The 144,179-nt window shown below is 40.4% G+C and overlaps 1 protein-coding gene and 1 pseudogene across 19 annotated transcripts; one reads left to right on the forward strand and one right to left on the reverse strand.

Moving 5' to 3' along the window:
- The first annotated feature begins 5,968 nt into the window (after positions 1-5,968).
- Ino80d (INO80 complex subunit D) lies at positions 5,969-93,674 on the forward strand. Of its 19 annotated transcripts, none has more exons than XM_087206247.1 (11): positions 5,969-6,060; positions 21,247-21,311; positions 23,693-23,947; positions 29,126-29,877; positions 38,721-38,829; positions 56,108-56,344; positions 68,597-68,706; positions 70,743-70,876; positions 79,350-79,567; positions 80,280-80,437; positions 81,870-93,674. In XM_087206247.1, the coding sequence occupies exons 3-11, from the start codon at positions 23,730-23,732 to the stop codon at positions 83,033-83,035; spliced, it is 3,102 nt and encodes a 1,033-aa protein (XP_087062373.1). In that variant the 5' UTR covers positions 5,969-6,060; positions 21,247-21,311; positions 23,693-23,729; the 3' UTR covers positions 83,036-93,674. The 19 variants fall into 19 exon arrangements, with proteins under 19 accessions (XP_087062373.1, XP_087062376.1, XP_087062382.1 ...); XM_087206246.1 differs by lacking the exon at positions 5,969-6,060 and adding an exon at positions 6,084-6,209; XM_087206245.1 differs by lacking the exon at positions 5,969-6,060 and adding an exon at positions 6,440-6,606.
- A 14,831-nt stretch (positions 93,675-108,505) lies between these two features.
- LOC101718450 (ras-related protein Rab-10 pseudogene) lies at positions 108,506-110,207 on the reverse strand (annotated as a pseudogene).
- Positions 110,208-144,179: the final 33,972 nt, after the last annotated feature.

The raw sequence follows: 144,179 nt of genomic DNA on the forward strand, positions 1-144,179 counted from the left end.
CCAGGGAACTCTGGATCCAACCACAAAAGGCTAGATTTTGATCCAGGCACCAAAGCAGAGTGGGGTTTAACTGGCCACACCAAGAACACAGAACAAACAAGACAAGAGGCATCAAAACAAGACCAGTCATGGCTTCCTGTGCGGGCAATTATCATCAGCCTAAGAGGAGGGTGAGGGTGAGTAGTTTTCAGTGCAATCCTGTCTGCTTTTGTTTTTTCTCTTTCTGGTTTTAAGAATACCAAAATGCAAATACCTATAATGAGATCACTTGGTACCCAGACACATACAACACAACCTGGGCATGGTGGCATACTCCTGCAATCCCAGCACTCTGGGAGGCTGAGGCAGGAGGACCGAAAGTTTGATCCGAACATGGGCAACTCAGAGATATCCTTTCTCAAAACTAAATAATAACAAGTAGCTCAGTGTGAAGGCTCTGAGTTCAAGTCCCACTATCACACACACACAAACAAAAAACAAACAAAAAAGTCCACAAACTCCAGTGTTTAGAGAGTAAAGGTAAATAGTACAATTTTCATTCTTGACTGAGGTCTTCTCTCCTCTGTGCTACACAACCTGGCCTTACCATTTTCTATCTTTGATAAATTCCCCTACCTGAATGTAAACCATGCTGCTTGGGAGATTTTAAGTTACTTGTTATTTGACATGAACAAGAGGATTCCCCCCTTACTCTCCTCTTAGCCCTGAATTCTGGCTGTGTATAGTATCAACACAACACAGCAAAGATGATACGGCACAGGAAGTGCAGACTTATTAGCGGGCTGTGTTCCAGACATGCATGTAAATTAGTTGTTTGGAACCTGGAATTCATTTTCCCATGGAAATAGTGGTTATGTCCCCAGCTGGTTTACAAAAGCTTGCCTCACCCAGAACGCAGCAGAAATGAACACTGTCACCCTCATGCTAACCTCTGTGAATTATCCTGAGGTCTCTGTGGATTTCTCGCCTTACTACAATATTTTAGCCAACCCCACTTTGGGGACAGGATTTGTTTTCATTATTAGAGAAAAGCTTATGATATGCAATTCCACACGAATCCAATTTGTAATACTTTAAGGTGTTTCTTTTTACAAAACATTACTTAAAACCTGACTTCTGTTAGAGGATTATTTCCATTTTTCTAACATCAGTAGTCCACAGAATGGCTCCACATGCCTACAGCCTGGCTACAATGTCATGTGCAATGGCACCAGGGACGTGTTTTGTCCCTGACACACACACACACACACACACACACACACACACACACACACACTGACCTCTCAAAGCCACCCATTTTCTTGGTTTTGGTGTGTAATCACACAACAGTGCCCAGGTCTAAGCACTCTGGGAAAGGGGTTAGGATTCAAGAGATCACCTGCTCAATGCTCATGTACACTAGGACTACAGGTGAATCTTTTCTACACAAATTTCTTACTAAAGTTATGATGTAAATGTCTGCCAAATAAAATGCTTATCGTGGAAGTTTCTTTCAGGGCATAATAACCACAATAAAAGCAAAATCTTTGTTTTAGGTAGAAACATTGCCAGCAAATGTTCCCAAAACAGAATTGCTTAATGTGAGAAAAAGAAATGTAGTAGAGTGGGTTTTTGTTGTTGTTATTGTTGTTTTTGAAGACAGGGTGTCACTATGTAGTCTAGGCTGGCCTTGAACTTGTGACAGCGATCCTCCTGCTCAGTCTCCTGAGTGCTGGGATTACAGGCATGTGCCACCAGGCCTTCGGTAGCAGTTTTGAAAGGCTGTGTTCACTCCACTTCTGCCTTCTCGCTTTGGGGTCTTGCTGTGTTACCCAGGCTGAAGCACAGTGGCTCCACAGGTGAGACCCCAGTCCTGAGCAAGCTGCCCACCCTACTGAAGCTCCGTGTCCAGGAGGCCAACATATTGATGCTGATCTTACTGTGGATACCTGATCAGTTTCAGCACAGCACACTACAGCCTCAGACTGCTGGGCTCAAGTGGTCCTCATGCCTCAGTATCCTTAATAGCTGGCAGCTCCAGCACACTCCACTCCTTGGGAGTCCACCCTGGCCAGGGGCTGTGGGAATGACTTTGTAGTCTGCCTTTCCAAGTGTTAGAAAAAGCATCTGTGTGATTAGGAAAGGTTCAAATCCCTACCCGTGCTCCAGGAAAACCACCCAGTTTGTACAACTACGTCTGCTGCCAACGGGTTTATATTTTTTCAACATTTGGTGACTCTGTCAGCAAACATGTGCCAAGGCATGGCTTTACTGCTTAGACTCTTTCTTCCTTGTGCTACTGGGGACTGAACCCAGGACCCTCACACTGAGCTATGCCCTCAGCCATTCCTTTTTTTGTCTTGAGGCAGGGTCTCCCTAAGTCACTAAGTTGCCCAGGCTGGGCTCCAACTTGTGATCTTGCTTTGCTCTTCTAGAGTGCTGGGATTACAGGCCTGTGCCACAGCACCTGACCAAGTTCTATTATTCATGTGTACATCTTCATGTGTAAATGAAACCTTTTAAGAATATAGGTGGTCTGGCTGGGGATTTAGTTCAGTGGTGTCGCACCTGCTTGGCAAGCACAAGGTCCTGAGTTCTTGATCCTGGGTAGCAAAGAATACAGGTGGTCATTTCTTACAGTGGTATCTTTGCTCTAGTATTCAGGACTGAACTCGTGCTAGGTAAGCACTCTACCACTGAGCTACATCCCAAGAGCAGGTGGTCGCTTTTTTTTTTTTTGGTACTGGGGATGGTGGTCGCTTTTTACAAAACTAAAACCATTAACACCAAGAGGGAGATTTGATTAAAGATTCTAGAATAAAAATATGAAGGCAAGAGTTTCCTATTACAACTAAGGACCAGAGAGCTACTTTTGTAACAAAGGCATAATAGAATAAATAGGCTAGTGCTTTATACTATCTACTGCTTATTTTCAGGGTCAGGAAAAAACTATCTCTTAATCACATTATATTTCAATTGACAAGCACCATTATTTACCTTTTTTGCATTTGAAACATTTTTCCAGTATTAAAATCAACTACTTCTGGCCTTCACATAAGTGGACTAAGCCACTAGTTGTCACTTTGAATGAAGAGGACTCCCATGGTGGGTACTAAAATTTGTTTTGGCAAAAGGCATCTGGCAGGAACCCGGCACTTCTAGACACAGAAGTTGGTGTTGTGGTTGACACCTTGCTTACCTTGGAAACTACCAAGCAGGAGAATTTAGAATCTTGTTGGAAAGCTTTGAGGCCAAGAAGGCTCATCCTCTCTGACAGGAAAGATAACTTCCTAACTATATACAGAAAAGAAAAAGGAAAATAGTACACAATTTTTATAGTTTTTGGTGAAATAAAATGAGAACACATAAATTTAAAAAAGTGTCTAATAAGTTACCAAGATACATTAGGTATCCCATAACTTCAGCCAAATTTTGAGTAGAAAAATTCCATGGGGTGGGGGAGGGGTGTGCAAATTTAGTGAGATTTCTTTTTGGTTGAGATGTAATCCCCTAAATTTTGGCTTGTTAGCTAGGGTGATGGATTAACATGGATTATAGTCATGTACAAGTCAAGACTTATAAGGAGAAAGCACTGAAATCCTATGATTATACAGAATAGCCTTACCCGAATAGATATCATACAAACTCCGATTCTGTGGTGATGAGAGGGACTGCATAAAAAAGTGAATAGCTTAGCCGGGTGCGGTGGCGCACGCGTGTTATCCCAACATTCGAGAGTCTGAGGAGAGGCTGAGGATCGCTGCGAGTTTGAAGCCAGCCTGGGCTACATAGTGAGTTCAGAGCCAGCCAGAATTACAAAGGGCGACCCTGCCTCAAAAAACCAAAAAAATCAAAACAAACAAAAAAGTGAATAGCAGGGTTGGGGATTTAGCTCAGTGGTTTCGCCGCCTGCTGCGCAAGTGCAAAGACCCAAGTTCGATCCCCGCCCCCCCCAAAAAGCAAAAAAAAAAGTGAATAGCTTAATGCAAACAAATACATCTTCATTTCTTGAATCACTGAAAACATGTATAAAGTTATGTCACATAAAAGGCAAAGTAAGTCCACAGCAAACATACTTTTCAAGTCCACTAGAAGTCTAAGGAAGTAGTGACTTGGTTATGACTAATGTATTTAAATCCAAATGTTTTAAAAAAATTGTAAATATAACATGTCTTGAGAACTGAGACTTCCAAAACAATAGGAATATGCTAATTTCACTTTACGGTAGTTTTTTCCATTAAAAAGGGAGGCAAAACCCATGAAAATTCAGAATATTCAAGTATGCAAATTTAGATAAAGCGTGTAGAAAGAAGTAAATATCTGATATGTGCATTACCTGAACTCACCTGAAAGTTTTGGCAATTTCTAAATTTGGAGGCTCAAAAACAAACCCTATTAAGTGGAGCTACTAGTTGTTTCTAAACGTTTTGTAATAGATTTCAAATGAAAGAAATGGTCTATTGATGCAAGGCACTAATATTAGAAATTCACTGCCTCTAGGTTAGCCAGTATGTGTCAAAAACAACTGATGCAAGGGCGTGGGATCCCTTGCTCACCTCTGTGCTACCTCAGTGTTAACTTTTATCTACTGAGTGTTAACATTCATCTACTACGCTGTGCTCACATCAAAAAAGTAAATTAATAAAAAAAAAGAGTATAAACTAGTAATAAAGTGCAACCATGAAAAAAAAAAAAGTAAATTCATGACATCCACTGCCATATGAGAAGGCAGTACAGGCTGGCCGCACATGCCTGGGAGTTCTGAAGCAATGTTTCAACTCTAACAAAAATAAACACATTTCTTAATTCAGGGACATTGGATGCAGGCAGCGACACGTGTAAGCATCAAATAGCTAAATTTTAAAGAACTTAGATAAGAAAAAACCAGAAATGTCTAGATATCATTCTTAAAAACAATTTTACTTAAAGAAAACCTAAGGCAGTCTTTAAATCTATTTCCAGGTTCACAGTAACCTTTCTTCACCAGCAGCCCATAACAGAATTAGGATTATTTCCAGCTAAGTGGTCAGCTATACACTGGGGGTTGATCTCTGGTTTTATTTGCACTGTGGAAAATAAACAGCTGTATTATGCCTTTTTTGGACAGTCAATAGGATTTATTTACATTACTTGGAGAGATGGAGACAAAAGACATCTCTTTATAAATTGTCTTGCAGCAATCTCAATTTGGAGGACTATATGTAACACCGATTTTTATATCTAATATATGAAAATATCCACACACACAATAATATAGATAAACGGACAAACACATTGACTGTGAAGTCTTTTGCAGTTCAAATTTACAAACTGACCAACCAGACCCAGAACTTATACCTGTCACGGAGAAAAGTCATGATTAGCCTAAACAACAACAACAACAACAACAACAAAACACCAAGGTCACTAACACGGAAAAAATTAAAACAGAAAATAATAATCACCGGAAAACCTGTGTCCTGCAAAGATTTCTTTCCATCAGAAGATGCAGAAACATTTTTCCCCCTGGAGCAAATGAAAACGTGGCTCATGCATCCCCAGATTCTTTGCTGCTGGTCCCCTTAGGCACGGGTGTCGACGGCCGGTGTGGACTTTTTTTCAGAGATGAGGAGAAATTTGTACTTTGTCAGGAGAGAGTGCACTTTTCCCCCCGGCCCCCCTCTGCTACTCCAAGATGGTAGGAAAGTTGTCGTTTCGGAGGGCAGAGGAGCTGCTCTCTGGTGTTATGTCCTCGCAGTGCCTGTAGTGGTGCTGTAGGAGGTTGCTGCTTCTTCTCGTGCAGCCCGGCAGCCCTGCCTTCTTGGCTTGAGAGTATATTCAGGGATTTCCCCTTAATAATCACCGGCCCTGGGAGCACTTTTTACTTTCCAAAATAAAAAAAATATGATCCTCACCCCTCTTGCTTGACAAGCAAAGGCTCTCGCCGAAGCCCAAGAGGGAGCAGTAGCAGCGGCAGCCGAGCTTCCTATTCCAGTGCCAGCGCCTCTCACTCTGATCTGTCAGACCAGCCGAGGGAAAAGGGGGGAAGGAGGAAGAAAAAAAAAAAAAAAAAAAAAAAAAAAAAAAAAAAGCGGCTGAAAGGTAAGCAGAGGCGTCCCCAGGCCCGGCCCACATCCCCGGGCTCCCGTAGGGTGGCGGGCTGGGCCGCGCGGGCAGGGCGGGTGGCGAGCGCGCTTACGTGAGGCCGGGGATTGTCGGCTCACGCCAGGCCGCGGGCGGAGAATGAAAGGGTGAGTGGGGACGGCGGCCGGGGGACTGGGGGGGGGGGCGGAGGCCGGGGGCGACGGCGAGCGGGAAGGCGGGGGTCCGGTCGGGGCCCTAGCGGGGTGGGCGGCGCGGCCTGTTCGGGCCGGGGCGGGGTGCGCGGCGGAGGGGGCGCCGGCTAGGCCTCGCGCCGGCGGCCCCCAGCGGCCGCGCCCTGTCCCGGCCCGGGCCTGCCCGCGCCCCCCAGCTCCGAGGTCTTCCGAGCGGGACGGCGGCGCTGCGGGGCCGATCCCTGCGCCGGCCTTAGGCTTTCCCTCGGCGCTGCAGGCCCGGGCTGCCGGGACAGGGGCGTCAGGCCTGGAGCGGGGAATGGGTGCCCACCGCCGGCGCCCCGGGGGTCTGGCCGCTGCCCCCCAGATTCCGGTAACAGTTGGGTTTATTTGTCCCCTCCTGGACGCTCCGGGCGGCCGGGCCTGGGCGGGGCGGCGGCCCGGCGGGCGTGGGGTGGGGTGGAGGGGTGGCGAGGAGTCAGGTGCACCGCGGCCCGGAAAGTTTCGTTTTAGGCCCGAATTGGGGGCGGCCCCGTGTACGGGGCGTCCTGGTCCCCGCGCTCGGGACCCCCGAGGGCGTGGGGAGCGCGCTGGGCTCCTCTGAAACTCCGAGCCAGTTCCTGTCCGCCAAGGTACTCCGCCCCTGCACCTCGCCGCGCCGCCGCGCCCCGCGCGCCTTTTCGGGGCTGCGAACTCCGGCCGGCGGCCCAGGAGCCCGGGATGGGGAACGGGCCTTCTCTTCCGGGTTGGAAAAGTTTTCAAGGGATTTTTCTGAGCGTTGTTAGTTAGTGACGGGGCTTCGGGGCCGAGGAGGGAGGCGGCGGACTTAGGTGGTGTTTCCGCCGGACAGTCCCGGCCCGGCGCGTGTTGGGCCCTCGCCCCGCAGACCCGTAGGTCCTTTTCAGGTTTCCCACCCGCCCGGTCCTCACCCCAGACTCCTCCGGGTCCCCAGGCCCCTTCCTAGACAGGTCCCGAGGAGAGGACGCGGTGGAACCTCGAGGGGCTTGTGGGGGACAGGGCAGGACTTGTGGAGCGGCCCCTGATGGGAGTCTCCCCTCTCTGGTCACCGTCCGCGGGGACCCGGCTGTCAGGACGCCCCGAGCCTTCGGTGGAGGAGGGGGAGGTGGGCAGGGCGGCTCCTGCAGCGAGGTGTACGTGCTGTTTAGGGATCAGTATCTATTTATCCCGATAGTAACTAGATTTACATGGTAGTCTTCCATCGCACCCTGGGAATAGAAGGGAGATTTTATGGAAATTCAAGCTTGTTAATGCCTTAACTCACAAGGGTCTGAAAGGGCCCTCTTGACTTCTAAACCCAGCTGCACTTTGGTTTTCATGTTTTTAATTTTTTTTTTTCTGTTTAAACGGATTCGATTTTAGTTCTATTTTGGTGTCAAGAGGTTTTTCTTTTCTTTTTTCTTTTTTTTTTTTTAAGTAGTAAATTCGAATCCCCAAATCTAGATTTCCTGCTCTTCAGGGATAGGGTGTTTCATGTGGCTGCACTTAACCTCCTCTGGCTGCTCTTTAGGGTTGAAGTTGAGATGTTAATGGACCCGCCACCCCCCAGCCTGCAATGTGAACACCGTCAGAGAGGTTGTTTTCCCTCTCGTTTGTTTTTCAACTCCCCTTTTAGTGAGCTGGGGCGGTGGGTGGGGTGGGGGTGTGTGTGGTGTGTGTGGTGTGTGTGTGTGTGTGTGTGTGTGTGTGTGTGTGTGTGTGTGTGTGTGCGCGCGCGCGCGCTCTCAGGTCGAGCTGGGGCGGTGGGGTGGGTGGGTGGGTGTGTGTGTGCGCGCTCAGGTCGAGCCCGGGTTGGAAATTGCTGGCAGAGGTGTTCCACATTCTGACCACTCAACTCCCAGGGAAAAGCAAAAGATAACCCGACCTTCTGTGGCCTCTGGGACTCCTGCGATTCCAGAGTGCGCCTATCTTTACTTTCGTCCAAAGTAAAACGCTTGTTACTCTGCAGTGAGGGATCGCCAGCTATTTAACATTTGCTTAATGATGTCCTGATATTGAAGATTGTACATTTCATGGTTGTTTTAACTTTATTGATTAATTGAAATTCTTATTGACTTGGAAAGGTGTATCAAAAATCTTTATTATAGTTTGTCCTTATTTTTAGAGCATGTTAGGTGGGAGAAAAAAATAGTTCCATGAGGTCATTTTCCCAGAGCATTTTAAGGTTAGAAAGAAATTATTGTTGCCTCATAATTTGATATTTCTAAGGTTACATTGTCAATTTCTTATAAACTCTGGAAGCTGTGTACCTACAAATACCAAGATTTTTGTATTCCTCACCCAAACATATTAATTCCCTAATCTAATCATCTCATGGGTTGCTTTGTTCCTAAAGGAATAGCAGGTTTGATGTTTTTAAAAATTAACATTCTATTTGAAACTAATAAAGGCTTTCGGGCAAATATTGAATTAGCTTTAAATTGCTTAGGGAATATACTTTTTCGCTGTTAAACGTTTGAAAAGTAGATTTAAAAAAAAATTTACAAGTTTGAAATAATCAAGTTTTCTTTACTCTGAAATATTTTATAAAGAAATTTGTATACCCCATCTAAACTTTTTCTCAGGAAATCATGTTGCCGCTATTTTTAAGAGATGAAAATTTTAGTTTAGATTGATCTAAAAATTTCTGGATGGTGGTGTGGGCCTCTAATCCCAGCACTCCGGAGGCTGAGGCAGGAGAATTGCTATGAGCTTGAGGTCAGCCTGGGCTCCATAGTGAGTTCAAGGCCAGCCTGAATTACAGTGAGAGATTATCTCAAAAATTTTTTTTTCTTTATGAGCTCTCAAAAATATTAAAATAAATGTCATTTCAAAAAGATGCTGATCTACTCAGTTACGAGATGTTCCTTCAGGGTCAGCAGCTCTTACTGTCCAGATTTAGAATACAGGTTATGAAAGACCATTTATTATAGGTAGAAAGCAAAATTCTCGGACAGGTAACTCTCTCTCCCATACCTGGTAACAGGTGAGTCAGAGATGAACAGCTGACTCTGCCTTGCAGGGTGCAGATCACCCCCAAAGCAGAAACGCCCTGAACTTTCACTGCATTCATTGGGGTCTGGTGGGAGTCCATTTAACTTATGCTAATAGAACTGTGTGTGGCTAAACTGGAGACCCTGTAGTCTTCTTCCACTGTGTCAGGTGTGAGTGTGTCCTAGAGGCCCTGACTGTAAAAGCTGCTTTTAGTGCTCCTGGCTATTTGGAGACAATGGGGGAGAACATCCGATGAAAACTTTAGGGCCTCCCTCTTTTCCCTTCTTGCACTTAGAGTGACAAGCTACTGGATTCGTATTTCTTCACAGGGTGTGATTTGTTTCTAAGACCGGTTTTTGGTGAAATTATATTTGTATCCTGGCACCCTGCGGTCAGACATAATTTAGACTGGGCTTTGATTTCTGTTCCTGACTCTTCCAGTGGGCAGGTCACTGAAGTTTGGGTTTCTCTATCTGGAAGTGAAAAGAAATCCCCCCGCCCCACCCTGTACTGGGGATCCAACTCAGGACCTTGTGCTTGTCAGGCAGGCGTAGTGCGACTGAGCAACATCCCCATATCTCTAAAATGAAAATTCTTTGATGTGAGGAGTAGGTGATATGGTCATGAGCTTCACCTGTGGTAAATTCCCCTAGCCCACCTTGCTTTTTTAGTAGCACCATCTAGATACTATTTCTAATGTTTGTTTGCTTATGTTCTAATACTTGGAGAATAGACCTACTAAGGGGATAAGCACTGTGATCTTCCTTTCCCCTGGTGCTGGGGATCAGACCTAGGGCCTTGTCCACGCTAGGGAACCACTGCCAGTGAGCTATGTTCCCAGCTTGTCACCTCTTAACATTTTAGTGTGCTTTCTTCGTTCTTGTGTGGATCCATAAACATAAATGTGGCTTTTCTAGTAATAATAGTTGTGTAGTTTTTTTTTTTTTTAAGACAGAATCTCACCCTATAATTCAGACTGGCCTTGAACTTGCGGTAATCCTCCTGCCTCAGCCTCCCAAGTGCTGGGATTTTGGGGATGCACCACCAAACCTGATTTAGTTGTATAGTTTTATATTTATTAAAAGCTTGAGCTCTGAAGTTCCATTGGCCTTGAATCCTAGCTATGTAACACCAGGCAATTAAATCACTTCCTCTCATCGAGCCTCAGTTTCTTGATCTGTGAGAGGGCCCACTTCACATGGTTGCTGTGAAAATTAAATGAGGAATTGCACATCAGGCTTGGAGAATGGTCCCTTTAAAGATCGTTTTAATATTCCCAATGTGAGTGTTTAATGCATTTCTGACTCAGTATATATTAATAATACTAATAAGTAGTATGAGTATAGGCAGAATATTATAATTATCTTCATGGTGCAAATAAATATTTTTGTGCCAGTAAAAAATTGCACACTATATTCACAGAAAATTTCAGTAGCTAGAAGTTAGCTTGGTCTGTGCTTTTGAAGTCAGAGTTAGCAGGGAGGAGGAGGCGAATTTGTTTTACTCCTAACCTTTTCCTTTAAGATTTGTAAGTCACCCGCCCAGCTTTGGAGGCGGGAGTAGGTGGAGCCCCTTAGAGCAGTAGCCTGAGAGGCTGGGAGTAGTTGAAGGCTGCTTTGTTCTTTCATTGAACTGATTAGCTTTTTTTCCCCTTACAATTAAAAGTATATTCTCTGCCCCTGTACAGTTCTTAGTCTCCTGGAGAAGAGTCAGCGTGCATTACAACCTTGAAGGATGAGGGCAGGTTAGCCTGGAGGAAGGAAACCTATTTTTCTTCTCCAGCCTGAGGGCATCCCCTAAAGCCGAGCCAGTCCCAGGGAGTTTTCTGGCTCAGTGGATGGGAGGGGTCAGGTATTCCCGGAGGTGGGACCTGAGTCTGAATAAGTGCCTCGGGACAAAAGAGGATTCTGTGTTGCAAATTGTGGTTTTTTGCAGCTCTGGAGTTGGAGGAGTAGGGGGAATGGGTGGTGAGAGGAAAGGTCACCCTGGCCAGGTCAGAAGGAATTTCTGGTTGGGCTAAGGAATTTCGATCAGTTTTCTAGAGTCATAAGCAAATCCTGAAGGCCTTTGGCCAAATAAGTTATTTACAATTCTGAAGATTCAGGTTGTCGAAAAACAACTAAAAGATGGCAAAACTGGAATCAGCTCGGTGGGGCAGCTACTGAGAAGAGAACAAGAGAGTTTGAGGCAGGGAGCTGTGGGATGGAGAGGAAGAGGCGGCGGAGGTGAGGAAGGTAAGCTGATGGAGCCATTGGTGAGGTGTGCACCAGGCCAGCCTCACAGACGGCACCTGAAGCTCTGGGAGGGAAGTTTGAGAGGCAGCGGTGCTTGGGGAAAGCACACGTGGTATGCTGACAGTTGTGCACATTTGTCTTGAACTTGGATAATAACCTCTCATCTTGAGGCACACATGGAGTGAAAATGGCAAAAGCTAGAGAAATGTTTTATTTGACTTAAGACTGTGTATGACTTCGTCACTGCTATTTCATAGGGAAACATAAAAGTAATTTGGTCAGTGTTGTCCATCTTGTATGTTTAGAATTTTTAATGAATTGCTGTCATAAAATATTGGGAGATTTTATGTGAGATCTTGGATTTTTAAAAAAGTCTTTTGAAAATTTGGAGGATCGGAGAACTCTAGGTTTACTTTTTAAAATTTTATTTAAAAAATTGGAAAGACTTGCTGGAACTGGTTTGGATTGGAGTGTGTAGAGGAACAGTTTGCAGAAGTCTGCCCCAAGCCCACATGTGTGGCCCCTGTAGGCATCTCATCCTGCATCCTTATAAAATAAGATGGAGTGAACTGAGCCCGGTGAGTGTGGGAGCTGGAGAAGGAAGGCACCGACTGAATAGCTGTGAAGTAGACGAGAGAGAGAGGCAGAGACATACATACAGAGGCACAGACAGGTGGCCAGCGGCTCACAGTAGAAGGGTCCAGTAAGCAGAAGAGGGAAAAGTGTGTGGTGCTCAGCAACAAAGAAACATTAGTTTCAGGTTCTTAGACGGAAAGAACTTTGAAGGGTATAGCTGCCACTTAATTTTCTCCTGTCTCCTCCAGCCACATAGGGTTTCTGCACAGAGCAGCATGAGATGGAAGAATTCAGAAAGCATTTGTTGTAAAAAACTTTTAACTAGAGCTAATCTGTGTTCTGACCCAATCAGACTGGGCTCATTCTGCTAGTATTTCTCATCACAAATAGATTAGTATATTTAGTTGTAGATTGTTTCATATGGCTCTTGGGAAAGAATTCTCAGTGGAGCCTGTAACTACAGCTCAAGAAGGTGGGAGGGCCTGAGTTAATGGAGAATTACACAGTGCCATTCAGAAGCCCACTAGCAGCTGGAGAGGGCATTTGAGGCCTGCAGATTCTAGATTAAAGTGATAATACTAGTAAGTTACTACTTACAGCTCTAAAGTAGTTAACGTTAAGTGATTACTATGTACTGGCTACCTTGCTAAGCACAGTTCATGAAATACCTAATTTAATTCTCTTGAGCGATGAAAACTTGTACAGAGCTGTTTGAGCACGGTCTTTGTCACACAGACATTTACTAGGCATTTATTTTATTTTTAAATGTTCTAGTTTGAACTTTTTTTTTGGATTTTTAAGACAGTGTCGCAGTGTAGCCCAGATAGGCCTCGAGCTCTGTGCAGTCCTCCTGCTTCTGCCTCTCGAGTGCTGAGATCACAGGCATGTGCCACCATGTCCAGCTAGTTTGAACTTTTTAATGAATATTGTTTATATTTTAGGGTAATGAGCAGTTTTCTCACTGATTTGTTTTCTCTTTGTCACATCAGTTGATTTTAGTCATTCCTCGGTCAGATTTTACTACTTTTCATATTGATATGTTGATGTTAGGTTTTTAAAATCAGTATAGAGGAACTGGTCATGGTGGCACATGCCTGTAATCCTAGCACTCAGGAGGCAGAGGCAGGAAGATCACCTTGAGTTCAAGGCCTCCCTGGGCTACATAGTTCAAGACCAGCCTGAAGTACATGGCGAAACCCTGTCTCAAAAAAGAAAATCAGTATAATTATCTTAGTTAGCTACAATTAACATTTTTGTGCTCTATCAAGTTGAATTAAAACTTAATTTAAAAAATATATAAATTTTAAACCTTCTTAAAACTTTAAAGTATGAGCTTCTAATTGAGATTTAACAGTAGACACTCTTCTGGGATAAGTAAATGCTCTTTTCATCTGCATTAAATATATTGGGAAACTACATTCTGAGAGTTGAGGTTCGTGCTAATTTGAAAAACAATGTAAGGCATGTTGTTAGGACTGTGGTCTTTAAAGGTGGCAGAATATAAAATTACCAATGGCAATTAGAGAAAAATGCGGTGGCAGTGAAATGAACATGCTTCTGCAACAGGAGAATCCAAGGAACAGTAACGACACACAGGTTCTGCATGGGCGGCACAGTGCTCATCCCGCAGAGATCAGGGTTCATAACTTGTCAGATTGTTCTGCAGTTGTTACTGGGGGACTGAAAGGGCCACTTGCAGCCTTTGTTAAAAGCTTATCCTTTTTTTCCTCCTCACTGCTAATATCTTTTCTTCTGTATTTGCAAGAAGAAAGAAACTGTGAATTGTTTATTTTACAATTAAACTCAGCATCCAGTATCAAGGAGGATTTTAAGTTATTTTTTGAGACAGGGTCTGGCTATGTAGAGCTTCCCACTTGCAGAGATCCTGCTGCCTCAGCCTCCTAAGTGCTGGGCTTAACAGCTGTGTGCCATTACACCCCTCAAGGAGGATTCTTTAAGCAAAGGATTCTATATCTAACCATATTTCCTATTTTTGAGTTCCAGTATATGGTCATATTTGCAGTGGAAATAGTCTTCCTATGAGTCTTAAATATTGTCTATACACAGTAATATTTACTTCTTCATTTTGGTAGTAATTAAGAGTGTATCTTTTGTTACTCTAAAGTACTTAATTACCAGCATTCTCTCCTTTAAGGGAGAGGAAATCCTTTAAATTCTAAGTAAGTTGTCTCCACAAGCTGAAGATAGCTGTTAGAGCTATTAATAAATGTAATGTGGTTAAGATTTTCTTCTTCCTTTTTAAAGTGATTTTTCATCATGTGCTAAAAAGCAAAGTTTAAACCAGACTTAGTGTTGAATGCCTGTAATCCTAGTGCTCAGGAAGCTGAGGCTGGAGGATCACTGAGTTCAAGACCAGCCTGGGCTACATAGGAAGCCCTTGTCTCTCAAAAACAAAAAAAAGGAGTAAAGCTTAGTTTTAGTTTTGTATTATCGTGGATTAGAAAATGTGCTAGTATTTACCCTTTGCTACCCTTTACCCTTCACCCTTCACCCTTCTTTCTTTGAGCAGGGACTCACTTTGTAGGTTGACCTTGAACTCACTGTGTAGCCCAGGCTGGCCCTGAACTCCACAGTAATTCTCCTGGCTCAGACTCCTGAATGCTGGGATTATAGGCATGCACCACCACGCCCCATTGCCCTTCTGTTTTTGATTGAGATGCTGGGTGTTGAACCTAGGGTTTCATGCATAAGTGCTCTTATCACTGAGCAAAAGCCCAACCTAGAAAATTTGATATTTAAATTTTAGAGCCTATAAGACATTTGATTAAGATTGCATGTTTCCTTTCTTCTTTAAATCTTAAATTGAACGATAAGGAGCAAAGTCAATCAACTCCATTTTTGGTGATGTTAAGGGTAAAGAAGTCCAGTTGGTGGGGTGCTGGGCTGTAGCTCAGCAGTAGAGCCCTTAATTGGCATGTGCAAGGGATCAAACCCCAGCCCTGCAAAACAAAAGTAACAAAAAACGACCAACAATACAGTTGTGGAAGGCCAGTGGTAAAGAATGGAGGTCCCCTCCCCGCAAAGTTTCTTAGTGCTTTTGTTATAATTTTTTTTCTTTATTTACAAAGGAAAAACACTTGGAAGGCTGAGGCAGGAGAATCAAGTTCAAGCCCAGCTTGGGCAACTTAGCAACCTAGCAAGACCTTGTCTCAAAAAAATAAATAAATAAATAAAAATAAAAAAGGACTGAGGGTGTGGTTTAGTGCAGAGGCCCTTGACTTGATCCTTAGAACTAAACAAACTAAATAGGAAAAACTTTTTTTAACATAGAAAAGTTCAGATGAATAGTTGCTCTAGTTTATAGACAAAATGATTTTGATATTAAAGTAATACTCATGTGTGATTTTGAAGCAGTGGTCCATTCTCTTCTGTCATTTTTATAGCCAATAAAATGAGTCTGTGACAAAGATTAAATTGATTATATATATATATATATATATATAAATAAAATATGTACAGTTTTTGTGGTGCTAGGAATGGAGCCCAGGGCCTTGGGAGTGCTAGGCAAGCACTCTGTCACTGTGCTACATCCTCAGCCCCTAAACTGAGCTTCTAAAAGAGGAATTTGAAACTAGAGAACAGTTGGCTGTTGAAATGAAAGATGTAAAGAATTACATAAAGTGGACTCAATAGAACTTCAAAAAAATAAAAGAAGAAATGGGAGGGAAAATTAATCACAAGTAGATGTAAGAAAATGGAAGTTGGAGAGAAATTGTGTGTAAGGCACTGGAATCAAACCCCTTGTGGAATGGCTTGGAGGAAGCCAAGGTGACTAGGGAAAGAGGGCAGTTGAACAGGCTCGCGGAGTCTTAGAGTGAGAAGCAGGCTTTCAGTGAGTTGGTGGTTTGGAACATTACTTGCTGAATATTGAATGGCAAATTACATAACGTCTGTTTGATAAAGCATTTGCTGTTACTTCATCAAATATTCTGGCATATCCAAACATATTCTAAAGCTTCTACGTTATACTTTTTCTTGATATGTGGCTGTGGGTATTAGAAATACTTGTATAAGCTGGGCTTGGTGGTGCACGCCTGTAAACCCAGCACTGGGGAGGCTGAGGCAGGAGGATAGCTTTGAGTTGGAGGCCAGCCTGGGCTATGAGGCTAGCCTGAACTGCATAGCAAGACCCAGTCTTGAAAAAACAACAAAAACGAAAATAGATAATGATAATGATAATGAAAGCAATGTGTTTGTTATTTAAAAATTACATGTTAAGTGTTTTGTGATTTTGATTTTGTTATATTTTAGTCTATAGAATTTGAAAAGCTCTTTCTGAATAATGATGGTAGAGTACTTACATCTGTTTACTCCTCTCTAAAGCAACTAAGAAAAATAACTAGAAACAGAATAGAAACTTCTGTAAAATTCATAATTGGAGTATGTGAATTAAGTACTAGTAAGTGCAGTGAAAATTTGGCAAGGCACGATGGTGCTCGGATTGAGGCAGGACGATCGCTGTGAGTTCCAGGCCAGCCTGGGTTACGTTACCCCCACCCCCCACCCCCGCAACGTGGGTGAGATTGGGTGCCAAGAAAGATTTCCTCTGTAGAGTCAGCGTTAGGCAAGTGAGAGGAACAGCCTTCTGGGAAGAAAGGAAGTAAGTGACCCTGAGGATAAAACCAACTGCCCTGTCCTGGGGTGGCAGTGCTGGGTGTGTGCCTTGAGTTCCCTGGCCTGGGGGAGAAGGGGCTGAACCACACCTTGCTCCTTTTGAGAACTGAAGAGGGATAAAGCCTGAACAATTACCTCTCCAAAACCATGCCAGGGGTTACCTGCTGGTGAGGTAAACTAGTCCAGCTTGGAGTCAGACCTCAAAGAAGAGCGTTCCTAAGAAACATTTTCTGAAACAGTAGGTGAAAAGTGTGATTACCCAGTTGTAGGTGATGGAGTGAGATACAGTCCTTCTGAAACAGAAGTTTGAAGATGAAACAAAAAGTTCAAAAAAATAGTAAGACAACTGAAAGTGCTAAGTTGTTGGAAACAGGTACAAATAAAAGAGAAAAATGTTGCTCATCGGAAATGGTCACTTTCAAAGCCACGTGTGGTGGCACATGTCTGTAATCCTAACATATAGGAGGCTGAAGCAGGTGGATAGCTGCGAGTTTGAGGCCAGCCTGGGTACACAATGTATTCAAGGCCAGCATGGCCTATATACAGGGTCACTGTCTCAAAAAACTTTTAAAAAAAAGATAGTTACTTTCAAAGAAATGGATCAATAATGGTGACAAGCTTGAGAAATTTGAGCAATCTAAAAGGGGAACAAATAAAAATTTAAGAAAGACCAGAGGCGCTGTGTATGGTGGTTTATGCCTGTAATCTCAGCGACTCAGGAAGCTGAGATGGGAGGATAGAGACTGAGGCCAGCCTGGGCATTTTGGTGAGACCCCGTCTCAGATTATAACTGGCATGGAGAGGTAGCTCAGTGGTAGAGCACTTGCCTCCATGTGCAAGGCCATATTTCAATCTCCAGGGCTGCAAACAAACAAAAGAAGATATCTTTAGCTGGGTGTGCTAGTGCACACTGGTGTTCCGGCACCTGGGAAGCTGAGGCAGGAGGATCAAGACTTTGTGGTCAGTCTGGACTACATACAATACTCTAATCTCAAAAACTAAAACTAAAAAGAAAAAACAAAAACAAAAAATAAAACAATTGCCTTATTGGAGCAAAAAGTCTAACCCAATAAGAGATTATGTAAAAAAGCCAGTACTTAGGGCTGAGAGTGTAGCTCAGTGGTAGAGTACTTGCCTAGCATGTGTGAGACTCAGTTCTGTTGCTAGCACTGCAAAAATATATTAAAAAATTTAAAAACAGTAATTATTTTCTGCTTTGTGGCTATCCAGTGCCTGTCATAGCTATGAAGCCTAGCTATGGCCTCAGGAAGGTAGGCAGGGACAGCATCTAAGTGAATGAGCACTGCTGTATTCCAATAAAACTTTATTTACAAAAACAGGCAGTAGGGCTGGGGATTTTGCTCAGTGGCACTGCGCCTGCCCAGCAAGCACAGTGTCCTGAGTTGGATCCCCGGTACGGAGAAACAAAACAGAAAAAAACACACAAAAAACCCAGGCAGTGGCCAGATGTCTTGTAAGCCATCGCTTTCTGATTTATGATCTAAAATGCAGTGCCCTAGAAAAACTGAGAGCAAAAGGATGGGCAAAGTTGTAATTAGCAAATTCAAACCAAAAGAACAGTGGATCAGATATTTGTGTCGAGCCAGACTGCATTTAAGACAAAAAGCATCATTTGGGTTGCACTTCTTTTTGGTGGTGCTGGCGAGTGAACCCTTCTACTCCTGCTGCCTGAGCCTTTTTCTTTTGCCTCTTTTGGCTTTTCTCGCTCTTTTTTCCCCCATTTCTGGGGGTTGAACACCATGGGGTGAATAATCATAGTCGCAGCTCTTTTTGTTTTTATTTTGAGGGGGTTAGGGGGTGGTTGTCTTCGGGGCTGGACTTGCACTTGAGATCCTCCTGCCTCACGGGATAGCTGGCAATGCAAGATGCAAGCCTGCACCCTTGGCCTTGAGATAAGGAGCTGACAGTCTGGTATCTCACACGAAGTAACATACCAGTACAGTTTCCAAGACATAAAATATCAGCAGAAACAGATGAGTGGGTTATAGTAGGGGATTTTGATTCAGCTCTTCCAGGCCTTAATAGAACAAACGGAGAAAATAATGACATAGGGATGTTAGTAACATAAATGATGTAAGAAACAACACGACCTGGAAACAATCAGTTTTTTTTTTTTTTGGTACCTGGATCGAACTCAGGTCCTTGTGCTTGCACAACAGGGGGTGCACAACAGGGGGCGAAACCAGTGAGCTAAATCCCGGGCCCCTAATCAGTATATCAGTATTCTTTTTAAAGAATATCTCTTAGCCGGGTATTTAGCTCAGTGGTTTCTCCGCCTGCTGTGCAAGCGCAAGGACCTGAGTTTGATCCCTGGTACCAAAAAAAAAAATAGTTACAAGAATATCTCTTAGGTGCCAGGATGTAGCGGCACAGTGCCTGCCTAGCAAGTGCAAGGTCCTGAGTTCGATCCTTGGTACCAAAAAAAAAAAAAAAGGAGTATCTGTTAGGCCCCAACGAAAATCTTAGTCAAGTCTAAAAACCGAAGATATAATGCAGCTTATGTTTCTTTTTTGTCTCTGGAACTTCAACAAAGAACATTATAACCTCTACCATCTGAAAAAAAAAATGAAGTGACTCTTATTAAAGGAGAAATTAAAAAGTCTAGTCCAGATGAGCTAGAAAGTACTGATAGTCAAACTTCTATGTATTAGTACCTATAAGGTATAGTTAAAACAGTACCCAGAGGAAAATTTATAGATGTAAAAAGACTAAGCATGAAAAGAATGAAAATAAAAATATTCAACCCAAGAAGTAGAATAAAATAAATGAAGCAAAAGTAGGAGGGATAGTATTAGCAAAGATTTAAAAAACCAGGTAAATGAAGGTACTAGTAAATTCAAGAGAAATTTTTTTGTAGATGATGTTAAAAATAATAAACAGATAAGCCTGTTAAATCCAATCGTGAAAAAGGGAAAAAGCATATCACATACATGTGTGCACACAAACTATGAGAAAGAATCACAGATATTTAGAAGTTATTTTGCTAAATTGTATGCAAATAAGTTTGAAAACCTGAGCTGCTGCACAATTTTCAACCCAGGCCACCCAAGGAACTTCACTGAAATGCTTTTACAGTCTGACCCAAGTGCAGAGAAAAAGGGTGGGGAGGAGCTTAGTTCTAAAGCTCTTGCCTAGAATGCCTGAGGCCTTGGATTTGATCCCAAGCACCACAGATGTTGAAGAATTTGGTAAATTTAGCTTTCAATTCTGAGTTAAAACAAAAAACGGGGGAGGGTAGCCCAGTGGTAGACTTGCTTGCTTAGCACCCCCAGCACTGCAACAACCATGCAAAGAACAAAACAAAAAATGAAAAACTTCTTAAACAGAAATGTTTCGCTTTTTGGTGTTTGGGATTGAACCCAGTCCTTCACATGTGCTAAGCACATGTTCTGCTAGGAAACATACAGGAACTATGTTTTTAGGTTATAGGATAAAGGTCAGCCATTGTCTTTTTTTTTTTTTTTTCCCCTTGTTTTGAGACAGGGTCTCACTTTGTAGTTCAAGCTGGCCTGGAATTTGGAGTGATCCTTCTGTCCCGGTTTCCTGAGTGCTGGGATTATAGGCAGGCACCTCCACACCCAGCCCAAAATCAATGTTATTCCTGTGTGGGGGGTGGGGGGGTGGTTTAGCTCAGTGGCTCTGTGCCTGCCTTGCACGCTTAAGGTCCTGAGTTCGATCCCTGATGGTGGTGGGGAATCAGTGTTATTCCTAATGAAGCCATTCTTGTTTCATTGTAGGAGTAATAATGCTGCCGTTATTACTCAGCATTGTTCCCACATTTCTAGCCAGTTCAGTTAGGGGCCAGATAACATAAGAAATAGCAACTCATCATCTTGACAGATGTGGTTATGTATAGTACCTTGAGTACATCAGAAGAAAACACAAACAGCCCTCCTACCCCTCATTCTGGCCCTTGGCCTTCTATGATTAAAATACTCTCACGCTTATCGACACATAGACTTCCCTTTTCATAAAGACAGACTGATTCTGTAAATTCATTTTTTAATTTGCTTTTATCCAGGGCTTTTTTCCCCCTGCAGTGCGTATAGCCTTTGTGGAACTAGGTCGTGGGAGGATGCAGGGTTTGCTGGTGGGATGGTAGTAGCACAGAGAATGTGAACCTCAAAAATGACGTGGGTGTCCTTTGACATATTTCCTGTCCTGAATATCCAGACCTTCGGAGTAGCTACATTTAACTTCTTAGTCTAACTTTTCTCCCTTGCAGCCTAGTCAAGTGAAAAGGGAAAGTTTTGATTTTTATTTTATACTGTATTGATGTGTGATTATTCGGCTTACTCAGTAATGTGTGATATTTTTATTAATGAAGCTAATATCTCAGGGTGTTTTTTGTTTTGGTACCGAGGATCAAACTGGTGTGGTGGCGCTGAGCTAAATCCCTGGTCTGGGTTTTTTCTTTTTCTACTAAAGTGAGTGAAGTGTTTCTCAAGAAGGATACAGGTTCTCCACTATTATTGGCAGGCGGCAGTTTTATATATATATATATATATTTGTTGTTGTTGTTGTTTTGTTTTGTTTTTTCATTTGTTTTGTTTTAGTCCAGGCTGGCCTGAACTGTCTGCAATCTTCCTGCCTCAGCATCCTCTGAGTGCTGGGATTACAGGTATGCACCACCATGCCCAGCTAGTAATATAAGAATTAACAATTATGAATAATAGAATTAATTACGAATAATAACTTCTATTTATCCAGTGCTTGCCATGTGGTGGGTGTGATCCTTAAGTGTGTCGTGTGCCTTGTATCATTTGGTCCTTAGAACAGCCTGGTAATAACATAGCTGCTGTTATAGCTGTTTACAGATGAGAAAATTGAGATTTAGTGAGCTTGACGATTTGCTCAGTGTAACACAGTAAGTGGCACAGATTTGGCACTTGAACAATCCATGTCTTCTGACTCAAGCATTTATGTATGGTCACTCAGTGGTATAAGAAGTTCTTTTTTCTTTCTCTTTCTGTGTGTCTTTTTTTGGTGGGAATGGAACCCAGCACCTTGAACATGGTAAGCACTCACTGTCTTTCTTCCAGTAACTGTTACTAAGCTGTTCCCTGTGGCATCTTGGTGACCTTAGGAGGGTGGGTTAGACTGTGTCAGCTCACTAAGAGCCTGACTTTGCAGAACAGATTGAGTTTCATGTTTGTGGACTTTATGGTATTGTATGAGTGCTGCCCTTGGTCCTTTTGTATGTACAAAGGCAATGAGTACTGTGTTTGTTCGTTCGTTCTTTTTTTTGTTGGGGGGGGTTACTGGGAATCGAACTCAGGACCTTGTGCTTGCAAGGCAGGCAGCGGAACCACTGAGGTAAATCCCCAGCCCTATCTTTCTTTCTTAAGAGTAGGAAAATTTATTGGGGAATAGGAATTGCTCCTGAGAGACAGGAGGGGTCCTGAATGGGTTGCCTGAGTATTGTGTAATTTCTTTTCATTTTCTTGTGCACTCTCAAAAGACTCAAGCCATAATCCTCACCCTATTTCAAGAGATGAGGAGCTCCCCATGGTGCAGGACTCTGAAATAATGAAAATGTGGTTGGGTGACAAGTCCGTGGGCTCAAGAAGTTTAGAGTTTGATGGGATTGGTATGGGGAATAGTGGCAGAAAATAGCATGTTTTTTAACGGCAGGAATTTGCTCTGTTTTGTGTTTCATAGACACATTTCAGATTGTCAGATATTTTTATAACCATACATCTTAGTTACCTTCTTCATCGCTGAGACATAATACCTGACACCCACAAATTAAAGGAGAGGTTTTTGTTGGCCCAGTTTGTAGAGGTTTCAGTCCATAGTTAGCCGGCTCCAAGGCAGGGCGGCACGGCAGAGGGGCATCGCAGAGGAGATGCAGTCCATGGCAGAGCAAGCAGGAAGCAGATAGAGATCAAGCGAGGAGAGAGGGATATAGATCCTTCCAGGCCATGACCCTGCTTCTCCCAGCATTACATTTATCTGTAAACTCATTAGTGGACTGATCCACTAGTGAATATCTTGCCCCCATGATCTAATCACCTCCTAAAGCCCTACCTATGAACACTGAGGCTTTGGGGGGACATTGACAAATCATAATACCATTAAAAATACAGAATTTCTGAGCAAGACCTGGTCTACGGTTAATTTTATCAGCATAGTAAAAGGATTTCATTTTTAAAGATAAACCTAATGTTCACTAATGGTGAAAGTGAGGCATGGTGCCCCCACCTGAATCCCAGGACTCTGCCATCTGAGGCAGGAGGATTGCTGCAATTTTGAGGCTAGCCTGAGCTGCATAGTGAATTCAAAGCCAGGCTGAGTTACATAGTGAGATCCCTTCTCAGAAAAAAACAAAAACAAAAAACCTGCCAGTAGTGAAGTAAAAAGACCTGCACCTGTGATATTCATTTGGTGGAAGAGCTTGGCTATTTTGAGACGTTCACAAAATTCAACCTGAGTAAATGTGGTTTTAGCTCAATGTTGATTGTGTTTCATCGAAACATTTCTTTCAGATTGCCAAATATTTTTATAACCATGTCTTAATTACTTTCTAAAGTAGACATAAAGGTAACATACTTTATAATGCCTTTTATTTTCCTATTTGACTTTATTATTGAGATGTTAGATTGCAGCATAGAATCCATCACATTAAAAAAGGTGATAACAGGGGCCAGAGATTTCGCTCAGTGGTTTCGCCGCCTGCTGTGCAAGCCCAAGTACCCGAGTTCGATCCCTGGTACAAAAAAAAAAAAAAAGGTGATAACAATTTATGTCCTGGGTGACTTAGCCTTGCTTATATCTATTTGTTAGCTAGGCCTTTTGATATTTTTGTAGACAGTCTGGTTCATCTTGATTTCAACAGCATCCAAACTCTCGTACCCTTCGGGTTCTCTTATTATTGCTGTGGTGCAGAAGATTTAAACTCAGGTATGGCTGTGGGGCCGCAAGTCCCTCAGTGAAATTCTCAGCTTTTTGTCTTATAATCTGATTTATCATTTGGATTTTCTTCTTTTTTTTTTGTGGTAGACGTTTAGCTGATGTTCGCAAGGAATAGAGTCACGTGATGTATGAAGGGAAACATATACACTTCTCTGAGGTTGACAATAAGCCCTTGTGCTCATATAGCCCCAAACTGTGCAAGCAGCGGCGACTCAACGGCTACGCATTCTGCATCAGACACGTTTTGGAGGACAAGACTGCCCCCTTCAAGCAATGTGAATATGTGGCCAAGTATAACAGCCAGCGCTGCACCAACCCCATCCCCAAATCGGAGGATCGCAGGTAAGAGCCATTAGTGGGGAGCAGTCACTCTCTTATTGTAGCCTTCGGATTTGTTCTCTCTCTGTGTCTATCTCTCTCTTTGTGGTAATAAAGTGTTGAGTTCTGGGAATAATCAAAGTAAACTTTGAAATACTTCTAAAGGTGAATGATGTCTAGTTCTTGAAATGGAGAAGTACATTTGGGGGATATTTTAGAAGTATGCTTGAGTGCTTTTTTAATTGATTTCATAAACTTCTATAATTATTTAAAAAATTTTTTGTTTTCTTTAAAAATTGCTGCTTGAAGCATTAGTACTGATTTGTTTGGTTTGTGGCCTTAAAAAATAGTTCCTGACTTCTTAGTTTCATCATTTGCCTAGCAAGAGAAATTACAGGAACTAATTAAGTGTTATAATTGATAATAGGTTTTAAAATCTATGATTGAAAGGCATTAAAGGCCATGTACTTAATTGAAAAAATTTAAGATATTCGTTTGGAAACACTAAATATTTGGCATTGTTTTATATTCTTCCCTCTTTTGGTTAAAAGTTTAGATTGTGTTTATCATAAATTAGAAACTTTCTTTAAGGTAGGATTTATTGCTAGAATTGTCAATGTACGCTTTGCAAAATTTTAAAAAGTAAAGTGTGAGTTATTTTTGAAAGTGACTTACACTGGTGTCTTTCATATTCTTAGGAAAATTCACACTATGTTTAACATAACCTCTTCTTTGTGCCTCTTTTTTCAATTCTCTAGAAACCATATTGGTCACTGTGGGAGATTGGAGAGATCCAAAAGTTTTAGATATTTATTGTCTTTACATGGAAAGTGTGAACCTTTTAATTTTATCTTAACACACAGGCACAGCCTCCCTTCATCCCTGTTCCTATACATAAGCAAATGTCACCTGTATAAAGTGGTTTAAAAAGTCATGTGTTTATGTCATGATGAGCAGTTTTTTCACTTTTAGTGTGAAACAGAATTTGTGTTGGTAGAGATCCCACCAGGATGTGTGCATGTCTTGTGGTGATTTGGGAATGCTCTCTTAGAATTTTGAATGAGCATGTAGGCTTCAAATTACACTGCCTGAAAGTTAGAAACAGTTGCTTAGTGAGGCAAGAGTAAAACTTTAATCCCGGGTGAGAAAGGGACCTGTGCATCAGGCTGAGCATCTCTGTTGGGTTGGTTTTAACAGATGGAAAAATAGCAGTTTCTTACTTGGCCCTTTTTTAACATGAAGAATTTCTGAGCTTGGGTTAATTCTTCCACGCTCATTGTAAATACACTCCTATAATTTTGCCATCAGTTCAAGTTATCGCAGTTGTCATTGCCAAGCTTGGAGTCTTTTCATTTAAGTTAAGCAGGTATCATCATAATAGTTAACAGCAAGACTGATAGTGAGAGTCCTGAATTTCTTTGAAATATTAATCTCCTGAAGCATCTGTTTTCACCTTTGTCTTCTTTTTAGAACATGATAAGCAAGAAAAAGACATTTGAGTTTCTAAGTCAAGAGAAGCTATGTTTAATAAGTACCGAGTTACATGTACTTTTTCACAATAGGCTGTGACCGTATGCATGCAATTGATAATAATATTTTTATTTGTAGGGTTGTCTGAAAATAGGTTAAAAGTGGAAGCAGAAGGTGGTCAAACCTCAAGAAATCCAGGTTCAATTTGTGTAGTATAATATATTAAGGCTGTATATAAATGTTATAGTATCATAGATAGTATAGAAAAGATTAGTAGTCTTTTGAAAACAAGCTTCCACTGCCGGCTGCTTCGAAAGCGCAAGGTCCTGAGTTTGATCCCTGGGACCAAAAAAAAAAAAAGCAAGCAAGAAAGAAAATAAGCTTCCATTATTCCTTTTTTTTCTTTTTTTTGAGACAGTCTCTCCCTATGTAGTTCAGGCTGGCCTGGAACTCACTATGTAGCCTAGACTGGCCTCGAACTCTAGGTGATCCCACTACCTCAGCCTCCTGAGCACTAGGATTACATGTGTCTGCTACCATACCCAGCTGCTTCCATTATTAACACACTTAACTCTTTGAGCATTCAGGAATTTGAGATGGTTTTATTTATTGTTTATTTTTACATTTTTATTTTTTAGACAGGGTTTCACTATATAGTTCAGGTTGGCCTTGAACTTACTGTGATCCTCCTGCCTCACCCTCCTGAATGTGAGGATTACAGTCATGTGCCATCATACCCAGCTTATCATTACTGAAAACAAACTTTAGTTAACAAAAGTTACTTGGCTGTGGATCAACTAGAGGAATCATAATTTGTGGTTTCTAACTTAATTGATTTGTATTATAAATCCTTACTTAGGGGCTTCCCCCCTTTTGCAGTAGAGTAGTGTTATGCTTAGCAGAAGTCCTAAGAAAGGCCATTTTTAAGTGTACTTATACATTGTACTCTGAACCTCATTCCAATAACCTTGGCTTAGAAGTGGCTAAAAAAAAAGTGGCTATGTTAAACCAGCTATTTTTATAATTACCTTCAAATTTAACTTTGCTATATTTGGGGCTTTTTTGGTACCGGGGATCGAACTCTGGTCCTTCTGCTTGTGAGGCAGGTGACGGAACCACTGAGCTAAATCCCTGGCCCCTTTGTTATATTTGTTATGTATATAGTAGTATATATCTCCCAAGAAATTTTGTTTCTTACTCATTTCCTTTTTTTTTTGGTCCTGGGGATTGAACTCGGGACCTTGTGCTTGTAAGGCAGGCGAGGCACCACTGAGCTAAATCCCTGGCCCTCTTATGCATTTGCTTTTTAAAAACAGCTTAATGAAGATGTGAGCAACATAGCTTATATATGGCACCCATTTAATGTCCTTTTTCCTACTTTGCAAGATTGGGCAGCATCACCACTGTCTAGTGTAGAACATTTCCTTCCTCCCCCAGAAGTCCTGCCCCATCAGCAATTGTTCCCCTCTGGAATTGTCCTGTATGCTGGACGTTTGTATTTGTGTACTTATTTTAAATGCTCATCACAACTGCTTGAGCTGTTCTGGTCTAGTTGTGAGTTCTTTCCCTCCTGGAAGAAGCAGGCTTGCAGCGTGCAGGCTGTGTGGTGTGTGTGGCCCTGGTGGCTGTAAGGAAGGCTTGGGGAAGGCTGGCTGGGGTTGCAGGTCCCCTCTGCTGTGTCGGACTGTGACCCACACAGACAGCACCAGCTGAGCCAGCATGCAAATGAGCAAAGAAATTTGATTTCTAAACAAAAACAGCCAACCAACTACCTCACCTTTCCCTACTTAAAAAAGAAAAAGAGCCCAAACAACAAAAACCATTCACTATTTTATTTTTTTTACTTCTTGGTTAGTGCTGTTATTCCCAACACTGTTTTCCCCGTTAGCCACAACTTTGTGAATCTGCTTTGTGTAAGGGATGTGGGACTAGTTGAAGCCTGCTCAGTGTGCTCTGTGGAGGTAGTGCTTGTATGCTGTAATAATAGGTTCCATTTTCGGAGCCGATCGTGCTGGTGCATGCCTGTAATCCCAGCACTTGGGAGGTTGAGGCAGGGGGATCACAGTGAGTTCGAGGCCAGTCTGAACTACATAGTGATATCCTGTCTCAAAAAATTAAAAAAAAGGTTCCATCTTCAAATAACTTTGGGTAACAGTGCCAGATGGGTACATGTCCCTCTTGGAACTTTGTAATACATGTTATCATACAAACTGTTTTGAGAAGTTTTTCAGCAGAAACGAACAACAACAAAATCATTGTATAACTTTGCTTAAGCTAGTATTTCCAGATTTATGTAACACAAAATACTGTTTATGGCATACCTGTTAAGCATACAGTGGAACTGTAGGAAGAATATGAGTTCAGAGGCCATTTTCTTGGCCAAAAGTCTACAGGTTTTCAGTAGAGTCTTTTGTCATAAAATGTATTCTGATTACCTATTATGTAAAAAAGACTCTATCTCTTTATAGTATTTTAAAAATAACATTTACATTTCAAAAATTGCCTGCTCATTGTTGAAGATTAATGAGACATTTCGCACTTCGAGAGCTTTAAACCACTCCCACTGCCACCTCACTTGAATCAGGCAGGGCCTTGTGTGTTCGAGACTGTACCACTGACCTATATCCCTAGTCCTTCTTATTTTTTATTTTCTGTGTCAGGGTCTAGCCAAGTTGCCCAAGCTGACCTCAAGCTTGCAGTCCTGCTGCCTCAGCCTCTAAAGAAGCTGGGATTGTGCATGTGTGCCACCACGGTGGACCACAAGACTTGATTTCAGTTTAGGTCTCAGGTGTGTCACTTTCCAAGAAGAAAGTGGTTTGGGGCACATTCATTTCTATAAAGCGTAGTTTCCTCATATGTAGAGAGGGCATTGTTTTGGTGTCTCCTCCAGGTTGGTGCTAGCCATCTGGCTATTGAGCAACTCAGTTCACCTAGAATTCCACTGTCCAGTTTTATTCTTTTATGTATCCTTCCATTCCTTTATTTTCCTCTTTTTTGGGGAGCAGGGGCATTGGACCCAGGGCCTCATGGATGCTAGGCAAGCACTCTACCACTGAGCTACATCCCTACCCCTGTATTTTCTTCTTGAGACAAGATCTCCCTGTGTAGCCCAGGCAGCCTTCCCTGTCTCAGCCTCCCCACGTGTAACACCACACTGAGTTTCTCTTCCATTCTCCTCACCTCCTTCTGTGTGTGTGTGTGTGTGTGTGTGTGTGTGTGTGTAAAGCACATAGTAGACACTTGATGTCCTTAAGGGTTATGTCATAGGGTCTTTGTGAATCTCCCCATGCTTGAATGGCATTGGAACAGGATTTTTTTCCGTAAGTGAATTTGAGGTGGTCCTTCAGACTCTTGAGGAGTTGCTCCGTATGTTGTGCATGGAGAGTAATGAAGTCCAGTGAGGTGCACAGACAGCTGTTTGTTATTTGGGTGCTCACTAGCTGGGTGTCAGGCCACCTACACATGTGCAGTGCACACATTTGCCTCAGCAAAATTACAGTGACTTGGAATTGCTCCAGAGTAGTGGAGGTTGCATATTAAATCAGTGAATGTCAAGAGTTACTGTAGATGTGCAATTTTTAACGTATTAGATTTCAAATTTTATAATATTTTAGTATATTAGTATTTTATCATATATACTCTGTTCTCTGTCTCATGAACACTTTCCTGTGTGTGTGTGTGTGTGTGTGTGTGTGTGTGTGTGTGTGTGTGTATGTATGTGTACTTTTAAAGGTACTGCAACAGCCACTTGCAGGTACTTGGCTTTATCCCGAAAAAAGAGAGGAAGAAAAAGAATGATCCTATAGATGAGGTAAAGGTCAGGCACCAGATGGATACCATGGCCTTCAGCCTGACAGTGCCCACGCTGGCCCTGAAGATGCCCAATGGACTGGATGGCATGTCCCTCTCTCCACCTGGGGCCAGGGTCCCTCTCCACTACCTGGACACTGAGTTTGAAGACCCGTTTGCGTTCAATGAGGAAGACGATGACCTAAAGAAAGGGGCAACTGTGAGAAGGAAGTTGCAGAGCAAGTTGGCCCAGAACCGGCAGCGCCAGAGAGAGACCGAGATTCTAAAAGTTCGACAAGAGCACTTTAGTCCCCCTCCTGCATCTTCCCAGCAGCAGCAGCAGCCTCCGCAGCAGCACTCCCACCTGTCACCTTTATCCACATCTTTAAAACCTCCAGCGCCACCACAGGGCTCCATCTGCAAGTCACCTCAACCTCAGAACACCAGCGCACCAGTGCAGGGAGTGGCCCCCACCACACTCACCATAGCACAAGCTCGGCAGGCATCGCACAAGAGGCCTCCGCCCCTCCTTCCAGCCAGCAGGGCTACTGCTGCGGACCTGCCCCGGACTGACCGGGTCCTCATGAAAGCCACCGCCTTCTCTCCACACTTCTCCTGCATAAGTCGGCTGCAGAGACTGGTGAAACTATACACCCAGAAGCATCAGCTGGACACAGATCTGTTTCCCCATTTAGGTGAGTGTTGCTCTCTTCTGCTATGCATGTCCTAGGCATATGGTGTAAGCTTCACTTTCTTGAGTGATAATTCTGAGTTTGGGAAAAATTATTTGGACTACTATGGTAACAGTAGAAATAGAAGCAATATAGAAATAGGACGTGAATAGAAGAAATATGAATGGTCAGTAAACAAATGAAAACCTCAATTTCCATGACAGGCAGAGAAATACAAATAAACTAACAGTGAATTACCAGATTAGCAAAAAGTACATTCAGTATTGGGGAGAATATGGTATCTCATACAATGTTGGTAATGTAATAATGTCTACTAATTTTTAAACATATGTATGTACTGGATATAGAGCAAACTCACTTTTGGAACTTTATCCTATGCAAAATATCAAAGTAGCAGAATATGTATGCAAGGATGTTTATTGCAGCATTAAAAATCTAAAATCTGGAAGTGTCTTGAATAGCCAATAGTAATATATTGTAGCACATACATGTTCTGTGAAACATTATTAGCTATTAAAAAAGTGAATACAATCAGTATCTTTTGAGCAGGACAGGCTTATGGTTGAACAGGTGGAAGAAAATCAAGAGGTGTTTTGTTATTCCATTTCTGTGAAAATGCATAAGGGACATGAGCATGCGCTGTAGGTATCTGTTAAGTGTGTGGATCAATGTCTTCCTATCTGTGTGAGCACAGTACAAGGGTGTTTGTACCGGATTGTTAGCAGTGGCTGCCACAGGTCAAACTGGCCAGGCTCTGCTTACAGGACATGGGAGTGGTGGTTTATATAGTTTCACCTGTGGTTAAACCATGTTCAACTTAAAAACTAAAACCTAAAAGATTGAAAAATTTTGCAAAAATAAAAAACATTTTTTGGAGACAGGCAGGCTTCTACTAGGTTGGCCCGGTTGGGCTTGAGCCTGCAGTGCTTCTGCATTCACCTCCCAAACAGCTGGTGTCACAGATGGGCTACACCCAGCCTGATTTCTAACTCTCTTTTTTCCTTGCCCATGCTGGGATTTGAACCCAGGGCCTCAAGCATGCTAGGCAAGCACACTACCACTGAGCTAAATCCCTATCCCAGTTTATAATGGAAAAAGAAAAATTTCACCTATAACATAATTTGTCATATATCCTTGTAGGAAAAATAATTATTGTCACATCTTTAATATTGTCTTCAAAATAGATTCCTAGAATTGTGAATTCTAAGATTCTCCATCTTCCTTCCCTCCCTTCCAGTACTTTTTCTTTCTTCATCACTGAGAATTGAACCCAGGGCCTTCCCACTGAGCTACATCTCCCCCCACCCCCAATTTTATTTGTTCTGTTTTTTTGTGTTTGTTTGAGTCAGGATCTTGCTAATTTGCCCAGGCTAGGCTTTAAGTTGTGATCTTCCTGTCTCAGCCTTCCAGAATGCTGGGATTACTAATATGTGTAACACCACTCCAAGCTTTTTTTTTTTTTTTAAGTCTTTTGGGGCTTGTAGGTGTGTAGGTCAGTGATATAATATGTGCTTAGCAATGCATGAGGCCATGAGTTTCATAACAAGCCCCCCCCCCCCCCCCCCCCCCCCCGCTTTTTGGTACCAGGGGTCAAACTCAGGACCTTGTGCTTGCCAGGCAAGCATGGTGCCACTGAGCTAAGTCCCTGGTCCCCTCTCCCTTTCTTGATATATGTTTCCAAAATTTTCTTGAGTTATTTTTGTCAGTTTTTCCTTCTTTCAGTAGCATATGTGAATGATGGTTTCTCTGCATCTTTATTAGGACTGGGAATTATTATTCTTCCCTTTGTAAATTTAACCGGAATTCTTATTTAATTCACATATTTTAGATCACTGTTTATCGAATTTTTGGCTTTGGACTTTTTCGCACTTAAAAATTGTTGAGTACAGCCGAGGATTTAGCTCAGTGGTTGTGGCGCCTGCCTGACAAGTGCAAGGTCCTAAGTTCGATCCCTAGTACCAAAAAAAAAAATTGTCGAGGACAGGATTACATGCCTGCAATCCCTGCACTTGGCAGGCTGAGGCAGGAGACTTGCTACAAATTCAAGTGCAGTTTGAGCTACATGTTAAGGCCAACCTGAACTACATAGTTAGACCTTGTTGCTTAAAAAAAAATAAATATTGAGGACACAGTGTTTTGTGTGTTATATCTATTGATATTTATTGTATTAGAAATTGAAGCTGAAAACTAAGAATATTCATTCAGAAAGGACTGTATAATAAACTCCCTATATGTTAACATGTTCTTTTTATGAAAAATAGCTATGTTGCCAGGTGTGGGGCACACACCTGTTAGCCCAGCACTGGAGAGGCCGAGGCAGGAGGATCACTGCAAGTTTGAGCCCAGCCTGGACTACATAGTGAGTTCAAGGCCAGCCTGAACCTTCACAGGGAGACCTTTTGTTTTGTCAAAAAACAACAGAAAAAGAAAAGAAAAATAGCTATGTTTTCCAAAAGAAAACAAAATACAAGAAACAGTAGCTTCGCATTGCTTTATATCGTTTCCCAACCTCTGTTCCTTGTAGCCCTGTCCACCCCTCCCTGCCCCTGTAGTACTGGGAATTGACCTCAGGGGTCTGGGGCATGCACAGCAACATTCTACCACTGAACTACCTCCTAAGCCCTTTTTATTTTGAAAGAATGTCTCACTGATTGGCCAGGCCAGCCTAGGTCTTTGAATCCTCCTGCCTCAGCCTTAGGAGTAGTGGGACGTGGCCACCATGCCTGGCTATCACTGGAAGTTCCTCAGAGATTAATCAGTCATATTGTGGGATCTGAAAGGATATCAAGGGATTTTCACACTACTACTTTAAAGTCCTTTAGTCTGCCTTGTATTTTGGGTGGATCGCTTTACTTGTGTGTTATTTCCTGTGTCGGTCACTTGGAAAATACAAGTAATTGCCTACTTCATTATACAAAATTTAAAACTCACCTTTGTTCCCACCAGTGTCATCAGAAAAGTCCTGACTATTGGGTTGTTACCAAGTTCTCGGAAGTAGCTGAAGTTTTCTGAAAACCAAGCCTTTGCGTGAAAACTCTGTTTTTATCATTGGGAATAGCACATGCCCCTTCAGGGGTAGTTTCAGTGTCCTAAGAGCCATAGTTTGTCCATCAGATATTCTTTCAGATAAAAATGGTGCTGAAGAAAACAGAAGTAGCTCATTGAGGTTGCAGGGAAACAGCCATGGGTGAACTTTCCCTTGAGACAGCTGTCCTGCTTTCTCTGCAGCAGGAGAGAAAGACCCGTGCTGGAGGGCCAGGGGCTCCTAGAGTAAGCGCATGCTTGCATGCATTTGCTGGGGACTGCACCCAGAGCCTTCACACCCAGCTAAATCCCAGCCCTTTTTTATTTTTTATTTTGAGTCAGGGTCTCATTAAGTTACTGGGCTGGGCTCAAATTTGCTGCCCTTTTGGCTCAGCTTCCCAGAGTGCTGGGAATGAAGCCCTGCACCTCCATGCTGGCTAATGTAAATGATCTTTAATAAACAAGAGTATTCTTTTTTTTTTGAGACAGGGTCTTCATTATGTAGTTCAGGCTGACCTTGAACTCACTATATAGTCCAGGCTGTCCTTGAACTGGAAGTGATCCTCCTGAGTGCTGGGATTACAGGCATGCAAAGAATGTCCTTAAATAACACTTTAAAAATTGGGGTCTCGGCCCAGGATTTAGCTCAGTGGTTTCACTGCCTGCTGCGCAAGTGCAAGGACCCGAGTTCAATCCCCAGCACCAAAAAAAAAAAAAAAAAATTGGGGTCTCACTGTGTACCCTAGGCTGCCCTTGAATTTGCATGATCCTCTTGCCTCAGCCTTCCAAGTGCTGGAACTGCAGGCCTGTGGCTCCACACCTGGCTCAAACAAAAACGTATTTTTAAACAGTGTGGGTCCTAGTGTGAAGAATATGATGACTAGTAGAGTTTAGTACCACTGCTTCGATTCATGTTAAAGAGCTGGCAGTTACCACCATTGCTTTTTTGGGGGGGGGGGACTTTGAGACAGATTCTCTGTGTAGTGCAGGCTGGCCTCAAACTCACTGTGTACAGTAGTCTAGGCTGGCCTAGAACTCAGTGATCGTCCTGCCTCAGCCTCCCAAGTGCTGTGATTACAGGTGTGCCCCACCATCACTTTTATACCTTCAGCATAATATCAACACAAAAAAGCAAATGATATTTTAGTATTATTTTGAAAATAATGTTGACCTAAGGAACCCCCTGAGAGATTTTGGGGACCCCTGATGATCTGTGGACCATATTTGAGATGTACTAGTCCAGGTTAGTAATATAGTTGGATATTTATTTGCTCATATCCTTTTTAGATACTATATTTATTTTTCCTTTTCTTTCATCCATTTTTATTAAAGTGTTCATTAATTGGTAAAAGCTTTTTATACATGTTTCATATTTGTTATAAAGCCTCTCCTCCCTCTCATTTACTTTCAAATATGTATTATCATTTTACAATTTACAACTTAGTTTTTTTAAGTGTCCCCTTTACTAGGTGTTGAACCCCGGGTCTTTACAGTGAGCTGCATCCTCAGCCTTTTTTTTTTTTTTGGTACTGAGGATCGAACTCGAGTCCTTGCGCTTGCGAGGCAGGTGGCAGAACCACTGAGCTGAATCCCCAGCCCCATTTTTTTGAGACGAGTCTTGCTATGTAGCTCAGGCTGTCCTTGTACTCACTATGGAGTCTGTGGTGGCCTGGAACTTGTAGCAATCCTCCTGCGTCAGCCTCCTGTGTCCTGGGATTACAGGCATGTGCCACCACACCCGGCAATCCTCAGCCTTTTAAAATTTTTTTCAGACAAGGTTTTACTACATCCCTAAAACTAGGCCTGATTGTCCTGCCTCATCCTTTTAAGAGTGCTGGGGCACAGTAGGGCTACAGTACAGGAGTGAAGATTTCACTTTTTTTTTTTTTTTTTTTTTTTGGTGCCGGGGATCGAACTCGGATCCTAGTTTTTGCGCAGCAGGGGCTGAAACCACTGAGCTAAATCCCTGGCCCCAAGATTTCACTTTTGAGTCAAGGCTTGATTTTTTTATTTATGTTTGAAACATCTACCCGAAACTTTTAAGCGTCAGTTCTTGTTCTTGGTTTTGTTGTTATTTTGCTTTGTTTCTGAGACAGTTTCCCACTATGTAGCCCAGGCTAACCTTGAATTCTCTGTGTAGCCCAGGCTGGCCTTAAATTTGAGACCTTCTTACCTCACCTCTGTGAGTGCTGGGATTACACATGTGCCACCATATCTGGATAGGTGTTTTGAGGCAGAGATGTAATTTTATGTTTTTCAAATGTTTGCCCCAAATTCTAACACTTATGGACCTGTAACTTTTTTTTTTTGCCACTGCGGATCAAACTTGGGATCTTGGGCTTGCTAGGCAGGCAGCGGAACCACTGAGCTAAATCCCTGGCCCTGGACCTGTAACTTTTAAAAAATGCATAATTGTGTTTATTTGTGGATGTGATAATTTTGTTTTAAATTTTTTTTTGAAACAGGGTCTCACTATGTAGCCCATGCGCCCTTGAATTTGTGGCAATCCTCCTGCCTCAGCCTCCCAAGTACTGGGATTACAGGCATGGCCACCACTCTTGGCTTTGTTTAAATTTCTGTGAGATATTATAACAATTTTTAAGCTTTTGGGATTATGAAATTTTTATTGTGTTGGGGGCTGATTTTTGAAAGCTTGCAGAAAAAGCATTCGGTCTTATCTTTTAAATCTAAACATACTAGAGACCTAAGATGTCAAAACAAGGGTTCTTCTGGAGAAATCAGAAATTGTCATGTACTCTTCAGACCAAGCACAGTCTATATTCATGTCAGCAAAGAGTGCTTAGAAAAATTTAGTCCTATAATCAGCTTTCACAGTCCTACCTGGGCCAGCTATATCAGTTACTACATTAAAACCGCTGATAATGAAGCCAAGATCAAAGGTTCACTTTATTGGGTAGTTTCATGCCAGCACACACTTCCAACTCAGATCCTGACTTCTGCAGAGAAAGTATAGGTATCATGATAAAAATTACTCTTCTGATCTTTTTTGAGGGGGGGCGTTACTGGGGATCGAACTTGGGACCTTGCGCTTTCGAGGCAGGTGGTGGCACCACTGAGCTAAATCCCTGGCCCTACCCTTACTTCTGCAGCAGAGAAAGAACACTCATCTTCTGGTTCTAAGGATTCTTTAAGGGGCACTGTGAAGGTTCTTAAGGACTGACCAATTGGCCCTGGAGCGCCTGGACCTCACCTTTTAGTATATTGAAGTCACTGCTGCTGTGCACGCATTAAGTGTTTCTTTATCCCGCCTACAAATTATTAATTACTGTAGTTGAAAGAAAGTCCTCACTTTTTAAGGTGACCTGAAATCCTAAAAGGTCATCTTGAACTAGGTTTGAAGTTTCATTATGCCAGTGGGCCAATGTAATTTAATTTTAAGCATTTATAATTTGCTTTTCAATTTACCTTTTCTTGATTTCTCTGTTTGGCAAATGTAAACTCATTTAAAACATGGAAGAAGTCTTTTAGGTCCATTTTTAAAACACTATTTAATGTGTGTCTTAGTTACTTTTCTAAGTAAGTATTGCTGAGACGAAAATACCCAACACCCAAAGTTAAAAGAGAAAAGGTTTATTTCATCTCACAGTTTATAGAAGTTTCAGTCCATTGTCGGCTGGCTCCAAGGCAGGGTGGCATGGCAGAGGAGAAATAGTCCATGGCAGGGCAGGGCAGGCAGAAGGCAGCCAGCAGCAGCCTGCCTCTCCCTTTTATCCCTTTCAGGCTACCTGCCGTTTGAGTGATGCCACACACATTGAGGGTGGGCTTTCCCATTATCCACACCCAGAACTATACCAAACCAGTCAGTGGACTTAGTAATCGTGCACCCTTAATACCAGCTTTACACACTGTAGAACCAGCCACCTCTGAAAAGCCCCACCTGTGACCATATGAGGTACTGGGGATTGAACTCGGGTCCTTGTGCTTGGGCAGCAGGCGGCAAAACCACTGAGCTAAATCCCTGGCCCTGGTCCATTGACTTTTGAGGTTCACAGAAGGAAGATATAAAATACTCTGCCAATTATCAAGATACCTAGTAAGTTTCACAGTGGTTTGAGTATATTAAAGCTGTGTGACCTCTGTGTTATACTTTAGGCTGTGCAATATCTATTTATCAATACCTCTTCAGGATATACATTTTAAAAGGAGAAAACCTTTATACAGGAAGCTAATAATTATCCTGTCATTAAAAATCATAGCACATAACAAAATAAGTAAGCATTGTTCATACTGTATTTCTACACTTTCCCCTCTAAACTTCTTTTATAAAATAGAGCACAAAATGTGGCAGCTTTTGTTCCAGAGAACTGAAAGAAATTCCAGAGCAGTGATCTGTAATCCAAGATACTCTGAAGGCTGAGGCAGGAAGATCACAAGTTTGAGGCCAACCTGATCAATTTAGTGAGACTGTCTCATAAAGTTTTTTTTTTAAAAAATGGCTGGAGGGCCGGGGATTTAGCTCAGTGGTTTCGCTGCCTGCTGCACAAGCGCAAGGACCCGAGTTCAATCCCCGGTACCAAAAAAAAAAAGGGCTGGGGAGCTAGGTATGGTGATGGATGCCTGTAATCCCAACACTTGGGGAGGCTGAAGCAGGAGGACCAATGTGAGTTCAAGGCCAACCTGGACTACATAGTGAAACCCTGTCTCAAAATAACCAAGTGGGGAAGCTGGGTGTGGTGATGCATGCCTATAATCCAGCACTCTGGGAGGCTGAAGCAGGAGGATCAGAATTTGGAGCCCAAAAATTACAACAAAAAAAGGGGAAAAAAACCAAGTTTGAGCCCAATTTAGCGAGATTTTAATGAGATTCTGTCTTCAAAATATAAAAGGACTGGGGCTATATAGCTCAGTGCAAAGACCCCGGAGTTCGACCCCAGCACAGCAGAAGTGGTGTGTGCAGGGGTGTTAGGAGTATAGCTCAGTGGTAGAGCCCTTGCTGAGCGCGCATGAGGTCCTGGGTTCAACTCCTGTGCTGTAAAAATGGAAGAAGGAGTGAGGGAAGGAGAGAGGAAGGGCAGAGGGATCCTGAACCCTTACAGTAGGATGCCATGGGTGTTCCCGCCTGCCCTGCTCATTTGGGAGTGGCCCTGTCTAATCAGTGGGGCCCTTTGGGGGGCATCTGCCTTTGCAAAGCTACCCCAGGACCCTTCTTTAGAGTATAAGTGATGCCAGTGGTACCTTTTGGCCTTTTTTTTTTTTTTGCCTGAACATATGTTAGACTTATTTTCTCATCAATTTTTTTCTTTTTAAAAATTTCTTCATTACTGGAGATTAAACCCAGGACCTTCACACTGAGCCACATCCCTCCCTCCTTTTTATTTTGAGACAGGGTCTTACTAAGTTGCTGAGTTGCCCAGGCTGGGATAGAACCTGCCATCCTCCAGCCTCAGCCTCCCAGAGTGGGATTATAGGAGTGTACCACCACACCCAGCCTTCTTGCACTTTCTTGAGTGTATTTTTCTGACATTGTTTTGTTGTGTGATAATTTAATACTTGGAAAAATTTTACCTTTTATTCCCCTGAACCTTCTTTTTGCTTGTGTTGTTTTTACTCCATTAGTGAAGTGTCTGACAGAAGTTTATCCTTAGAATTTATAGTAGGGCCTTTTTGGTATAATGCCATATTTTCAAACCTGAGTTTGAAATATCTTTGTAATAGAAATTAGATTTGTCAGGAGGCATTTATTCACACTATGATAATAGTTGGAGTAGGTGTTGGCTTATGTATTTCAGATACCTTTTTTACCTACATTTTAAAGAAAAGTGGATTTTTTCTAACTTGGCAATATTCCCTGTTTGCTCCAGGGTTGGACTGGTCTGAAGAGAGTGGAGAGGAGCTGGAAGACTCTGAGCAGGCCTCCCCATACCAGGTTGCATGGTCCGTCCGGGAAACGCTCAGATATGAAAGACACACGTAAGCCTTCCCTTTGGAGTTTTGTACTGCTGTAGCAGATATTGATTTCTTTCCCTTGTCTGTTCTAATGTTTTTATTTGGCTGGATCAGGTTTTATTGTAATGAGATAAAATAGATTCTGTTTGTGAAGAAATGTACCATATTGTTTGAACAATATGGTTTTTTTTTTTTTTTGGTACCGGGGATCGAACTCAGGTCCTTGTGCTTGCACAGCAGGCGGTGAAACCACTGAGCTAAATCCCTAGTCCTGGTTTCCTTGATAAATTTGCTTCTGTACCTTTTCCATTGATCCCTGAAGGAGCCAGTGGTGGGATGATTAGAGTTGAAAGGGACCTTGCGATTGTCTGATGCCGTTTCCTTGATTATAGAAGAGGGAAGCTGACCTCCCTGGCAGCCACAGAGAGGGCCACTGGGAGTCTCAGTCTTCTCCCTGTGTGTTCTTTGGCCCTATACCTTCTGGAGCTGAGAATACTGGTACTTTTACCTCACCCCTGTCTTGAGCAAGATCAATTCATTCTTTACTAGTTCTACTGTGCTAAAACATTTTCTAAGGTGGTTCTTCCTAGGAGTTCTTTGTACTTATGTTAAGCCAGCTGTTTCTGTATACATAGAGCCATGTTCAATCTTTTTCCAAGTAGGCCTCAGGCAGAAAGTTGTTTAAGGTCTGTAGACGATTAATGCACATCCTCTTCGGTAATAGGAAAAATACTGGCTTTCAGGTGGCTGCTTTAGCAACATAGGGATCCACTTGGTGCAGCATGAGGGTACCCAGAGAGATGCTTGGCTATGGGGCCAGAAGGTGACAGACTCACAGCCTCAGCTGATTATTTGTTAACACTGTCATGGTAGTAGATAGAGGAGACCAGCTTTCTGCTCCAGACTGAATCCTAGAAGTTCCCAGTATCATTGTATGGATATACAGTTTACATTATGGTGATTTATATGATTAAAAGTATGGTTTGTTAGCACACTCAGAAATGATTGGGCTTAGAAAAGTGATTCATGAGAGACTAAACGAGACACCACCAGAAGCCGTTTACAATCACAAATTTATTTGGGCATGGAATTAGTGCTAGGGCAGTTGGATTTTATTAATGGTAGTGCTGTTAAAATACAGAATGATGCATCCTTTTCAGCTGTCGAAGTTTCTCAAATTCTTGGCCCTGCCTTCCTTATCTTCCTGCCTAGACAGTACTGGAGAAGGCTACACTTTTCCCTCACTCTGCAGTTCATTTTATCTATCAGTCAGGACTGTTCAGTGACTGTTAGCATAATCTTTCTTTCAGATAGAGAGTACAGTAGGTTAGCTTAAGCTTCCTTAATCAGACACTGTCAGGCACGCTTCATGTCTGCCTAACTTGGCTTTTGGGATAAGTTTAGAAATTGCTGTGAGTTAGCATTAATAAATGCTCAGCATAATACCTGGTACACGGGAAATGATTAATAAGTAGTTATCCCTGATGTGGTCCTCACGGTAACCTGAACATCAGTATGAGTGTCTGCTTTGAATCAGGAGTGTGTGTATTCCATTTCTGCCTGCTGTTCTTGCAGAGTTGTTAAGGTACTTCTTTTGCCATTCTCAGCTGCTGTTGTCTCTGTAGTTGTGTACTTTCTTTGTTATTTTGGGGAACTTGCTCCCACTTTGACATCCAAGACAATCTGCTATCCAGGCTCTCCATTTCCTTAGTTTTTCTTCTTATACAAGTATTTATCTTTACTTCTTGCTCAGCTGTAGTTTGAATCGTTCTCCCTTCATTCTTTTCATTCATCCTGCCCGTTCTTGTTGGCTCTTAGCCTCCATTCTTGGGACACTTCCATTGGGTGAGAATGCGTTGGATCACCATCCAGACTGTGCCTACAGCCCCACACCTGTATCTGCCTCTCCTCTCACAGCAAGTCTTATCCTGTATTTTAAGCTACCAGTGGAACATCTGGACCCCAGTTACTTGTTGCAGCCACCTCTCCTTTATTGAACCTTGCTGTGTGTAAGTGCAGCAGGACTTGGAGAACTATAGCCAGTGGCCCTCTCTAGACTGTCCCATTATATTGCCCCAAGGTTTTGTCATGTAAAATGCCTCAATAAATTCATTGAATGTTTAGAAAGAAAACTAGCAGTGGTCTGCTCACCATGTTTCTGCCTAATGAGCCTTTCTGAGGAATTTTCTTGCTAAACTATGTTTTGAAGAAAATCTGGCTTTGTTTTGACAAAGTTTCTTGGTTACTTAGTGTAATTGTACATGTATTACACAACAGTAGATCTTTCAGGCTTTAACTTGGGTCTCTCAATATCGGAAATAATTTGTTACCTTAAATGTGTTATTAAGCAATGATAATTACTGCCAGGAATCGCTTACCTTTTCATACTCTTGCTGCTGTTGCTGTTTGTTTGCTTGTCTTTAAGACATGATCTCACTGTGCAGCTCATGCTGGCTTTAAACTCAACACAGCCTAGGCTGTCCTACCTCAAGCTCAGGACCATCCACCTCACCCACCTGAGTGCTGGGGTTGCAGGCATGGGCAACATGCTTGGTCTTTCTCATGTTTCATTGGTCACCCCCACGCTGGGGATCAAAACTAGGGCTTTCCACACTGAGCTACGCCCGAAGCCCTGTTGTTTCTTATTCTGAGACAGGGTCTTGCCCAGTTGCCAGGGTTGTCTTCAAACTTGCAAGCAATCATACTGCCTCAGCTTTCTGAGTAACTGGGATTACAGGCCTATGCCATCAAGCCCAGCCTGTTATATTCTTAATGGTGTACTTTGATAACAATTCGTGATTTTAATAAGTATAGTTTGACTCTTCTTTATGGTGGGTGTAATTGTGATCTGTAAGAAATCATAGCTTATCCCATGGTCAGAAAGCTATTTTCACATACTGTCTTCTAGAAGCTTTATTATTTTATTGACAATCTTCTTAGAATTTAATTTTTTATATTTTGTATATGTTATGCAGTCAGGTTAAGGCTTCTTTTGTTTTTGTTGGTTTAGTTCTGGGGATTGAACCCAAGGCCTTGCACACACTAAGCATACACTCTTGCCACTGACCTATCTATACCTGTAGCTTTCCTTTGCTTCAGTGCGTATGGTATTTAATGTAGAGTGTTTAGGATATGTAGTTTGGTGATAGATATTACTCATACAGTAACTAATCCAGTCCCCTAAGAATTAACTGCTCTTTTGAAAAGGGAATCAATCCTTCTTAGTGACCTAATGTCCTCTTAACTGCTCTGCCTCTCTGCTCATTGGCATTGGGGATCCAGCTCCCAACACATTAATTTTGGGGACACATTTGAACCATAGTGTTCAAATGAAGTTTCTAGTTTTAGTTTTTTGAGGAATCTCCATACTGATTTCCAGTTTAATTTCCACAAACAATATAGAAGAATCCCATCATTTCTGGACCCCAACCTTGCCAGGATTTGTTATTCATTGATTTCTTGAAGATAGCCATTCTTCCTGGAGTGAGATAGAAACTCAGTGCTGTTTTAATTTGCATTTCTCAAAAGGCCAGCAATGTGGAACATTTTTTAATGTATTTATTGGCCATTTGTACTTCTTCATCTGGTAAATGTTTATTTCAGATGACCTTTTTTTTTTTTGTTTTGGTATTGGGGATTGAGAGGCAGGTGCTGGAACTACTGAGCTAAATCCTCGGCCCCAGATGACCTTTTTTTGATTGAGTCTTTAAATTTGGGGAAGTCTAATTTTTTGAATATATTCTAGATCAGTGGTGGCAAACCTGCCACAGCAGGCTGTTTATATCATTGTAAGCTCTAAAAGGTTTCACCATCACTGTTATAGCTATTAGTCCTTTGTCTGAAAAGTAGCTGGAAAATATTTTTCCCCATTCTGCAGGTTGTTTCTTCACTCTGTTGATAGCTTCCTTTGCTTTGCAGAAACTTTTTTTTTTTGGTACCAGGAATTGAACTCAGGTTCTTGTAGTTGTGAGGCAGGCGGTGGAACCAGAGTTAAATCCCCAGCCTGGAAACTTTTTAATTTGATACGATCCTGTTTGTTGATTTTTGGTATTATTTCTTGTGACACAAGTTCTGTTCATAAAGTCTTTGGGTTTGCCTGTATCTTCAAGAGTTTTTACCTATTTTATTTTGTCTTCTAGCAGATTGTTTCTATTTTAATATTTAAATCTTTGCTACAGTATGATTTTAGTTTAGTGCATGGTGAGAGATACGGGTCTAGGTTTAACCTTCGGCATGTGGAAAGCCAGTTTTCCCAGCATCATTTGTTAAAGAGGTTATTTTTCCTAGGGTGTATGATTTTAGCACTTTAAAAAAATTTTTTTTTATTTTAGCACTTTTATCAAAGATAAGGTAGCTGAATGTGCCTGGAGTTGTTTCTGCATCCTCTATTCTGTTTTGTTGATCCACAAGTGTATTTGTTTGTTTTGCCAATGCTATGCTGCTTTCATCATTGTACTTCTGTGTAGTATAACTTGAAGTTTGGGATTGTGATGCCCCCTGCCTTGCCCTTGTTGATCAGAATTGCTTTTGCTATTCTGGGTCTCTTCTGCTTCCATATGAATTTTAGGAATGCTTTCTCTAGTTCTCAGAGAAAAGCTATTGGTATTGTGTTTGGGACTGCGTTAAATCTATGTAACAGTTTTGGGAGTATGGCCATTTTGACTATATTGGTTTTGCCTGCCCAGGGTTGGGATATCTTTCCATTTTCTGATATCCTCTTTGATCTCCTTTTACAGAGTACTGTAGTTTTCATAGTTGAGGTCTTTCACTTCCTTGGTTAGGTTAATTCCTTGGTATTTTCTTTTTCTTGATGCTATTGTGAAAGATATTGTTTCCCTAATATCTCTGTTAGTGAGTTAGTGAGTTTATTATTACTGTACAGGAACACTATTAATTTTTCAGTGTTGACTTTGCATCCTGTTATGCTGCTGAATTTGATTATTAGTTCTAGCAGTCTTTTGGTTGTTTGGGGAGTCTTCTATGTGGGAGATTATGTTGTCTGTAAATAATAATTGGACTTCTTTCTGATCTGTATGCTTTTTATTTCTTTTTTATTTCTTGGTTGGTTTGGCTTTTTGTTTTGTTTTTTGTGACAAGGTCTTGCTATGTAGTTCAGACTGGCTTTGAACTCATTATGTAACCCAGGCTGGCTAGCCTTGAACTCAGGGATCCTCCTGCCTCAGCCTCCTGAGGTGTGAGCCACTACACCTGGCGCCTTTTATTTCTTTCTCTTGTCTAATTGCTTTGGCTAATGTTTTGAGAACTATGTTGATCAGGAGTGATAATATGGGGATCTATGTCTTGTTTCTGACTTAAGAGGGAAAACTTTTAGCTTCTCTTCATTTCCTATGATGTTGGTCATTGGTTTGTCATAGATGGCTTTTATCAAATCGAGACAGAGACCTTCTGTACCTATTTTCTTCAGAGTTTTTTAAAATGATGAATAGATGTTGGATTTCATGAAATGCTTTTTGTGCATCTATGGAGATGGTCACGTGATTTTTGTTCTTCTGTTTGTGAGGTGTATTCTATTTATTAATTTGTGTATATTGAGCCATCCCTGCATCCTTGAAATGAAGCCTACTGGATCAGGATGCATTACATATTTTTTTTTTTTTTTTTTTTTTTTTTTGGTACCAGGGATGGAACTTGGGCCTTTGCACTTGCGAGGCAGGCGGCGGAACCACTGAGCTAAATCCCCCGCCCCTGCATTCCATATTTTAGATAGAATTTGTTACATGTCTTCAGTGTTTTCTTTTAGTCTGTGACTTGCCTTTTTATTTTGTTAATGATATCTTTTGCTAAATTCAGACTTTTAATATTAACAGAAGCCCAACTTAATGGTACTTCTTCTTCCTTTTATGGTTAGTTCATCTTGTTTACCATTGTAAATGTCTGACTCTTCAAAACGTCATAAACATTTTTCTCCTCTGTATTGAGGAACTATGTAGGTTTAACTTTAAAATTTAGCTATGACTCATGTCAGTTTTTTTATGTGGTGTAGTTGTGGTCAGGATTCATTCTTTTGGGCCAGGTGTGGTGGTGTACACCTGTTATCCCAGAATTCTGGAGGCTGAGGCAGGAGAATCGCAGTGAGTTCCAGGGCAGCCTGGGCTACACAGTGAGTGCAAGGTCAGCCTGAGCTATGCAGTGAGTCCCAGTCTCAACCCCCATCGTGATTTTATTCATTTATACGTGGATATTTACCTACAAAATGTATTTTTAATATATGTGAGTATTTTGTCGTTACAGTAATATTTGTTGAAAGCACAGTTCATTTCTCATTCATTTGCCTTGGTACCTTGTTCCAAATTAATTGGCCATACTGTATTGGTATGTGAACCAATGTTTGAGCTCTGATCAGTTCCGTTTTGAACTCTTCGGTTCCATTTGGTAAGTTTTGAATTTTTAGGCCACTTCAGGTTTACTTATATACTTAATTAATGTGGCTATAGAATAAGTTTAGAAATTCAGTGGTTTGAATCCTGCAACTTAATTATTTTGCCATTGTTTTGACTACATATTTGAATTTCATACAGAAATTCTAAAATCAAATTATTTTCTACAAATCATACTGTTTGTGATTATGGTTTCCCTTATAAATTAATTGTGGACAGTTGACATTTTAACAATATTTTCTTCGTAATTCATAAATACAGGGTACAACTCTAGGTCTTTTTTTTCCTGGTACAGTGATTGGACTCAGGACCTTAGGCTTGCGAGACAGGTGTGGCGCCATTGAACTAAATCCCTGGCCCTATATTTTTTGTCACTAGTGTTTAATTTTTGTTATAAATGTCTGGCATATATTTTATTAAATTTAGCGAATTCTAGTAATAGTTTCTTGCTATTACTTGCTAATGATAGGTTGACGAGAAGTTGTCAATACTATATATTCTGCAGTTTTGATAAATTTCTTTAATTAGTTGTAGATGTTTTTGGATAAATTCTTTGAGTATGGATACTTTTACTTCCTTCTATTTTTATGCCTTTTACTCCCATTTCTGCCTTTGTTGTACTGGAGAAGATATTTAGTAATGTATTGAATAGAAATAGTGAGGATGGACATAATTGCCTTGTTTTAAAAATTATTGATAACATATAGAATTTTGATTTAAAATAACTAATTTATTGGGGTTTCATTTGTTTTTCACATGTACTTGACTATCTGTTTGTTTGTGGTTTTTTTCCTTTTGGAGACAGGGTCTTGTTTATGTAATCCAACCTGGCCTTGAATTTGCTAAAGTAGCCCAGGCTAGCTTCAGACTCAGTCCTCCTGTCCCAGCCTCCCATGTGTTGTGATTACAGGCTCTGTAGCACCACACTAAGCTTCCTGTTACTCTTTTTTTCCTTCTTATTAAATGTCTCATGTATAACTTTTATATTCATAATTCCAACTTTTAGGGTCCTTGTAGGTCTAAACTTGTCATTCTGTTTATTTTTTTTTATGCAAAGTGGCTTACCTCCTCCTTTGGATGATTGGTTTTGTTGTTTCTGCACTTCTGGAATTTTTTAAAAAAATTTTATTTTATTGGTACATTTTAGGTATACAATATAATGACATTCATTATTTGAAATTTGCACCTTTACATAATCTCTCTTGGTTCTTATTTTTCCCCCTTCGCCTGCCCTCCTTTCAACCCCTCCATCCCTCCCTATTTACAAAGACTTTGTTTCTAGTTTTTCATTTTCTCCTATTAATTCCATTCTCTTCCCCTACCCCTCCCACTTCCCCTTCCCCTTTGCCCCTTTTCTTCCTATTTCATATTATCTATTACATCTTTTAGTCCTTGTTTACACTTTCAGTTTCTCACGCTAGAGAAACTATTCAGTATTTACACATGTATGTTGTATTTATTTCACTTAAGAGTATCGGCTCAATGTGCATCCATTTGGCTATAAATGTCTCTAATTATCATTTTTATGGCTGAGTAATACTCCATTTAAAAAAAAGCACATTTTCTTTATCCAGTCTCCAGTTGATGGGCAATTGTGCTGCTTCCAAGTTTTAACTATTACAGACTGTGCTGCTATGAACATGGGTGCGCATATATCACTGTGGTATGATTCCTTTAATTCTTTGGGGAAGGTACCCAGCAGGGGAATAGCTGGGTCAAATAGGACTTCTAGTCTTAGTTCTTTGAGGTATCTCCATACTGATTTCCACAGTGGTCGCATCAGCCTACACTCCCAAAAGCAGTGGAGCAGGGTTCCTCTTTCCCCACAGCCCTGCCAGCATTTCTTATTGGTTGATTTCTTTTAAATGTGGGCTTTATTTATTTATTTATTTATTCATTTTTTGCCCCATTAAGTTTATTGGTACATTTTTGGTATAAAATACAGTTACATTCATCATTGGGATCTTGTACCATTACATGAGTCTCTTGGTTCTTATTTTTTCCCTTTCCCTTGCCCTCCCTTCACCCCCTCCACCCTTCCCTATTTGCAAAGACTTTGTTTCCATTTTTTTCCTTTTCTCATATTTTTTCTTTTCCCTTTTTTCCTTTCCCCTGCCCCCCCCACTTCCCCTGCTCCTTGAGACCTTTTCTTCCTGTTACACAATATCAATTATACATTTTTTAAATTACAATATCAAGATCTAGGAGACATTACCACAGATTTTACAGAATTTAAAAGGATGTAGAAAGCATATTACAAAAATCTGTTTTGAAATAAATTTGACAACTTCTAAGAAGTACCTTGGAAGACAAATTAATGAAACTAACTCTGGAGCAAATATAAAATTTGAATAGCACCTATTAAAGAAAGTATATTCCTAGCTTGAAAACCTACCTATATGACAACAGCAGGCTCATACACATTTTAACTGATAAATTATATCAAACAATTAAAGCAGAAAAAAGGAACACTTCTCCCCTCATTGTAGGAAATCAACATTGTGCTAATCCTAAAACTGGATAAAGATAATAGAAGAAAAAGTATGAACATAGATAGAAATTTGTTTAACAAAACAAATTATTAGAAGTCAGATCTGGCAGTATGTAGAAAGTGGTTTTATTACAGGGATGGCAGTGTTGGTTCAGCATTGGAAGATCCACCCCCAAAAGTCATCATTTTAACAGAGGAAAGGAAAAAGCTGTATGATCCTGTCACTAGTTGGAGAAAAAGTATTGGACTAAATTCTACAGCTATTCATGGTAAAAGCTATCAGGGGACTAGAAGTAGAACAGAACCTTCTCAACAGATTAAAGACATGTCCTCCATACTTCCAGCGAGAACGCCTTATATGAATGGAGAAGATACAATGCTTTCTCCTTAAGGTGGGGAACAAGGGCAGATATGCTTACTCTTTATCTGTCCATTAAACTTTGAAACCTAGGCCCCACCAAAATAGCCTGGCAATAAAATGACACAATTAGGATAGGACTCGCAAGGTAGAAGCAAAATCTTTATATGTAGATGAAATCATCATCTACCGAGAAAATACTAAGAAATCTCTAGGAGGCCCTAGAACTTGTATTTGAATTTAGCAGGATTAGAAAACACAAGGTATATATAAAAATTCAGGTCTGTGTATACTTGCTATAAATGAAGAATTGGATATTGAAATTTAAAAGTTATGTAGGAGTACAAAGGACCTAGAAAAGTTGAAAAACAAAAACAAAAACAGTGTTGGAAGACATTTAGTACCTAATTTTAAGACTTCTTCTAAAGCTACAGTAATCAAGAGAGTGTTGGTGTAAGGAAAGACGTATAGATCATTTGAATAAAACAGAGAATCTAGAAATAGAACCCCACATATATGGTCCACTGAGTTTTGAAAGATTATTTAACATTAGCATTTTATAGAATATAAACTCAATTCAAGAGCCGAGGAAGAGATAGTGTTTTCAGCAAATGGCACTAGAACACCTGGTATCCGTATATAAAAAATTAACCTCAACCCTTTATTTCCATACATGAAAATAACTTGAAGGGATCTATGAACCTAAATATGAAAGCCTAAAACTATAAAACTTTAAGAAGAAATTATAAGGGAAAACGTTTATGAATTCAAGGTACGCAAGAACTACCTAGTATACAAAAGACATAATGTATAAAAGAAAAAAATTGATGAATGAGATTCCATCAAAATTTAGAACTTTAAATGACATCATTAAAATGAAAAGTAGTCCTTAAACAGACCATATTTACAATGCATAGAACCTATGACCAGAATATATAAAGAATTCTTAGAGCTCATTAATAGACAACCCAGTTAAAAAGTAGACATAAGATGATAAATAGCCAGTATAGCACAAGAAATGGTGTGCAACTCTAGAATCAGAAAAATACTAATCAGTACAACAACAAGATTGAATTATACACTCATTAGGGAGATGAAGTTAAAAGTTTTAAAAGCCTTGTCATGACTTTCTTTTTGTTGGATTCTCCCCCTTTGCGTCTAATTTGTCACGACCAATGGATTCATTCTGCTGGGTTTCCTAGGGTTGTGATCCTCATTCTCTTTTCCTAGGGTATTGTCTAAAATTTTTTGGAGTGCTGGTTTGGTATTCATGAAGTTCCTGAGGTGCTCTTTATCATGAAAGTATCTTTTATTTCTCCATCAATTTTGAAAGACAGTTTTGCAGGGTACATCAATCTGGGTTGGAGGCTGTTTTCCTTTAGGGCTTGAAATACATCACTCCAAGCTCTTCTTGCCTTGAGGGTTTGCACTGAGAAGTCTGCTGTGATTCTGATGGGCTTTCCTTTGTATGTGATTTGCTTCTTTTCTCTCACTGCTTGTAGAATTCTGTTCTTCTGTTGGATTTCTGGAATCCTAACTATTATATGCCTATGTGTAGATTTTTTTTGATTAAGCCTAGCTGGAGTCCTATATGCCTCACTTATCTGTATGTCAAGTTCTTTTCCCCTCCTTGGGAAGTTTTCTGCCATCACTTCTGTGAGCAGTTGTTTTTATGTCATCTGCACTCTCTCCTCTTTCTTCATTGACTCCAGTCAGTCTTACGTTATTCTTCTTTGCATCTTTGCATCGTCTAGCAGCTGCTGGATTGATTTCTCATGTTCCTTTACAACTTTAAAGCAATTTTTCTTTTCCTGGTCACTAATTGCAATCTTATATTTTATATGTGAAATTCTATCCTCACATTGGTTCATTCTGCTGCGCAGACTTTCAATGAAGTTTTTAATCTCTTGGAAATCTGTTTGCATCTGTTTTATGGATTCCATTTGTTTCCTATGTTGGGATTCCATCATGTTCCTCAGATCCTGTATTTTGTTATCTGTGTCCTCTCTAGATTTATTAATCATGTCTTGCACCATGAGCAAAATCTTTACTGTTATCTGAATAATTATTTCTGATTTCATTTTTCCCAGATCCTCTTTTGTTGCCAGTTCAGAGAGTCCAGGTGGTTGAGTATCAGATTGTTCCATTTCGTTTCTCTTTGGGTGTGCTATAGGTGATCCAGAAGTCTGTTTCTGAGGCTTATTCATGTGTCTTCTCATTTCCACGGAGGCGGGGTGGGGGTGCTTCTGGTGCCCACGTGGCTCACCTTCTCTGCCCTACAAGTGTGGGATGGTGGTGGGGGATCTTCCTTCCGGGTTCTTGGACCAGCTCAGCTTCCCTGCCCTAGGAGCTTGGGATGGTGGTGGGGGAGCTCCCTTCCAGGTGCTGGGACTGGCTCAGCTTCTCTGCCCTAGGAGCTTAGGATGGCCGTGGGGGAGCTTCCTTCTGGGTGCTGGGACCGGCTCACCTTCTCTGCCCTAGAAGCTTGGGATGGCAACGGGGGAGCTTCCTTCTGGGCACTGGGACCCAGGTTGATTTCTTGATAGCAGCGATTCTTTCTGGAGTGAGGTGGAATCTCAGCATTGTTTTCATTTGCATCTCTTGAATGACCAGTGATGTTGAACATTTCTTCATATGCTTATTTGCTATTTCTACTTCTTGGTCTGAGAAATGTCTCTTCATTTCAGATGCCCATTTTTGAATTGGGTCTTTAAATTTGGGGGGTCTGATTTTTTTAAGTTCTTTATAGATTCTATATAGGATACCTTTGAGGAAGAGCAGGTGAAAATTTTTTCCCACATTGTGGTTTGTCTCTTCACACTGTTGGTGGTTTCTTTTGCTGTGCAGAAGCTTTTTAATAAGAAGATATCCCACTTGTTGATTGTTTGTGCTAGTTCACGGGCAACTGAGGTTTTGTTCATAAAATCTTTTCCTACACTAACATCTTCAAGAGTTCTTCCTAAATTCTTTCCCAAACAGTTTAGTGTTTCTGTGTTAATATTTAGATCTTTAATCCATTTTGATTTTAGTTTAGCACATGGTGAGATATATAGGCCTAGTTTTAATCTTCAGCAAGTTGAAACCAAATTTTTCCAGCACCATTTATTAAAGAGGCTATCTTTCCTCCAGTGAGGTTGTTCGGCTCGTTTGTCGAAGATGAGGTGGCTGAGTGTGTCTGGAGTTGTTTCTGCATCTTCTAATCTGTTCCACTGGTCCTCAGGTCTGTTTCTGTGCCAGTACCATTCTGTTTTTATCACAGTAGCTTTGTAGTATAGTTTCAAGTTGGGGGTTGTAATACCCCCTCCCATGTCTCTGTTACCTAGAATTGCTTTTGCTAATCTGGGTTTCTTCTTGTTCCAAATGAATTTTTGGTTTGTTTTCTCCAGTTCTGTGAAGTATGCTGCTGGGATTTCAACTGGAATTGCGTTGAATCTATATAGCAGTTTGGGAAGTATGGCCATTTTCACTGTGTTGATCCTTCTTACTGAGGAGCAGGGGATGGGATGTCTGTCTGTTTTCTGATATTGTCTTCAATCTCTCTTTTCAGAGTGCTATAGTTTTCAGAGAAGAGGTCTTCGATTTCTTTTGTTAGGGTGTGGAATCTTAATTAAACTATTTCTTTTCTTTTTTTTTTTGGTACCGGGGATCGAACTTGGGTCCTTGCACTTGTGCGGCAAGGCAGCGAAACCACTGAGCTAAATCCCTGGCCCAATTCAACTGTTTCTTGTTGGATGGGACTGTACGTGAGCAAGTGCCCTGAGAAGATCAGCCCATGTCTTCCTTTTCTCTCCCTTCCTCCAACTTCAGCTTCAGTTCTCAGTTTTTTTATTGTTATTTACTTTTAGCCCCTTTAGGATAAGATTGCTTCCATTTCCTTTGAGAACAGCAGTTCATCTATGAGTGTATCTTATCCAGTATGTAGTAGCTTTTGAGTGGCAGGCTCCCTTACATTAGCTAAACTTTCATAAGCATTTCATTCTTTTGCTGTTATTTCACCTGTTAGCTCTGTGTGAATGACTCCCAAATTATTTTATCATGTCTTATCATTGCTTTGTGTTTTAATCACCTGTTGGATATCTCATCAGCTATTCTGTCAATAACTTAAATTCAGCATTTATAAAGTTAGACTCATTTTTTTCTCAGTATCTATTTAGTTTTCTTTATATAATTCCTTTCTGATTCCCTTGTTTTTATCACAGGTGTTTGTTGTTTTGTTCTCTGTGTGTTGGATACTGGGGATTGAACCCAGGGCCTCATGCATGCTAGATAAGTGCTCTACCAGAGGGCTACATCCCCAGCCCTGTTTGTGTCTTATTCTGAGGCACAGTGTAGCTAAGTTGACCAGACCAGCCTCAAATTTGTGATCTGCTGGTCATAAATTTGTGATCTGCTTGCCTCAGCTTCCTGAATTGCAGTTGAGTCACCATGCCCATCTGTTTTTTGTGGGGTTTTTTGTGCAGGGCATGGGACTCGGGACCTTGCACTTGTGAGGCAGGTCTCGGAACCACTGAGCTAAATCCCCGGCCCTCTTCTGTTGTTTTAATAAAGTAAACCGTAACTTTTTTTTGAGATAGGGTCTTGCTGGCCTTGAGCTCACTGTGATCCTCCTGAGTGCTGAGATTACAGATATGCACCACTACAGCTAGCTCAGAATGAATTTTATTTGGAGAATTTTATGTCATGCCTTGAGTTTATGGACAAGCCTGGAGTCTTAGAATGTCAAGTTTGGGATTTATTGCTGTGTTTGTGTTTTGTCAGTAATGTCTTAATAATAATAATACCTTCCTTAGTTGTGATTTTTGCAGATCCCGTTTCTTTTCATTCTCTTCATCTGGGGAAGTGGACAGAGCAGTTATATCTCTCCTGTCACAGATGAGGGAAGTTAAAGATGAAAATGAAGTAATACTGTCCTGCAAACGCACTAGCTACCAGGCCCTGTCACTGCCACCGAACTGAGGAATTGGGAATTGACCTTTCTCCTCCTGGTGCCCCTCCTCCTCAGCACCAGGTCTGAAATGGTACCACTATGGATCTTAGCATTGGCCGGCCCATACCTGCAACCCCAGCATTCTGAGAAGCCGAGTGAATGATCACAAGTTCCATCCCAGCCTGGGCAACTTAGTGAGACCTTATCTCCAAATAAAAAATAGAAAAGCACTCGGGATATAGCTCAGGGCAAAGGCCCTGGGTTCAATTTTCAGTACTGGGGAAAAAAAATATGAAGCAGTTTGGAGACTTCCTAGATTAAGTTCATGTGGAACTGCGCCAGTCCACAAACTGCTTGCTACTAGTCTGGGACGAGGTAACCATGAAAATTACGAATATGCCTTAGAAACTTACAGTTGTGTCACATGCCTCCCTATCCAGTGCATCTAAATTTGAGAGGCTCTGATATACTCCATCGTCCCTGCAGTAATTCAGGTAACAATTTTGACAAGTGATTATCCAAGCTTTACCTTTCCTGTAAGACCTGCCCTTGCTTCTCTCTTCCTGTTTTATAAATAGTACTTCCATTTTCCTAGTTTTGCAGAGTCAGAGCTGTTGAATCATTTTTTACTTTCTTATCCTTCATGTTCAGTTGCCAAATTGAATTAATTGTTTTATGATACTGGCCTTTGTATGTGTTGTTCTTTGCATTATCTCTGTGGCTTCTTGTAGTTACTCCCCTGTCTTTCCAGGGTTAGTTGTTTACTTTGAAATCTCTCTCCCTACCCTGAGTAGGGTCCCTTACTTGGAAGCACACTTTGTACTTTAAATTACTTTTGGGATGGCGGTATAGTGGCTCAGTGTAGAGCAGTTGTCAAACATGTGTGAGGTCCAGGGTTTGATCCCCAGCATCACCAAAAAAATGAAAATAAGGAATTCCTTTGTCTGAAATGAGATTCACTTTTTGCTTCAGATTTGCTCTTACTCTGGTTCCTTATTTTATAAATGGTACTACTGTCCTTCCTTAGTTTTTGCTAATGGAAACTGCTAAGTAATTATTAACCCTTCCCATCTTCCTTCCCTAGTAGTCAAAGCCTGTCTGTCTCTGTGGACACTGGCTTATGCTGTTTTATTCTTTTTTTTTTCTGGTACCAGTGATTGAGCTCAGGACCTCGAGCTTGCCAGGCAGGCACTGTGCTACTGAGCTAAATCTCCGGCCCTATTTTATTATTGTTAGATGCCCCTATTTTCCTTATCTTCAACTTTTTGTTTGGTTTTTTTGAGATAGGGTCTTGCTTTGTAGTTCAGGCTGGCCCTGAACTCACTATGTAGCCCAGACTGGTCTCAAACTCGCAGCAATCCTCCTGCCTCAGCCTCCTGAGTGCTAGGATTACAGGTGTGCCCCACTACGTCTGACTCTCATTTTCAGCTTCTACTGTTTCTTCAAGGGTTGTTTCTGTTGTCATCCCCTTTCCAGGGCCTTTCATCCAACAATCTTTCCAGTGAACCTGAGTAGCTCTGTATCTATAAGTCACATGGACTTAGTGCTGCCTGTCTCTTTGTGTGTGTGTGTGTGTGTGTTCGGTACTGGGGATCAAACTCGGGACCTTGTGCATGTGAGGCAGGTGGTGGAACCACTGAGCTAAATTCCCGGCCCTGCCTGTCTTCTTATTAAAGGTATTTAGAGCCCTATTGGCCTTACACAATTCCCAAGTATAGACCTTTTGTGAAACTCTGGCGAACAACACAAAATAAAGATTCATGGGCTGGGGCATCTCACAGGGAGATTCTGGTTCAGCAGATCTGGTATAGGTCCTGGGAATCTGAATCTTAAAATACTCTTAGATTTTTCTAGGGTGTTCAGATACTTCAAGTATTGCCCACTGTTTTAATTTTCAATTCTAGCTTCTTTCAAGTTATTCAATTTTGGAATGTGTTTTTTTTTTTTTAATCTAAATTTCACTCCAAACTCTGAAATTTTGCTCTCTGTTCTTTAGTGCCCTATGTAACACACATACAGTAAATGTTGAATGTTGAATAAGTGAAGATTGAAATAAGATTCTTCAGTTTGTTTTGTCTGTAGTAAAACTGTAGTGGTCATGTTTGTATGAGTCTATAAGTTTATATATAGTAGCCAGTTATAGGCTATTCTGAAAGGAAGGAGGAATAACACCTCTTAAGAGAACAAAAGTAATGATTTGTGAAAGTTATGTGTGGTTTACTTATGATAGAAGAGAAAGAAGATAACACAGGTTAGTAGTAGTACTGTATAACTAAAAATAGAAAATGAGATCACATTGGCTCATAGAACTGTGAATATTTTGCTAGGGATGGTGGCGCACGCCTGTGATCCCAGTACTCGGGAAGCTGAGGCTGGAGGAGCGCTGGGAGTTCAATGTCAGGCTGAATTACACGACGAGACCCTGTCTCAAAAAAAGAGAGAGAACTGTGAAGACTTTAATCTTGCTGGTGATACACAATGCTGTTAACCATAGCTGTCTTCTTGAGCCTAGAATCAGATGAACACTCACTATCACTAATTAATCACATTAGCACATGGTGGGAAACCTATAATTAATCCCTGCTCTCCGAAAAGCTGTCGAGCATAGGGCTAGAGTTATCACTGGAAAATGAATGTGAGCTCTACTGTACAATGAAGATTCTTGAAGTATTTAGCAAGAAAAGGATAGTTAAGTCACAGCATGTCTAAAAGGGCCATTCTGAGGCATTGTACTGTTGGAGTTCACTGCTGTGTTTCAGCAGTGACCTTTTAGAACATTATGGTGTATGTTTCTTCAGAACTGCCATTCATCTCCTCATACTTTCTTTCTTTCTCTCTTTCTTTATTTTGGTACCAGAGATCGAACTTGGGCTTGCGAGTCAGCAGGCGTGGTGCCACCGAGTAAATCCCTGGCCCTTCTCATACTTTTTTTAGTAAATAGAATTATTTTCTGCAAGTCTCCTACTCAAGATTTAGAAATAGTATGAATCTTTTTTGTCCTACTGTTTAAAAGAATGTTCTTAGATGCCAGAAACATGTTAACCCTGTGCACGCTCATGTGTATTTCCCCTTTCTAAGATGGGCATGACGTGTAAACAGTTTTTCTCTTCTTTCCCTGCATTTTTCAGGTCTGACGACGACGACGACGACGACGACGTGGAGAGCAGGAGCTCCAGGGTGACCCAACTTTGCACTTACTTTCAGCAGAAGTACAAGCACCTCTGCCGCCTGGCGCGGGAGGAGTCACGGCAGAAAAGATGCAGGCTGGCGCTGAGGAAGGCGCTGCTGCAGGCGGCCAGCCGGGAGCCGGAGAGCGCTGGCCAGCTGCTGCAGGAGCTGCGGAGAGAGGCGTGCGGCGGGGCCAGGTGAGACGTGGAGCCGGCTGTTGGATGCGCGCGGCTCTGGGTTCTGTCCCGCTTTTCGATCCCGGGTCTTGCCTTGCCTTGAACCACCCTTGAGTTTGGTCTGCTCTCCAGCTCCCAGTCCTCCTACCTCGGCCTCCTCGCACACCGCCTCCTGTGCTGTGCGCCTGGGTTTTCTATATGGAGAGGTTAGTTACAGCACATTGTGAGATGGACGTTTCATCCCCAAGTATTTGAGCGTTATATTTTACTTTTGTTCGTCAGAAGAGGTACGAAACAGGGCCAAAGATTTAGCTCAGTGGTACCGCACCTGCCTGGAAAGTGCAAGGTCCTGAGTTCAGTCCCTGCTACTCGAAAAAGAAAAGCGGGGGGAAGTACTATACAGGTGGCAAAATAAGCTAACAGTAGAAGAAAAATATTGCTGAATTTCCAGTGGAGTTTGATTAGAATTTATTCATTTGAGAACTTTGTCTTTATCTTTTTTAAAAATTAATTTTTTTTTTTTGGTACCTGGGATCGAACTCTGGACCTTATGCTTGCGAGGCAGGTGGTGGCACCACTGAGCTAAATCCCCGGGCCTAACAATTAATTTCATTGATACGCTTTTGAAATACATAATGATCACATTTATCATAGAGAATTTGTACCTATGCATAATATATCTTAACTCTTTTTTTATCCCATTCCTCTCCTTTCCCTTTAATCCTTCTTCCCTTCTTCCTTTGCAAGAGGTTGTTTTATTGTTTTCCTTCTACTTTTTACTTTTTTATCCCTATTCCCTCCCTGTCCCTTGTTCCCCTTCCCATTTGAACATTTTCTTCCTACTTCCCAATATCTATCCATTTTGATCCTTTTTTACCCTTTGGATTTCTCAGGCAAGAGAAACAATGTGATATTTAAACATGTGTGTTTGAGGCCGGGAATTTAGCTCAGTGGTTCTGCAGACTGCCTCGCAAGCACAAGGACCCGAATTCGATCCCAGATACCAAAAAAGAAAAGGTATAAACATGTGTGTTCGAGTTTTTTCACTTAAGAGTATGGTCTCAAGGTGCATTTATTTACCTAGAAATGTCTCAAGTTTAAGTTTATCCTTCTTTATGGCAGAGTAGTACTCCATTGCATTAAAAAATCTTCTTTATCCATTCATCACTTGATGGGCATTTGGGCTGTTTCCAAGATTTAGGTATTACAAACTGCTGCTATAAATATGCATGTGCATATATTGCTGTGGTATGATGCTTTTAATTCTTTCGGGAAGATACCTAGAAAGGGAATAGCTGGGTCAAATGGAACCTCAAGTTTTTTGAGGTATCTCTGAACTGATTTCCATGCTAGTTGTACCAGTTTTCACTCTTACCAACAGTAGAGAAGGGTTCCTTTTTTCCCACAGCCTTGCCCACGTTTGTTATTGGTTGATTTCTTGATGATGGCTATTTTTGGAGTGAGATGGAATCTCAGTGTTGTTTTAATTTGCATTTCTCCAATGACCAGTGTTGTTGAACATTTTCCTATATTTGCTCTTTCTACTTATTCATCTGAGAGGCATCTATTCATTTCAGATGGCCATTTTTGGATTGAGTCTTTACATTTGGGGGATCTGGTTCTTCTGAGTTCTTTATATATTCTAGATAGCAGTCCTTTGTCTGAAGAACAGCTGGTAAAATTTTTTCCCATTCTGTGAGTTGTCTGTTAACTATGCTGGTGGTTTCTTTTGCTGTGCAAAAGCTTTTTAATATGATGTGATACCAGTTGTTGATTCTTTATAATACTTCCTGTGTGATCAGGGTTTTGTTCATAAAGTCTTTGCCTGCACCCATGTCTTCAAGACTTTTACCTATTCTGTCTTCTAGCAGATTAAATGTTCCTGTTTTAATATTTTGTTTTTTGAGACAGGGTCTCCCTGTGTAGTTCAGGTTGGCCTTGAACTCACTATATAGCCTAGGCAGGCCTCAAACTCATAGCAGTCCTCCTGCCCTAGCCTCCCGAGTGCTGGGATTCCAGGTGTACCCCACCACACCAGTTGATGTTCTCATATTTAGGCCTTTGATCTTCTTGGCTTTTTGAGAAGGGTCTTGCTGTACAGTTCAAGCTTGACTTGAACCCACTATGTAGCCCAGGCTGGCCTTGAACTCAGGGTGATCCTCTTGCCTCAGCCTCCTGAGTGCTGGGATTACAGGTGTGCGCCACCAGACCTTGTTTGATATTTTGATTTTAGTTGAGTGCATGGTGAGAGATATAGGTCTAGTTTTAGTCTTTAGCATGTGGAAAGCCAGTTTTTTTTTTTTTGGAAAGCCAGTTTTCCCAGCACCATTTATTGAAGAGGCTTTCTTGGAATGAAAGTGTTTGGCTCCTTTGTTGAAATAAGGTAGCTGACAATGTTTGGAGTTGTTTCTGCATCTTCTATTCTGTTCCATTGATCCTTGGTTCATTTTTTTCCCCCCAGTACCATGCTGTTCTTATCACTGCATTTTTGTAGTATAATTTCAAGTCGGGGATTGTGATGCCCCCTGCTTTGCCCTTGTTGCCCAAAATTGCTTCACTATTCTATGTCTCTTCTGGTTCCATATGAATTTTAGGATTGTTTTCTCTAATTCTGTGAGGTATGCTGTTGGTATTTTGATTGGGATTGCATTAAATCTGTATAATAGTTTGGGAAGTATGGCCATTTTGACTCCATTGGTTCTTCCTACCCAAGAACAAGGAATATCTTTCCATTTTCTGCTATCCTCTTCCATCTCCTTTCTCAGGCTACTGCAGTTTTGAGAGTAAAGGTCTTTTACTTCCTTTGTTAGATTGATTGCTAAATATTTCATTTTCCTTGATGGCTACTGTTAAAGGTGCTGTCTCCCTAATTTCTCTTTCAGTGAGTTTGTTATTTGTGTACAGAAATGCTATTGACTTTTTTTTTTTTTTTTTTTGATCCTGGGGATTGAACTTGGGTCCTTGCGCTTGCACAGCAGGCGGCAAAACCACTGAGCTAAATCCCTGGCCACCGCTATTGACTTTTGACTGTTGACTTTGTATCCTGCTGTGCTACTGAATGTGGTTATTAATTCTAGGAGTCTTTTGGTGGAGTTTTTGGGGGTATTTTATGTAGCATATTATGTCATCCATAAATAATGATAATTTACCTTCTTCCTTTCCTATCCATATTCCTTTTATTTCTTTCTCTTGTCCAGCTGCTCTGGCTAATGTTTCCAGAACCACACTGAATAAGAGTGGTGATAGTGGATATCCTTGTCTTGTTCCTGATTTTAGAGTGAAAGCTTTCAATTTTTGACCATTTAGTATGATGTTGGCTGTTGGTTTGTCATAGATGATGGCTTTTATCAGATTGAGATAAAAACCTTTGTATACTGATTTTCTGTAGGTTTTTTATAAATCGTGAATGGGTATTGGACTTTGTCAAATGCTTTTTCTGTGCCTATTGAGATGATCTTGTGGTTTTTGTCCTTGGTTCTGTTAATGTGGTGTATTATATTTAGTGATTTGTGTATGTTGAACCATCCCTGCATCTCTGGGTGTATTGTACTTGGTCATGGTGTAGTCTTCTTGATGATTTGCTGCATTCTGTTTTCCAATATCTTATTGAGGATTTTTGTGTCTGTCTTCATTAGGGAGATTGGCCTGTAGTTCTGTTTTTTGGTTAGATCCTTCTCTGGTTTTGGTATCAGAATAATGCTTTCTTCCAGGAATGCTTAGGGAATATTGCTTCATTTTCAATTTCATTATCGAGTTTGAGGAGTAGTGGCATTAGATCTCTAAATTTCTTGTAGAATTCAGCAACAAATCTGTCAGGACCTAAGTTTTTCTTTGTTGGTAGTTATTTAATTACTTCTTCAATTTCATTGACTGATATTGGTTTATTTAGAATTTTTATATCTTCTTGATTTAGCTTTGTAATTCATATGTATCTAGGAATCTGTCCATTTCTTGAATTTTCCATCTTATTAGGGTATAGATTCTCAAAGTAGGTATTGATTATCTGGATTCCTGGAGGATCTGTTGTGATTTACCCCTTTTCATTCCAATTGCATTGATTTGAGTGTTTTCTCTTTTTTTTTTGATAAGATTGGCTAAGGGTTTGTCTATTTTATCGAACCTTTCAAAGAACCAACTCTTTTTTTTTTTTTTCAAAGAACCAACTCTTAAATTCATTAATTCTTCCCCCCACCCCCGTACCGGGCATCAAACTCAAGACCTTGCACTTGTCAGGCAGGCGCGGCACCACTGAGCTACATCCCTGCCTGATTCATTGATTCTTTGTATTGTTTTCCTCTTTTTTTTTTCTTTTTCTTTTTTGGTACTGGGGATTGAACTCGGGACCTTGCACTTGCGAGGCAGGCAGCAGCACCACTAAGCTAAATCCCTGGCCCATGTTTTCTTAGTCTTGATTGCATTAATTTCTGCTCTAATCTTTATAATTTCCTTCCTCATAAGAGCTTTGGATTTAACTTGCTCATCTTTTGTAGAACCTTGAGGTTCAACATTAGGTTATTTGAGCTTGCTCTGTTTTCCTGATGTGGGAATTCACCACTATACATTTCTCTTGTAGAACTGCTTTCATTGGTCCCATAAGTTCTGGTATGTTGTATTGGCATTATCATTTAATTGTAGAAACTATTGAATTTCTTCTTTAATTTCACCTGTGACCCATTGGTTGTTCAGGAGGGAGTCATTTTCACACGTTTATGTAGTTTTTGTAGTTTCTTTTCCCATTGATTTCAAATTTTATTTCATTATGGTCTATAATATGCATGGGATAATTTCAGTTCCTTTGCATTTGCTTAAGCATTTTCTGTGAGGTAGTATGTGGTCTGTTGCGGAGAAAGTCTCATGTGCAGAGAAGAATGTGTATTTTGTTGTGGGGTGGAACACTCTATAGATATCTACTAAGGCCTTTTGTTCAAAGGTTTGGTTCAGTTCTGATATTTCTTTGTTGATTTTTTTTGTCTAGTTGATCTGTGTATTTGTGACAGTGGGGTATTGTGGTTCACCATTATAAGTGTATTAGTGCTTATCTGACTTTTCATATCCATTAATGTTTATTTTGTGTAGTTGTGTGAACTGGCATTTGGTGCATATTTATTTATGATTTTTCTTTTTCTCTTCTGTTGTTCCCTTAATAAGTATGTAGTGACTTTCTTTGTCTCTTTTGATTAGTCTTAGCTTGAAACCCATTTTACCTGGAAATAGAATAGCTACTCCTGCCCTTTTCTGGGCTCCTGTCACATAGAGTATTGTTTTGTATCCTTTGACTTTCAGTTTGTGAGTTTCTTTTTGAGTTTTTTGGGTTTTTTTGGTACTGGGGATCAAACTCCAGATCTTGCATTTGCGAGGGAGGTGGCAGAACCACTGAGCTCCCTGGCCCTCTTTTTGAGTTTAATGTGTTTCTTGTATGCAGCATATTGTTGGATCTTGTTTCTTGATCCATTCTGTCAATTTGTTTCTTTTGATTGGTGAATTGAGACCATTTGCATTGATGATTATAATTGGAATGTATTGAGTTATCCTTGTCATACTATTTTCCTGCTGTTGGTTCCCTTTCTTTCTCCTTGTTTAATTGCTTGCCTTACCTGGTGGACTCATTCTTTTGGGATTCTTGGAATTGTTGTCTTCATTGTCTTTTTCTAGAACATCCTTCAGAACTTTTTGGAGTGCTGGTTTGGTGATCATGCATTTATTCAGGTGTTCTTTATCATGGAAGTATCTTATTTCTCCATCAATTTTGAAAGATAATTTTGTGGGGTATATCAATACTGATTGGAGGTTGTTTTCTTCTAGGGATTGAAATACTTCACTCCATGTTCTTCTTTACTTAAGGGTTTGTGTTGAGAAGTCTGCTGTGATTCTGATGGGTTTTCCTTTTGGGGATTTGTTTTCTCTTAACAGCTTTTAATATTTTGTTCTTGTGTTGATTTTTCTGGAATCTTTCTTGATTATTATGTGCATGTTCTATATGCCTTACTTATCTGTATGTCAGATCCTTTTTCCATGCTTGGGAAGTTTTCTGCTATTCTCTGATCAGGTATTTTGTTTGTTTGTTTGTTTAAAGTAAGATCTCACTATGTAGTTCAGGACGGCCTTGAACTCACTATGTAGCCAGGCTTGCCTGGAATTCATGATGATTCTTCTGCATCAGCCTCCAGAGAGCTGAGATTATAGATGTATACCATTATGCCCAGCTTGTGAACAGGCTTTTTATGTCCTTTTTTCTATCTTCAGGATTTTCATTGATTCTGTTTAATCTTATGTTATTCTTCTTTGCACCATCTAGCAGCTATTGGGATTTTTCTTTTAAGAGTAGGAAAAATTTATTGAAAGGTAGCTTCTGTCTAAGAGAGACAGAAGGGGGACCAGAAAATGGGTTACCTCATATTGGATTATTTTTTTTTGGTCCCTTGTTTTTAGTTTTTTTGAGACGGGGTCTTGCTATGTAGTTCAGGCTGGTCTTGAACTCCCTATGTAGCTCAGACTGGAGATCCTCCTACCTCAGCCTCTGGAATGCTGGGATTAGAGGTGCGCACCACCATGCCTAGCTCCCTTGATATTTTTAAATCTTTAATTTGATGATGGCTAACTGTAAACCTGTCTTCTAGGTCTGATAGTCTATCTTCACAGTTGATTCTGCTGCATATACTTTCAGTAGAATTTTTAATCTCCTGGATATCTGTTTGAATCTGTTTCATGGAATTCAGTTCTTTCCTATATTGGGCATTCATGGTTTCTATTACTTTTCTAAGCTCCTCTATTTTTAAAAACCTGTATCTATTTTAGATTCACTAATGATGTGCTTCATTATGGTCATCATCTCTTTAGTTATCTGTTTAATTATTTCTGATTCATTTTTTCTAGAGATTCATCTTCTTTGTTACTTCTCTTACCATTTCAGAAAGTTCAAGTGGGTGGCTTTTGATTTCTTCCACCTCAGTATCTCTTGGATTTGCCTTTGGAGAGTTGGGGATGTTCAGTTGCATCTTGCTTCCATATTTTCTTATTTTCTTTTTTTGTTTGTTTGTTTTCTGCATTGATGCTTGTAAATTGCTTATGGTAGGTAGCATTTTTAGTAATATCTAGACCTCTTTAGAAAATCACTACTTTTAGAAGTTGGTTTCTAGGCATAACTGGTTTTTTTGTTTATTTGTTTTTTTGAGACAGGATCTCATATGGTTCAGGCTGGCCTTGAACTCACTGTGTATTCCAGGCCAGCCTTGAACTCATGGCAATCCTCCTGCCTCAGCCTCCTGAGTGCTGGGATTACAGGAATAATCCTATAATCCGTGCCAGGCTCTAGGTGTAACTAACTTTTGGCTTTGGGTCTGAACCAAGATCCTGCCTCTTCAGTTTATTAGGGATGAGACATTCCTGCCTGTTTGGCCTAGCACCCAGTTCTTTGATATTGCAGTATGATATTGTTTATGACCCCTAGACAACCCCAGTGTTGTCATACAAGGAAGAACAACTGACTGAAACAATTCTGTCCCCTTGGCTAAAGTAGTACAGTCAGTAATAAGAATAGCACTAAGCATAGTCTAGGAAATGACAAACTGTGCTGTTAGTTTGCTACCTTTTACCATAGGTACAAGATTTTATAGTTACATAACTAAATGTAAAACATCATTGGCCGGGGATTCAGCTCAGTGGTTCCGCCACCTGCCTCGCAAGCACGAGGTGCTGAGTTTGACCCCTGGTACCCCAAAGAAAAAATCATCAAATTATATATAGTAAATATCCCCTCAGTAGAGTGGTTTACCTTCAGGGGAGAAAATTTAAAAGGAGTAAGAGGGGGAAAAATAGAGAAATAAAAGAATAGAAAGAGATTAGAAGCAAGGCCAAAGGACAAAAGATTACCTAAGCTTTGGGAAACAGGTGAAGAAGACAGGAGGGAAAGAAAGAAGGAAAAAACAAGAACAAAACAAAAACCCTATGAACAGTGTTCACACTCATGAAAAAACAAAAGCAATCAGTCAAGATAAAAAGAAAATAAATTTCTCTGTTTTCAAGGCTGTGGTTGGGCTGGGGATTTAGCTCAGTGGTTCTGCTGCCTGCCTTGCAAGCCCACAGTCCTGAGTTTGATCTCCGGTACCAACAAAAAACAAGAACAATCAAGGCTGTAGTTACCTTTGTAGTCTACAGTTTGTGGTAGTCTCTAGTGCAGGGTGTATGTCTGCTGACACTGGTAGACAAAGGAGGCAGACAAGAGCCCAGATCTGTGTCAGATGGTCCCAGCGCCTGTAGTAGGGTTAGGGTGGGGTGCTCATTCTGGTTCTTTTCTGTTCCATGGAAGTTCAGGCTTATTTTGGGCCCTGGTTGTGGGGATGAGGCCTGAGTTGTTCAACCTACAGTGCTCTTGAGTGTCTCTTGTTGGCCTGACCACAGCTCCTTGATCATGGACATCTCCCATGGTTGTGGCTCACCAGTTACTGTGGGATTTCAACACTGGGAACCCTGAGATGAAGCCAGCCCAGGGCTGTTCCGGGTCCTGGGTTCAGTGGGCCCCTACCCGAAATGGCATCTGGCCAAGCTCTCTCTCCAGGGGATGTGGCAGTTGTTTAGATTGTAGTCACTTAGTAGCTGTTATAGTGCTTGGCATCCACTGCCCTATTCCACGATGCACTTCTTCTTGAAGACCTCTGGTGTTACCACTTTCACTGTATCTCTGTATCTTCCTTTCTCACACTATGAGCCAGGAGCCAAGGAGAAAGTGCTGGTTGCCCCTTAGTTTTTCTTCATTGTGGTCTGCTGCTTCAACTTCTCTGTAGGCTCTAATTTTCCTTTCATGTCCTTTTTGGGTCCCAGGGATACACCTCTCTCCTTCCTTCCTTTCCCAAACTGTTATTTTCCAGTGACTGTATTCTGAATCTTAGGGAGGCTGATTTGTGGCTGCTTACCACAATGCCATCTTCCTGGAAGTCTCAAAAAACTATTCCTTTTCTACTGCTACATAACATTTATGAGCTGACAGTGTTGTAGGTCAGGAATCTAGGCAGGCCTGAGGAGGCTCTGCCCCTGTACTACCAGGCCAAAATCAAGGTGCAGCCTATTAGGCTCTGGGGAATCAAGATTGCAGAAATTAATGTGTATTAGGCAGGGCTTCCTACATCAACTCTTCTCTGCTTGGTACTACTAGGAAGGTTCGGCCACCAGAGGGCACAAGAACCACAATTCTGTGGTGTCCCAGCTCCTGCTAAAAGTATGGACCGAATGCCTGCAGCATCACAGCACTTGGGATCTTGATAGAAACCTCAAACCTTACACCAGAGCTCATGGCTTGCTGAATCAAAGTCTAATTTTCATTTTCTATAATGATCATGAATTACCTGAATAAAGTTTTCATGCTAGAAAGGAATTTCCATGAGTGTAGGAACGAGGTGCATTTTATTCTCAAATCTGTGCTGTTGATGAACAAATGACTGGCATTGACTATGTGAAAGTCTATTCTCTTTGTTCAAACACTTCACTCAATTTGATGCAGGTTATAAATAATGATGTTTGTTGGGTGTGGTGGCGCACTCCTGTAACCCCAGCACTCGGGAGGCTGAGCCAAGAGGATCTCCATGAGTTCGAGGCCAGCCTGGGCTACTTAGTGAATTCAAGAAAGACCAGCCTGAACTGCATAATGAGACCCTGTCTTCAAAGAGTCTAGTATATTATAATCTTGTCAAAGGTGTAAGTCTGTACAGTTAGTTTGGGACAATTACGTATTTGTGTGAAAAATGTATATCATATACATATATTTTAATATGTATTTTATTTTTTGATGGTGCTGAGTATTGAACCTAGGGCCCCACATAGGCTAGCTAAGTGCTCTACTACCAGAGCTATACCCCAGCTCTATGATTTTTAACTAGTCATTTTCAGAACATCTCCCAGTGTGATATTAAAAAAATTATGTGTCACCAGATAAAAAAACAAAACCTGATGTGTTCCCTTACTCTTTCAGTTGATTTGATGTCATGTGGTTATGTTACTCATGATTAATAAAAAATTTACATTATGTCACTGATGATCATTGTGTCATTGATAAATTCTTTTTATTAATATATATTTGTGATACATAATAATTACATTCCTTTTGGGGAATTGGCACATATACATATTGTACCACTTATTACTGTAATTTTTATGTTGGGTTCAGAACAATTAGTTGTTACTTGCATGATGTCCTCCATGTGCGGTTGTTCATTTCAAAGTCACTGGTCTACAAAAGACATTCACATAAATATTTTAGAAATTAAACTCCAATGTTTACTTTCTTTCTTTTTTTTTGGTACCGGGGATCGAACTCGGGTCCTTGCGCTTGTGCAGCAGGCAGTGAAACATGAGCTAAATCCCCGACCCCCAATGTTTACTTTCTAATATATATTCTTTAAAATATGGTTTATATACAAGCTGAATAATGTTAATATATTCTTTATTATGTAATAGCCTTTTCATACTTGGTAAATAGAATAAATCACTGACCTACCTTCATGTAAATCTAAATACCTAGCAGCTCCCAGCCTACAGTGTCTGGTGTTTGTGTGTTGTTGTCCATACAGAAACGTACTTGTTTTCTGGGGGTACTGTAGATCATGCAAAAGGAGCCCTTTAGTAGGTATTTTTCATAGTAAAAATGTAAAAAAGGTTTAGTAATTCCTTTGGTTGGGATTATTTGGATAATATATCTAACATCATAATAAGCATTTTAACCTTAATTTATCTATGGATATTGAACTGACTTAGGATTTATTTTGAGAGCGTCATAAAGTGATTTTTTAAAATGAAACCAATTTCTTTGGAAGGCGAGAAAGGAAATGAGGCAACATGTTACACATTAAGCTTGGTAGATAAGTAAATTATTAAAATGTTCAGTGAAGATTATCCCTTCTTTTTAAATCTAGATCAAGAAAATTGGGCTTAGCTGCCAAAATAGTAAGCTTTATTTATTTCAAGCTATCTTTTTTACCTAACTAATGTGAGTGCCGCCATTTTAGGGGCAGCATATAAACTATTAGCAATAAATAGTTTTAATTCTATAATGATCCTCTTCCCCAGGCTTGTGATCCTGATAAACCTTGCAGAACTCTTAAATTAAAGCAAACTCTGTGGCAGCATTTAATTATCTATTTGTGTTTAATGTTTTTATGAGAGTAATTATTCTAATAGAAGTATTCTTTTATTTAGATTTTATGTAAATTTATATACAATTTAGATTCTGTGTGGCCTGATCTAATTATTATAAATCATTACATTGAAACCTTTAGAAAGATACTAGAAATAACCTTGTTTTTTGTTTTTGATGCCTGATCTGTGACTCACGTTAAGATTCTTTTCTACACAGACATGTAAAGGCCTAATAGTTTGGCTTGTAAAGGCGATGATTTATAGAACTATTACTATTTTTGAAACCATGCAAATGCATTGCCTATTCATGAAGTTTAAAAATAAGTTAAAATATTTAAATGTTAATGGAACAAAGTTTAAAAGTACAGTATGTCTAGCCAGCCATGGTGGCACACATCTGTAATCCCAGCACTCGAGAGGCTGAGGCATGAGGATCTTTGCAAGTTAGAGCCCAGCCTGGTCTCCATAGTGAGTTCAAGACTAGTCTGGACTACATAGCAAGACTGTGTCTCAAAACACCAAAAAGAAAGAAAAGGGGGCTAAAGTGAGCACAATTTGGCAGATAAAAGCAACTCAACCATTTTTTCATCTTAGCAGCTGCCTCCATTCCATGTACAAATCTTTTTGCAAGATGTGCTGTCCCACAGTGTAAGGGAACAGAACCCTCATGACGGTGACCACTGTGGCTGATGCTGTGTTCCTCACTGTGCCCTGTATATCAGCAGTTTGGATGTATTTATCTCTTCATGCTTACAGCAATGCTGCCAGTTGATGGTGCCTTGCTTTCATACAGTGAGGGCAGAGCTGAAATTCATAGCCAGGTCTGTCTGATTCTGGGCTTATTTGTCATCACTTTTCTACCTCTTTGTGAAGTAAAAGCCACCAAAGTATCACTTAGAAAATAACAGAGATATATTTAAAACCGATTTACCGATTTGGATGTGACTGTTTACTTTGAATATCAATAGATTAAAGGAATAACACATTGGCCAATTGTAATGCCTGCTCTTTCTTTAACTCATATTTGCATTGTAATAACTGGAGTAGTGGAGTAATGTTGAAAGATTACTTTGGACTCTTAAAGCATTTTTTTAACGACTAACTTTGTGTTTTTTTCAACAACTGACTTTGTGTTTTTTTCTTCCCTAGCATAAGCCAGACCAAGTTGAAGGAGTTAGAACCCGCAGCTTGCAGCGGAGCCACGAAGGGTGAGCAGTGTACAAACAGAGCCCTTCCGTTCACCAGACACTGTTTCCAGCGTATCCTTTGATCAGCATGGGCTCTGTACCCATGTGCGTGTGCGCGTGTGTGTGTGTGTGTGTGTGTGTGCACATGCGCGCCAGTGTTTCTGGGGATTGAACACAGGGCCTGGTAATGCTCTACTGCTGGAGATAACTGTACTTCATTTCTAAATCAAGGAAGGAAATGACTTTGAAATCATAATGTTTGAAGTAAATTTCATGTAGCTCAAATTTTCATGAAGTCTTCTGAGTATTTTTTTTCTTGCCTTTATCATTGTAATCTTTAAAAAGTTTTCTTTCACTTTTCATTCTCATCACATTGAGCTGGGAAAGGAAGGAACTAGGAATGTATAAGTGGCATTATTCTCTTTCAGGCAGAACTGGGAGCCAATTTCTAGTTGTTTTTAAGTTCAGAATCTATTTGAGTCTAAAAGGTATGAATCAAAACAAAGTAAACAAAATTGTTTCAAAAAGCAGATTGTAACCAAAAAGGTTTTAATTATTTTATTAATAGAACTGTGATTTCACATAGCTTGAAAGAAGAAACTATAACAATTATCGATGGAAAAATCAAAGCATGGTGGTTTTATTTTGGGCTGGTTTTTTTTGGCACCGAGGACCGAACTCAGGACCTTGCGCTCATCAAGCAGGCGCTGTGCTGTTGAGCTACATCCCCAGTTCAAAGCATAGTGTTTAAAATCTGTTTTTATTCTTCTAAGTTACAAGGTTTTGCACTGTGCCTTATGCTATAGTATTAAGTTGCTTTTTATAGTGAGTGCAGTGCTCGTTTGAAATAAAGATAACAAGTCAGGCATGGTGCCACACCTGTAATCCCAGCACCTGAGATGCTGAGGCAGGAGGATCTCGTGAGTTCAAAGCTAGCCTGAGGTGCATAGTGAGACCCTATCTCAAAAATCCAAGAGAGAAAAAAACAAAGAAAGAAAGCTCTCAAATGTCACTGGCTAGGAAAGAAGGTACCTTAAGATACACTTCAGGAAAACTTAGGAGCTTCAGGCTCATGATGAAATTTATTACTAACAGTTTTATTAAATATTTTTTAAATTTATGTGATAGCAATTATGTACTCTTTGCACTCTTGAGTTTTGCCCTCCTTTCTGTTCTTGAAACTGTATTTTCATAGCCTTTTCAGCAGCAGTTTCTATATATATGTGCTGCCGAAGCAAGCACAGCAGCAGTTTCTATATAATAAAGGTTTTACAAATACTGTATACTATAAAGAACCCAAAGATACTTCCTTAATAGGTAGACAGTAAGGGCTGGGGATTTAGCTCAGTGGCACTGCGCCTGCCTCACAACCGCATGGTACTGAGTTTGATCTCTAGTACCAAAAAAAAAAAAATAGAAAATAAACTTTTTTTCATTGCTTGATTGATGAATCAATTGATTGATTGATTGATGTGTCTTTTGATGCTGGAAAACCAAATGGGGGCCTGGCACTTGCTAATAAGCACTTCTACCACTGAGCTACAGTCCTACTCCAGAAAGTAAATGTTACAGCAATATAGTAGTAGCTAAGGGCACAAGAATGCTCCAAAATGTTGATGATGGAAAACTGTTGTTCCCATTTTAAGTAAAAGTTTGATTTAAATGTCTCTTTTTTCATAAATTGTGAATTTGAGTTTGGTGTTGGAAATGCAAAATGAAATACTAAACTTTGGACAGATGTGTTTTTAATATCTTTACATTTTTATTCTCCTTGATGAGGATCATAAGCAGAACATTGTCTTTTAAAAAGTTTGTTACAGTGAAAGTTTTAGGAGTTAATCTGTTAGGAAGTGATCATGCTTCTCCAAGTAACAGAGGTGGGTTCCTAGTAGCCGTTAGAGAGGCTGTGTCAGGAGCCCACTTGCCAAGGGTTTTTCCAGAAGCTTCCTCTGATGGAGCAGGACACTGAGCTCAGCCGTTAGCACTTTGACTTTTGTAGATGATAAAATGCGTACTTACTAAACACAACCAGGGGAAGTAACATGTTATATAGAGAGTGAGAAATTGAGAAGCGCTGCAGTGTATTTCAGCCCTGACTCACACCCCAGACATCCTCTCGAACCGCTCCCAGCAGCTCTTCTCCAGCTGCACCGCCAGGTTTGCAGATGGGCAGCAGTGCTCGGTGCCTGTGTTTGACATCACACACCAGACACCGCTGTGTGAAGAACATGCCAAAAAAATGGTGAGTTAACCCTTGATGGCTGTCTGCAGTGAGAAATGTTTTGTGACGAAGGACAGTGTGCCATTCCATGTCACATTTCAGAATTCTGAAATAAGGATACTCTTCAGTAAATTCTGTTCACGTTTTCCAAAATTTGAAAATCCCAAAGCCTGAAACGCCTCTAGTCCCTAAGCATTTCAGATAAGGAATACTCAGTCTATAGTTACTGAGCTAAGATTGTTTTATTTATTATCTTTTCCTATTCTGTACTTCTTCTTCTGCATACATCATGTCTTATGAGATGTGCTAAAAAAAAGTATGGTGAATGTTGGTTTATCCCAGCAGTTCAAAAAACAACAAAAATGTTCCTTTATAATTATTCCCATCCATCAGTTACTGCCAGTTATTGTGCTGGGTACTTTATGTACCAAAAAGTTGAACAAGCCACTTCCTGCCCTCTGTAAGCACTCTGCAGTTTCCTGGGTAACAGAGCAGGCATTGGGCTTTGTTATTAGCTGAATGTCTAAACAAGCTGATGGCTCATCCTGGACCTCTGCTTCGATGGGTGTCATTCACTGCTGCTTCACCAACAGCCCCAGTGCTTTTAGTTTCCTCTGTGAGCCATGTGTTTTGAAAAATTTGAATACTACAGACTACATATACATACTGTTGAATTTATGTTCCCATTTTCTTCTTCTTCTTCTTTTTTTTTGGTGCCAGGGATCGAACTCAGGACCTTGCACTAGCGAGGCAGATGCAGTGCCACTGAGCTAAATCCCTGGCCCGTTCCCATTTTCATTTTAAAATATTTTAAATATAGGCATTATTTATCCTATAGAAGCTTTGTCATGGATGAGGAATAATTTTTGTAAGGCTTTTTGAACCACTGCTGTGGGTTTGGTTAATTCCCAGGCCCTTGGTAATGTGGGCCTTGAAGCCCTCAGCCCCTTAAAGGATGCCAGTTATTTATTCTGATGTTAAAGTTCTGCAATTCCAGCATAGTTCTAAAAGTAGGAAAATGTTAAATAGGGAAGCTGTATTGTAGAATCTGTTTTAATAATTTGAGTGAATTTTAAAAATTATATAACAACTATATAAACTGCTTTTGAAGAAATTCAAAGCAATTTATTATTTTTTTTGGCTAGTTAAATATTCCTACATAGGCAAATTTATTGAAACAAACCTAAGTCAGAAAATGAGAATATATTTTATATAGTGATATAAAATTAAAAATATAGTATAAATGAATTAATAGCTTTCTAAAAAGTATTCATAATACAAATTTTTGAAGATGATTTTCTCAACCCAGTGTGGTGATGCATGCCTGTGATCTAACTACTTGGGAGGCTGAGGCAGAACTGAAAGTCCCAGGGCAGCCTGGGCAACTCAGTGAGACCCTGTCTCAAAGTAAAAGAGCCAGGCCTGGGGATTTAGCTCAGTTTTGCTGTGCCTGCCTTGCAAGTGCAAGGTCCTGAGTTCAATCCCCAGTACCAGGAAAAAAAGAAAAAGAGCCAAAGGTGTAACTTAGTGTGAGAGTGCTTGCCCAGCATGCACAAGGTTCGGGCCCCAGGTTCAGTCCCCAATACTACAAACAAAAACAAACCTCAGACAGAGAGTCAGAGAGAATATGAGAATGAAGGCAGTTACAGAATCTGATACTTGTTTGAGCTATTTCTGCTTTAGGTTAAAAATTACTTAAGAGACCGCAACAAATACTTGTAACATGTTACCATTATCTTTGCCTGATTATTGTAATAGCCAGGATCCTGATTGATCTTCCTTCTTCTTGTATACCCATCCTTTTTTTGTTTGTTTTTGGGACAGGGTCTTGCTCTGTAGCCCAGGTTGGCCTCAAACTCAAGGCAATCCTCCTGCCACAGCCTCCTGAGTGCTGATATTATAGGCATGTACCACCACATCCAGATATACCTATCCTTTTGCACACACAAACAAGTGTGTTCACATAACAGCCAGAGTGGGCTCTGTGTGTGCTGCACTTTGTTTGAGTTAATTCAGTCTTTTTGGTTCACAGTTCTGTGAGGTCTGACAAATGCATGACATTGTGTAACCCTCCCCATAATCAAGATATACAATGGTCCCATCAGCTTCCTGCATTCTTTTGTAGTCAACTTTACTCCATCTCCACTGGTCTGTTTTCAGTCCTTGTAATTTTGCATTTTCTGCAATGTTACATCAGTGGAATCATGCAGCATTGTAGCCTTTAGAGCAGACCTTTTAAAATAGACATCTAATCACTTTCATTCCGTGATTGAGCTTTTCTAATGGCTCCCCATCACATCTAGAGTCAAATCTGAGTTTTGTTTTGTTTTTTGAGACAGGGTCTTGCTATGTAGATCAGGCTGGCCTTGAACTCACTGTGTAGCCCAGGATAGCCTTGAACTGATGGTAATCCTCCTGCCTCAGCCTCTTGAGTGCTGGGATTACAAGCGTGTGCCAGCATGCCCTCAAATCTGAAATTCTTATCATGGCCTAAGAGGCACTTTCTGATCGGGGCTACCTCCTCAGCTCCATCTCCCTGCATCTTCCCTTCCTGGACTTCCAGCAGTGTTGGTCTTCTACTGTTTTTCTGGTACACCTCAGGGGCTTTGCTCTTCTCTGTTTTTCTGCAATGCTCTTGTCCCAGATTTCTGCATGCTTCACAACTCCATTTAATTCAAGTTTTTGACCAGATAATCCCTCATCAAAGAAGTCATCTACCTCCTTGGTGCTCTGTCAGTTTTTAGCTTCTTGCTCTTTTTTTCTTCCTAATATTTATTTGCTTAACATAATTATTTATTTTGTCTGTTTATTGACTATTCTATTAGAATGTAAACTTTACAAGGGCAGACATTTTTGTTTGTTGCTATATCCTTAGTACTTAGGACAGAGGATGGTCAGTACAGTATGTAATTGTTGAGTAAATTCATGTTTAAGCACATGGCTGGGAAAGGTGAAGATTCTGAATGAAACTCAACCACTGGATGGGATACCCATTGACAGAAGAGGCTCTAGCACAGTCTAGCAGGCATAATGTGGTGTTGCAGCAGGTCCTGTACAGGTGGCAATTAAGAGAGTAGTTTGTCCTGCTGTAGAGGTAGAAAGTTGGGAGTGGGAGTGAGTAGTGTTTGGGGACTCATTAATGCTAGGTAGGTGAACTGCCAGCGCTGGGAAAGCTTCCGGGGAGTGGTTGCTGGGTGAGGGGATCAAGGCAAAGTGTCTGTCCTGGGGAGTTTATGTGGAGTATCTGACACGGTGCTAAGAATGTCACAAGGCTCTGGGGATCGGCCTAGTATACTTGAGCAGGAGCCTGTTCCAGGGGTACCTTCGAGTTGGTTGTTACCTCTGGAGCTAGAGCTGCTGGACATCCTCCTGCAGAGCCCTGCACTGGTGCTGTGGGGAAGCCTGAGGTGGAAGCCAAGCGCACTGGTGGAGAGTTAAATCACTTGTTGAATTGCATCTGTCTATCAGTCAGTTGATCAGTTTTGTATTTGTGACATGAGTCTATAATTATGTTTGCATTCAGATATTTAAGTGGGATTGTACTTCTTTTAGGTTTCTCGAATTTATGCATTAATTTTTTACTTTTCTGTTTTTAATTTATTTGCTTTGTGATAGTTATTAGTCTTCAAATCTATTGTTATGAGCTTTTTATTTAAAGTTATTGCTGAATTCATGGGATCAAAGATTCTATCAGTTGTAAAAATTACTGTTTTATATACCATCAAGAAAGAAAAGATGTTGCCAATATACAAGGTTTTTATATTACTTAGAATTTTTGTTTTATATTTATTAAAAGAGCCTTTTGAAAACTTACTTAGGGGCCAGGGATTTAGCTCAGTGGTTTCACCGCCTGCTGCCCAAGCGCAAGGACCTGAGTTCAATCCCCCGTGCCAAAAACAAAAACAAAAATACTTACTTAGGGGCCAGGGATTTAGCTCAGTGGTTCCAGCGCCTGCCTCACAAGCGCAGGGTCCTGAGTTCAATCCCCGGTACCAATAAACAAACAAACTTACTTACTTAGACATGGGTTCGTCCCTACTGCCCTGTGGTACTCGGTATTGAACCCAGGGCCTTTGCGCTGAGCTACCTCCCAGCGCTTTTATTTTCTATTTTGAAATTGGCTTGCTAAGTTACCTCAGCTGTGATTAAACTTGTAGTTATCCTGCTTCAGCCTCCTAGGTAGCTGGGATCACAGGTGTAGGCCACCACAGCCAGGGTAGATGTGGATTTTTTATCTAAGTCTGTGTCACTCCTAATCTCTTCTGTTACTACTGGATATGTGAAAGCCAGATTATCACTTTGTGGTTGTTTTCTTTTCTCACTTGGTTGTTGTTTTGCATTTATTAAAAAGGAGTGTAGTCAGTTCTTCACTATGAGTACCTGCTTCACTAATATCAGTAATATACTTTCCTGCTCTTTGTACCTTTCTACATACACAAGTTTTCCCTCAAATTGTGCTAATAGTGCACACATCTTCATTCAAATGATGCCAGCATGAAAACTGTAGCTAAGTCTGAGCATCTGTGCAGGCAGTGCCAACTATAATGACCATCACCTGACTGACAGCCACAGTAAGACACAGTGATTATAAAATCCTTCCCAATTACAGAGATAAGAAAATGTTCTTCCAGGAATTGATGAACTATGGTGTCTTAGTTCCAGGGGCTATATCTCAGTGCCTCAGACTGCAAAACTTATAAAAAACAGAAATGTATTTCTCAGTTCCAGGGGCCAGAAGTTCAAAGACGGTGGCAGTATGGTTGGGCTCTGGTGAGGCTCCCCTCTGTGTTGCACCCTGCCAGCCTCCTTGTATCCTTGTGTGGTAGAGAGGGAGCCGCAGACATCTCTGGGGTCTCATTTATAAGGCATCAGTCCCATTCTTAGGTCTGTACACCTGTGTGTTCATTGACCTTTCTCTTTACATTATCTCTCTGCTCACATCAGTTCCTTGTGTCATGGATTTCCCTGTCTGCATTTCCATTCCTTTCTACAGCTTTCGCCTAGCTCCCTAGGCATCTGCCTATCTCAGACTGTATGTGAGCCACACGGAATTCTTATCTTCTCTTCTGAATCAGCTTCTTTTGCTGTGTGCTCTGTATCACCTAGTGGTACCCGCAGATATCCTCACCACATCAGTGGAGCTCTTGGATCTGAAGGGCTGGGTTCTATCCCCAGAACCACAGAAATAAAAAAAAGCAAATAGCTCTGCACTGCCTGTTAAATAAAGTTTAAAACTTTTAACAGGATATTCAGAGCCATACATCCTCTCCGCCTGAACTTCTATACAGCTTACTTTTGTATTTTATCCCCCATTATACCCTAAATAGCAGGCAGGCCCAGTTCTTTGCTATTTTTCTCCTTTGTGTTGTTTCATTCACCACTTAATATCTCATTTATCCTTTAATCGCACAAAACTACAAGTAATTTTCTTTTTGTGTACCTTTGAGAGGTGTTTATATTGTCATGGCTTAATTTTGTATACTGTATTTATGTATATTTTTATTTGTGTTTTGCCTGAAGGAGAGTTCTTACAGACTACAAATTAAATTTTTTCTTGTGCTATAGCACTTAGGATGTTTTTAAAATGCATAATGAGTTGAATCAGTGGGAATTAAATGATTTTTTGATCCTTTATTAAATACAGTTTGAGAGGGCTGGGGAGTTATCTCAGTGGCACTGCACCTGCCTCGAAAGCACAAGGTCCAGAGTTCTATCCCCAGTATCCCCCCCCAAAATAATAAATAAATACAGTTTGAGTGTTTTAGGTATTATATAGAATATTAAGAGAACAATTTTTTTAAAGAGTGTTAGGTTTTTTTTGGATAATCTAGTTTTTTAAAAATTAAATTTGTTTTAACTGGCACGAGAAAATGTCACATCTGCTCCTGGTCAGGGAACCAAATGTGTCACATCTGGGGGACGAAGACTGCTGCTCTGCTGTGTGAGCAGCCTGCTGGGAACGTAAATTCAGCCTCAATAAAATATTAGAGGAACAAAGTTTAATGAAAGGAAGACACTATTTGTAAAGAGGAAAAGGAAGGGGGAGAAAGGAAAAGATAGATAGCTACTCTCATAAGAATCAGGATAGGGGGCTGTGGAAAGGTGGAGGACCCTGGGCCTTTGTTCTCAGCTGCTTTTATAGGGGGTAGGAGTCAGAGAGGAATCCCCCCCCGCCCCCCGCAGTGTGCCAAAATGGAATTGGCTTTGGGGCACCTCTGTATACCGGCATTTCTTCCAGTGGTATACGCAGCTTCTTTTTGTCTGTTTGCTTGTCTTTGACCTACCTTTTAAGGCCTTGTCTTTGGAGTGGGCAGCTCATTGGCAAGGGGTACCTTATTCATGGTTAGCTTAGAGCTAGTGAGTATGTGAATATCTATTGTACTTTTATCATGACCCTAGAGTGAATAATATAGTGACTCTAGAGTGAATATACATGTGTAAAAGTGTATATGTTAATACATAGGTGTGAATACACAGTGCCTTAAAGTTAGTTGCCCCCCCTTCCTTCCCCTATATTGTATTGGAGGTGGGGGAGGCTTATTGTTTGTACACTTGGCTTTCTCTCTGTGTCCTGCCTGTCAGCTCTTGGGTCTTTTGGTGTAAGTCCCAAGGCCATTTAGTGCCCTTCTTTTATTTGGTTTTTCTCTCTCTCTAATCTCATCCTTGACCTATTTCCCAAGGGAATTTTTCTGGTAAAATTTTTTTTAACTCCTTCTAGTCAGGATTAGCTAGAAGACCTAAGGGGGCTTCTAGAGTATTTTCTTGTCTACAGATCCCAGACCTTACAAAAACATAAAAATTGCACATATTAATGGGATAACATTTGATCTTTCATTACATATATATAATGCATAATGTTTAAATCAGGTTAAACTTATCTCCTCAAACACTTATCATCTTTTATGGTAAAAACTTTGAAAATCCTTTTAGGTTTGTTTTGCTTTTTCATTTGTTTGTTTATTTTTTTGACACAGAGTCTCACTATGTAGTTCAGTCGGACTGTGAACTCACTGTATAGCCTGAGCTGGCCTCAAACCCATGCAGTCTCCTGCCTCAGCCTCCCAAATGATGAGATTACATGCATGCACTGCCATGCCTGGCTTAGTTTTTAAACTACTTACCAGTCCAGTTATTTAAATACATGGTGACCAAAAATTGCATAGCTTTTTGTTAATTTTTATATAATAGAAGATATTAAAATGGCAATTTTATCAAATTTATTCAATAATTTTTCTCTGTTATATCTTAAAACATTAAATACACAGAACAGTGTTACAATCTGGACAGTAGTATCTAGTCTCTCTGAATTCTTTTTGCATTACTGCCTTCCTTTGAATAACACACTTTACACTGTCATGTTGGCCTTCCCTTTTCTTCTGTGGGTGGTATAATTTCAATAACATGTCTACCTGCTAAACATAATGGTGAGGACGTCGATGATGGATGTCTCGTTTGGTGTTTTGCTATCCCATATTTTTCAATTAGTTGGTCTGTTAGACCTAATCTAAGTTATAAGTGACTTTTTGCACCTCCTTGGTTTGAATAAATAACAAATGAGTTCCATATTGTTTGGTCCAGAAGGTGCATAAATATTTTATAATAATATTTTTTCCTTGCATTTTGACTGTTTTTCTTTTTGGTACTGGGGATTAAACTCGGGACCTTGTGCTTGCGAGGCAGGTGCCAGAACCACTGAGCTAAATTCCCGGCCCTTTTCTTTGCACTTTGATTACAGGGTAGCTTGTTAGATATTGGTCAACTCTGTCAGCACCACCCATAGAATTATTATAATCATTGACCACTATTGGAATCTTTTAGTTTCATTTCTTTCAAACTCTATCATTTCTGTATTATGAATATTTGACAATAAGATCACTTTTTTTGTCTTTCCGTTGAAATAACACAGACTTTTTCTCTCTGATACACTAACATTTCTCTCTTTTTCAGTTTTTTCTTTTGCACATCTTTTGGCATTTCTTCCCGTTCAGTCTGTGTCCCAAACATGTCCATTTTATATTGTAAAAGAATATAGCTGAGTTTTGGAGGAGCATCAAAATTATATCTAATGTACTTATGATAAGAGTTTTTATAGACTGTAGGTTATTTTTCACAAATAAATTAGTAAAAGAAAATAACCAGAACTTACTATATTTCACTAGAAACAAACATCAAAATTGAATACAATGTTCTAAATAAAAAGTATGCAAAAAAATAATCAATGTAAAACAAATAAACAGATGTTACAAGTGTATCTTGTGCAAACAAGAAATGACAGGATGAAATGACATCTGCCCAAGCGAAACACAGGGTAGTCAGTATGTAAACAAATGTGCTGCCCAAGTAATGCTTGGGGCAAACTGTTAAGTGGTTAAAATGCATAGAATGTTTTTATCTGTGGCCACCTTACTGTACAGTTACAAACCAGGAGGGCAGAAGGGTAAGTGTTGATCAGTGGATAATCTCAGTTAAAAGAACTTTTTTATTTACTCCAAAGGATAATTTCTTGAGAGGAGATAACTCTCGTAAAGTTCAGCACCAGCAGCAGAGGAAACCCAGGAAAAAAACCAAGCCTCCTGCACTTACCAAAAAACATAAGAAAAAGAGACGGCGTGGACCTCGTCGACCCCAGAAGCCCATTCCCCCTGCGGTCCCCCAGGGGAACCTCAGCATGCCCACCAGCATCTCACTGCCAGTGGAGGCCCCTCACATCCGGTCAGTGGGGCGCGAGCCTTGCTTTTCCTTGTGTTTCCTGATTGTTCTCAGTCTGCCATGGCGTGGGTATCCTAGCCATTCAGTCGATCAGCCCATAGTTCTCTTTGTAGTCTTGTTTACACATCCTACCAGTATCAAAACTTTGACTGTGGCAAAGTGAGAAGATGCTAAAATGAGAACGTAATTGTATATTCTCGGATGTTTCTGTTTTAAAATGAATTCCATGTGTTCCAATGAATATTTCATAAGAAATGTGATATGTTATTAGTTTTATGAGACTTAAGCATTTTGACCAGATGGCTTCTGTTTCAGCTAAGCATTTTAATTTTACCTGTTTATTTCATTTTAAAAATTATTATTTTAACCAGATTTGAAATTCTACTAAAATGCATTAACATATACTTGATAGACCAAATTGTGATTCATTCTATTAATATAAAGCAAAACTACCATCTAGTGTGGATTGTCTTACTTCAGTCATTGATACAGATTGCAGAAATACATGACTGATTGTGACCAGGTCTTTTTTGAAATGTGTCTCCTCTCAAATTTCCTTATCATAGGAAGGAGATGTTTTCTATTATAATTTCCCATGGTTGTGTTGAGTATAAGAACCCTAACAGACATTAGCTTCTTTTCTTGTTGGATGAACTTGTCTTGGTGACACTGGTGTGGAGATTATGGCCCCAGGATCAACCACACTGTCTTCCAGGAGCCCATCCACCCCAGAGCTGAGTGCTGATGAGTTGCCAGATGATATTGCCAATGAGATCAGCGACATTCCACACGACTTGGAACTGAACCAGGAGGACTTCTCTGATGTCCTGCCCAGGCTACCTGATGACCTACAGGATTTTGATTTTTTTGAAGGTATGGTCCATATTTTGATGAAGGAAACTGGTTTGAAGAATGAGTTCATAAGAAGGGAAATCGTTTTGGGGAAGGTGTCTGAAATGTTCATCTTCATATAACATGTTTTTCACTGTAGAGGTAGATATATATATTTATTTATTTATGACTCCTAAAGTTATTTTACCCTTTGCAGAAGTGAAGACTGTATAATTTATTTAGCCAAATTATATGCTTAATACTTTGATGGTGAGATCTATAACTTCGTTCCTTTAAAATGAATAATTTTACTGTAGTTTATATTAAAAAAGGGTATGTAAAATATAAGTTTATCAAAGTCTTTTAGAACTGTTTCCTAATTTAATAAAGGGCTGAGTATGCAGATCAGTGGTATAAGATGTGAATAGCATGGGTTCAGTGCCCAGTATTGGAGGAAAAAAGAGCCTGCCCTAATTTTACTATCCACCCTTGTCCTTCAACTGAAATGTACTCTCCCAAAACAAAGTTTCCTCTGTCCCAGTGGTTTCAAGGGATATCTTTTGCACTCTTGGAATTTTTTTTTTTTTTTTTGCTACTAAAAATTGGATATTTCCATGGTGATTAATCAATTCCTAACAATAGATTTTTAAAATATTGAAACTGAGGGCCAGGGATTTAGCTCAGTGGTTCCACTGCCTGCCTCGCAAGTGTAAGGACCGGAGTTCAATCCCCAGTACCAGAAAAAAAAATATTGAAACTGAAATTGAAGTATGTTTGTGGGCTGAAAAATTGGGAAGGAATGAGAAGGATTAGTGAGTCAAGCAATGAAAAGTAAGCGCTTAATGAACTAAGTGCTTAATGCTGTACTATAAAATATACACATGAATTTCTCTGTTCTAGTCTTCCCCAGCTGGAAGAATGTAGGCATCAATAGGTCAAGCAAGGTGCACCTGTTCTACACAGCCTTGCTTTCTGTTTTAATGACCTAAATATGATTTTAGCTAAAACATGTATGATCACGTGGTCATTATAGGTTTTAAATTGGTAATCCAGAGGGTTCCTAAGAACTTAATGAAATGGTTTTTGTTTTGCTTTGTTTTGGGCAGTTACCGGAGCCTTGAGACAAGGTCTTGCCAAGTTGCCCAGGCTGGTTTTGAACTTGTGATCATCCTGCCTCAGGCTCCTGAGTAGTTGAGATTACAGGCCTGCACCACCATGCCCAGTTGATAAGATAGCTTTTGAGAATATTACGAATAAACTGAAGATAGTGGTTCAAGTTTCAAGACAGCTGATGTTTCAGATTTTTTATAAATTAATATTTTGCTTTCTCCTTCCAAGGTAATTCTTAGAAATTTCTCTTTTCAGGAGGGCATCTCTTTCAATAGAATATTAATTAAAATAGTTCAAATGTGTGGCTATTGTACTGTAGGCAGATATGCACTCTGCTGATTCTTGATGCCTTTTCTTGACTCAGGGAAGAATGGAGACCTCCTCCCGATGAGCGAAGAGGCCGAGGAGCTTGAGCGGGCCTTGCAGGCCGTCACTTCTCTTGAGTGCCTGAGTACCATTGGGGTCCTTTCCCAGTCAGATGGTGTGTCCGTCCAGGAGCTGTCAGATAGAGGAATAGGGGTGTTTTCCACGGGCACTGGAGCTTCAGGAATCCATTCTTTGAGCCGAGAAGTGAACACGGACCTAGGGGAGCTATTGAACGGGCGTATAGTACCTGATAATTTTTCTAGTTTAGATCTGGATGAAAACCTGCTCCGTTCTGCTACCTTGTCTAACCCACCTACACCCCTGGCAGGGCAGATCCAGGGGCAGTTCTCTGCCCCAGCCAACGTTGGCCTTACTTCTGCCACTCTGATCAGCCAGAGTGCACTCGGGGAGCGAGCCTTCCCAGGACAGTTTCATGGAGTCCACGATGGCAGCCATGCCTCTCAGAGGCCACATCCTGCCCAGCTGCTGAGCAAGGCAGACGACCTGATCACCTCACGACAGCAATACAGCAGTGACCATTCACACTCCTCGCCCCACGGAAGCCATTATGATAGTGAGCACGTGCCGTCTCCCTACAGTGACCATATCACCTCGCCCCACACAACATCTTACTCTGGTGATAATATGGCAGCTACCTTTTCAGCAGAGATGCCCATCATGGCACAGCACTTGCTCCCCACACAACTTGAGGTGCCACTTGGAGGAGTGGTAAACCCCAGAACTCACTGGGGGAACCTCCCCGTCAACCTCGGTGAGCCCTCTCCATTCAGCAACCTTCTCGGCGCAGACGGACATCTTCTCTCCACTTCCCTCTCCACACCTCCCACCACCTCGAACTCAGAGACCACACAGCCTGCCTTCGCCACCGCAACCCCCAGCAGCTCCAGCGTGCTCCCGGGGTTGCCCCAGACCAGCTTCAGTGGCATGGGGCCTTCTGCGGAACTCATGGCCTCCACCTCTCCCAAGCAGCAGCTCCCTCAGTTCAGCGCAGCCTTCGGCCACCAGCTGAGTGCTCACAGTGGCATCCCCAAGGACCTGCAACCAAGCCACAGCTCCATAGCCCCCCCTACAGGCTTCACAGTGACAGGTGCCACAGCTACAAGTACCAATAATGCATCCTCTCCCTTCCCTTCTCCTAACTGAGCACGTCTGTGTCTCCAGGCAAGCGGGAACCCAGGTTTTCTTTGTTTCCTCTTTAGCACCCCTCTCCCCTTTCCTACAGAGATTTCCAAGTCAAAGACGGGGATTAGGGGGCGCTGCCTTCCCAGTCCAGCAGGTGGCCATGAGCAGGCCTGCCTCAGTGTTCACACGTGCTCCTTGGCACTGGTGCTCCTTCCCTTTGGCAGGCCCAGCGGCCTGGCCATTTCCTGGTGGTTCAGAACAGTGACTGGAGAGGATTGATTTTGAGCAGCAAGTCCTAGAAGTGGAAGATACCTCAGATTACCAGTGCCCTTTACTATTTGCTAGTATCCAGATCAATGCTTTCCATTCTCCAGCCAGGTTTCTACATAGTGAGTCTAGGCAGAATGATTCATTGGGTTCCTGTGTAGGAAGTAATAGGTGTGCGGACAGGTAGGTCAAGGTTCTGACTTAACACCAACTGCCAGCCACCATGATGAGGCCAGGATGTCATTCGTACTCATGATCATGGTTGGCTACAAAGGAAACAGTATCATTGACCACCTGTGAATGTGTGTGCACCCATATGTATGTTTTGTGCAGTGCAGGAAGTAGCCGTCTGGTTGTTTGTTTTTTAACCCCCTATGGTGAATAGAATGCTCTTTTCCTTTGCTATGTCTCGCACCCTAGTAATGTTGGTCCTTCTGTTCCATTGAGTTAACTAAAATTTCCTGAATAGAGAGGTGGATGGCCTGGTCGTGTGAACAGCACAGCCTTTTTCTGTTAAGTGTTGGTTCATGAAGAAACAGGACACAAAAAGCAGAAATCGTGTCAGCAATGGGATGTCATGGAAAGTTTTCCTGGAGTGGCCATGGGGCGGTCACTTTGCCCTTTTCAGATGTACATTTGTTTGAAGTCCCTTGCTCATGGAATACATTTGCAGGATGTAATTGAAGGAACTGTTTTGACATGAAAAGGCAGAATAGGTGAGATAGATCTGAAAGATGAAATCTGTGAACTCCTTGGTCCATCTTTTGCTTTGAATTTTTCATGTTTACAGTAGTGATTCTTTGGTAAGATTTGTAAAATGTTGAAGACGCTTGTAGAATCAGTGTACCGGTTGTGAAGTGATGTGTAATATCTGAAGGATACACATTTTAAAGTTTGTTTCAAAGCAGAATGTGGAAATTAGACATAAATTGTACCTGTGTTTGGTACTTTTAAAATAATTTAAGTACTTAAGTTTAAGTAAATTTGGAAATAGGTTGGGGAAATTCTTTTAAAGTACCAGAATTTTAGGGTTAAAAGTCACATTGGGTAGTTTAGTAAGTTGGTAACTATGAAATGAGTATGTGATGTTTCTTCTTGCCTGCCTTTCCCTCCAGCTCTCCCAGGAGGGTGGATCTAGATTTTAAAGGCATCTTTACTTTTGCTGCGAAGTTTCATTTTCCCTTAATACCATTGGCTATGTATACCTGAGTCCACTCTAATTTACACATATATATTTTAAAAGAAAAGTAGAGAGAGCATATGTATTAATGATGTAGTACAATAACCCATTCATCGGGGAGCATTTCATCTTCCTTCTTTCCTAATAAGTAAAAATTTGATGTATTTTCCTACTTCCTGTATGTATTTTCATGCCGTGCTAGTTCTAACCAGACCTTTCTTTTGAAAGCTTTTCTTTCTCTGCTTTTTAAAAGAATGATGGTGATCAGCAGGCATTATGCAGATACCATGTGCCTGAGCTTATGGGGGGAAATGTCACATGCCTGTATGAAATCATGATATGCCCTGTTTTGTATTTATTGAAGTTTTTTTGGGGGGCCAAAAATATGTTTGTAATATATTTACTTTTTTTTAAAGAATCATGTTTATTGATTGGAAGATTTATTTTTAATAGCTTTGTCTCTTTTGCAGATTGAGAAATTTCTAAATTATAAATTATGTCACAAAGCAAAATTATATTTGGTACCACCATAAATTTCTATTCTGAGTGGTGAGAGCAGATAATTTGAATACTTCTCACCTGTGAACCTATGTCAGTAAGCTTTTTTACTTTAGTGCACTGTAATGAAATGATGATGAGTAGTTACCTCTGCTCAAAAGTGTCATTTAGTTTGCTAAGCTATTTTCACATCCCATCATAACCATCACTAGAGAACCGCATTCCCGGTGGTTTTGTTTTGTCTCTGTTGAATAATAATGAAAGGTTGTAGCAGAGCAGCACATGGACTTCCTTATCAGTCTTTTGACAGTGAAGGGTGTCATGGTAGTTGATTTTAACTTTTTCTGGCTATTTGTCCCTTGTGTCAAATTCTTCAGCTGTCAGAACTGAGTTTGCAGTAAGTTGCACTTGTGTTGTTTGCAGTGTTCTGTTTTATGTCCAATTAAAAGCCCTTCTAGGGCCGGGGATTTAGCTCAGTGGTTCCGCTGCCTGCCTTGCAAGCACAAGGTCCTGAGTTCAATCCCTGGTACCAAATAAATAAATAAAAGCCCTTCTCTGCTTTCTAGCAAGGAGGCATGAAATGATCGGGAATGTTGCCAGTTACAGCTTCACACCAAAAACGTTCAGTATGTTCACTTTGTTTAGTCGCCCCTGGTAGTAGCCTAGGAAAGGGCACTTTTAGAAGGTAGCAGTGTAGGGTTGAATAATTAACAGAAACACTTTTCCTCTTTTCATCTACTTCAAAATAAATATCCAAGCTTTCACTTTGCTTTGCTTTACTGTTTCTGTGAGTCTCTTGTTTAGAAGAAAGAAGAACATCTATAAGCCCAGAGATATCCGTTACATTTTTCTATTACTTACTGGAGCAATTCTAATCTATTAATAGTAGGTTTGCTGTAAGTGTACAGAGAATGAAGTATCCTTTACTCCAAAATTATAAAAATTGATGTCTTTTAAAATGGCACTTATGTTATCACAAGGCAGTACTGGAATCAGAAACAGATCTTACATAAGTTCCTAATTAGGTAAAACGTAGCTCTTACTCTAGTGTTTAACACATGAAGAAATATGACAAAAAAGTTTCACTGTTTCTGCAGTTCTCCGGGACCATTTATAAAGGCCAGTTAGATTATGTACTGTGACTTAATTTTCAAAGTTGCTGCAGTTAATGGATTCATTCATTCTGTGCTCTGAGGACCTGTTATTCACTGACTGTGATTTATAGCATCTGCTGGAAAGATGGGGGTTTCTCTCCTTTAACTGTTAATATTACTTAATAAAAGCACATGACACATTTTTTTTCCTCTGTCAAAATGGCTTAGCGGTTTTCACATCTGGGTAGGTTATGTAGCTAGTAAACAATTCAGGATAGTAAATAGCAATTACATTTAACCCACCAAGTTACAGACTATGCAATGGAAAAAATTTTCTACTTATTGTCGCATAGCTTATACAGCAAAGGATTATTTTCTGTAGTAGACCTACCATGTGCGATATACCTGCTTTATAAATGACTTCCTGAGTAATTTCATGTTGGCAGGCAGTGTGGTATGTCTAGTGTCCCTCTATGAGAAGATTATAATTTAGTGAGAAGCCAATAATAGGTATGGAGAACAAGTTGGAAAGCGATTATTTTAAATTTTATTTTTCTTAAAATTTGGTGTTACCATCTTTTGTGGTTTAAGGCTAAAGAAAGCTAATACTTTATTTTTGCCAAATAACTGTTTATAAGATTTATTTCTGATTAATCTCTCAACTGAAGGTTAGGTCATTCTCTGTGACTAACTAACACTAAAGCTTTTCCTTGTTAAGTGTTCACCTGCAGTCCCGGTCCCAGTCTGCAGTGTCTGGGAGGAAACCGTGTCTGCGCCACCACACAGTGCCCTGTCCGTACCATTTCCTTTCACAGGAAAAAGTTAGATTTCTGTGGACCTGTAGTTCGAACTGTTGATAATTTGCATTAGAATTTGAGTCCACGTTGTCAATCCTTTATTGTCAGCTCATTGGTCCTGCAGTCCTTCCTGTGCCTTGCATCAGGTATGGGGGACATTGTAGGCTTTAGCAGCAATGCCTGCGTAAGGCAACACTGCTCTTCTTCTTTAACTTAGTTTTAAGGTTGTTGTGGATTGGTATTACAAAAAGATGAGGTATTAAAACTAAAGTAATTACTTAATAGGTTTGAAATTCATTAAAATTGTTTTGGGTGTGTACTTTTCAGTTATGTCATCTTTCTTTTTAGCTTTCTTTTAAAATTTCATTATTCTGGTACATATTGAATAATCTTAACAGAATGATCTGCTAAATGGTCAGCAGAACTCCCCAGGTTAATGAGGCAATTGAGAGGATTCCTTGAAAGAAATTTCCTCATACTGAACAGTCTTCATTTCTTTACCAATACTTGATTGTTCTAAGGATTTTTTTCTAAAAAACATATATTTTGTGGGATATATATATATTCATGAATACATGTAGATTTTTTTTCCTTCTTAATAAATTGAAAATAACCAAATCTTCACTGGTATTCTATAGAAAAGTAAAACTGTAATGATTTCTTAACATCTTGGCCTTTGTAATCTCATGCCCTTTCCTGTATCATATTCTAAAGGGAACCAAAATCATATTTAGTAGATTAAAGCAACATTTTAAATGCTATCTTTCAAATGATTTGTAACAAGTTTCAGCGAAGAACATATGCACATATTGGTTACACCTTTTCCCCTGGCAGTGAGTTAGGAAACACAGATACATCTCTTCTAATAACCAGTGTCAGCAGTGGTACACTAGTTGGTCAGACTTAGGGAGGCTTTTCCTTTTTAGTTCCAGGCTTTATTTTTTGTTAGCTTTGCTTTGCTTTCCTTTCCTTTCCTTTTCTTTTTTTTTTTTGAGGGGGTACCAGGGATTGAACTCAGGACCTTGCGCTTGCAAGGCAGGCGCGGCCCCACTGAGCTACATCCCCGGCCCCTGTTTTTTTTTTTTTTTTTTTTGCATTGTGACAGAACTAATCAGGGGAGATGGGGCATTTCAGAGAAAGTAAATTTGGTATGATTTTCTTCACCTTGTGTTCCCTAATTTGGAATGTTTGGAAAGTTGAAGAGCAGAGTTTGGGTGATCTGAAGTTTATTCTGAAAAACAGTCTTGTAAGAGGGCAGTGTGTTTATCTCTGAGTGAGCGACGTTGGGCAGCACAGCTTTTCCTCCTCCCTTCTCCCTACTCGCCTCTGCCAGCTCCCAGGACTGAAGTATGACTGTGTGATCTTGGCCGAAGAGTAATAGAATCCTCTTCCTTCACTTGTTTTCCCATTATTTTTGTTTCTTTGTTTAAGCTCTCTGTGCACCCAAAGTTTCCCATGGAAAGTGATTCAGCATGCAGGGCAGAAGCCCCCAGTGCAACTCAGTGCCACACCATTTCTTTTACTGGGGAGTAGACTGATTGGCCCTGAAATGGCTTCCACCTGCACCCTTAAGGTGCAGTTGGCTCTAATGGATAGTGCTGCCATGATGGAAAAGTTGACACATGGTGACATTGTCTTCATCTGTTTGGAAGGGTTGAGTCTGTTCTTCTCACAGTAATCGTTCTTTTCACTGTTATAGTATTGAGTACGTCTCAGGGATTCCTTGCGGAAATTAGGGCAGTTTTAAAAATAAGAATAGTTTTAAAAGAAACTAAAGGTGACCCATCATTGAAGAGAGTGCAAGAAAGAAAACATTTGGTTTCGCAGCCCACGTGTCTAACCTAGGACCTTTTCCTTTCTACTTCAGGCTCTCATCAGCTTCAGCATATGTAGACTCCTTTCCCATCGCACACAGCTTTAAAACTTTTATTTAAAAATTTCCTTCCCCAATGAGCTTTCAGAATACTTATTGTAGATTTTAAGAGAAAAGGTATATTAATTTATGCTATTAACATCACCTCATAAATTATAAGTTTTATACTAAAGCTGTATTGAGTGTAATGAATTATGTTGCTATGTGTTTAATAGCTAAAAATTATATATGAGCTTTTTTTTTTTTTTTGACAAAACAAACTAGTGAAGCACCTTTTTACACTGGATCTCTGCCGTGTCAAGGTGTATAGCTATCCTTTGCTACCTTGCAGATATATAAAACAAAAGGGTATCCTGGGGCCTCAAAATGTAGAACACCTTTTAGACCATTTATTATTGTTCATAGAACTGTTGAGAATCATGTTCTTAGTGAATCATCTGTGGTTTACACTTAAGATGGCTAGAAGCTTAGTTACAGGGTAAATAGAAATACATAGATCAAGTAAAACTCCCAACTACTGTAGCTGGAATTTGTGAACTAAGTTTTTAAGACCTCTTTTATTTCCTATTGATTTGTTCTTTGATTTACAGTTTATTCTGTAAGTTGGGAAGTAAAAATAGAGAAAATAATAGATGTTCTCAGTGTCTTATTCAGGAACTTTTTTATCCCTCCTCACCAAGGAATTCCCACTGTGACTTAAAAATACAATTAAATTTCTTGTGTGTGTGTTTATGTCTGTGTTTTTTACACACATGCAAAAATATACATTGGGGGCATATGTGTGAGAGAGATGAATGTGTGCTTATATAAAAATACAGAAAGGTAACCGAATGTATTGTAAATTATGATTTATGTAGTTGAGGGTATTAGAGTTACTGTCTCATTGTCTCTGTTGTATAAATACACCAAATTCTTCATCATGTTATGTTCAAAGGCTAGCTCTGATATCATGTGCATTTTATTTTAACCTTTGTATTAACTTATGTTTTTAAAGTGACATAAAAAACAGCAGATTCTAAGACCAACCTCTCACTTTTGAACATAAAAATGAGAGGGAAAGATAGACAGACTCAGACAGGAGCTGTGTTTAGTGGGGTGACGGGACCAGAGATCTGTTGAGCTTTCTTATGTTAATAATAGATTTTTTTTTCATTTCTCACTTATAAGATATTATTGATTATCTTTTCTTGGTGAAGTTAAGAGAAATTATGGGGGTTTATGAAAAATTATATAAAGGGGCTGCTTTGTTTTAGGAATTGATGGGATCATTTCACCATGCATATTTCAAAGGTAGGATGATTTCAGCTATTTCCAAAACATTTTTAAAATTTTTGTTTAGCTGTGCCCTTAGTAACGAGGTTAGAGTGCTCCTGTGCTCATCTTTTGGAAAAATTGTGCTACTCTTGACTTTTACTGATTCATGTGGAATTTTTTAAAAATACATTTCTATAGTTTGAATTTTAAGTTATTATTTTGCTATATATTCTTTACTGGAGTAATCTTGTGATGTAAAATATTAAAAACTAGAGTTAAATGTTCCAGTCACATTTTTAGTATTTAAAAAATAAAAACCCATGTACTTGGAAATATTTCAAAATGACTTCTGATAATAAATCTGAATTTGTAGTTGTCTTTGAGGCTTCCTTTCCTTCATCTTAGAAGACCTAGGAAACTTAATATGTTCTTTCTTACAGTTATATTTTTGTAGCATCTCTTGGTTTCATTCATTCTTGCTTTTGGATTTTTAAAAATCTGCATATTTCTTGTACATAAGCATGCAAATGAAAGAAGGGAGTTTGTAATGGTGCCATTTCTCCCTTCAGTTGCTGGTTAATGGGATTTATTACAATAAATTCCCTTTGATTGCAGGGTGAAAACAGACCCTTTTGTGTATATCTGTACAGAGATGTGTATATGGGATGTGGTGGCACTTTGCTGAATGTGAACTTGCCTTGTCAATGGAAAGATTGAAAAGTATCGTTTATTTATACATTTGTATAAATCTATATATACACGTATGTATATGTGTGTGTATAGATAAAGCTATATACATATATTTCCCTAAAAAATGTGTGTGTATAATAGGTAAACAGCCTTTTGTCTATGGAAAATTCTGGGTTATTCTGTAAGCCAGAGGAGGCAATGGTCTACAGTATGTCATCAGAGCATATTAAAATGGAAGTCCGTTGGATTATAGTTTTCTTCACAGCTCTCATAAATGAATACTTATCCTAATTGTTCCTACTCACAGGGCCCACCATTCTTCTCTTCACTACTTTCTAGTTAATCTCTCATCACTTTGGGGAAATTATCACAAATTACTGTGTTTTCCCCTCTTAATTATTACCTTTCTAGCTAGAAGCTTTCGGCTTAAATATGTTTCATAAGCTTCTGAACTGTTTCTTTTAAAGATCTTTAATCTCTGAAATTTTCTGAAAGGTACAACTTGTAAAAATACTTTCTATGGTAATCTGTAGGAATTGGGTAGTCATCATCTTTGTCTCAAAAACAAACATAGAGCCAATATTAAAACCAAACTAATTTTGAAACTTTTACCTAGATAACTTGAGGATATTTTACTTTTTTAAAAAAAAACTCTTAGGGCTGGGGATTTAGCTCAGTGGTTCTGCCGCCTGCCTTGAAAGTACAAGGACCCAAGTTCGATCCCTGGTACCTAAAAAAAATAAAAATGAAAATGAAAAAAAAGTTCTCAGATTTTATGACTGATATTACTTATAGTGTTAGGTTTATTTACATACTTGTCATTGAATTGTCATTTAAGGAATTTGGTTTACATTGTGGTTTAAATTTACCATTTGGATTTTAATGAAAAGCATACAAAGTCCCATGTAAGCCTCTTGAGTTCTGTGATTAATTTTATGATAAAACTGCTTTAGTGCATTCTTGCCTAATGAATTCTGCTATATTTCCTTTGACTTTTCTTGCAGTTGTGACATTGTTTTAACTTTGCTGCAGCTCTCTAGAAAATTTGCATCCCTATATATTGTGCCTTTAAAGCTCTTATGCACACACAGGTAGAAGTGTATATATACATGTTGGAGCATGTGTACATATACTTTCATGTCGCTCACACAGTATGTCTCTAGTATGTATTGTGGGAGTGGACATACAGATATTCAAAGGCAATGAAATGTTGCGCTCTAGATATATATGTATATAAATAATGTTGATAGAACTGTATATACACATGTACATGTATAAGTTTTAAATGGCAATCCTTTACATTTAGCAAAATGCTACCCCTACTGGAAAATTGTCACTGCAATGGCAGTTGTATGTAATGATTTAAAATACATTATCAGAAATTATTTAAAAAAATTTAAAAGTCTCATCTGAAACATCCACACATTATTTATTTATCTTCTTTTTCCTTTTATTATGTTTCTTTAACTGAAAGGGAGACTATCATTTTTTGAATGCCACCTGTCCAATGAGAGACAAGATTTACTTGAGGAACTTGCCTCAGTTTTCCTTTCTGAAATGGAGTTGTACCACACCCCAGCCTGTTATTTCAGTTATGAAGTGATCCTATTATTTCCATTAGTGTGTGTCATCTACCATCTCCTAGATCAACTCAATTCACCATTTTGCCTCTTCTTTTCATTAATAAATAATGATCATTGAGATCATTTTGCCTGGGGGTAAGTTAAGTACTCTCTTGCTGCAGGGAAATATATCACCTAATTGTTATTCTGCCTTGTTCAAAATTCAGCTTTGGAAGAAGACAGTTCTATCCTGAAGCTCTTACACACATTTTGCATTTATTTAAAGGTGTTCCTAATCTTTTTTTTTTTTTTTTTTTTTTTAAAGAACTCTTTAAGTTGCATATCCTTGATGTAGATTTAATTCTTATTCCCCACAGCTTCAGGTATTTTTCATTTGTGTGTCAGTTTGACACAATGAATGCAAGAGTGTTAAGAATATATTGTTATATATTATTTTATACTGTGATGAGTTGACAGCAGATTACATCTCAAGAACTTCCGAGAGGGGAAGGTAGATGGACAATCCTAAGCAGTAAGATGCTGGGGGCAGGGGTGTGTGTGGAGTCAGGGTACCCCTGAAGACCATAATAGAGAGGTTGGGGTTTGAATGATTTTAGAGTAGCTTAGCTGGAACTTGATATCAGAAGCAGCCTTTAACACAAAAAAGCCTCTTGGTAGTTATGTGGTACTAACTAGAGTAATGAAGTGTAACTTGAAACCAAGTTGCAGTGGGAAATCAAAGGTGAGGTAGCTTATTTGAAACCAGTGAAGGACAGATTGGACAGTTTTTAAATCTCTTCTAACAAACTAACTGCACGGTAGCAAGGACTAGCAGTTCTCAAAGCCCCTTTTCAGTGTTCTCATTCACTTTGGCACACAAGTATGTTTAATGTATCATACATTTAAAATATATTGAAAGCGAAAAAGCTGCTTAAAGGGAATTTACAAACTGAGAACCTTCTATTTGCTGTTAATAGTGGCTGCAAGCTTAGTTATATGCTCAAAAACTAGAAGCCACTTTTTAAAATTTTGACAGCAAAAGATGAGGAAGTGGGCAGACTTTGATAGGAGCCCCCATATCTGATGTAAAGGTGTGTCTGTGGCATTGGATGTGGTGTCCCTGATGCGGAAGATTATGGGCTTTTGGTTTGTAATTTCCCTTTAAACAAGAAGAGATGGCTCACATTTTCCATATATATCTCAATGAATGTACTGTATTACTGTTTTAAAATTTGATGAAATAATAATGGATTGGTCTCCTTTTGTTATCTGGTCCTTGTTTAATTTGTTTAAGGGTTTTTGTATACAAAGGTTTACATTTTTATGTATATTTTTCTTGTGTAAAAACTGATGTAATATGTGTATAAAACACTATGTATTATCTGTATATAGTGTGACAAAATGATCTTTCTTTTGGATGTATTAATAAATCTTGCTGTGAAGTAGCTTGCTTTTAGCATTATTTCATTTGCCTGGATGTTGATGGAAACTCATAATTCAGGGTAGTTATTTTCCTGCTTTGTTATTTAAATGTAGGGGGTGTGTGTGTGTGTTTGTGTGATTGTTGTTCTTTTTTAAGACAAGGACTTACTGTATAGTCCAGACTGGCCTTGAACTCACTGTGGAGCCCAGGCTGGCCTCAAATTCATGGCAATCCATCTGCCTTATCTCACTTTGGGATTGAATGGTGAGAGATAGAGAGAGAGAGAGTTGGATTTGTTTTCCTTGGTTTCTAATCCAGGAATGTTTAAGATATATTCAAAAATTGTACTTTGCTTTTCTAAAAGAAATTAATGTTTTGAGACTAGAAGCTGATGCCCACAGTACTTAAAAATGGCCAACACTAATAGAATTTCATCAATTTTTGTGCTTCTGAAATTAACAGTATGGAGAAGTATGCTCAAAATTGATCTGTCCATTTCTTTGATTATGTAGTAGTTGATTATTAAACTTTTGGTAGTTTTTACTTAAGGAGGCTTCTTTTCTAAATCTCTGCAAACCTTTGAGGTTATGCTTGCTAAGTTCATTTGATTTTTAGAAAATAACAGCCACAGAAGACAAGTGTAGTGGAATATTTAAATTCAGGTGCAAGGGGTGATGCTGAGATCCTGTAGATTGCCAAGTAAAAGCAAAAATGAGAGTTTAGAACAGTATATTTTTATTAACTTATTTTTCTAGCATATCTGTTCTTTGCTCTTCCCTGTCCCTTATTGAGATAAATATTTCCTTGAAAAAACCCATAGTTTTAAAATCTTATTTGCATTTATTTCTACTCAGCAGTGTGTGGATATGAACATCAAGATGATTGCATTTTGTCCCTTTTCACAGTGCTGCCTTCCTGGAAAATTCCCCTTTCACATGATGTGACTATAGTAACTACTTTTCTTGCTTAAAATCCCTGTGATGGAAAGATCCCTAGTTCTTAGCACTCTAGTTCTCAGCAATCATTCCAATGCTAATATGCTATTGCTGTTTCTATTCCATCTTTCTATTCACCTGTCTTTATGGTCTCCCATTCATTTCTTAAGCATTTATTTATTTGATTGTTTTCTTTAGATGGGGTCTTGCTATGTAGCCCAGGGTGGCCTAAGAACTACCCTTACCTCGGCCTCTCAAGTGCTGGGATTATAGGCATGTGCCACCACAATTGGCTTGAACACTTATTTATAAAATATTTTTGAGCAGCTTGTGTTAGAAAAAGTAAAACATGAGAATGAGTCACAACTGGAATCTCTACTCACATCCATGAGGAGAGAGGAGATGCATAAAATACATAAATGATAGAAACTACCAGGTACTTAGAAGAGTGATAAAATGACTGTTGTCATCAGGAGGAGACGGATTTCCAACCAGAGGAGTGGGGGAGATTTTTCTAGAAGATGGGGCAATATTTGGACCTTCAGAAATGGAGAATGTATTCCAGAACAGAACAAATCAGGATACCTTCTCTGTGATATGAGAACACTGATAATTCAGCTGACTGGGGTATAAGAAAGAGAGATGAGCAATAGAGAAGAAAAGATGATGAGGTAAGAGGATAGCCTAGAAGGCTAGGAGAGGGGATCAGCTGTGATTGAGGAAGATCCACTGGCACCGTAATTTGAGAGACAGACTTAACTGCAGAGAGGAGTCAGGAAGAGGCTACTGCAGCATCAGGCCAGACTGAAGTCAAACTTTAGTAAATATGTAAAGGAAAAGGAACTTAAGGACTTGAAAAGCCAGTCAATGTTGGGGGTAAGGAAGAGAAAACACTCAACAGATTTCTACCCCTGGATTTCTGGAAGAATGGTGGTACCAGCAGCAGAAGGGGATAGTGCACTCTTCAACACTGGGTTTTGAGACAGCACGTTCTGAGACTACTAAGTGAGTTGGGAGCAGGGACCAGGTAGAGATGGCCAACTGGTAGCTGGAATTAGGTCTCAGAAGAGGACCAAGCTGAACACTGAGATGGAGTTAGGGGCATAGCATTGAATGTTAAAGTCAGCTGAAAATTATCAAGGAAGAAGCTAGGATAGCTATTTGAGAAATAGGTCTCATCTATTATTTTTATTTTCAGGCCTAAAAAGAGTTTAATTTCCCCAGAGTTTCCCAGGAAGTAAACTGTGAAGCTGGTATTCAAATTCCACCAGGCTGGCTCCCTTCCCTCAAACTCCTCTAGGAAGAAGGTATTGGAATCAGCCCCTACTGAGGGTATGTACTACTTGCCGCCGCCACACATACTTCATAGCAGTAACCTCTTGTTTGTTTCATCTGGACTATATGCTCCAGTAGACAGTGCAACTCTTGAAACCTCAGTCTTGAGCACATTGTGCTTTTCCGTCAGTAAACAATAAATGAGAATAAAACTAGTAACTCCAAAAAGTTGGTGGGTAGAAGTGTAGATTTGAAGAGATAGGGATCTGGTGAGAAGTAGTACAATGGTAATCAGAACTTTGGAGCCAAGACTTCATTGGTTCTGATCTTTACTCCATTAGCTGTGAGCTGTGTGATCTGGAAGTCATTTCCTTTTTCTCTGCTCTATTGTCTTCATCTATAAAACCACTGGGAGCCTTAGGTGACAGGTAAAGCAGTTGGTGGATTTTCATTTTGTTCATTGTATGCAAAGAAAGAGATAAACAATATAAACTAATTTCTAAAGAAAATAGAGGAAAGGAACCAAGGGACAGAGGTTAACTGTGGAGCAAGAGGAAGAAAATAGGTAGGGAACATGACCAATAAGTGTTGATAATAAAGGGAGTCTCATATTGATTTTGGAAACACTTCTGGGAAGTTGACAGAGAGCTGAGGAGCAGAGAAAGCCTCTGAGATTTGGTGTCTTGACACAAATATAGCAGTATGAGGAGGAGGGAAGTGGGTCCCCAAGACCCAGGAAGGATCTGAAATGAGAACTGAAGTCCATGGGGAGAGCAAAGAGAGAGGCTTCAATGAGGAGGAGGAGGCAGGTAGCAAGCAGCACTTTCTCCCAGAGTCCAGACTCATGGCGTGGGAACAGCGAGTTGAACCTGCAGATGCACAATGACTACTGGCAATCCCAGAGGCCTCCACAAAAAAACACACCAGTGGGACAGAGCAGTGGACACAGCAGACTGCAGTGGCTGGTGAGTTATTCAGATTCAAACATCACCCAGGAGAGGGCTATTGGCCGGTAGCCATCTTGGAGAGGGGCCAACTGAGCTCAGAACTCAGCAGAGCTACTGGCCAACTCTATCTAGTGGCTCCTGGTGTCTTGGTGAGGATGCTGAGTTCGAATCAGCAGGAGAACAGGGAACTGAGTTCAAGCTGGCAGGAGGCACATGTACTGTTGCAGGCTCAACAAATCTGGTTCCAGCCTCATAGCCAGAAACCAGCCTGAACTTAAATGGAACTAAAGGTGCGGGGTGGCTGGGATTATCCATTATCCTACCATAAAGCCACAGCTGGCTTGCTGGGATTAATCAATTTGGCTGTGGGCTCTCACTGCCCATGTCATCTACTAGTGACAACAGAGACATATCTTGAATTGCACTTCCTTTTCTTTTTTCCTCTTTTCTGGTTCTTGCTCTTGTTTTTTCTTGATTGTTTGAACAGGGTTTCTAGTTTTTTTTCTTCTTGTTCTTGTTCTGTTCTGTTCTTGTTTTTATTTCTTCCTTTCTCTTTTCCTCCTGTCTTAACCACTTTCTCAAAGTTTGTACAATTTCCATTTGTCCTCCAGCCTTGCTTCTAATCTCTTCCTATTTTATTTCTCTATTTTTCCTCCATCCCCTTTTAAATCTCCCCTAAGGGTAAAAGTGCCACATTAAGGGCTTATTTATTGCATACAATCTTCTGGTTCGTTTTAGATTTTGTTATATAACTATAAATCTAGTTTGTACAGTTAATGGTGGCAAATAATTACCAGTTTGTCATTTTCTAGGCTGTATTTGATGCCATTGTTATTGCTGATTGTACTGCTTTAGCCAAGGTGACATAATTGTGCTAATCAGTTCTTCCTGGTTTACCAAGACTGAGATTGCCTAAGGGTTAAAAAAAAAAAAAGACCAGTACCAAAGAATCAGCAGCTAGGCCAAGTAGGCAGAAACTTCTCATCCCCAATATAAATTGAAGAGGTAAGATCTTGCAACAGACTGAAAACCCAAAAGACAACTACACCTGGAAGAGACCTCTGAGAAGTAGTCATTTCCTAAGGGTTCTGAATACTGGCAATAAAGCTACCCGCCATAAGCAATGAAACACAAGTAGCCAACATGTGGGTTGATTTTACTCAATCAAGTTCCAAAATATTCAAGAATATGTGCAGTTTCTGAAACCATGTTAACTGAAATACAAGTTTCCCTGTGCTTTAAATTTGTATTTTTTAATTTTTAATTTTTATTTTTTTGGTACCAGGGATCAAACTCAGAACCTTGTGCTCTCATTGAGAGGCAGATGTGGCACCACTGAGCTAAATCCCCAGCCCTGCTTTATAATTTCTAAAAGCTCCCATATTTTCTTACGTGATACAAAGCAGTGCTGGAAATTGAACCCAGGGCCTCATACATGCTAGGCAAGCTATCTACCACTGAACTACATCCCCAGCCTGAAGCATCATATACTGAGCAAAAAAATACCCTTGTATCCTGATGTATAAAATACACTTTGGGTTAAGAACTATGTAAGAAAATAAAATGTGACTAAGTACAAAGAATTAGTAGGTGATCCCTTTTTAAAAGACATGTACGTCACCTGTTGAACTGAAAAGCAAAAATCTGAGCCAGACCATTGACCATTTCCACTGTACATATATGCCAAATATGGTGTCCTACAATACTTAATCTCTGTACCATATTTTTGTTTCTTTCTTTTTTTTTTTTTTTTTTTTTTTTTTTGTACCAAGGATTGAACTCAGGGCCTTGTGCTTTTGAGGCAGGCAGTGGAACCACTGAGCTAAATCCCCAGCCCTTTGTTTCATTTTTGAGACAGGACCTCACTGTGTAGTTCAGATGAGGCTTGAATTCACTGTGTAGCCCAGGCTGACCTTGAACTCCAGGCATTCCTCCTGCAGCAGCCTCTCAAGTGCTGGGATTATAGGCATGTGCACCATGCTTGGCTCTGTACCATGTGTTATGGCTTATATCTACATGTCCCCCCAAAGCCTCAAACCTATGGGTGGGGCTTTTGGAACTCACTGGATCTAGAGGGTGTGACAGTAGGATTAAGGGTGTGTGACATTAAATTAGTCCACTGATTAGTTTAAAATAGTTCTGGATAATGAGAAGGCCACTCTGGGTGTGGGTGACACCACCAAAATGGCTTGCAGTCTGGATGCAATAAAAGGGGAAAAGGGAGGCCTGCTTCACAGCTGCTGCCTCCTACCTGCCCTGCTGTGGCTCTGCCTTGCCACCCTGCCTTGGAACCAGGTGACTATGGACTGAAAACTCTACAAACTGTGAGCTGAAATAAACCATTTCTCCTTTAACTTGTCATGTTGGGTATTTTGTCTCAGCAATGAGAAAAGTGACTAAGACACCATGTATATTTAAGACTAAAACTTTCCTCCTCCTCACTTATCCCTTTAGTTGCTGTCCTCTTTTTCTGCTAAACATTGTACTCGCTCTTTCCACTCCTAAATCCAATGTAGTTTAGTTTCCCCCTTGTTGTTGTCCTGAAACTATTCTTTTCAGAAGTGAATGCATAGTTTCCTATATAAATTTGATACATTACTCCTTGTAGCCAAATAGGATCCCATGGGGCTGGCATATACATAGATATAGGATTACATTGACCTTGTTTATAATTGTTACAATTACCAGTGGCTTGTCCAACAAGGGAGCCATTGATCCAAACTTGTGTTTTCTCTTTGCAATATAATTTCTCATTAGAATAGCCCCCACAGTCAGAAGCTATCCCAGGTCCCCCATAATGTTCCTTTGGGCAGGCACCAAAGAGCATCATAAAAAGATAGCCCTCCGATTCCCATTTTACCATTTTAAAAGTTACATACTGTTCATCAAACTTTTCATCACTAGGCTTAAATAGCTGCAGTTTGAAAAGAAAGAAACTTAGGACAGTGGTGATCTGGCATAGCACAATACTCCATGTCATCTTTGTTGGTGCTCCCATTCTTCAACTGTGCATTGACTCACCAGCCTCTGGAGTGGTGAGAGCAGGGCTTTGAGTACATTGTCTTTTTTGGCTTTCAGTGTCAGCTTTATTGTTACCTTGTGCAATGAAGTCTTTGCTTTTATGATGTCCTGAACATTGTATTACTGTGACCTTGCTAGGTTCCCACACTGCCTCTAGCAACTGTACAATTTCCTGCCTATTCTTGTTTTGTTTCCTTTCTGCTATGAGAAGACCTTGTTCTAAATAAATCATGCCATGGATGTGCAATGTACCAAATACATAGCAAGAACCTGTGTATATATTTACCTTAGCCTTTCCCCTTTGGAGTGCCTGTATGAGTGCTCAGAGCTCAGCACATTGGGCTGAGCAGCCAATTGGAAGAGGGCCCAGCTAGGATCGATTACCTCATCCTTCTTGGTTACCACATATCCAGCACGACGAACCCCATCTTCCATGAAGCTGCTCCCATCCATGAACAGAATGAGGTCAACATTAGACAAAGGTGTCATCTGTAGGTCAGGGTGTCTGGAAAAGAGCTCATCCTTGACACTTAAACAGTCGTGATCAGGAGGGCTTGTCTCCATGGGCAAGAAGGTAGCAGAATTTAAACCTTTTACAGGAATAAACTGTAAATGGGGATTCTCACAGAGAAGGGCTTGGTACTATTATTTGAGAGCCATTGATGCCCTCTTGTGTTCAACAGCTCTAGCACTGCGTGTGGAACCTACACAGTCAGTTCCTGACCTAGAGTTAGCTTGTCTGCTTCTTGGATTAATAAAACTGAGGCCGCTAAGGCCCAAAGGCAAGGAGGCCATCCTTTTGCTACTGGATTGAAATTTTTAGACAAGTATGCCACTGGTTGGTTCCATGGGCCTACTTCTTGGATTAATACTCCAAGGACCACATGTTTCTTCTCAGTCACATATAGAACAAAAGGCCACTTTACATCTGGTATGCCTAAAGCAGGGGCGGCTGCTAAGGTCAGTTTTAGTTTCTTAAAAGCTTCTTTTTGTTCTATAGCCCAAAAAGACTTCATAAAGAGGTTTAGTGATCTCTGCAAAACCAGGAATCCAAATTCTACAGAATCCTGTGGCCCCAAGAAACTCCGTCAGCTGTCTTTTTGTTTGGGGTTCAGGAATGACACTAATAACCTGTTTTCTTTCATTTCCTAGATAACGCATGCCCTGCGCTATTTGAAATCCTAAATATTTAACATGCTGTACACAAATCTGGGCTTTCTTCCATGATACTTTATATCTAGTTCCCTGCAAGTGTAACAACAATCCTTCTGTGCCTTCCCAGCATTATTTTTGGGTCGGGCTGCATAACAGTGAATCATAGTGCTCTGTTCCACTGTCTACCATAAAGGACATATTTTGACCCCCAATCATTATATTGACCATGGGCTCATGGGGGCCTAACTGCATTGAGCCTGGTCTGTGTCAGTCACTATCTTCCATCACAGGCAACAGCGTACCAGTATCATTTCTTTCCTTTAATTCCTGCTTTTTCTTTTCTTTGAGCTATGGGCACTTGTTCTTATAATGTCATTTCTCTCTGCAATATGCACACTGGTCACAATCTAAGTCCTCATGTTTAAGACCTTTCTTTTGCTTCCCTTCTGATTTCATCCCGTCTTTCTTTTTCTTTTTCTACCTTGGCTCCCATAGCCACTGCTATGTATTTGGCCCATCTCTTATCTCATTCATCTTCCCTCTTAGCCTCTTCTTCTCTCTTGCTGACTCTCTATTCACATACACTTTCCTAGCCAATTGGAGCAACTACATTATAGTCATACCCTCCCAAGTTTCTTACTGTTGAATTTTCCTTCTAATATCTTGAGCTGACTGGGTCACAAAAGTCATATTGATTAACTGGTGGTTATCAGGAACAGCAGGATCAAATGGTGTATACATTTTGTAAACTTCATAGAGCCACTCATAAAATCTCTCAGGGCTTTCATTGGGCTCCTGCTGTGTTTCTAGCACTTTAATAATATTTGTAGGCCTTTTACTCATGGCACATATCCCTGCCAGGAGGGCCATCTGATAATTGCTTAAGCTGTCCTGGCCTCCTGAGGTATTGGGGTTCCAATTGGGCCACTCATTCACTGGAAATTGCTGTTCATGCCAAGTGTCTGGATTTTTTGTGCCTGCTGGCATTCTAGGAGCATTGATCTTTTAATTTTTCCTAAAACTTTCTGCATTTCTTTAGAGGTTAACAAAGTTCTACAAAGTTCTTTACAGCCCTCCCAATTAGGACAATGAGTAGCAAAGACAGAATCAAATAATTGAAGCATTTTGGAAGGGTCTTGGCAGAGAATAAATGACTTTCTTTTTCTCTGACCTTAGCCTCCTTTGTCCTTTTTTAAAGTCAAATCTCAAATACCGCACCTTGGTCTGACATATTTGTGCCTTTTCCCATGAAACTTTGTATCCAGCATCTTGCAGAAACTCAAGGAGGGCCTTGGTCCCTTCCCAAGTCTTTTTTTTTCTAACTCACTATAAAGGAGGAGGTCATATTGTAACTGTTGGCTCTTAAACCCTTTGAAGATGAATGCACACATATTATAGTAACATATTTAGAATTTAACCCTTTGATGACAACCAATGTAAACATATTTAAACTTTTCATAGAAAACTTGAAACCAACAAACAAACATACATTTTTTTTGATATATAACTTCTGTGCATCTTTTTGACATATCTAGGCCTGCTGGTCTTGTATATCTCTTTTTATCTTTCTAACAAGACACACATCCAAAGTTTTTTTATATCAAAATTGTATCTCTTTTACTTACAGCTTTTTAATATTTTTTATCTCACTATAGACCTTTTATCACAAACTTGTCTTTAGCTGTTAAAATTTTACAGTGTCCCTTTTTTTGTTCTCAGATTGTTACACTTTAAATTTGGTTGGCTGCCAATAGAACAGTAGCAACCTTGAGTTTTTATCAACAAAGTACAGAAAAGAGCAAGTTAACCCTATAATTACAATTGAAGAATTTGCAATGTACAATATTTTAAGTACAGCAATTAAATATCAACTCAAACTTAAACACAGATACATTTGTCGATTAGTTGAAATTTTAACTTGATTTCTCTTGTAAAATTTCTTACTTTCTCTGGCTTTGTTTTATGCTCTTCAGAGTTTTCTTACCTGTTTTCAATCCATTACTTATTCTCTCTTTTCAGTTTTTTTCCAATTTGAGTGTAAGCCCTATTTGATCCTCTCTGAGTCACCACAGCATGTACCATCTGATGCACTAAGCCAAGCAGTACTCATCCTTTTGTCCCCATCTCCTCCACACCTGTGAATTTAGCAACTCAAAAGGAGGGGGAAAGTCTAAATTTTCTCGGTCCAGATCTGAAAGGACTGGTTTCTTTCCAGCATTGTTCTCTTTCTGATGGAGGACCAGGATATTGCTTTTTGCTTCCAGGGTGCACATATGAAGCCAAGGAGGCATTCTGTGGCACAATTTGAGCCATAAATCAATATAGAGAAATTGATCTGGATGTTACCATCCAGGGGCAGTGACTGTTAGCCAGACGGACCAGACGAGACCCTCATCTAGGGATCTTTCAGTTGGCCAAGGTGGGCAAAGCATGGGCCATTCTAACTCAAAAAAGTTTCTAAGTTTTTGGGGTTTCTTCTTAATACCATAATTTCCAGTAAAACCTTTCTTGAAATTCTTAAGCATGCATTCCAAAACAGTAGGATGAGATATTTCTATCCCTACGATCGGCCAATCAGAGTGTTGGTGTGTGTGTGGGTACCCTTGTATGGAGACGCAAGACAAAGTTGGGAACTGCTTATGAGAAGTGATCACTCACCTGCCTGGCTGCAGGCCTCTTGGCCACTTTAAGGTCCGTTCAGGCTAAGGTGAGCTGTCGCTTAAGCTCACTGTTGTGCCTTTGTTAGATGCAACCACAGAATCACAGGACAGACCACACTCAAGCTCCGTGACTCAGGGAGGGCTCTTTAAGCGTAAAATGCCCCCTCCCTCTGTCTTGGTGCCACAGACACGACTTCCTATAAGTTTTTGCAGCTCGTTCCACTCACGCTCCTAACCAGGACTCTTTCACTCATTCATTCAGAGGTTATTACATTCCCTCCCGGTGACCCCCTAATCATCACCAAATCAAATGGCAAAGCACAAGGGGTGATTTGGCCCCTGCACTATTTTTGCCCAAAGTTCACAAAGTGAACCAAAACAAATGGGAGGAGCTATCTTCCCAAATGGCAAAGCACAAGGGGTGATCAGGCCCCTGGGTTGTATTTGCCCAAAATTACAAAATCCAAAGTGAAACCAAAGTTGACGACTAGGGGTTTCCTAGGGGTTTCTCACCCAGCAAAGGAAAGAGACAGATGAGACACCAACAGCAGCAGCCCTCCTGTCATCTTCCATCTCAGGTTCAGGCAATCTGTGACCAGTGAGTGGGTCGCCATGTCCTGTTGGGGACCCAAGGAAATTAGTCCCCGGGGCATGCCTTTCCTTTTGAGGAGATGGAGAGCCACTCCCTACAGTGGGGTTTGGGCTGATGACCAAAAGGGCTATTTCATTCCCAATTCCTGGTCAGGGAACCAAATGTTCTGGAAATTGTGGAAAGAAATACATGGAAACACACAATTCGGGTAAAATAATAACAGTTTACTTCCAAGCAGGTAGGACCGCCAGAAACTGGTCTGGTCAGTGTCTGCCCTGATACTTTGTTCTACTTTCTCCCTTATACCCTTGTTAGTCATTATCTCATTCCTGGTGGTCTTTGATGTGTAAATACAATTCCAGTTTCTATTTACAAGTCACAGATATATGATAAGCACATATACATTGTAACTAAACCCAGGCATTGCAACTTTGTTTTTCTAGGTTAAAATGTTAGCTATAATAAAGTTACTGGTTAAAGAGTCAGATAACCATCACCTTAAACAAGAAGAGTTACGGGAAAAGCAAATCTGAAAGGAATACATTACTTATTTTGCTTCTACAACTACCTTAATATTCAATCTACTAACTTATCTAAAACTTTTCCCTATCATTATAACCTGTTGGACCCAAATTTTATTGTGTGCTCATCAGTAACTAATTACTTCCTTTTACAGCTCCTGTCTTCTAGCCACACTTGTCTCCCCCACCACCAATTTATTTTGCCTCATGCCTTCACAGGTTTTGGTCCATTATCACTTAGTGTCACTGTTTTTTGTGTGTGACAAGGCAGAAGGTCATTGAAGACAGGGCATGGAAGAGCAAAGCTGCTCTCTTCATGGCAGCCAGGAAGCAGATGAAAAGTCAGAGCAAGAGTCTGCAAAGAATGGCCCAAGAATAAAACAACATCCAGAGCCATGCCATCAGTGACCTGCTTCATCCAATTATGCCCCAGCTGCTAATAAGCCCATTGAGCTACAAACTTGTCAGTGGTTTAACCCACTGATATAGTTCAGGCCCATAAGATTCAATCACTTTCATCCAAGAGGAAGAGATGACAATCCTAAATATTTATGCACCAAATACGAATGCCCCCAACTATACAAAACAAATATTAATGGACATGAAAAACCAAATAAGCACTAACACAGTTGTAGTGGAGGACCTCAACACCCCTCTATCAAATAGACAGATCATCTAGGAAAAAAATTAACAATGAAATTCTAGAACTGAACCAAGCTATTGAACAAATGGACTTAAGAGATGTCTATAGAGTGTTCCACCCCACAAAATCAGAATACACATTCTTTTCAGCTGCACACGGGTCATTCTCCAAAATAGATCACATGCTAGCACATAAGGCAAATGTAAGTAAATGTAAAAGAATTGAAGTTATCCCCTGTATATTATCAGACCATAGTGCAATAAAATTGGAGGTCAATAACATAAGAAACTGCAGAACACCCAGAAACACATGGAAATTGAATAACACTCTCCTGAACAACCAATGGGTCACAGAGAAAATTAAAGAAGAAATTAGACAGTTTCTACAAGTAAATGATAATGCCAGTACAACACAGGAATCTGTGGGACACAAAGAAGTTCTACACGGGAAATTCATACCAGTGAATGCCCATATTAGGACAACAGAGAGAACTCAGTTAAATAACCTAATGCAGAACCTCAAGCTCCTAGAAAAAGAAGAGGAAGACAAACCCAAAGCTCATACAAGAGAGGAAATTATAAAGATCTGAGCAGAAATCAATGCAATGGAGACTAAGAGAATGATACAAAAAAAAACAATGAATCGAAGGGCTGGTTTTTTGAAAGAATAAATAAAATTGATAAACTTTCAGCCAACCTTATCAAAAAAAGGCAAGAAAAGGATCAAATCCATGCAATTAAGAATGAAAAAGGTGAAGCCACAACAGATCCAGCAGAAATCCAGGGGATCATCAATACCTACTTTGAGAACCTGTACTCTAATAAAATGGAAAACACAGAAGAAATGGGCAGATTCCTAGATACATACAAATTGCCAAAGTTAAATAAAGAAGATATAGAAATTCTAAACACCCCAATAACAATGAGTGAAATTGAAAATGTAATAAAAAATTTACCAACAAAGAAAAGCCCAGGTCCTGATGGGCTCACTGCTGAATTCTACAAGATTTTTAAAGAAGAACTATTGCCATTACTCTTTAAATTCATCAAGGAAATTGAAAGGGAAGCAAGGCTTCCAAATTCTTTCCTGGAAACAAGTGTTGCTTTGATTCCAAAACCAGGGAAAGACCCAACCCAAAAAGAGAACTACAGGCCAATCTCCCTAATGAACATAGATGCAAAAATCCTCAACAAGATACTGGCAAACAGAATACAGAGGGTCATCAAGAAGATCATACACCCTGACCAAGTTGGATTTATCCCATGGATGCAAGGATGGTTCAACATTCTTAAATCAATAAATGTAATACATTATATTAACAGAGTCAAGGACAAAAACCATATGATTATCTCAATAGATGCAGAAAAGGCATTCGACAAAATCCAGCACCCATTCATGATAAAAACCCTACAGAAAATTGGTATAGAAGGTCTTTATCTTAACCTGATTGAGGCTGTCCATGAAAAACCAACAGGCAACATCATACTAAGTGGTCAAAAACTGAAAACTTTGATGCTAAAATCAGGAACAGGACAAGGATGCCCACTATCACCACTCCTGTTCAATATTGTTCTGGAAACATTAGCCATAGCAATTAGACAAGAGAAAGAAATAAAAGGAATAAAGATTCAATCACTTTCTAAGACCCCCCCACCTCTGAACCCTGCTGCTTTGGAAACAGAGCCCTCAAGCACATGAGCCTTCTGGGCATTATAATCATAGCACCACTTTATCTTCAAGACTGCCCTTTCTGGGCTGGAGATTTAGCTCAGTGGTTCTGCTGCCTGCCTGGCAAGCACAAGGACCTGAGTTTGGTCCCTGGTACCAAAAAAGAAAGAAAGAAAAAGAAATGACTGCCCTCTCCAAAGAAATCTTTGTTCACTTTTTTCAGGTAGTACTATTTTCTATAGTGCTAACTTGATGCAGAATATGCTACCCTGGCTTTTTTTTTTTTTTAAACAACCAATGGACCAAGGAAGAAATCAGGAAAGATGTTTTAAAATTTCTTGAACTTCTGATGTTATAGCCAAGTATTACAGCTCTGTGTTACAGCCAAGTATTACAGCTATCTGAAGGTCTCCAGAGACAAAGAAACTGAAGGCAGCACTCAGAGAAATAGAGGGATCTAAACTTCATTAAGGCGATTGGACCCACCTACTGGATGAGCATGCTCATTGAGGTAGATGGGGGAAGTTAACAACATTCTCAAAACCTTAGTTAGAAACGTGAGCAGCACTAACAGTTACATTATTTGAACAGAACATTTTGATACTTTGGGCAGAAAACATCATGTGGATTATTTCCTCATCACTGGGAAGATGATAAATCAGCCTCTTCATGATTTGGAATCCAGATACTGGAAAATAGCAACTTACGGGGGAAAAAAGGGAGGTGGATCCCTAGGACCCTAGAAGCATCTGAAGGGAAAATTGGACCCTACAGAGAATTTGAAGAGACAGACCTCAATGCAGAAAAATGAAGGAGACAATCTGCACTTTCTCCCTGGCTCCTAGCTCCTTGTGTGGGAAAGGAAGCTAGACTCTACAGAGACAGAGTGAAACCAAGTGACTCCAGAGGCCTTCAGGGAGAAATGCATCAGTGGAACCAGGCAGTGACTGCAGTGTAATACAACATCTGGTCAATGACTCCAGTCCAAGTGACTGTCATGTCCTCTGGAGAGAGTGCCTGGTCAACTACAATTTTAGGGAGGGGAAAATAACCTGGTACTCAGAGCAGCCATGAGAAGGCTTCATCTCAGGGTTTCCAGTGTTAAAACACCATAGTGGCTAGGAGAGAGAAAGCCACAGGAGATGTCCATAGTAAGGGAGCTGTGCATGTGGACACCATAGTGTTATAAGCTAAATGACTCAGGCCCCAATCTCATGACCAGAGGGCAGGTTGAACTTGAATTTCTGTGGACTTGAAAGTCACAGAGCTGGCACCTCACCCTAATTCTTCTGCTCGCTTGCTGGAATTATCCAGCATGGATCTGGGCTCTTATTGCCTTCCTTGTCTACAGCAAAAACAGACTCATGCCTTGAATTGGACACTGCCACAAAACTATAGACCACAGAAGATAACCACAAGCTTGAAATCACAGAGAAATTTATTTTTCTGTTTTTTTCCTATGCTTTTGGGCTTTTCCTTTTTCACTTTTTTGATTGGTTGTTTTATTTTTTTGTGCGAGTGAACATTATTTTTAGTTTTTCTGTTTTGTTTTGTTCTTGTTTTTGTTTTCTCCTTCTTTCCTTCCATCCTGTCTTCTTCATCAGTTTCCTGAGGCTTGGCTAATCTTCCTTCGTCCTTCCACCTTGTTTCTGATCTCCATTTCTTCTTTCATTTCTCTATTTTTTCCTCTAATCCTTTAAAAAAATTTCCCCTTAGGGTAAAATCACTCTTTTGAGTGTATTTACTGTACATAATTTTCTGATTTGTCTTAGATTTTGTTTTGTAACTATAAATATTATACCTAGGGTTAAAGTCGGTAAATTATTTTTTTTAAATTGTTAATTCTAAGTTTTATTCTTATACAATTTGCAGAATAGAATTGAAATGGTTGTTATAGGTTTTAAAGTTGATAACTGGACTATAATACAACTAAAATGCAGTGGTGAGCTGAACAAGTACATTTAAAATGAAGTCACAGACATGATTTTTCTATAAATTTTTTTTGTTTGAAGAAAATTATAATAAAGTTAGCAAGCAGTCACACATGAAAGAACAAATAAAATAGGTGGACTGGATAGTTAGGATGAGGAACAAAAAATATCTGTTTAGAGTTAAAAATGGACAGAGTGGTTTATTTGCAGCAAGGAGAGAAACAGGTGGCGGATGGCAGTGGATGGAACAGGAGAACGCTCAGCAGCATTTGCTCTTCCAGCCGGTGACGCTGCCTCCACTGCTGATATCTACATTTTCACTGTTGGGCTCTTTTACAGGGGTCTTTCGAAGGATATCTTGAGCTAATGTGAGGAACGCCTTTTCAATGTTTGTATTTGCTTTTGCACTAGTCTCAAAAAATCTAATTCCATGCTCCCTTGCAATCTGTTCTCCTTTTCCTTTAGGTACAACTCTTTTATCATCCATATCAAATTTGTTTCCTAGTAACATTCTTTCCACATCTTCATTGGCGTGCTCATCTATGTTTCCAAGCCATTTGCTGATGTTTTCAAAGCTTTTACCATTGGTGATGTCATACACTAGCATGATACCCATTGCTCCTCTGTAGTAGGAGGTTGTGATGGTGTGAAATCGCTCTTGGCCTGCTGTGTCCCAAATCTGTAGTTTGATCTTCTTTTCTTGTAATTCAACTGTTTTGATCTTAAAGTCTATTCCTATGGTGGAAATAAAGGTGGTACTGAAGGCATCATCCGAAAAACGAAAAAGGACGCACGTCTTCCCCACTCCCGAGTCTCCGATCAGGAGCAGCTTGAAAAGCAGGTCGTACGTCTTCTTCGCCATTGGGAGGAGCGGCTCAGGCTCTCGCCGCAGGCGGCCCCAAGGCATCGGTCCCTCGCACTACAGCCAACTCCTCACCTGGGCGTTCTCGGGCCGGAGGACCGGGGAGCGTGTGAAACAGGAGGGCTGGAGAGGGCGCGGGCGACCTACGAATGGCTTCGTCGAGGAAGCCCAGGCAGTGGCGGAGCCCGGGGCCTCTGAGGACGGTGGCGGCGGCTCCGCAGCCTCTCCCAGCCGCTCCGCCCGTTTCTGGGGAGTCGGTCAGGATGGCCTCCCCTACCGCTCAGGGCTGCTCGGCCGGAACGCTCCCACGGGCGGGCGATCAAGCGGGCTCTGCTGTCGAGGGAGCGCGGCTGGCGTGAGGACAGCCTCTCCCGAGCAGGAACTCCGCGTCACAGCCCGCGAGCCCAGCTACATAGCCCCAGGAAGCAGAGCCGCCCCGGCCCGAGCCGCCTTTTCCCCGTGCCCTCTCACGCAGGCGTGCGCGCTGCCTGAGACAAGTCGGTAAATTATTAGTTATCACAGCTTGTCATTTTCTTTTCTTGAGACAAGGCCTTGAGGCAATCCTCCTGCCTCAGCCTCCCAGGTGCTGGGATTACAGGCATGCACCACCACACCCAGCCCAGCTTGTCATTTTTTAGTCTGTATTTGATGCTGTTGTTATTACTGATGGTACTACTTTTAGCCAAGGTGATCAACTGATCTTCCTTGTATGCCAATACCTAGATTGTATTGGGGTCATAAGCAACATTGCCACTCAGTACAAAAGAACTGCATGCTAGGCCAAACAGGCAACCTTTCATCTCTTATAAACAGAAGCAGGATCCTGGGACAGACTCAAAGACAAAAGTCAGCTACAACTAGAAGACATCTCTGAAAAGTAGTCATTTCCAAAGAGAGCTCGATAATGTACTAGCAATAAAGCTATCTACCATAAGGAATTTACAAGCCTCAATGCAGAAAAAAATAACAATAATAACAAAATAGAAAATGAAAAACACAGAAACAAGGTGCAACCCAATACTCCCAACTTGCTCAAGGCAAATCCAGGTGGCATTGAGGTGGAAGAAATCAAAACCATGAAGCTGAACTTTCTGAAATGGTAGCAATAGAAGTAATAAAACAAATGAATGTCTCTTGACAAAACTAAAACAAAAGAATTACACAGATAAATAAAGAGATAACAATAATAAAGGAAATGGCTAGTGAATCTAGAGTAGATACAGATTAAAAAAACAAAAAAAAAGAGGCGCTTAGAAAAGACATGCAAACAATGAATTCCCAACATAGAAAAGAAATGGGTTCCATAAAACAGACTGAAATAGAAATCCAGGAGGTTAAATATTCTGTTGAAAGCATACACAACAGAGTCAACCAATGTGAAGATAGAATATCAGATCTAGAAGACAGGCTTGTGGTTAGCAATCACCAAATAAAAGACCTCTTTAAAATAGCAACACAGGGCTGGGGATTTAGCTTAGTGGTTCTGCCACCTGCCTTGAAAGCGCAAGGACCCAAGTTCGATCCCCGGCACCAAAAAATAAAAATTAAAAATAAAATGGCAAGAGATGATGAAAAATCAAATCAACAGCTGCTAGATGATGCAAAAAACAGTAATATTAACTAGAGTCAATGAAAAATCAGAAGTTAGCAGAAAAGAAATAAAAAAAACCTGTTCACAGCAGGTATAGCAGAAAACATTCCAAGCAAGGAAAAAGAATTACACATACAGATAAATCAGGCAAAGAACTCCAAATACCCACGATCAGGAAAAAAAAAAAAAAAAAACTACACCAAAGAATATAATAGTCAAGATTCCAGAAATTCAACATAACAAAATATTAAAAGCTGTTAGGGGCCGGGGATTTAGCTCAGTGGTTTTGTCGCCTGCTGCGCAAGCGCAAGGACCTGAGTTCGATCCCTGGCACCAAAAACAAAACAAAACAAAACAAAAAGCTATTAGAAAAAAGAAACCAATCACCTGTAAAGGAAAAAACCATCAGACTCACAGAAGACTTCTCAACACAAACACTTAAATCAAGGAGAGGTTGGAGAAAAGTATTTCAAGCCCTAAAAGAAAACAAACTCCAATCAAGATTGTTGTACACCATCATTATCTTTCAAAACTGATGGATAAATAAGATAATTCCCCAATAAAGAACATGTGAAGAAATGCATGACCACCAAATGAGTACTCCAAAAACTTCTGAAGGATAGTCTAGAAAAGACAATAAAGACAATGATTCCAAGAATCCCAATAGAATGAATCCACCAGGCAAGGCAAGCAATTAAACAGAGGGGAAAAAAAGGAACCAACAAGAAGAGGGTAATATAATGACAAGGATAAGTCAATAGCTATTAGTCATAACCATCCATGATTGGTCTCAATTCACCAATTAAAAGAAACAGATTGGCAGAATGGATGAAGAAACAAGATCCAATAAAATGCTGCATACAAGAAACATATTAAACAAAAGAAACTCATAGACTGAAAGTCAAAGGATGGCAAACAATATTCCATGCAACAGAAACCTGGAAAAAGGCAGTGGTAGGGGCTGGGGATTTAGCTCAGTGGTTCTGGCACTTGTCTGGCAAGTGTAAGGTCCCGAGTTCAATCCCTGGTACCAAAAACAAAACAAAACAAAAGGCAGTGGTAGCCATTCTGTTTGCAAACAACGTGGATTTCTAGCCAAGACTGATCAGAAGAGACAAAGAAGATTACTGCATACATATTAAGGGAATAATCCAAGAGGAAAAGATAACAATCATAAACATATATGCACCAAATACTGGCACACCCAAATGTATAAAACAGAAACTAGTGGATATGAAAAATCAGTTAAGCACAAATACAATTATAATGGAGGACCTTAATACCCCACTGTCACAAATAAACAGATCAACTACACAAAAAATACCAAAGAAATCTCAGAGCTGAACCAATCCTTTGTTTGGGGTTTTTAAAGCAAAAAATTTATTGATATATTTTAGATATCCATAATGTCACTAATCATAGAAAATTTGCACCTGCCCGTGACATATCCTGCCTCTTCTTTTTTCACATTCCCCCTCTACAGCGCCTCCCCTCCCTGTATACAAAACCTTTGTTTCCATTTCCTACTCTTAAAAAAAAAAAGAGAAATAACCAATAAAAAATGCTGGTGAGGCTGTCAAGAAAAAGGAACTTCTCCACTGCTGGTGGGAGTGTAAACTGATACAATCACTATGGAAATCAGTTTGGAGATTTCTCACATAACTAATACTAGAGGGGCTGGGGATTTAGCTCAGTGGCACTGCGCCTGCCTTGCAAGTGCAAGGTCTTGAGTTCAATCCCAGGCACAAAATCAACAACAACAACAACAACCCCCCCAAAACAACTAATACTAGAGGCTCCATTAGACCCAGCTATTATTCCCCTTCTAGGTATCCTCCCAAAAGAGTTAAAAGCATCATATCACAATTATATATATATATATATATCCATGTTTATAGCAGTATAATTTATAGTATCTAAATATTGGAAACAGTCCATATGCATGTCATCAGATGAATGGATAAAGAAAATGTGGTATTTATATACAATGGAGTACTACTCTGGCATAAAGAAGGTTAAATTTGAGACATTTTTAGGTAAATAGATGCACCTTGATACCATAATTTTAAGTGAAATAAACCAGACACATGTTTAAATATTGCATTGTTTCTCTTGTGTCAGAAATCCAAAGTGCGAATATGGAGTAAAACTGAGGGCAGATATTAGGAATTAGGAAGAACATGTTCAAATGGAAAGGGGAACAAAGAAGGGATGAAGGAAGGGAAGAGGATTTTTTAAAAAGAGCATAAAAGGGAAAAAATGGAAACAAAATTTTTGTAAATCGAGAGGGGAAGAAGTCTTGAAGGGAGGGGGGGTGAATGGGGAAAAAACTATTAGGAAGTATTATGTACAGGTACAAATTCCATATGATGAATGTGATCATTATGTATGGCAAATCCATACTAATAAATTTAAAAAATTTCTTGAGAGAAACAAAAATGGAGACAGCATTCCAAAACCTATAGGATACAGAAAAAATAGTACTGAGGGGGAGTTTGCAGCAATCAATGTCTACATCAAAAAGGCAGAACCACCTATTGTTGCATCTCAAGAAACTAGAGAAAAAAAGAACAAACCAAGCCCCAAATTAGTAGAAGGGAAGAAGTAATAAAGATTAGAGTAAAAGGAAATAAAACAAATTTTAAAATTAGTACAAAACATAAAATGAAGAACTAGTTCTTTGAAAAGATAAAATTGACAAACCCTTACATAGGTTAAGAAAAAGAGAAAACCTTACGAGATCCCAATGATGAATATAACTGTATTGTATACCTAAAATATACCAATAAACTTAATGGAAAAAAAAGAAAAAGAGAAAACTCAAAATCATAGATGAAAATAGAGATATTACAACTGACACTTGAGAAACACACAGGGTCATTAGAGATTATTGTGGGCCATTACAGGTCAACAAATTTAATAGCCTGGATAAACCAGATGAAATGGACAAATTCTGAGACACATATACCTCCCTATAATTTACTCATGAAACAATACCTTGACTTTTATTTATTTCCTGTGTTAATCCAGTTTTCATCACTGTAGCAGAATACCTCAAATAAAACATTAAAGAGGAAAGATTTATTTTGACTTATAGTTTTTGAGGTTTCAGTCCATGATTGGCTGGTTCCATTGCAGCAAAGCTGATGTGAGGCAGAACATCATGGGAGACAGGGTGGAGAGGAAAGCTTCTCACCTCATGGTGCCTGGGAGTCAGAGGAAGAGAGAGGAAGGGGGACAGCGACAAGATCTCATCCCCAAAGTCACGCTTCCATGATAACACTCCTTTCCACTGGACCTTGTCTCCTCACTCTCTGTTACTTCCCAATAATGCCATCAGATTATGGTCTCATCACTGGGTTAATTCACTGATGAAGTTAGATTCCTTTCTGGCCCAATCACCTTCTCATGGCCTCATGAGACTTTTGGGGGACAATTCAGATCTAAATCTACAACACCCTCCTCAAAAAGAGAAGCCCACATTAGGAGAGGGACATTTTGACATCCTTCTTGCTTGAGATAATGACCTAATGCACAGCAGGAGATGTTTCTCATGACAATGCTAATGGAAGCCAAACAGTATATCTGATTTCCTTGGGTGGGAGAAGATAAAGAACCTTCAAATATATTCCAATATTCAAAATCGGTGATCTTGTCTATAACAGTCATTGGCCCCAGCATATGCTGGAGTGTCAGCATTTCATTTACCCACATCCTGTCTCTTCTCAAAAGTTTGTGCAGAATACTAATCACTAAGAATGTGCGTCCACAAAGCATCAAAAAGCTTATGAAATAAAACTTCTGATGAATTAAAAAAAAAAAAAGAATGTGCATCCAGAGTCTCTTGTTCTCATTTTTTTTTGGTATCAGGGATTGAACTCAGGACCTTGTGCTTGCAAGGGAGGTGCAGCTCCACTCAGCTAAATACCTGGCCCTCTTGTTTTCATTTTTTAACTTTTATACACTGTTAGAATTGTAGTGCCAAAACTGCATTTGAATTTTGGTATAGAAGTGTGACGTGATTTGCTGTTTGTATCTATTACCTACAACATACCTCTCTGAAGAGAATATGAAGCCTAGTGCTCTAATTTACTTGTATTATTTTTATCATTTGTTTCTCTTATTATATTCCTTTTAATCAACATGCTACTTGACCAAATAATTTTATTCCTAAAAAGTTGGTAGTAAATCTGAGTCTTATCAATTAGTTATGTTTTCTTATTGACATAAATTATCAAATTAGAGATGCTCTTTTTGGGGAAGTGTTTTTGTTCTAAGATTAAATAATGACGTTGCTGGAAAATTCAACAAAACATTAAAATCACATATTCTTAGATTTCTGATTGAATATTATTTAAAAGAAATTACTAAAAGTGGAAGCTATTGTTAATATCACTGAACCATTCTGGAAGAATGATAAGTGACTTCTTAAGGCGAGACTTCAGCCTTGGAGAAGTAGAAGTCTCAGTTGTTCTTTGGGACAATTTTTAACTGCTGTGATATTGACAAACCAAAACACTTAGAAATGAATAGCCTACTAGCAATAGTACTGGACAGTGAAGATATATATGGTAGTTCTAGCTGTTTCACCAAAACATTATTTGGGGGAGAATAACTGGGCCTTAATTTCCTCACCTGTAAGCTAACAGAATGAATACAGATCCAAGGGGTCTAAACTTTGCTCTGAGAGTGGTGGTAGGGTTAGAATATGATGGGTGGGAGGATGGACTGTGAACCTCCATGGTCCCCCTTTACTTTTCATGGGCTTTTGTTTCAACAATGGATTCTGGAGCTAAAACTTAAAAAGATGCCTGAAAATCATCATTTGTATAATCTCCAAGTTTCCTTCCAAATCTAAAATTCTGACTCTAACAACTTTTATTTTTGCTTTGAAAACAATCTGAATTATAAAGTATTGTCTACTAAGCAAACACTTGTTTGGGACACAATTTTTTTTCCCTTAATCCTACTTTTCTCTTCTCTTTCCACCAGGTTCTGCCTTTGAGGAGTCTTAGAGATTAGAAAGACCCAAGTTCTAGCAAAGCCTGTGAGGCATGGAATTGAGGAGCACCATGTTTTAACAGATATTTAGAAAACATGACGTCATTTTAAACAGTATTTTATTTTATTTTTAAAAAATTAACTTTATTGGCATACTTTTGAAATGTATAATGATCACATTCATCATAGGGAATTTGTACCTGTATGTGATATATCTTAATTATTCTTTTTTCCCATTCCCCTCCCCTCCATCTTTTCCTACTTATTTACAAAAGCTTTGTTTTCATTTTTTTCTTCTATTCTTTTTTTCCTTTTCCCTTCCTTTCTTTCCCTCTTCTCCCGCCCTAGCTCCCCTTCCATTTGAACATTTTCTTCTTATTTCACAATATCTATTATACATTTTGGTCCTTATTACCCTTTCAGTTTCTCATACCAGAGAAACAATGAGATATTTACCTAAGTGTGTCCGATTTATTTCACTTAAGAGTATGGTCTCAAGGTGCATCCATTTACCTAGAAATGTCTCAAGTTTATTACTCCAATGTATAAAAAAGCTCACATCTTCTTTACACATTCATTGGTTGATGAGATATTTGGGCTTTTTCCAAGATTTAGTATTATAAATTGTGCAGCTATAAACATGGGTGTGCATATATTGCTGTGGGATAATGCTTTTAATTCTTTCAGGAAGATCCCAAGAAGGGGAATAGTGGGTTGAATGCAATCTCTAGTTTTAGTTTTAGTTTTAGGTGTTTTTTTTTTTTGTACTGGCGACTGAACTCAGGACCTTGTGCTTCCGAGGCAGGCGCCATGGCACTGAGCTAAATCCTCGGCCCACTAGTTTTAGTTTTTTGAGGACTCCCCACTGATTTCCACAGTGCCTATACTCCTGCCAACAGTGGTGAAGGGTTCCTTTTTTCCTTCTGCCCCTCTAGCATTTGTTATTGTTGATTTCTTGATAACAGCCATTCTTTCTGGAGTGAGATGGAATCTCAGTGTTGTTAAACAGTATTTTAAAAACTTGGTTAGCCTTTAAAATGTCTTATTCTTGAAAGGCTTAAACCTTTTGCTTGCAGTTTCATTGATCTCAAGTAGTGTCCCCAGGTCCTTACGTGCAGGAGGCTGGGGACACTTTGGTTGTGTACAGTGGGATTTTCACCCTTTAGGTTTCCACCTGCATAAGCTAATTCTACCTGGGTGACTGGTCAGTGACCCAGCATCCTAAGCAGAGCCCTCTTGTCCATTTTACTGACTTCTCTGTGTCATTTCACCTTCTCTTTCATAGTGTTTCCCAGGCAGATCAACCATAAATTAGGGGAATGGCCACACCAGGATACCCTAGTGATCTGTAGACATCTCCACATGGGCAAGGCTTACTAGAAGCTAGTGAAGTCTCAGCAGAGCAGTTCGTGAGGAGATTACACAAGGCCAATTCCTAGTCCCCTCCCAGTCTTTTCTGGAGGTCATCAAAAGACAGTTTCTAATTGCTTTGTGACATTATGTGTGTGTGTGGTGATAGAAATTGAACCCAGAGCCTCATGCATGCTAGGCAAATGCTCTGCCACTGAGCTACATCTCCAGCCTGCTTCCCAACTACTATGAGTGCTGTGCCCACCTTGAGTTCAACTGCCATCTGCAGTGTTGCCTTGGCTCTTCAGCAACAGAGCATCTTTCATCCATGTTGCAGTCATCAAGTTCCTTTGTTTCAGTATTGACCCATGGAACAAAGGACACTGGAAGCTGGCACTTTAGTTCTTTTTTTTATTTGCTCTGTATATAAGTAATAATTTGAATCTAACAGAGCTTGCTATTTCTTTACTGGCTGAATCTGTCAGCCTTGCTTGACACATGGCAATTATCCGTGGATGTGTTGTATCTGTCCTTGCCATTCCTCCATTTTTTTTTCCAAGTATGCCATAGAAAAAATTTAAAAGTACAACTAGGCTATGAAACAAACTAGACTGGAGAGTACTTTTCCAGATTGTGCTTTAAAGGTACCTGCTCTGCTATAGCCATTTCTATCTATTGGGATAATATTTTACTCATAATTTCTATGTAGTGTTTTCTTGGGAGCCAACCTGTAATTCACTCACCGGTTGACATCAGAAAAATAAGTGGATTAGTTTTAGTGCCATTAGGGATGTTTATGAAAGAACAGCTTTGAAGCCTAAGTTCATCAATTATTCAAGGACTGTCTAGGTTCTGTTTATTGTCCAGGCTTCTTGGTCTCCTGACTCCTCTTCTGGCCCCTCATCTTCTGGACATTTCAAGCTGTAGAAGCATATGTTCTCTTCCCCACAACATCTGGGTTCTGCCATTAACTTATTTAGGGATACTGTCTAGCAAATGGCTTAACTTCCTTGGTCTTCCATTTTTTTTCTCTGTGAAAGGAAGAAGAAGAATGACAGTATTTAAAGTAGTCATCCAGTTCCAAAAGCCTCAGGTCCTGTTATAGAGTGAAGCCAGTGTTTACATTCATTGATTCCTAGTTATTCTTAAAAATAGAACTACACAGGAGGTCTTCATACGATTGTATGATCACTTGTCCCCTTAATGCTGCCTAGCAAACAAATTGTCTGTTTACTCTTCTCTCTCTGTCCTAAATATTAAGTTCACAGTTTTTCCTCCTTCCTCCAACCTCACCTCCCAGACAATCCTCATCTTTATCAGATGTCCTTGCTTCCTGTCTGTAAGATTAATCTTTTTTTTTGTACCAGGGATCGAGCTCGGGTCCTTGCGCTTGCGTAGCAGGCATTGAAACCACTGAGCTAAATCTCCGGCTGTAAGATTAATCTTGATTATCAACTGGCTTGGGTTGACAGACACCTAGAAGATGAATAAAGAACACCTCTGGCTTTGTCTGGGTGGGTCATGGGGTGTGACCTTGAAGACAGTATTTGATCCTTGGCCCTTCTTGGGGTTTTCCCTGCTTTCTGCTTCCTGGCTGCCATGAATTGAGCTGTTGTCCTCTGCTATGGCCTGACACCATGATGTTTCTGGCCTGGAGCCAGTTGACCATAGATGGAACTCTCTGAAACCATAAGCCAAAATGAAGCTCTCCACCTTTAAGTTGTGGGTGTCAGGTATTTTGGTCCCCAAAATAAAGCAGAATAATCCACTGTTTCACACACACAAAAATGAAGCAAATCAAAGTCCTACCACATTGGTAAGTTGGTAAATGCTACTAATTGTTAAATGCACCTGTTCTCATTCACTCTAACTTTCTTCTTGTGACAGTGGCCAATTGGTCTGTGCTCTTAGCCATTGTTTGCTTAAGTTCCCTTATTCCCTTCATCTTGAAATGTTCTTCACTTATTTTTTAGGACACCAAATTCTCTTGGTCTTTTCTCTTACCTCAATGGCTGCTACTCAATTTTTCTTCCTCGAGCTACCTCTCCTCCCTGTCTGTATTAGTTGTTTTCTTGTTGCTGGAACACAACCCAACACTTGCAACTTAAAGGAAGAGAGTCTAGGGCCAAGGATTTAGCTCAGTAGTTCTGCTGCCTGCCTCACAAGCACAAGGACCCGAGTTTGATCCCTGGTACCCCCCCCCCCAAAAAATGAGGAGTGTCTATTTTAACTCATGGTTTCCACAGGATTCGGTCCGTGGTTGGTTGGCTCCAAGGCAGAACTGGCATGGTAGAAGGGAATGGTGGAGGAGAGCTGCTCACTTCATGGCAGCCAGAAAGCAGAGGGAAAAGGGCCATGCCCCCAGCAACCCACTTCTCCTGAGCAGGCCCCACCTCCTAACAGCACACTCAACTATGAAGTGCCCCATGATCCAATCACCTTCCAAAGTTCCCCTCCTCTGAATACAAGAGACTTTTTTCCCCCAGTACTGAGGATTGAACTCAGGACCTTGCACTTTCGAGGCAGGCTCAATGCCACTGAGCTAAATCCCAGGTGCTACAAGAGTCTTTTGGGGACATTTTAGATCTAAAGCATAACACCATGTAACACGGAGTGCCTCTGGGCTCAGATATGCAGTTCCTTCCTCTACATTCACAGCCCCTTGATCTGCTTTGACTGCAGATGGCTTTAAGTGCTATCTAGTGAAATCTCTGATTTATTTCTCTATCCAGTATCTTTCTGTCTTCTTGGCATCCCCCCTTGCTTATCCAAGAGGTTTTTAAATTAAATACTCCCAGCCCCACACCTTATCCTTGCACAATTTTCCCCATCTCGGTTAGTACCGGTATCATCATCCCAATTGCTCCAGTCTAAAGCCTCCGTGTTATTCTTGAATCCTCTCTTTCATACCTGACATCTAGCTCATCAACTTGGGCCTTATAATATATTCCCATCACTAACAGCACCTGGCTCCAACATCATTTTTTTTTTTTTTGTACCGGGGATCAAACTCGGGTCCTTACACTTGCTAGGCAGGTGGCAGAACCACTGAGCTAAATCCCTGGCCAATCCAACATCATTTTTATTTTTTTATTTTTTATTTAAAAATTTTTTATTTGGTACTGGGGATTGAACTCAGGATCTTGTGCTTGCCACGCAGGTGTGGTGCCACTGAGCTAAATCCCCAGCCCATCCAACTTCATTTTTAGTGGCTGCATATTAACCCAATTGTTGGATATACTACAATTTATTTAATGAATCCTCTTTCTGGACAAATACTATAAATTCTTTCTGTAAGTTTTCAAGGAAAGGCTGACTGTTCTTGTTTCAGAAGGAATTTCTGCTTTGAAGGAATTTGCAGGACATGGCCAGTAGTTCTATGATGTCCATAAGCAAATTCTGTAGATTTCTAAGTGATTTTCTCATGCTGGTTTTCTGTAGCAAAACGCTGTGGCTTCAAGACTTCTCTTGTCTTTAGGCTTAGGCAGAAAAACTGAGTCTCCAAACTTTGTCTTCTTTTTTTTTTTGATTCATTCAAATATTTATTGAGCAATGCAGAGATACAATGGTAATTAAAACAAGAGATGAGGCATATGCACAACATAAAGCAACATGTAAAGTTCACTAAATCACAGCAGTCAAAAAAGTAAAGGGAAAAAAAAAGTGCTTTAGGAAAAAGATTGCTTCCAGCTTGGAAGAGTGTCTGAGTGGCAAATCAGGAAAGGGGATTGAGATTAAAATAGAAGACTTCGGTCTGGATTGTTGATGATACTCACCATGGACTATTATTTGTCTCTCCTTTTCCTTTCTCCCCATCTTTGGGCTTAATTTATCAGTAGTGACTGTTCAATGCACCTTTTTTTTCCCATTTAGTTTATTGGTACATTTTAGGTATACAATGCAGTTACATTGATCATTGGGATCTTGTACCTTTACATGATGTATCTTGGTTCTTATTTTTTCCCATCCCCCTGCCCTCCCTTCACCCCTGCACCTTCCCTATTTACAAAGACTTTGTTTCCATGTTTTTCCTTTTCTCATATTTTTTCTTTTCCCTTCTTCCCTTTCCCCTTCCCCTCCCATTTCCCTTATTCCTTTAAACATTTTCTTCCTATTTCACAATATCAATTATACATTTTGATTCTTATTTACACTGTTAGTTTTTCACACCAGAGAAACTATTCGGTATTTACACATATGTGTCCTATTTATTTCACTTAATAGTATGGCCTCAATGTGCATCCATTTAGATATAAATGTCTCTAGTTTCTCATTCTTTATGACTGAGTAGTACTCCATTTTATTAAAAAACCACATCTTCATCCAGTCTCCAGCTGATGGGCAATTGGGCTGTTTCCAAGCTTTAGCTATTACAAACTGTGCCACTATGAACATGGGTGCACATATATCATTGTGGTATGATTCTTTCAATTCTTTTGGGAAGATACCCAGTAGAGAAATAGCTGGGTCAAATGGGACCTCTAGTCCTAGTTCTTTGAGGTATCTCCATACTGATTTCCACAGTGGTTGCACCAGTCTACACTCCCACCAACAATGAAGTAGAGTTCCTTTCTCCCCACAACCCTGCCAGCATTTGTTATTTGTTGATTTCTTGATAGCAGCCATTCTTTCTGGGGTGAGACTGAATCTCAGCGTTGTTCTCATCTGGATCTCTTGAATGACCAGTGACGTTGAACATTTTTTTTCATATGTTTATTTGCTACCTTTACTTCCATGTCTGAGAAACATCTGTTCATTTCAGATGCCCATTTTTGAATTGGGCCTTTATATTTGGGGGGGGGTGTCTGATTTTTTTTAGTTCTTTATATATTCTAGAGAGTAGACCTTCTGAGGAAGAGCTGGTAAAATTTTTTTCGCACATTGTAGGTTGTCTCTTAGCTCTGTTGGTGGCAATGCATCTTTTCTATACTTGTTTGCATTTTTGCTTTAATATCTTCTACAGAACTAGGTCCTTTGGGTATTTCATGAGTCTGTTCTTGTTTTCTGAAAGATTCTTGGCCTTTTGATCTTGGTATTGATGGTTATGAGTATTTTCCATTCTGGTTTGATTTTTGTGCATTTTTGGCTGGAGTATCTCATACCGATTTCTTCACTGGAGTTTTCTCATCATCAAAATTATCATCTTCATCATTATCATTGTCGTCGTCATCATCATCATCATCATCATCATCATCATCATCTTCATCAGCAGCTAGTTTTACTTTTTTGTGCAGAACCTTGCTACCACTTCCAGGGGCAGATCGCTTTCCAGATATACTTTAGTAAAAGGTGAAAGATTTATACGATCTGAAGAAAAACCAGAGCATTTTCCAGATATACTTAAGAGTTTTGCATACTCATCCTCCTCCTCATCTGATTCTGCATCTTTCTCCACAGCTACTAAGTGCTGTCCACTAATATGCATGGGCCCTGAACTGCATTTCAACCTTAAAACAACAGATGGTGTAATTTCAAAGCCCCCATGGGAAACCATTGGCTGTGTAGACATTTTCAAAGTTGCTGGTGTTACTTTATTTATTTGTTTGGTTTTTGGGGACCTTGTCCTTGCGAGGCAGGTGGTGGCACCACTGAGCTAAATCCCTGGCCCTGCTAGTACTACTTTAATTGGACTGCCTTCATAATTCATTTCCTCCTGCCCCCTCCCCTCCTCCTCCCTCCCCCTCCTTTTTTTTTTTTTTTTTTGTACCAGGGATTGAACTCAGAACCTTGCGCTTGCTAGGCAGGCATGGCGCCATGCCTTTGTAATTCATTGCCTTTGCTTCCACAGTGTGCAATTCATCCTTTGTACCAGCCCCTAAACTGACCTTTTTTAATGACAACTGGTGCTCATTTTCATCATTATCCACTTTAAAGTGATAATCTTTGTCAGCCTTTAGTTCACAACCAAAAAGATAGTTCTGGGGCCTCAGGGGGCTCAGGGGGCTCATGTCCATATCCATTGAATCTTCCATGGAATGGTGGCACCACGAATTTAGGTGGGAGAGAATGTGGAGGGAAATAAACAGCTACTGCCCCCAGCAAATAGAGGCGCAGGATGGAATCACACCAGGGACATACTTCATCTTCTTCCATATAGCCTGAGCACCAATAGTGAGGAAGTGACAAAGCAAAAGAGGTTAAGCATTTAGAACTCACTTTCCGTTAAAAAAACTTTTTTTGCTTACTTTTTAAAACTTTACTTTTTGATTAACATTATTAATTGTACATATTAGTGAGGTTCATTTTCTTTTTCCCTCCTAGTTTTCTTTTAATTAATTTTCTCTTTTTCTTTTCTTCTTTGACTTTACTTTTGAAACTAAGTTCAGACTCCAGGATTTGCGAGTTTGACTGGGATGGGGGGCATGAATCCAAGCAGCTCCTGGTCAGGGAAGAGTGTGAGGAATCAGCCTTGGGAAGCTATCCAGGAGATCTGAGGGTGCTTCCTTGTGGGGCCTCTGGCTCACCCGCAGGGTTTGTTCATACCTCACCTCCCAAGATTCCTCTTTTCCCTCTTGGAATCATGTCCCTCCCTGTTTCTCCTCTCTGACCTCTTAGTGGACTCACTGGGAATGGAGAGAGTAGGAATACTTCCCTCTTCTATTGGCTGCTTTGTTGTGTGCTTGGTTGAGGATTCCAGAAGCATCTGAGGGTACCAAGAACTATGCTGTTCTGCAGGTAACCACTGGCCTCAGGGGATGACAGGATGAAACATGATTTCTTAGAACTGTGATGTGCTGTAAGAGTGAAATACATACCCTATTTCAAATACATAATGTGAAAAACCAATTTGCAAAGCAATTGTGAAACACCTAGTAAATAAATTTTTGTATTGGTTCCATATTGAAATAACATTTTGAGGGGCCAGGGCTTTAGCTCAGTGGTGCCACCACCTGCTTCACAAGCTCAAGGTCCAGAGTTCAATCCCCATTACAAAAAAAAAAAAAAGAAATAACATTTTGAATTATGGGACTAAATAACAATATATTATTAAAATTATCTTTACCTGTATCTTTTACTTTTTTATTGTGGCTATCAGAAAACTTAAATTATGTGCATGGCTTGCATTTTTGCTTTGCATAATGTTTCTGATGGAATGGGTCTGTTCTAGAACCTTTCTACTTAAAGTGTGGGCTCCTCACTGGTGGCAGCAACAGTAGTTCCTGAGAGCTTTTTAAGAAATCCAGAATTTGGCTGGGTGTGGTGGTGCATGACTGTAATTCCACCATTTGGGAGGCTGAGGCAGGAGAATTCCTATGAGTTCCAGGCTAGCATGGGCTACTCAGCGAGTTCAAGGCCAACCTGAACTGCATAGCAAGTCTGTCTCCACAGGATCAGAATCTGCATTTTAACCAGCTCCCTAGATGTTCAGATCTGAGCATAAGTTAAAGGTGCACCTCAGTAGAAGATTTCCTGTAGGTTTGGAAATTTTCAACTAATGAGAATGCATCCTAGCATGGCCACTGCACGGTGGCATGCTAAATGACATGTATTTGAAAAGAGTTTTCAGAGTATTGCTGCTAAAACTTGTATTTTTCTGTCTCCCAGTATTAAGTATTTGGGTTGAGTTGAACTCCCAGAGGGAGGCTGTTAACATTCAGCAGGTGGGTTGAGAGGTTGGGCTGGGGAGAAGTAGGTGTGTCACAGGAGAGTGGAAAACATCAGAGAAAAAGACAAAGTCCTTGTTTGCACACTCAGTTAATGGGTTAACTTTAGGTGGAGAAAGAGGCAATTCAGCCTGTGGACTTTAGTTTCTGGCTTCTTTTTCTCAAAAATCATGTGGACTTGGTTTAATTATCCTCCTGTCTTGTGGAATTGCAGCTATTGAGAATAGTTTGGGCTGTTTTATACATAAGCCAAGAAAGGGGAACCAACCAAGGAAAGAAAGGTCTGGGCTTTCTCATCTGTGGCTTGCCCCTGTTTCCTTTCTCTGGATAAGTAGATAAATCATTTAGCTGCATGAAACTGCTGTATGATATCCCACCTATAAATTATGGGTTCATGTTTTGAAAACAGTAATGAATAAATGACTGAAGTAGAATGTTTAATAGCTTTATCAAGCTATATTTTACATGCCATAAAATTCATCCATTTTAAGTGCACAATTTGAGTAGAATTTTTATTGTAACAAAGTGGGAAAGTAATGAGGCTTTCAGAGTCCACTTTTATTAGACTGCATTGTATGAAATTGTGATGTTTGACTCTTTTTGACCTACAAAAATGTGACCCAGGGAAATGCTATCTTTCAACATTCTTTCAGAGCAGAAAGATTTTTCCAGAGAATTTTCAGTTAATGTGATGTCATTTCATATTTCCCATCTCCCTTCAGAGTAAACTGTAGTAGGAGATATGATACACAAATATAGCTTTGGTAATTGTATTTTTCCAAATCACTTTTCATTCCATAGTTCATTTTACACTTGGAAAATGGATTTTTCATCTAATAAACTTCTTCTGATAAAGATATTTGTCAATATTTAGAAAAAAAGAACTAAGGAACCCAAAGGAGAACTAAACGTGGATATTTTATTGTGTATAAAATTGATTTTTATGAGGAAAATATACATGCAATAAAAATCAGAAATGAAAGTTAAGAAATCAGCACAAAGCAGACCCAGACCTGCACAAGCCCCACGACACTTTCAAATTGAAAATAAAACATGCTTTAATATTTAAAAAAATTTCCTATGCTTGGATGTAATTATGAAATAATGTGCTTGAAAGCTGCAAATGCTCATTTCATTTATGCATGTATGTGCATTGTCTTCTTGGTTAGGTGAAAGTGTTTTGTTGTTTCCCTCAGTTGTTCCCTGACAGGACTGTTACTCTTTTTTTTTTTGGTACCGGGGATCGAACTCGGATCCTCGTGCTTGCACAGCAGGCAGCGAAACCACTGAGCTAAATCCCCGGCCTAGGACTGTTATTCTTAAAGCATTAAGCAAAAAGAACAGATCAAAGGTCACTGTGGGCCTTCTGAGACTTGGAGTGGATTAAACGTCTGCACATCCGGGTTTCTGCCAGGACTGTGGAGGCCGGAAGTGCTCTGAGGTTCTGTATGGTCTGCCTTGCACTTCCGGTCATGTGTATGGAAGTAAGTGTTGCTACCCTACCCTTCGTTGTCCATCCTTCCTTCTCCTTATTGCAGTGTGGGCGAGTCCACAGCCCAGTGCCCAGCATTGTGTCAGGTGTGCAAATAGCTCTGCCACGCAGATGTTTGGAAAGAAGACTGATCAACTTTTTGACCCAAGCGTGCAGTATATGGGAAAAAATTTAAAAGCCTTAAGAACAGTTATAAGGGTCGGGGATTTAGCTCAGTGGTTCTGGCCCCTGCCTGGCAAGAGCAAGAACCTGAGTTCATCCCTGGTACAAAAAAAAAAAAAAAAAAAATGGGTTAAAGGAATTAATTTTTCAAGAAAGTTGAAAGACGCTCGGAAACCTTGGAGCACACAGGCAGTGGCACGTGTTGGTTCTCCATCTAGGCCACACTCGCCACCCTCTTACCCAGCCAGCCTCCCCTCTAGACTGCTTCAACTAAGGACTGCTGCTTTCTGAATCCCTCCAGCTCAGCCTTTCAGGCTGATCATTGTAGAAGAGCAGAAGACCTGGAGGCGCTTGACAACGGAGACATTGCGCATTCTTTTTTTTTTTGGTACCGGGTTTGAACTCTGGACCTTGCGCTTGCAAGGCAGGCGGCAGAACCACTGAGCTAAATCCCCGGCCCCAACATTGCGGATTCTTAAGATTCACCTTTCACAAATACTACAGATTAATTTATTTCCCTTATTATTCTTCATGAATGTAACTGGGGGAGCCCCCTCTACCAGACGTGGACTGGTCTGAGTCAGAAATATGCTTTGTGTCTTTTGTGAATCTTCCCCAGAACCCCTCCAGGCTTCATTGCCATTGGGATCACTAAGGGGATATATAGTCACTGCAAAGGTTTGACAGGCTCAGGGCTTTCCTGGCAGACTCGCACCCAATACAGCGGATCCCGCTGCGCCCTGAGTCTTAATGGCTCTGTATCATGCATCCAAATGGGTGGCTTTCCCCTTGAAAGGAATACACGTCTTCCATAAAAATTTCTCCTAAGGTGTAATCCAGAAGTAGCTGCATCACTCAGTAGTTGGTTGGCTTTGCAAAAAAAAAAAAAAAAAAAGTAATGGGAAGATTACATTTAGAAATATCTCTCCATTTTCCTTTGCTGAACACTTTTCTTTTTCTCTCTACTTCTTCTCCACCACTGCCTCACTGTCCGTAGTATAAACACGAGTCAGATACCTGCATGCACACATATACAGACAGAAACACACACACATAGGCCGTGGAAGTGTGCGTGTTTGCTGTCTCATCTTGTGCCTTGGCACACAGGTTGGAAAAATATGGTGAGACTGGCAAGGTCCTGGGATCCTGCCCTGGAGAACAGAGGAGGTGGTGGAAACACTCCTTACTTGACACATGCAGATATTCACCTGTGGCACCCTGCAGGGTAGAGTTTGCCTTGTGGGTTTTTAAAAATATGCCTGGAGGATGTTTCAATTATTAATAGAAAGCACTTGTGGCTGGTAGGAAGGTTTGGGTTGGGGAGGGATTCAGTTTCTCATTTCAGATTTATTTTGATTGGGTTGGTGTTTTCTTTCATTGGCAATAAAATTTCATTTAATCACTTGGAGCTGCCCACAGGAATTTCTTTTTTCTTCTTTTTTTTCTTTCTTTTTTTGGGGGGGTACCAGGGATCGAACTTGGGACCTTCCACTTGAGAGGCAGGCGACAGAACCACTGAGCTAAATCCCCAGCCCCTCTTTTTTTTTTTTTGAGACAAAGTCTTGCTATGTAGTTCAGGCTGGCTTCGAACTCACTATGTAGTGTGCAGTTTGACTCACTGCAATCCTTCTGCCTCAGCCTCCCACATGCTGGGATTATAAGCGCCATGCTGAGCTACCACCCATTAGAATTTAATGTTAATAGTTGTGGTGCATCCAAGGATTTTTGCTGTTTTCTATTCTCTGGTTGCTCTTGGTATCAAGAAATTTTAAATCTTGTCAACTGCTCCTTCCTGCTATTCTTCAGATGTCAGTGTATCTATAGTTTTGCCTTTCCCAATTCTTCTGCTAGAATGCTTTATCCCTAGATTGAGCCCCAGTTCCTTTTTTGTGTCCTTTCAGATTCCTTTCTTCTTCTCTGAACAACTCCTAGCTCTATAACCCAAGTAATTTCCCTTTTCCCTATCTGGCCTCTCTAGAAGCTCAATTTTGGAGTCTGATAGTACAAGATTTGAACCCAGCCTCTCTACTGACTAATCATGCCCTGATACAGGTTACCTAGCCTCTCTCTCTGAAAAATCTCCAAAATCTAGCTGCCATTACTTTCCTTCAAGGCATCATTTGGATTGAACTGAAGTGACTGTCCCTTTTAGGTGACATGCTCTTTGTCCCCACCCCTGGCCCATATTATTATTTTAGTTTGCAGTGATTGACTTATATGAATTATTTTGGTGGCTCTTGGATCCCAGCTGTTCTCCAACTCCCCGTGGAACTACAGTTTGAATTCCTGAATGTAGAACACACAGGTTAAGAGTGAGGAGCCGTGTCACTGAGGAGTACTGCATTTGTTGAGGTCTTTCTCACCAGCATGGTGTTTCATGCTTTGGGCCTTTGACATTGACTGTTCTCCCTCAGTTTTTCATCTGAGGTCATTCTTCCTTCTTGGCCCAGTGTGAAAGATTCACATCACCCCTTTGAGTCTTTTCCTGTGCTTCTGTGCACTCAGAAGTCTCTTCCTGGCTGATGTCTGTGACTCTGTTGATCTCTGATCTCAGCCCTTTGCACCCCTGCTTTCCCTAGTCAGTCACACTTTCTCCACTTGCCTCTATCTCTCATCTCACTCTCTAGCTCCCTGTCCCGGAATGCAGTGCCTTGGATCACGCTCAAGACCAGGTGGACATTGATTGAATTGAATTGATCTCTTTAGGGAAATTCAGTTTTCTATTTTATATTGCTAAGACACTAATGCAGGGAGAAGAATACTTGTTCAAGGTCACAGAGCTTGCAAGAGGAGGAGCATGTTAAACCTGACTTCTAACTTGTTACTTTTACAATGTCAGGGACATCACAGGAGTTCAACAGTGATCAAAGGAAAGGATGAATGAGGTATTTATAGCTAAGGCTTGAACCAAGTCTCTTCACCATCCCTTCTCTAAGCAAGTGATGTACATTAAACCAAGTTAAATTCTGTGTTGGATGTATGTAAGTGTTCTGGGGACCATCCTTGGTAATCCCTCCAGTCAGTTAGGGTGCTTCATTCTGAACTCAAAGAAGGATGGCTCTTCCCATCCCCAGTAGTAGGACCTTCTCGTATGGCCCAGATCCTGCATCTTGCTGTGTTTGGCCCATCCCATTTGGAGGGACAGAAAGAAGTGGGAAAATCTCGAGTGGTGAATTGTCTATTGCTATGTCTTTCCTAGGCAGTTTGATAGAGAAATCAGTTTCTTTTACTTCTTAGTCCTCTGTGCAGAGAAATCTTCACAACCATCTTCTCTAATTCAACCTTGCTCCTCAAAAATGATTATGGCTTTTATTTAAATTCTGCTCACCGAGATGGGCCTCATTCTTGGACAGGCACCAAGAGACAGTTCTCACTGACTTGCTATATTTCTACCTTACAATTAGATGGTAGGTAAATGTGAAAGAAGAGCAATGAAGTTGATGTGGAGTATTAAACAAAAGAACTCCTTATAAAATTTCTTTCCTTCCTTTTTTCCTTCCTCTTTCCCTTCCTCTTTCCCTCCTACCTTGCCACGCTTCCTTCCTGGGAATTGAACCTAGGGCCTCCTTGCAACTGCTCTACCACTGAGCCACATCCCCAGCCTCTCCTCTACATCCTGTTATTTTGGTTTTTTGAGACAGGGTTTTCCATGTAGTCCAAACTGGCCTTGGACTCAATATATAGCCCAGGGTGGATTTGCACTTAAAATCCCTCCTGCCTCAGCCTCCTGAGTGCTGGGTGTAGTGTGTACCAACTCATCTGGCTCCCAGCCTCCTGAGTACTTGGGATTACGGGTAAGTGCCACCATGTCCAGATCCAAGGAGATATTTTTGATGTTTTTTGTTAGTTCCTCTTACGAGTTGGATTGTGCCCTCAAGCTTACCAAATTGGTATGTTGAAGTTCCAACCCTCAGGACGTCAGAATGTGACCTTATTTGGAAATAAAGTCATTATATAGATGTGATTAGTTTAGGTAGATTTTACTGGAGTAGGGTGGGTCCTTGGCCACCATGACCAGTAAGTACTCTTATAAAAAAGGGAAGTTTGGACATAGGACAGACATGCACAAAGGGAGCTGTTAAAGAAAAACCTATTCAATGATACTCACTTAAGTGCGGTAGAGAAGACTTCTGGGGATGACCATTACAGCAGGTTTAGGGACCAACAGCAATGGGATCTTCCAGTAGGGGAGAGAGAGTGGGCTCAACTCAGAACACAGCATGAGAAATTATGCCCAGTAATATGGGCTGAGGATAGTCAGTGGATAGAAAATCACCAAGAGGAAACTCGAGTGGGAAGGGGTATTCTGGCTAATGTGACTGACAGCTTCTTGGTGAAGACAGCCCAGAGTGGGGGATGGTGGAGGACAAGAAACCCATTCAGATACTGAAGGGGACCAGATACTGAGGGCCTGAGGGCTTTGCTACACAGGCTTAGTAGGATATTTGCAAAAACTGGGTTTTATAAGGATGGGCCTAGGAGAATGGTGGGGACCTGAGTCAAGTTTGGCCAAGCAGAGAATCTTTGTCAGAGAGTGCCACATGAATACGGAGCAGAGACAATGGTGATGTGCTTCCCACTGAGCAACCCCAGATCACCAGCTACCACCAGGAATAGAAGAGAAGCAGGGGAGGGATTGTCCCTTAAAGTCATCCGCAGAGTGAACCCTGCTGACACCTTGATCTTGGGCTTCTGGTGTCCAGAACTGAAATTTCTGTTGTTTAAGCCAGTCAGTTTGTTGTACTTTGTTAGGGCAACTAACACTCTTCTCTTTTACTGCCTTCTTTCCTAGGCTCAACATGTTATAAGTACTCAATAAATGTTAGCTGCTGTTCTTCCACTGCATGTGTATTTCATTGGACTGTCTTCTCTCCCCATGTTTCTCCCTCATTAGCCTGGTTAATTTCAAGCCCTTCCTTTTGCACCTCTCTGTGTGCATATTCTTCATATGACCCATGTGCTCGGATGACCTTGGAAAACAGGTGACAGTTTATCTGAAGTAGGAGTTCTTAAATCTGGCTGCCCAGTTGGCAGCCTCCACATCAGTACAACCTGCGAATTGTTAGAAAGGTAGACATTGAATTAGGCTCCACCCAAACTTATTGACTGAGGGCTCCACAGGTTCTGCCACCTCCAGACTGAGGATTGAATCTATGGGCTTTGCACTGAGCTATATCCCCAACCCTTTTTTTAAATTTTAAGACGGAGTCTCTCTAAGTCACCAAGTTGTCCAGGCTAGACTCAAACTTGTGATCCTCCTGCCTCAGTCTCTCAGAGTGCTGGGATTACAGGTATGTGCTATTGCACCCAGGCAATCTATATTTATCTGTATTTTAACAAGTCCTCTGGTAATTCCAGGGCATGCTTGGGTGTGAGAACCACTGATACATGATGACATTCCTACTTCACACAGTAGCTTCCTCAGATGTACTTCCCTCTTTTCTTGCATAACATTTCTCCAGGGCTGTCAGATGACATCTTTTTCACAAAAAAGGAGGGACAATGCTGTCCCTGCTTCCATCCCAACCTGGGTCTCCAAATTACCGATGCTCCATTGGGTCTAAAAGGAGAATGTCTTTCTTTGGCTGAGACTGTAAGATGAGCACCTATTTCTGACTCTGGATGTATGTCCCACTCCACCCCAGGATCCAGTCTCAGTCACTCCAGTGTCAGGTGGACCCTGCTAATGTTTGCTGACTTGAGGATGGAATGGCAATTCATCAATCATGACATTGAGTTGAGAGAGGGCTGGCCCCAGTTTTACATCATGTGTGTTCAGTTTGTGGAGAACCAAGGATAAGAGGAAAACTGGTGCATCTCTCCCTGGTGCCCCATCTTCCTTCCTATCCCTGATTCTTAGCATCTTCCTCCTTCTGGGTGTGAAGGCCACTGGGTCCCTGACATGCCTTCCAGGTCTGTGATATTTACCTGACAATTTCTACCATTGTGTCCTGCTTCATTTTTACCCTAAACATCTTGAGATCTTTTCCTAATCTGTATCTTGGTCCCATACTGATGTGTGTCAGGGAGTGTGGTGTGGCTTAGAGAGCCTCAGTCCCTCAGCATGGAGTCTGTAGGCTTGTCTCTTCACCCTCTGTTCACCTCCCATGCCTCACTGAAAAGCTCCATCTTTTCCCTTCTCTTAACTCTATGTCCTCTTTCCCAGATCAGGACATGTTTATCTCTTGCCAGCTCTCACCTGCTCTTTGGCCTCAGGCATCTCTTTCACACACACACACACACACACACACACACACACACCCTATGTCTCTCACACACATACTGCTGAGGGCTGAGCAGTCTTAAAATGTTTTTGTAATAAATGCACTATTATCTGAAAGTAGCCATTCAGCAGCTTCTTATCCTGCAAGGCTTCCATTTTGGGGAGAAATTATTATTTTATATCTCTCCTGGGAGCATTTGAATGTTAATAGGGAACTCTTGACTACTAATGGGTTGTGAGTGTAGTTCAGTGGTTGAGTGTTTGCTTAGCATCTTGGGTATACCAGGCCTTGTGTTTGACCCAAACAAACAAACAGGCCTGCAAGTCCCAAAGTCCAGTGGTCCCACCATATCTGTTGCTTCACTTTGCAAGGTTTCAGTACCTTCAGCCAACAATGATCCAAAATATTAAATGGGAAATAAAAAATAAACATTCCTAAATTTGAAATTGGATAGCATGAGGCAATCTCTCACCCTCCTTCTCTGTCCTACTTGGGATGTAAGTCACCCCATTTGCTATGATATCCATGCTGTGTACGGTATCTTTCCATTAGACATTGGATAGCTGTCTCGGTTATTGGATTGACTTCCTTGGTATCACGGTGCTTGTAATCAGGTGACCCTTATTTTACTCAATAACAACATCCTAGTGCAAGAGTAAAGATGCTGCCAGTTAGGACATGTCAAAAAGCAGGGTAAATACAACAGAAGACATTTGAACAGAGGCCAAGACTACATTTACATAACATTAATTAACATATATATACATGTGTATATATATATATACACATACATATATATATATATACACATATATATATGGTTTTTCTGAGATAGGATCTTCTTATGTAGTCCAGGATGGCCTCAAATTCATGATTCTGCTTCAGCCTCATGATTGCTGAGATTACAGGCATATGCCACCATGATCTTCTTACAATATATTGTTATAATTGTTTTATTTTATTATTAATTATGTCAATCTCTTACTGTACCTAATTTAGAAATTAAACTTTATCATAGGTGTGCATATGTATAAGAAAAAACATAGGATATATAGGATTCAATACTATTCTGTTTTGGACATCTACAGAGATCTTGTGATGCATCCACTGAGGATGGGAAGGGACAGGAGTTGCTGTAGTCATTTGTCATGGCATACAGTGACTCAAGCCAGAGGGTCGGGATGTGTTCTGGGCTCAGGCTGACCAGCCTAACTTTCTACCCAAAGCCCGTTCTAGTCTGAGCTCTGCTCTCTTGCCTAGTTACTTTACAAGTTCACTGTTTCTTAGGGGGCCCTAGTAAGCCTCTTTTTGAAAAATAACATCTTCATTGAAATATACTTCACATGCCATAAAGTTGTCTCTTTTAGAACAATTTCATCACCCTCAAAAGAAACATTATATCCATTAGCAGTCACTTCTCATTTTTCCTTTTCCTCAGCCATGGAAACCACTAATGTATTTTCTTTCTGTATGGATTTCCTTATTCTGTATATTTCATATAAATGGAATAATGAAATAAGTGAGTGACCCTTTATGCTTGGGTTCATTCCATAGCATGATGTTCTTAAAGTTCATTTATGTGGAGGCATATATTAGTAATGCATTATTTTGTAGTTAAGTAATATTTCACTGTGTAGATAGACCAGGTTTTGTTTATCCACTCACCAACTGATGGTTATTTGGATGTATGTTTGGGCTTTATTTATCCATATTGACACAGCCTTTGGATTAAAATTTAGTCCACTCGAGGAGAAAGAAACCACTTTGTCAGGCTCCATTCACCTTTCTTGAGTGTGTCTCCTTTTCATAAATGCTTGCAAACAGAGCACAAATCAGTTTCCTGTGTCACATGTTTCTTTTTCATTATGATGTTCCCCTTGTGCACTAACCAAGTCTTTTATTTTCTGTATTCTAGTACTTTGGTATGTGGGCTCCACTGGCCTTGGAGGCCTAGGAGGGGTGACCAACCTGTTTCTCAGTGTGCTCTTCAAACCCAACCAACCAGTCCACAGCTCGCATCCTCAGCAATTCCTGTGTTGGTCTCTTACACACTGGGCCACTATTTACCACCTCCATCACCCCAGCAATTGGTACCAAACACACAGGGGCAGATTCCATGCCTCAGGGCCCACTACAATGATTCAAGCTACCCAGTCCCAAGCCCGTTTACTCTGTCTTTCCCCTCCTTCACTAAGGGACCACAGCTTTCCCATTTTCCATTGCCTCCTAACCCACCAACCTGCTGCTCCCCCCTGTGGCTCATTACAGTGTGGCTTGCTCCCCCATCTTAGGAACCATGGAAAGCACTCCTCTCAATCTACTGGCTTTACCACGCCTAAACAATAACAAACCTAAAGGACCCCTTGCCTGGTACACTGACAGATCCTTGACTTCCAGCGTGATGTTGCAATTGTATGTAATATCCCTTTGGTCCAAAAAATGTTGTGCTGATATCTTGAGTTTGCCTTACAGAATCTTAGATTTCTCTTAATACAGAAAACTAACACATTCTTGTTTTTAACATGGGACATCACTTGAGAAATTGTTTTTCTCATTAGCTTTGTGTATAGATTTTATTATCTATTGTTTATATTATTATTATTATTATTATTATTATTATTATTTTTGAAACAAGACCTTACTGTGTAGTTCAGCCTGGCCTGGAACTCACTATGTAGCCTAAGCTGGCCTGGTACTTGTGATGAGCTTCCTGCCTCAGCTAGGATCACAGACATGCACCACCACAGCTGACTAGACCATTTTTGAACATCTCCAACTTCTGGTGTGACACAAGACTTTAAAAATAAATATATTGTGCAAAGCATCTCTTATGAGTTTTCATCTGTGCTCACTCAGGAGAGGCAGCAGTAGTATGTGTTGACCTCATTTGGGGAGGATGATTGTTGTTCTTGCAAATGTTCCTGTGTGTAAATTGTCCCCACTTCTGCCTGAACACATTCCATCCAGCTATTTATAGATAATAGGGCTTTATTGTGGTAAAAGGAGAGCTAATGTCTTTATCTCATCTGAGTAATTGTATCACAAGCTCCAGCACAGGGTTTGTTAAACCTTAGCACTATTAACATTTTGGATCAGATAATTCTTTATTGGAATTGAGGGGAAAGCTGTCCCATGATTTGTAGGATTTTTAATAGCATCCCTGTGGCATGTAACTCTCTAGCTCTCAATTACAGCAAACAAAAATGTTTTCAAACACTGTTAAGTATTCTTGGAATGTAAGGGGAAGTTGTAGTGGTGGCGGTGGTGGTGGTAAAATGTCTCTAGGCAACCACTGTTCTAGGGTTATAAGGAAACTTGAAACCGAGACCCTTCCTGGGTGCAGGGGAGCCCTCTATGCCATCCCTGTCATGGTAGTGGGGAGGCATTAGTGAATGATATCTGAATGTCTCCAGTTTATTTCACTTTAGCTTTTGTTCACTTGCATGTCCCAGTGCTGTTACTCTGAACCAAATCCTACTTTCCAGGGAAGACTCATGCATCTCCTGCTGCTATGGCTGCTGAGTGGCTCCAGAGTTGTAAGAGCAGGAAACTAGCTCTAATATGGATGGAAAGCTTCAGGAACCAGACTGGGGAAGCTCTGTCCTGTGGAGTAGAGTCCTGGCACATCACCTGGGGAGCTCATTAGAAATGCAAATGTCAGAGAAGCTGGTGTGCATCAGAGTGGCACGGCTGCAGGCAGGTCCAGCCTGGGCCTGCCCTGACCCCAGCTGCTTGGGCCCAAAGGCCCCAGTCAAAAACCCACCTGGAAAAAAGCTCCACAGGCACACAAACAACAGCCAGAGGCCTGCCCAGATACCATTGGTAAATGCATGTGCTTGTAGACCATTGCCAGAAGCCTGCCCAGACAACAGTGAGTGGGATGCACAGCCCCCAGGAAAAGGTCCTCCCAGACAACAGCTCCTAGGAGGCTAGGCCCTAGCCAGAGGCATGCCTAGATACAATCCCAAGTGTGCAAAGGCCCGAGCCAGAAACCTGCCCAGACAAAAGGACAGTGCCAGGATCCAGAAGGCCACCACTCTGAACCCAGGAATTGGTGCAGTGGGAAGCAGCAGAGAAAAGGCCACTAGGCTTGCTGAGAATTGAAGACCACTGGTGAGCAAAAAATCACCTCAATAAAGGTGCAGCAGGCTGCATCTGTTGAAATGAGAAGACACCTAAACAGGTCTCAGAACCAGACTTCCAGATCACCTAAGGCAACCCCAAGGGCAAGAGATGGAACAACCTGAAACTAAATCACCTGGACTCCCTGAACTGGCAACAAAAGAGGATCTGGATAAAATAAAATCAGAAATAATTTCTCAGGTAACAACAGAGATTGTGCGCATAGTGCAAGACATGAATAACAAATCTAGAGCAGACACTAACAAAAAAATACAGGATCTGAGGAACATGGTGGAATCCCAGCATAGGAAACAAATGGAATCCAAAAAACAGATGCAAACAGATTTCCAGGAGATTAAAAACTCCACTGAAGCCAGGGATTTACCTTAGTGGTTCCGCCGCCTGCTTTGCAAGTGCAAGGACCGGAGTTCGATCCCCAGTACCAAACAACAACAACAACAACAACAAAAAACTCCATTGAAAGTTTATGCAGCAGAATGAGCCAATGTGAGGACAGAATTTCAGATATAGAAGACAGGATGGCAATTAGTGACAAGGAAAAGAAAACTTTCTTAGAAATAGTAAGGGACCATGAGAAATCAATCCAGCAGCTGCTAGACGATTCAAAGAAGAATAACGTAAGACTGATCAGAGTCAATGAAGAAACAGGAGAGAGTGCAAGTGATATAAAGAAACTGTTCACAGAAGTAATGGCAGAAAACTTCCCAAGCAGGGGAAAATAACTTGACATACAGATAAGTGAGGCATATAGGACTCCAACTAGCTGTAATAAAAAAAAAAAAATCTAGAGGCAGGTCTGCGGACACTGTACCAAGGCTGCGAGTCGCGCGAAACATGCCGAACCAGCCCGCTCCCTGGCAGCAATCCACTGGACATCCCCCGTCTCCCCCACTCCTCTGGCCTCTTCTCTGTACAGCCACCTGGTTCCACATTACAAAGACGCAGAGGACACCGGACTACCAGACCACCAGACCACTGTACCGGGTAAGTTGGAGTCATCTTCAGCTCTCATCAGGACCGGGACTATCTTCAGGGGAAGGGCAGCTGGAACCTGCAATACAACTCTGCAGAGTTCAACCCTACAGGAGGACAGGAATCTGCATGAATCTTATGGGTCCGCGACTAGCTTGCTGAGACTCACTGACTTATATCTGCACACTGCTACCCACGTTGTCTATTGTGACAGCAGAGACATACCCTGAAAGAGGGCCTTCATCTTCATTGTTATTTTTTATCCCAAAATTAGTATTATTAGTTTGTTTTTTTCTCTTTTCTTTTCCTTTGCTCCTCTTATCTTTAATTTTTCTTCCTACTCTTTGCAAATGTTTGTTTTTCTCTCCTTTTTCTCGTTTCTTTTCTTCTTTCTTTTCTCTTTCCTTTCTCTCTCTCTTACACTCACTCTCTTGCTCTCCCACATTGTTCATCTTCCTTTTTTTGCCCCTGTTTTGGCCCTCATTTGGAGTTCTTCTTTATTTTCCTATTATTCTCTTTTTCCTTCTCACCTGTGTTCTCTGGCCACACTGCTAACCTTCCCCTATCCTTCTTCCCATCTGTCCTTCCCTCCCCAACCCCTTCTAACTCCCCATCCCAAAGGGTAAAGTTGTTATATTGAAGAGTTTATTCACTATATGTTGGGTAGGCCCTCGATCTTGATTTAATTCACACAGCTAAAGGTGATAGATTAATAACTACCACAAAATGTCTTTTTCAAAGATGTACTTGATGCAATGGTGTTGCTGATGGTATCACTTGGGCTAAGGTGTTGTTATTGATCTAGTTAATGAACCTTCCTAGTATAAGGAAAATGAGATAGCCTTAGAGACTCAAAACTTAAAGACCAGCTATATCCGGAAGACACCTCTGAGAAGCAATCATTCCATAAGAGTTCTAATTACAAGCAACAAAGATACCTACAATAGGCAATTTCAAACTATCTACCCAGGAGTTAAACCAAGGACAGTACCAAAAACAAAAATGAGAAGACATTTAAGCAAGGCACAGACTCAGAGTTCCACCCCATCAAGGGTAAATCCTGGGGGAAATGAGATGGAAAAGTCCCATAACCAACCACCTGGATACCTTGAACTGATAGCACAGGAAGTAACAAAACAGATGAATGAGGCTCTAGAAAAATTCAAAGCAGAAGTAATCTCCCAGATATCTACAGAAAGACATGATTAGAGGATCTAGAACAGAAATAGATAAAAAAAATAGAGGAGCTCAGAAACATGCTGGAAGCTATGAATACTCAGCATAAGAAAGAAATGGAAACCATGATCACCCAACACAAGAAAGAAATGGAATCCATGAAACAGATTCAAACAGATATTCAGGAGATCAAAAACTCCATTGAAAGTATTCACAGGAGATTAAGGGAATCTGAAGAGAAAATATCACATATAGAAGACAGGATTGTGGTTAGAGACCATGAAAATAGAGATTTCTTACAAATAGTAAGGGACCATGAGAAATCAATCCAACAACTGCTAGACGATGCAAAGAAGAATAACATAAGACTGATAGGAGTCCATGAAAAAACAGGAGAAAGCACAATTGACATAAAAAAACTGTTCACAGAAGTTAAGAGTGGAAAACTTCCCAGACAGAGGTAGAGAATTGGACATACAGATAAGTAAGGCATATAGAACTCCAACTAGCCATGATCAAAAAAAATCTACATCTAGACACATTAGTCAAGATCTCAGAAACCCAACAGAAAAACAAAATCCTACAAGCAGTTAGAGAAAAGAAACAAATCACCTACAAAGGAAAGCCCATCAGAATCAAGGCAGATTTCTCAACACAAACCCTCAAATCAAGGAGAGCCTGGAGTGAAGTATTTCAAGCCCTAAAAGAAAATAACTTCCAACCTAGACTGTTGTAGCCTGCAAAATTATCTTTCAAAATCGATGGAGAAATTAGATACTTCCATGACAAAGAACACCTGAGAAATTTCATGAACACCAAACCAGCACTACAAGCAATTCTAAACAATATCCTAGAAAAAAATCAATGAAGGCCACAACTCCATGAGGCCCAACGGAGGGAAGCCACCAGGCAAGGTAAGACACTAAAGGGAAAGGGGTAAAAATAAGAAATAAAAGAGCCTACAAAAGTAAAACATCATGACAAGGATAAAACAATATCTATCAATTATAACCCTCAATGTTAATGGCCTCAATTCACCAATCAAAAGAAATAGACTGACAGAATGGATTAAAAAGGAAAATGCAACAATATGCTGTATACAAGAAGCACACCTAACTCAAAAAGAAATACATAGACTGAAAGTAAGAGGATGGAAAACAGTTCTCCACGCCACAGGAACCCAGAAGAAAGCAGGGGTAGCAATCTTATTTGCAGACAAAGTAGATTTCAAAGCAAAACTAATTAAGAGAGACAAAGATGGTCACTACATCCTTGTGAAGGGAACAATCCAAGAGGAAGAGATGACAATCCAAAATATATATGCACCAAATACGAATGCTCCCAATTATACAAAACAAATATTAATAGACATGAAAAACCAAATAAACACTTACACAATTGTAGTGGGGGTCCTCAACACCCCACTATCACAAATAGACAGATCATCTAGACAAAAAGTTAATAAGGAAATTCCAGAACTGAACCAAGCTATTGAACAAATGGACTTAATAGATGTTTACAGAGTGTTCCACCCCACAAAATCGGAATACACATTCTTTGTGGCTGCACACGGGTCATTCTCCAGAATAGACCACGTGCTAGCTCATAGGACATGTCTAAGTAAACGTAAAAGAATTGAAGTTACCCCCTGTATATTACCAGACCATAATGCAACAAAATTGGAGATCAATAACATAAGAAACCACAAAACCCCAACAAACACATGGAAACTGAATAACACCCTCTTGAACAACCAATGGGTCACAGAAGTAATTAAAGAAGAAATTAAACAGTTTCTACAAGTAAATGAAAATGTCAGTACAATATACAGGAATCTATGGGACACAATGAAAGCAGTTCTACACAGGAAATTCATAGCAGTGAATGCCCTTAGGAAAACAGAGAAAACTCAGATAAAAAACCTAATGCAGAACCTCAAGCTCCTAGAAAAAGAAGAGCATAATGAATCCAAAGCTCATACAAAAGAGGAAATTATAAAGATTAGGGAAGAAATCAATGCAATGGAGACTAAGAGAACAATACAAAAAATCAATGAATTAAAGAGTTGTTTTTTTGAAAGAATGAATACAATCGATAAACCTTTAGCCAACCTTACAAAAAAAGGAAAGAAAAGGCACAGATACATGCAATTAAGAATGAAAAAGTTGAAGATCCATCAGAAATCCAGAGGATCATCAATACCTACTTCGAGAACCTCTACTCCAATTAAATGGAAAACACAGAAGAAATGGGCAGATTCCTAGATATATACAAATTGCCAAAGCTAAATGAAGAAGATATAGAAATTCTAAACACCCCAATTACAATGAGTGAAATTGAAAATGTAATAAAAAATTTACCAACAAAGAAAAGCCCAGGTCTGGATGGCTTCACTGCTGAATTTTACAAGACATTTAAAGAAGAACTAATGCCATTACTCTTTAAACTCATCAAGGAAATTGAAAGGGAAGCAAGGCTTCCAAATTCTTTCCTGGAAACAAGTGTGGCTTTGATTCCAAAACCAGGGAAAGACCCAACCCAAAAAGAGAACTACAGGCCAATCTCCCTAATGAACATAGATGCAAAAATCCTCAACAAGATACTGGCAAACAGAATACAGAGGGTCATCAAGAAGATCATACACCCTGACCAAGTCGGATTTATCCCATGGATGCAAGGATGGTTCAACATTTGTAAATCAATAAATGTAATACACCATATTAACAGAGTCAAGGACAAAAACCATATGATCATCTCAATAGATGCAGAAAAAGCATTCGACAAAATTCAGCACCCATTCATGATAAAAACCCTACAGAAAATTGGAATAGAAGGTCTTTATCTTAACCTGATTAAGGCTATCATGAAAAACCAACAGCCAGCATCATACTAAATGGTCAAAAACTGAAAACTTTCATGCTAAAATCAGGAACAAGACAAGGATGCCCACTATCACCACTCCTGTTCAATATAGTTCTGGAAACATTAGCCACAGCAATTAGAAAAGAGAAAGAAATAAAAGGAATAAAGATAGGAAAAGAAGAAGTTAAACTGTCATTATTTGCTGATGATATGAAACTTTACATAGAAGACCCAAAAAACTCCACCAGAAGACTTCTAGACTTAATTGACAGATTCAGTAGAGTAGCTGGATACAAGGTCAACACTCAAAAAACAATAGCCTTCTTGTACACAAATAACAGACTCACTGAGAGAGAAATTAGGGAAACAATTCCTTTTACAATAGCATCCAAAAAAAATGAAATATCTAAGAATCAATCTAACAAAGGAAGCAAAAGACCTCTACACTGAAAACTACAGCACTCTGAAAAAGGAGACTGAAGAGGATACAAGAACATGGAAAGACATTCCTTGCTCCTCGGTAGGAAGAACCAATATAGTGAAAATGGCCATACTTCCAAAACTACTATATAGATTCAATGCAATGCCAATTGAAATTCCAACAATATACTTCACAGAACTAGAGAAAACAATCCAAAAATTCATTTGGAACCAGAGTAGACCTAGAATAGCTAAAGCAATTCTAAGCAACAGAGACATGGCTGGGGGTATCACAATCCCCAACTTGAAACTATACTACAAAGCTCCTGTGATAAAATCAGCATGGTACTGGCAAAGGAACAGACCTGAGGATCAGTGGAATAGATTAGAAGATGCAGAAACAACTCCAGACATGCCCAACCACTTCATCTTCGAGAAAGGAGGAAAAGCTTATTTAATAATCGATGTTGGAAAAACTGGATTTCAACATGCCAAAGATTAAAGTTAGACCCATACCTATCACCATGCACTAAACTAAGATCGAAGTGGATTAAAGATATAAATATTAAGACAGAAACACTAAACTTGCTGGAAGATAAGTTAGGTAGAACTCTTGAAGACATTGGAATAGGAAAAGACTTCCTGAACAAAACCTCACCAGCATGGAAACTAGCAGAAAGAATCAACAACTGGGATCTCATCTTATTAAAAATCTTCTGCACTGCAAAAGAAACCACCAACAGAATTAACAGACAACCTACAAGATGGGAAAATTTTTTTAGCAGCTATACCTCAGACAAAGGACTACTATGTAGAATATATAAAGAATTGAAAAAAATCAGAGCCCCCAAATTCAAAGACCCAATTCAAAAATGGGCATCTGAAATGAACAGACATTTCTCCAACAAAGAAGTAAAAGCCCCAAACACATATATGAAAAAATGTTCCATATCACTGGTCATTCGAGAGATGCAAATGAAAACAACACTGAGATTCCACCTCACCCCAGAAAGAATGGCTGCTATCAAGAAATCAAGAAATAACAAATGCTGGTGGGGTTGTGGGGAGAAAGGAACCCTTCTGCATTGTTGGTGGGAATGCAGACTGGTGCAACCACTGTGGAAGTCAGTATGGAGATACCTCAAAGAACTAGGACTAGAGGTCCCATTTGACCCAGCTATTTCCCTGCTGGGGATCTTCCTCAAAGAATTAAAAGAATCACAACACAGTGATATATGTGCACCCATGTTCATAGCAGCACAGTTTGTAATAGCTAAAGCTTGGAAGCAGCCCAAGTGCCCACCAACTGGAAACTGGATA

This window comes from Heterocephalus glaber, unplaced genomic scaffold, assembly GCF_053883595.1.
Source record: "Heterocephalus glaber isolate CG9 unplaced genomic scaffold, H.glaber_assembly_v1.0 deba00000621, whole genome shotgun sequence".
NCBI lineage: Eukaryota > Metazoa > Chordata > Mammalia > Rodentia > Bathyergidae > Heterocephalus > Heterocephalus glaber.

Excerpts from the sequence above, each read along its gene's own strand:
- Ino80d (XM_087206247.1), top strand. The coding sequence starts at position 23,730 with ATGTATGAAGGGAAACATATACACTTCTCTGAGGTTGACAATAAGCCC. Across the intron at positions 70,877-79,349 it reads AAGAACATGCCAAAAAAATG|GATAATTTCTTGAGAGGAGA; the intron begins GTGAGTTAACCC and ends TTTACTCCAAAG. Across the intron at positions 79,568-80,279 it reads GTGGAGGCCCCTCACATCCG|GAGCCCATCCACCCCAGAGC; the intron begins GTCAGTGGGGCG and ends ACTGTCTTCCAG.